The following is a 141,179-nucleotide window of genomic DNA, read 5'->3' on the forward strand; positions in this document are numbered from 1 at the left end:
CAGAAGCTCGAAAGTGAACGTTCAAACAGTTTGGCTGTGTCCATTTCACTGAAAACCAAGGCCATCAGGAATTAGTTTAGAGTGCCGGGGACTGGGAATTATCTCCCACGTCCCGGGAAATCGAGCCGAAGTAGCCCAAAATCACGATGCGCGTAAGGCGGTCTCGGCTAGTCTTTCAGTCTTAAAGTGAAGTAGGGCTATGCTTCGGCCCAGAAGCTCAAAAGTGAGCGTTCAAAAAGTTGTGCTGTGTCCATTTCACTGCAAACCGAGGCAATCAGGAGTTAGTTTAGAGTCCCCGGTACCGGAAAATATCCCCCATTTCCCGGGAAATCGAGCCAAAGTTGGTCAAAATCACGATGCGCGTAAGGGGGTCCCGGTTACTCTTTCATTCTTAAAGTGAACTGGGGCAATATTTCCCCCCAGAAGCTCGAAAGTGAGCGTTCAAAAAGTTGTGCTGTGTCCATTTCACTCCAGAGCAAGGCCATCAGGAGTTACTTTAGAGTCCGCGGGACTGGAAAATATCCCCCAAGTTCCGGGAAATCGAGATGACGTTGGTCAAAATTACGATGGGCGTAAGGCGGTCTCGGCTACTCTTTCACTCTTAAAGTGAAGTGCAGCTATATTTCGGCCAAGAAGCTCAAAAGTGAGCGTTCAAAAAGTTTTGCTGTGTCCACTTTACTACAGACCAAGGACGTCGGGGGCCAGTTTAGAGTCCCCGCGACTGGAAAATATCCCCCAAGTTCCGGGAAATTTAACCGAAGTTGGTCAAAATCACGACGCGCGTACGGCGGTCTCGGCTACTCTTTTAGTCTTAAAGTGAATTGGGGCAATATTTCGGCCCAGAAGCTCGAAACTGAGTGTTTAAAAAGTTTTGCTGTCTCCATTTCACTGCAAAACAAGGCCATCACGACTTAGTGTAGCGTCAAAGGAACTGGAAATATCCCCCAAGTTACGGCAAATCCACCCGAAGTTAGTCAAAGTCACCATGCGCTTAAGGGGGTCTCGGCTACTCTTTCAGTTTTAAGGTAAAGTGGGCTTAGATTTAGCCCCAGAAGCTCGAAAGTAAGGGTTCAAAAATTTTTGTGTCTATTTCACTCACATCTTAGACAATCAGGAGTGAGTTTAGAGACTTTGGGACTGGAAAATATCTCCCAAGTTTCGCCAGATCGAGCCGAAGATCCTCAATATCACAATGCGCGTAAGGCGCTCCCACCTACTCTTTCAGTCTTAAAAAGAAGTAGGGCTATATTTCGACCAGCAAGCTCGAAAGTGCGCGTTCAAAAAGTGTGTCTGTGTCCATTTCACTGGAAACCAAGGCCATCAGGAGTTAGTTTAGAGTCCCCGGGACTGGAAAATATCGCGCTATTTCCGGGAAATCGAGCCGAAGTATCGCAAAATCACGATGCGCGTAAGGCGGTCTCGGCTACTCTTTCAGTCTTAAAGTTAAGTGGGGCTATATTTCGAGCCATAAGCTCGAAAGTGAGCGTTCAAAAAGTTTTGCCGTGTCCACTTAACTGCAAACTAAGGCCATCGGAAGTTAGTTTAGCTTCCCCGGGAATTGAAAATATTCGCCAACTTCCGGCAAATCGAGCCGAAAAAGGTCAAAATTAAATGGTCAAAATGCGCGTAAGGCGGTCTCGGCTTCTCTTTCAGTCTTAAAGTGAAGTAGGGCTATATTTCGGCCGAGAAGCTCGAAAGTGAGCGTTCAAAAAAAATGTGCTGTGTCCATTTCACTGCAAACCAAGGCCATCAGCAGTTAGTTTAGAGTCCCCGAAACTGGAATATATCCCCGAAGTTCCGGGAAATCCAACGGAAGTTGGTCAAAATCATGATGCGCCTAAGACGGTCTCGGCTACTCTTTCAGTCTTAAAGTAAAGTGGGGTTATATTTCGGCCCAGAAGCTCGAAAGTGAACCTTTAAAAAGTTACGCTTTGTGCGTTTAACTGCAAACCAAGGCCATCAGGAGTTAGTTTAAAGTCCCCCGGACTGGAAAATATCCCCCAAGTTCCGGGAAATCGAGCTGAACTGGGTCAAAATCACGATGCTCGTAAGGAGGTCTCGGCTACTTTTTCTGTCTTAAAGTGGAGTACGGTTGTATTTCGGCCCAGAAGCTCGAAACTGAGCGTTCAAAAAGTTTTCCTGCGTCCATTTCACATCAAACCAAGGCCATCAGGAGTTAGTTTAGAGTCACCGGGACTTGAAAATATCGCCAAAATTCTAGAAAATCGAGCGGAAGTCGCTCAAAATCACGATGCGCGTAACCCGATCTCGCTTACTCTTTCAGTCTTAAAGTGAAGTGGGGCTATATTTCATCCCAGAAGCTCGAAAATAAGCGTTCAAAAAGTCTTACCTTGTTTATTTCACTGGAAAGCAAGGCCATCAGAAGTTAGTTTAGACTGCTCGGGACTGGAAAATATCGGCCAAGTTCGGGGAAATCGAGCCGAATTTTGTCAAAATCACGATGCGCCTAAGGCGGTCTCGGCTACTCTTTGATTCTTAAAGTGAACTGGGGCTATATTTCGGCCCAGAAGCTCGAAAGTGAAAGTTCAAAACGTTTTGCTGTGTCCATTTCACCGGAAACCAAGCCACATCAGCAGATTGTTTACAGTGTCCGGGACATCAAAATATCCCCCAAGTCCCGGGAAATCGAGCCGAAGTTTGTCAAAATCACGATGCGCGTAAAGCAGTCTCGCCTACTCTTTTAGTCTTAAAGTGACGTGGCTGTATATTTCGGCCCAGAAGCTCGAAAGTGAGCGTTCAAAAAGTTTTGCTCTCTCAATTTAACTGAAAACCAAGGCCATCATGAGTTAGTTTAGAGTCCGCGGGACTAAAAAATATCCCTTAAGTTCTGGCAACTCAAGCCGAAGTTGGCCAAAATCACGATGCGTCTAAGGCGGTCTCGGCTACTATTTCAGTCTTAAAGTAAAGTGGGGCTATATTTCGGCCCAGAATTTCGAAAGTAAGCGTTCAAAAAAATTTGCTGTGTCCATTTCACTGCAGACCAAGGCCATCAGTTTAGAGTTCTTGGAATTTGAATATATCCCAGAAGTTTCGGGAAATCGAGCCGAAGTTGGTCAAAATCACGATGCGCGTAAGACGGTCTTGGCTACTCTTTCAGTCTTAAACTGAAGTGCGGCTATATTACGGCTCAGAAGCCCAAAGGGGCGCGTAGAAAAAGTTTTCCTCTCTCCATTTTAGTGCAAACCAAGGGAATCAGGAATTACTTTAGAGTCCCCGGTACCGGAAAATATTTCCTATTTCCTGGGAAATCGAGCCACAGTTGATCAAAATCACGATGCGCGTAAGGCGGTCTCGGCTATTCTTTCATTCTTAAAGTGAACTCGGGCTATATTTCGGCCCAGAAGCTCGAAAGTGAAAGTTCAAAAAGTTTTGCTGTGTCCATTTCACCGCGAACCAAGCCACATCAGGAGATAGTTTAAAGTCTCCGGGACATCAAAATATCCCCCAAGTTCCGGGAAATCGAGCCGAAGTTTGTGAAAATCACGATGCGCGTAAGGAAGTCTCGGCTACTCTTTTAGTCTTAAAGTGACGTGGCTGTATATTTTGGCCCAGAAGCTCGAAAGTGAGCCTTCAAAAAGTTATGCTGTGCCCATTTCACTGCAAAGCAAGACCCTCAGGAAGTAGTTTACAGTCCCCGGAACTGGAAAATATCCTCCAAGTTCCGCCAAATCGAGACGAAGTTGGTCAAAATAACGATTCGCGTAAGGCGGTCTCGGCTACTCTTTGAGACTGAAAGTGAAGTAGGGCTATATTTCGGTCCAGAAGCTCGAAAGTGAGCGTTCAAAAAGTTTTGCTCTCTCAATTTTACTGAAAACCAAGGCCATCCTGAGTTAGTTTAGAGTCCCCGGGAGTGGAAAATATCTTTAAAGTTCTGGCAACTCAAGCCGAAGTTGGTCAAAATCACAATGCGCCTAAGGCGGCCTCGGCTACTCTTTCAGTCTTAAAGTGAAGTGGGGCTCTATTTCGGCCCAGAAGCTCCAAAGTGAGCGCTGGAAAAATTTTGCTGTGTCCATTTCACTGCAAACCAAGACCATCAGGAGTTAGTTTAGAGTTCCCGGGACTGCAATATATTTCCCAAGTTCCGGAAAATCGAGAAGACGTTGGTCAAAATCACGATGCGCGCAAGACGATTTTGGCTACTCTTTCAGTCTTAAAGTGACGTGGGGCTATATTTCGGCCCAGAAGCTCAAAAGTGAGCTTCAAAAACTTTTGCTGTTTCCATTTCAATGCAAACGAAGGCCATCAGGGGTTACTTAAGAGTCTTCGGGACTGGAAAATATCCCCCCAAATTCAGGGAAATTTAGCCGAAGTTGGTCAGAATCACGGTGCGCGTTAGGCGGTCTCGCTTACTGTTTCAGTCTTAAAGTGAAGTGAGGCTTTATTCCTGCCCAGGAGCTTGAAAGTGAGCGTTCAAAAAGTTTCCCTGTGTTTATTTGACTGCAAACCAAAGCCATCAGGAGCTAGTTTAGAGTCCCCGGGACTGGAAAATATCCCCCAACTTCCGGGAAATCGAGCCGAAGTTGGTCAAAATCACGATTTGCGTAAGGTAGTGTCGGCTACTCTTTCAGTCTTAGAGTGAAGTGGGGCTATATTTCGGGCGAGAAGCCCGAAAGTGAGCGTTCAAAAAGTTTTGCTGTGTTCATTTCACTGCAAACCAAGGCCATCAGGAGTTAGTTTAGCGTCCCCGGGACAAGAAAATATGCCCCAAGGTCCGGGAAATTGAGCCGAGGTTGGTCAAAATCAGGATGCCCCTAAAGTGGTCTCGGCTACTCTTTCTGTCTTAAAGTGAAGTGGGGCTATATTTCGGGCCAGAAGCCCGAAAGTGAGCGTTCAAAAAGTTTTGCTGTGTCCATTTCACTGCAAACCAAGGCCATCAGGGGTTAGTTTAGAGTGCCCGGGACTGAAAAGGATTGCCCAAGTTCCGGGGAATCGAACCGAAGTTGATCAGAATCACGATGCGCGAAATGCGGTATCGGCTACTGTTTCAGTCTTAAAGTGAAGTGGGGCTATATTTCGGCCCAGAAGCCCGAAAGTGAGCGTTCAAAAAATTTTGCTGTGTTCTTTGACTGAAAAACAAGATCTTCACGAGTTAGTTTACCGTCCCTGGCACTGGAAAATATTCCCCAGGTTCCGGTAAATCGAGCTGAAGTTGGTCAAAATCACGATGCTCCCAAAGCGGTCTCGGCTTCCCTTTCAGTCTTAAAGTCAAGTGGGGCTATATTTCTGTCCAGAAGCTCGAAAGTGAGCGTTCAAAAAGTTTTGCTGTGGTCATTTCACTGCAAACCAAAGCTATTAAAAGTTAGTTTAGGGTCCCCGAGACTGGAAAATATTCCCCAAGTTCCGGGAGATCCACCCGAAGTTTGTCAAAATCACAATGCGCGTAAGGTGGTCTCGGTTATTCTTTAAGTCTCAAAGTAAAGTGGGGTTCTATTACGGCCAGGAAGCTCGAAGGTGAGCGTTCAAAAAGTTTTGCTCTGTCCATTTCACTGCAAACCAAGGCCATGAGGAGTTAGTTTAGAGTTCCTGGGACTGGAAAATATCCCTCAAGTTCCGGAATATCGACCGGAAGTTTGTCAAACTCACGATGCGAGCAAGCTGGTCTTGCTACTCTTTCAGTCTTAAGTGAAGTGGGGCTATATTTCGGCCCAGAATCTCGAAAGTGTGCGTTCAAAAAATTGTGCTGTGTCCATTTCTATGCAAACCAAGGCCATCAGGAGTTAGTTTAGAGTCCCCGGGACTGGAACATATCCCCCAAGTCCCGGGAATTGGAGCCGAAGTTGATCAAAATCACGATGCGCGCAATGCGGTCTCGGCTACTGTTTCAGTCTTAAAGTCAAGTGTGCCTATATTTCGGCCCACAAGCTCGAAAGTCAGCGTTAAAAAAGTTTTGCTCTGTCCATTTCAATGCAAAGCAAGGCGATCAGGAGTTAGGTTAGAGTCCCCGCGACTGGAAAATATCCCCCAAGTTCCGAGAAATCGATCCGAAAATTGTCAAAATCACGATGCGCGTAAGGCGATCTCGGCTACTCCTTCAGTCTTAACGTGAAGTGGGGCTATATTTCGGCCCAGAAGCTCCAAAAAGGGCGTTCAAAAATTTATGCTGCGCGCATTTCAGTGCAAACCAAGGCCACCCGGAGTTAGTTTAGAGTCTTCCGGACTGGAAAATATCCCAAAAGTTGCGTGAAATCGAGCTGAACTTGGTCTAACTCACGATGCGCGTGAGGCGGTCTCGGCTACTATTTCAGTCTGAAAGTGAAGTGGGATTCTATTTTGGCCCAGAAGCTACAAAGTGAGTGTTCAAAAAGCTTTCTTTTGTCCATTTCACTGAAAACCAAGGCCATCAGGAGTTAGTTTAGAGCCCGCGGAAATGGAATATATTTCCCAAGTTCCGGAAAATCGAAAAGACGTTGGTCAAAATCACGATGCGCGTGAGACGGTCTCGGCTACTCTTTCAGTCTTAAAGTGAAGTGGGGCTATATTTCGGCCCAGAAGCTCAAAAGTGAGTGTTCAAAAAGTTTTGCTGTATCCATTTCAATGCAAACCAATGCCATCAGGGGTTACTTAAGAGTCCTCGGGACTGGAAAATATCCCCCAAGTTCCGGTAAATCGAGCCAAACTTGGTCAAAATTACGATGTGCGTAAGCTGGTCTCGGCTACTCTTTCAGTCTTAAAGTGAAGTGGGGCTATATTTCGGCCCAGAACCTCGAAAGTGAGTGTTTAAAAAGTTTTGCTCTGTCACTTTCAGTGCAAACCAACGCCATCAGAAGTGAGTTTAGGGTTCCCGGGACTGGAGAATATCCCCCAAGTCCCGGGATATCGAGCCGAAGTTGATCAAATATATGATGCGCGTAACGTAGTCTCGGCTACTGTGTCAGTCCTAAAGTGAAGTGTGGCTATATTTCGGCCCACAAGCTAGAAAGTGAGCGTTCAAAAAGTTTTGTTGTGTCCATTTTACTTCAAAACAAGGCCATCAGGACTTAGTTTAGCGTGCAAGGGACTGCAAAATATCCCCCAAGTTCCGGGAAATCCATTCAAAGTTCGTCAAAATTACGATGCGCGTAAGGTGGTCTCATCTACTCTTTCAGTCTTAAAGTAAAGTGGGGCTATATTTCTGCCCAGAATCTCCAAAGTTGTGCTCTGTCCATTTCACTGAAAACCAAGGCCATCAGGAGTTACTGTAGAGTCCCTTTGACTGGAATATATGCCCCAAGTTTCGGGAAATAAACGCGAAATTGGTCAAAATCACGATTCGCTCAAGACGGTCTCGCCTACTCTTTCAGTCTTAAAGTAAAATGGGGCTCTATTTCGGCCCAGGAGCTCGAGAGTGAGCGTTCAAAAACTTTCGCTGTGTCCATTTCACTGCAAACCAAGAAAAGCAGGAGTTAGTTGAGAGTCCCCGGGACTGGAAAATATCCCCCAAGTTCCGAGAAATCAACCCGAAGTTTGTCAAAATCACGATGCACGTAAGGCGGTCTCGGCTACTCTTTCAGTGTTAAAGTAATGGGGGGCTATATTTTGGCCCAGAAGCTCGAAATTGAGCGTTCAAAAAGATTTTCTGGGTCCATTTTACTGCAAACCAAGGCTATCAGGAAGTAGTTTAGTGTCCTCAGAACTGGAATATATCCCCTTAGTTCCGGCAAATCGAGCCGAAGTTGCTCAAAATCACCATGCACGTAAGGCGGTCTCGGCTACTCTTTCAGTCTTAAAGTGAAGTGGGGCTATATTTCGGCCCAGAAGCTCGAAAATATGCGTTCAAAAACGTTTTCTCTTTCCGTTTCACTACAAACCAAGACCAGCACGAGTTAGTTTAGAGTCCCCGGGACTGGAAAATATTTCGCAAGTTCCGGGAAATCGAGCCGAAGTTGATCAAAATCACGATGCGCGAAACGTGGTCTCGGCTACTGTTTCAGTCTTAAAGTGAAGTATGGCTATATTTCGGCCCACAACCTCGAAAGTGAGCGTTCAAAAAGCTTTGCTGTGTCCATTTCACTGCAAAACAGCCATCGGCACCTAGTTTAGCGTCCAAGGGACTGGAAAATATCCCCCAAGTTCCGGGAAATCCACCCGAAGTTTGTCAAAATCACGATACGCGTAAGGCGGTCTCGGCTACTTTTTCAGTATTAAAGTAAAGTGGGCTATATTTCGGCCCAGAAGCTTGAAGGTGAGCGTTGAAAAAGTTTTGCTGTCTCCATTTCACTGCAAACCAAGGCCATCAAGAGTTAGTTTAGAGTCCATGGGACTGGAAAATATCCCCCAAGTTCCGGAATATCGACCCGAAGTTGGTCAAAATCACGATGCGCGCACGCCGGTCTCGGCTACTCTTTCAGTCTTAAAGTGAAGTGGGGCTATATTTCGGCCCAGAAGCTCGAAAATATGCGTTCAAAAACGTTTTCTCTTTCCGTTTCACTACAAACCAAGACCAGCACGATTTAGTTTAGAGTCCCCGGGACTGGAAAATATTTCGCAAGTTCCGGGAAATCGAGCCGAAGTTGATCAAAATCACGATGCGCGAAACGTGGTCTCGGCTACTGTTTCAGTCTTAAAGTGAAGTATGGCTATATTTCGGCCCACAACCTCGAAAGTGAGCGTTCAAAAAGCTTTGCTGTGTCCATTTCACTGCAAAACAGCCATCGGCACCTAGTTTAGCGTCCAAGGGACTGGAAAATATCCCCCAAGTTCCGGGAAATCCACCCGAAGTTTGTCAAAATCACGATACGCGTAAGGCGGTCTCGGCTACTTTTTCAGTATTAAAGTAAAGTGGGCTATATTTCGGCCCAGAAGCTTGAAGGTGAGCGTTGAAAAAGTTTTGCTGTCTCCATTTCACTGCAAAACAAGGCCATCAAGAGTTAGTTTAGAGTCCATGGGACTGGAAAATATCCCCCAAGTTCCGGAATATCGACCCGAAGTTGGTCAAAATCACGATGCGCGCACGCCGGTCTCGGCTACTCTTTAAGTCGTAAGTGATGTGGGACTATATTTCGGCCTAAAAGCTCGAAAGTGTTCGTTCAAAAACTTGTGCTGTGTGAATTTGACTGCAAACCATGGCCGTCAGGAGTTAGTTTAGAGTCCCCGGGACTGGAAAATATTCCCCAAGTTCCAGGAAAGCGAGCAGAAGTTGCTCAAAATCACGATGCGCGTAACGCGGTCTCGGCTACTGTTTCAGTCTTAAAGTGAAGTGTGGCTATATTTAGGCCCACAAGCTCGAAAGTGAGCGTTCAAAAAGTTTTGCTGTGTCCATTTGACTGCAAACCAAGGCAATCAGGAGTTAGTTTAGAGTCCCCGAAACTGGAAAATATTCTCCAAGTTCGAGGAAATGGCGCCGAAGTTGATGAAAATTACGATGCGCGTAACGGGCTCTCGGTTATTCTTTCAGTCTTAAATTTAAGTAGGGCTATATTGCGGCACTGAAGCTCGAAGGTGAGCGTTCAGAATGTTTTGCTGTGTTCATTAAACTGCAAAACAAGGTCATCGGGAGTTAGTTTAGCGTCCCCGGGACTTTAAATTATTCGCCAACTTCCGGGAAATCGAGCAAAAGTGGCCCAAAATCACGATGCGCGTAAGGCGGTCTCGGCTACTCTTTCCGTCTTAAAATTAAGGGGGGCTATATTTCGACCTAGAAGCTCGAGACCGGGCGTGCGTTAATTTTACCTGTGTCCATTTCACTGACATCTTAGGCCATCAGGAGTTAGTTTAGAGTCCTTGGGACTGGAAAATATTTCCCAAATTCTGGCAGATCGAGCCAAAGTTGCTCAAAATTACGATGCGCGTAAGGCGGTATCGGCTACTCTTTCAGCCTTAAAGTGAATTGGGGCAATATTTCGGCCCAGAAGCTCGAAACTGAGTGTTTAAAAAGTTTTGCTGTCTCCATTTCACTGCAAAACAAGGCCATCACGACTTAGTTTAGCGTCATAGGAACTGGAAATATTCCCCAAGTTACGGGAAATCCACCCGAAGTTACTCAAAATCACCATGCGCTTAAGGGGGTCTCGGCTACTCTTTCAGTCTTAAGGTAAAGTGGGCTTAGATTTAACTCCAGAAGCTCGAAAGTAAGGGTTCAAAAATTTTTGTGTCTATTTCACTCACATCTTAGACAATCAGGAGTGAGTTTAGAGACTTCGGGACTGGAAAATATCTCCCAAGTTTCGCCAGATCGAGCCGAAGATCCTCAAAATCACAATGCGCGTCAGGCGCTCCCGCCTACTCTTTCAGTCTTAAAAAGAAGTAGGGCTATATTTCGGCCAGCAAGCTCGAAAGTGCGCGTTCAAAAAGTGTGTCTGTGTCCATTTCACTGGAGACCAAGGCCATCAGCAGTTAGTTTAGAGTCCCCAGGACTGGAAAATATCCCCCTATTTGCGGGAAATCGAGCCGAAGTATACCAAAATCACGATGCGCGTAAGGCGGTCTCGGCTACTCTTTCAGTCTTAAAGTTAAGTGGGGCTATATTTCGAGCCATAAGCTCGAAAGTGAGCGTTCAAAGAGTTTTGCCGTGTCCACTTAACTGCAAACTAAGGCCATCGGAAGTTAGTTTAGCTTCCCCGGGAATTGAAAATATTCGCCAACTTCCGGCAAATCGAGCCGAAAAAGGTCAAAATTACGATGCGCGTAAGGCGGTCTCGGCTAATCTTTCAGTCTTAAAGTGAAGTAGGGCTATATTTCGGCCGAGAAGCTCGAAAGTGAGCGTTCAAAAAAATGTGCTGTGTCCATTTCACTGCAAACCAAGGCCATCAGGAGTTAGTTTAGAGTCCCCGGGACTGGAATATATCCCCGAAGCTCCGGCAAATCGAACGGAAGTTGGTCAAAATCATGATGCGCGTAAGACGGTCTCGGCTACTCTTTCAGTCTTAAAGTAAAGTGTTGCTATATTTCGGCCCAGAAGCTCGAAAGTGAACCTTTAAAAAGTTACGCTTTGTGCATTTAACTGAAAACCAAGGCCATCAGGAGTTATTTTAACGTCCCCCAGACTGGAAAATATCCCCCAAGTTCCGGGAGATCGCGCTGAACTGGGTCAAAATCACGATGCTCGTAAGGAGGTCTCAGCTAGTATTTCAGTCTTAAAGTGAAGTACGGTTGTATTTCGGCCCAGAAGCTCGAAACTGAGCGTTCAAAAAGTTTTCCTGCGTCCATTTCACTTCAAACCAAGGCCATCAGGAGTTAGTTTAGAGTCCCCGGGACTTGAAAATATCGCCAAAATTCTAGAAAATCGAGCGGAAGTTGCTCAAAATCACGATGCGCGTAGGGCGGTCTCGCCTACTCTTTCAGTCTTAAAGTGAAGTGGGGCTATATTTCATCCCAGAAGCTCGAAAATAAGCGTTCAAAAAGTGTTACGTTGTTCATTTCACTGCAAACCAAGGCCATCAGGAGTTAGTTTAGACTGCTCGGGACTGGAAAATATCGCCTAAGTTCGGGGAAATCGAGCCGAATTTTGTCAAAATCACGATGCACGTAAGGCGGTCTCGGCTACTCTTTGATTCTTAAAGTGAACTGGGGCTATATTTCGGCCCAGAAGCTAGAAAGTGGAATTTCAAAAAGTTTTGCTATGTTCATTTCACTGCAAACCAAGCCCATCAGGAGTTAGTTAAGACTCCTCGGGACTGGAAAATATCGCCCAAGTTCGGGGAAATCGACCCGAAGTTTGTCAAAATTACGATGCGCGTAAGGCGGTCTCGGCTACTCTTTGATTCTTAAAGTGAACTGGGCTATATTTCGGCCCAGAAGCTCGAAAGTGAAAGTTCAAAAAGTTTTGCTGTGTCCATTTCACCGCAAACTAAGCCACATCAGCAGATTGTTTACAGTGTCCGGGACATCAAAATATCCCCCAAGTCCCGGGAAATCGAGCCGAAGTTTGTCAAAATCACGATGCGCGTAGAGCAGTCTCGGCTACTCTTTTAGTCTTAAAGTGACGTGGCTGTATATTTCGGCCCAGAAGCTCGAAAGTGAGCGTTCAAAAAGTTTTGCTCTCTCAATTTAACCGAAAACCAAGGCCATCATGAGTTAGTTTAGAGTCCACGGGACTAAAAAAGATCCCTTAGGTTCTGGCAACTCAAGCCGAAGTTGGTCAAAATCACGATGCGTCTAAGACGGTCTCGGCTACTATTTCAGTCTTAAAGTGAAGTGGGGCTATATTTCGGCCCAGAATTTCGAAAGTAAGCGTTCAAAAAAATTTGCTGTGTCCATTTCACTGCAGACCAAGCAACCTCAGGAGATAGTTTACAGTCTCCGGGACATCAAAATATCCCCCATTTCCTGGGAAATTGAGCCAAAGGTTGTCAAAATCACGATGCGCGTATGGCGGTTTCGGCTATTCTTTTATTCTTGAAGTGAACTCGGGCTATATTTCGGCCCAGAAGCTCAAAAATGAGCTTCAAAAAGTTTTGCTGTATCCATTTCAATGTAAACGAGGGCCAGCAGGGGTTACTTAAGAGTCTTCGGGACTGGAAAATATCCCCCGAAGTTCAGGGAAATTTAGCCGAAGTTGGTCAGAATCACGGTGCGCGTTAGGCGGTCTCGCTTACTGTTTCAGTCTTAAAGTGAAGTGAGGCTTTATTCCTGGCCAGGAGCTTGAAAGTGAGGGTTCAAAAAGTTTCCCTGTTTTTATTTGACTGCAAACAAAAGCTATCAGGAGCTAGTTTAGAGTCCCCGGGACTGGAAAATATCCCCCAACTTCCTGGAAATCGAGTCGAAGTTGGTCAAAATCACGATTTGCGTAAGGTAGTGTCGGCTACTCTTTCAGTCTTAGAGTGAAGTGGGGCTATATTTCGGGCGAGAAGCCCGAAAGTGAGCGTTCAAAAAGTTTTGCTGTGTTCATTTCACTGCAAACCAAGGCCATCAGGAGTTAGTTTAGCGTCCCCGGGACAAGAAAATATGCCCCAAGGTCCGGGAAATTGAGCCGAGGTTGGTCAAAATCAGGATGCCCCTAAAGTGGTCTCGGCTACTCTTTCTGTCTTAAAGTGAAGTGGGGCTATATTTCGGGCCAGAAGCCCGAAAGTGAGCGTTCAAAAAGTTTTGCTGTGTCCATTTCACTGCAAACCAAGGCCATCAGGGGTTAGTTTAGAGTCCCCGGGACTGAAAAATATTGCCCAAGTTCCGGGGAATCGAAGCGAAGTTGATCAAAATCACGATGCGCGAAATGCGGTATTGGCTACTGTTTCAGTCTTAAAGTGAAGTGGGGCTATATTTGGGCCCAGAAGCCCGAAAGTGAGCGTTCAAAACGTTTTGCCGTCTTCTTTGACTGAAAAACAAGTCCATCACGAGTTAGTCTAGCGTCCCTGGGACTGGAAAATATTCCCCAAGTTCCTGTTAATCGAGCTGAAGTTGGTCAAAATCACGATGCTCCCAAAGCGGTCTCGGCTACCCTTTCAGTCTTAAAGTGAAGGGGGGGGGGGGTATATTTCTGTCCAGAAGCTCGAAAGCGAGCGTTCAAAAAGTTTTCCTGTGTCCATTTCACTACAAACCAAAGCTATCAAAAGTTAGTTTAGGGTCCCCGGGACTGGAAAATATTCCCCAAGTTCCGGGAAAGCGAGCCGAGGTTGATCCAAATCACGATGCGCGAAATGCGGTCTCGGCTGCTGTTTCAGTCTTAAAGTAAAGTGTGGCTATATTTCGGCCCACAAACTAGAAAGTAAGCGTTCAAAAAGTTTTGCTGTGTCCATTTCACTTCAAAACAAGGCCATCAGGACTTAGTTTAGGGTCCCCGGGACTGGAAAATATTCCCCAAGTTCCGGGAAAGCGAGCAGAAGTTGATCAAAATCACGATGCGCGAAATGCAGTCTCGGCTGCTGTTTCAGTCTTAAAGTAAAGTGTGGCTATATTTCGGCCCACAAGCTCGAAAGTGAGCGTTGAAAAAGTTCTGCTCTGTCCATTTCAATGCAAAGCAAGCCGATCAAGAGTTAGTTTAGAGTCCCTGGGACTGGAAAATATCCTCCAAGTTCCGAGAAATCGATCCGAAAATGGTCAAAATCACGATGCGCGTCAGGCGATCTCGACTACTATTTCAGTCTTAAAGTGAAGTGGGGCTATATTTCGGCCCAGAAGCTCCAAAAAGGGCGTTCAAAAATTTATGCTGTGCGCATTTCAGTGCAAACCAAGGCCACCCGGAGTTAGTTTAGAGTCCTCCGGACTGGAAAATATCCCAAAAGTTGCGTGAAATCGAGCTGAACTTGGTCTAACTCACGATGCGCGTGAGGCGGTCTCGGCTACTATTTCAGTCTGAAAGTGAAGTGGGATTCTATTTCGGCCCAGAAGCTACAAAGAGAGTGTTCAAAAAGCTTTCCTTTGTCCTTTTCACTGAAAACCAAGGCAATCAGGAGTTAGTTTAGAGCCCGCGGAAATGGCATATATCCCCCAAGTTCCGGGAAACCGACCCGAAGTTGGTCAAAATCAGGATTTGCGCAAGACGGTCTCGGCTACTCTTTCAGTCTTAAAGTAAAGTGGGACTATATTTCGCTCCAGAAGCTCGAGAGTGAGCGTTCAAAAAGTTTCGCTGTGTCCATTTCACTGAAAACCAAGACAATCAGGAGTTAGTTTAGAGTCCCCGGGACTGGAAAATATCCCCCAAGTTCCGGCAAATCGAGCCGAAGTTGGTCAAAATCACGATGCGCGTAAGGCGGTCTCGCCTACTCTTTCAGTCTTAAATTGAAGTGGGGCTATATTTCATCCCAGAAGCTCGAAAATAAACGTTCAAAAAGGTGTTACCTTGTTCATTTCACTGCAAACCAAGGCCTTCAGCAGTTAGTTTAGAGTCCCCGGGACTGGAATATATCCCCGAAGCTCCGGGAAATCGAACGGAAGTTGGTCAAAATCACGATGCGCGTAAGAGGGTTTCGGCTACTCTTTCAGTCTTAAAGAAAAGTTGGGCTATATTTCGGCCCAGAAGCTCGAAAGTGAACCTTTAAAAAGTTACGCTTTGAGCATATAACTGCAAACCAAGGCAATCAGGAGTTAGTTTAAAGTCCCCCGGACTGGATAATATCCCCCAAGTTCCGGTAAATCGAGCTGAACTGGGTCAAAATCACGATGCTCGTAAGGAGGTCTCGGCTACTATTTCAGTCTTAAAGTGAAGTACGGTTGTATTTCGGCCCAGAAGCTCGAAACTGAGCGTTCAAAAAGTTTTCCTGCGTCCATTTCACATCAAACCAAGGCCATCAGGAGTTAGTTTAGAGTCCCCGGGACTTGAAAATATCACCAAAATTCTAGACAATCGAGCGGAAGTTGCTCAAAATCACGATGCGCGTAAGGCGGTCTCGCCTACTCTTTCAGTCTTAAATTGAAGTGGGGCTATATTTCATCCCAGAAGCTCGAAAATAAGCGTTCAAAAAGTGTTACCTTGTTCATTTCACTGCAAACCAAGGCCATCAGGAGTTAGTTTAGACTGCTCGGGACTGGAAAATATCGCCCAAGTTCGGGGAAATCGAGCCGAACTTTGTCAAAATCACGATGCGCGTAAGGCGGTCTCGGCTACTCTTTGATTCTTAAAGTGAACTGGGGCTATATTTCGGCCGAGAAGCTAGAACGTTAAAGTTCAAAAAGTTTTGCTGTGTTCATTTCACTGCAAACCAAGGCCATCAGCAGCTAGTTTAGACTCCTCGAAACTAGAAAATATGGCCCAAGTTCGAGGAAATCGAGCCGAAGTTTGTCAAAATCACGATGCGCGTAAGGCGGTCTCGCCTACTCTTTGATTCTTAAAGTGAACTGGGGCTATATTTCGGCCCAGAAGCTCGAAAGTGAAAGTTCAAAAAGTTTTGCTGTGTCTATTTCACCGCAAACCAAGCCACATCAGCAGATTGTTTACAGTGTCCGGGACATCAAAATATCCCCCAAGTCCCGGGAAATCGAGCCGAAGTTTGTCAAAATCACGATGCGCGTAAAGCAGTCTCGGCTACTCTTTTAGTCTTAAAGTGACGTGGCTGTATATTTCGGCCCAGAAGCTCGAAAGTGAGCGTTCAAAAAGTTTTGCTCTCTCAATTTAACTGAAAACCAAGGCCATCATGAGTTAGTTTAGAGTCCGCGGGACTAAAAAATATCCCTTAAGTTCTGGCAACTCAAGCCGAAGTTGGTCAAAATCACGCTGCGTCTAAGACGGTCTCGGCTACTATTTCAGTCTTAAAGTAAAGTGGGGCTATATTTCGGCCCAGAATTTCGAAAGTAAGCGTTCAAAAAATTTTGCTGTGTTCATTTCACTGCAGACCAAGGCCATCATGAGTTAGTTTAGAGTCCTTGGAACTTGAATATATCCCCGAAGTTTCGGGTAATCGAGCCGAAGTTGGTCAAAATCACGATGCGCGTAACACGGTCTCGGCTACTCTTTCAGTCTTAAACTGAAGTGGGGCTATATTTCGGCTCAGAAGCCAGAAGGGGAGCGTTGAAAAAGTTTTGCTCTCTCCGTTTAAATGCAAACCAAGGCAATCAGGAGTTACTTTAGAGTCTCCGGTACCGGAAAATATTCCCCATTTCCTGGCAAATAGAGCCAAAGTTGGTCAAAATCACGATGCGCGTAAGGCGGTCTCGGCTATTCTTTCATTCTTAAAGTGAACTCGGGCTATATTTCGGCCCAGAAGCTCGAAAGTGAAAGTTCAAAAAGTTTTGCTGTGTCCATATCACCGCGAACCAAGCCACATCAGGAGATAGTTTACAGTCTCCGGGACATCAAAATATCCCCCAAATTCCGGGAAATCGAGCCGAAGTTTGTGAAAATCACGATGCGCGTAAAGCAGTCTCGGCTACTCTTAGTCTTAAAGTGACGTGGCTGTATATTTTGGCCCAGAAGCTCGAAAGTGAGCGTTCAAAAAGTTATGCTGTGCCCATTTCACTGCAAAGCAAGGCCCTCAGGAAGTAGTTTACAGTCCCCGGAACTGGAAAATATCCTCCAAGTTCCGCCAAATCGAGACGAAGTTGGTCAAAATAACGATTCGCGTAAGGCGGTCTCGGCTACTCTTTGAGTCTGAAAGTGAAGTAGGGCTATATTTCGGTCCAGAAGCTCGAAAGTGAGCGTTCAAAAAGTTTTCATCTCTCAATTTCACTGAAAACCAAGGCCATCATGAGTTAGTTTAGAGTCCCCGGGACTGGAAAATATCTTTTAAGTTCTGGCAACTCAAGCCGAAGTTGGTCAAAATCACGATGCGCCTAAGGCGGCCTCGGCTACTCTTTCAGTCTTAAAGTAAAGTGGGGCTATATTTCGGCCCAGAAGCTGAAAAGTGAGCTTCAAAAAGTTTTGCTGTATCCATTTCAATGCAAACGAAGGCCGTCAGGGGTTACTTAAGAGTCTTCGGGACTGGAAAATATCCCCCCAAGTTCAGGGAAATTTAGCTGAAGTTGGTCATAATCACGGTGCGCGTTAGGCGGTCTCGCTTACTGTTTCAGTCTTAAAGTGAAGTGAAGCTTTATTCCTGCCCAGGAGCTTGAAAGTGAGCGTTCAAAAAGTTTCCCTGTTTTTATTTGACTGCAAACCAAAGCCATCTGGAGCTAGTTTAGAGTCCCCGGGACTGGAAAATATCCCCCAACTTCCGGGAAATCGAGTCGAAGTTGGTCAAAATCACGATTTGCGTAAGGTAGTGTCGGCTACTCTTTCAGTCTTAGAGTGAAGTGGGGCTATATTTCGGGCGAGAAGCCCGAAAGTGAGCGTTCAAAAAGTTTTGCTGTGTTCATTTCACTGCAAACCAAGGCCATCAGGAGTTAGTTTAGCGTCCCCGGGACAAGAAAATATGCCCCAAGGTCCGGGAAATTGAGCCGAGGTTGGTCAAAATCACGATGCCCCTAAAGTGGTCTCGGCTACTCTTTCTGTCTTAAAGTGAAGTGGGGCTATATTTCGGGCCGGAAGCCCGAAAGTGAGCGTTCAAAAAGTTTTGCTGTGTCCATTTCACTGCAAACCAAGGCCATCAGGGGTTAGTTTAGCGTCCCCGGGACTGACAAATATTGCCCAAGTTCCGGGGAATCGAACCGAAGTTGATCAAAATCACGTTGCGCGAAATGCGGTATCGGCTACTGTTTAACTCTCAAAGTGAGGTGGGGCTATATTTGGGCCCAGAAGCCCGAAAGTGAGCGTTCAAAAAGTTTTGCTGTGTTCTTTGACTGAAAAACAAGGCCATCACGGGTTAGTTTAGCGTCCCTGGCACTGGAAAATAATCCCCAAGTTCCGGTAAATCGAGCGTAAGTTGGTCAAAATCACGATGCTCCCAAAGCGGTCTCGGCTAACCTTTCAGTCTTAAAGTGAAGGGGGGCTATATTTCTGTCCAGAAGCTTGAAAGTGAGCGTTCAAAAAGTTTTGCTGTGTGCATTTCACTGCAAACCAAAGCTATCAAAAGTTAGTTTAGGGTCCCCGGGAGTGGAAAATATTCCCAAAGTTCCGGTAAATCGAGCTGAAGTTGGTCAAAATCACGATGCTCCCAAAGCGGTCTCGGTTACCCTCTCAGTCTTAAAGTCAAGTGGGGCTATATTTCTGTCCAGAAGCTCGAAAGTCAGCGTTCAAAAAGTTTTGCTGTGTCAATTTCACTGCAAAGCAAAGCTATCAAAAGTTAGTTTAGGGTCCCCGGGACTGGAAAATATTCCCCAAGTTCTGGGAAAGCGAGCCGAAGTTGATCAAAATCACGATGCGCGAAATGCGGTCTCGGCTACTGTTTCAGTCTTAAAGTAAAGTGTGGCTATATTTCGGCCCAAAAGCTCGAAACTGAGCGTTCAAAAAGTTTTCCTGTTTCCTATTTACTGCAAAAAAAGGCCATCAGGACTTAGTTTAGCGTCCAAGCGACTGGAAAATGTTCCCCAAGTTCAGGGAGATCAACCCGAAGTTTTTCAAAATCACAATGCGCGCAAGGTGCTCTCGGTTACTCTTTAGGTCTTAAAGTAAAGTGGGGCTTTATTTCGGCCAGGAAGCTCGAAGGTGAGCGTTCAAAAAGTTTTGCTCTGTCCATTTCACTGCAAACCAAGGCCATGAGGAGTTAGTTTAAAGCCCCTGGGACTGGAAAATATCCCCCAAGTTCCGGAATATCGACTGGAAGTTTTTCAAACTCACGATGCGAGCAAGGCGGTCTCGGCTACTCTTTCAGTCTTAAGTGAAGTGGGGCTATATTTCGGCCCAGAATCTCGAAAGTGTGCATTCAAAAAATTGTGCTGTGTCCATTTCAATGCAAACCAAGGCCATCAGGAGTTAGTTTAGAGTCCCCGGACTGGAACATATATCCCAAGTCCCGGGAATTGGAGCCGAAGTTGATCAAATTCATGATGCGCGTAACGTGGTCTCGGCTACTGTTTCAGTCTTAAAGTCAAGTGTACCTATATTTCGGCCCACAAGCTAGAAAGGGAGCGTTCAAAAAGTTTTGCTGTGTCCATTTCACTTCAAAACAAGGCCATCACGACTTAGTTTAGGGTCCCCGGGACTGGAAAATATTCGCCAAGTTCTGGCAAAGCGAGCCGAAGTTGATCAAAATCACGATGCGCGAAATGCGGTCTCGGCTACTGTTTCAGTCTTAAAGTAAAGTGTGGCTATATTTCGGACCACAAGCTCGAAAGTGAGCGTTCAAAAAGTTTTGCTCTGTCCATTTCAATGCAAAGCAAGGCGATCAGGAGTTAGTTTAGAGTCCCCGGGACTGGAAAATATCGCCCAAGTTCCGAGAAATCGATCGGAAAATGGTCAAAATCACGATAGGCGTAAGGCGATCTCGGCTACTCTTTCAGTCTTAAAGTGAAGTGGGGCTATATTTCGGCCCAGAAGCTCCAAAGTGGGCGTTCAAAAATTCATGCTGTGCGGATTTCAGTTGAAACCAAGGCAATCCGGATTTAGTTTAGAGTCCCCCGGACTGGAAAATATCCCAAAAGTTGCGTGAAATTGAGCTGAACTTGGTCTAACTCACGATGCGCGTGAGGCGGTCTCGGCTACTATTTCAGTCTGAAAGTGAAGTGGGATTCTATTTCGGCCCAGAAGCTACAAAGAGAGTGTTCAAAAAGCTTTCCTTTGTCCATTTCACTGAAAACCAAGGCCATCAGGAGTTAGTTTAGAGCCCGCGGAAATGGCATATATCCCCCAAGTTCCGGGAAACCGACCCGAAGTTGGTCAAAATCAGGATTTGCGCAAGACGGTCTCGGCTACTCTTTCAGTCTTAAAGTAAAGTGGGACTATATTTCGCTCCAGAAGCTCGAGAGTGAGCGTTCAAAAAGTTTCGCTGTGTCCATTTCACTGAAAACCAAGACAATCAAGAGTTAGTTTAGAGTCCCCGGGACTGGAAAATATCCCCCAAGTTCCGGCAAATCGAGCCGAAGTTGGTCAAAATCACGATGTGCGTAAGGTGGTCTCGGGTACTCTTTCAGTCTTAAAGTGAAGTGGGGCTATATTTCGGCCCAGAAGCTCGAAAGTGAGCGTTCAAAAAGTTTCGCTGTGTCCATTTCACTGAAAACCAAGACAATCAGGAGTTAGTTTAGAGTCCCCGGGACTGGAAAATATCTCCCAAGTTCCGGCAAATCGAGCCGAAGTTGGTCAAAATCACGGTGCGCTTAAGGCGGTGTCGGCTACTCCTTCAGTCTTAAAGTGAAGTGGCGTTGTATTTCGGCCCACAAGCTCAAAGCTCAAAAAAAAAATACTGTGTCTATTTCACTGCAAACCATGTGCGTAAGGTGGTCTCGGCTACTCTTTCAGTCTTAAAGTGAAGTGGGGCTATATTTCGGCCCAGAAGCTCGAAAGTGAGTGTTTAGAAAGCTTTGCTCTGTCACTTTCAGTGCAAACCAAGGCCATCAGAAGTTACTTTAAGGTCCCCGGGACTGGAGAATATCCCCCAAGTCCCGGGAAGTCGAGCCGAAGTTGACCAAATTCATGATGCCCGTAACGTGGTCTCGGCTACTGTGTCAGTCCTAAAGTGAAGTGTGGCTATATTTCGGCCCACAAGCTAGAAAGTGAGCGTTCAAAAAGTTTTGTTGTGTCCATTTTACTTCAAAACAAGGCCATCAGGACTTAGTTTAGCGTCCAAGGGACTGCAAAATATCCCCCAAGTTCCGGGAAATCCATTGGAAGTTCGTCAAAATTACGATGCGCGGAAGGCGGTCTCATCTACTCTTTCAGTCTTAAAGTAAAGTGGGGCTATATTTCTGCCCAGAAGCTCCAAAGTTGTGCTCTGTCCATTTCACTGAAAACCAAGGCCATCAGGAGTTACTGTAGAGTCCCTTTGACTGGAATATATGCCCCAAGTTTCGGGAAATAAACGCGAAATTGGTCAAAATCACGATTCGCTCAAGACGGTCTCGCCTACTCTTTCAGTCTTAAAGTAAAATGGGGCTCTATTTCGGCCCAGAAGCTCGAGAGTGAGCGTTCAAAAACTTTCGCTGTGTCCATTTCACTGCAAACGAAGACAAGTAGGAGTTAGTTGAGAGTCCCCGGGACTGGAAAATATCCCCCAAGTTCCGGGAAATCAACCCGAAGTTTGTTAAAATTACGATGCACGTAAGGCGGTCTCGGCTACTCTTTCAATGTTAAAGTAATGGGGGGGCTATATTTTGGCCCAGAAGCTCGAAATTGAGCGTTCAAAAAGTTTTGCTGGCTCCATTTTACCGCAAACCAAGGCCATCACGAATTAGTTTAGAGTCCTCAGAACTGGAATATATCCCCTTAGTTCCGGCAAATCGAGCCGAAGTTGCTCAAAATCACGATGCACGTAAGGCGGTCTCGGCTACCCTTTCAGTCTTCAAGTGAAGTGGGGTTCTATTTCGGTCCAGAAGCTCGAAAGTATGCGTTCAAAAACTTTTTCTGTTTCCGTTTCACTGCAAACCAAGACCAGCACGAGTTAGTTTAGAGTCCCCGGGACTGCAAAATATTTCGCAAGTTCCGGGAAATCGAGCCGAAGTTGATCAAAATCACGATGCGCGAAACGTGGTCTCGGCTACTGTTTCAGTCTTAAAGTGAAGTATGGCTATATTTCGGCACACAAGCTCGAAAGTGAGCGTTCAAAAAGCTTTGCTGTGTCCATTTCACTGCAAACCAAGGCCATCAGAAGTTAGTTTAGAGTCCCCGGGACTGGAATATATCCCCGAAGTTCCGGGAAATCGAACTGAAGTTGGTCAAAATCACGATGCGCGTAAGACGGTCTCGGCTTCTCTTTCAGTCTTAAAGTAAAGTGGGGCTATATTTCGGCCCAGAAGCTCGAAAGTGAACCCTTCAAAAATTACGCTTTGTGCATTTAACTGCAAACCAAGGCCATCAGGACTTAGTTTAAAGTCCCCCGGACTGGAAAATATCCCCCAAGTTCCGGGAAATCGAGCTGAACTGGGTCAAAATCACCATGCTCGTAAGGAGGTCTCGGCTACTATTTCAGTCTTAAAGTGAAGTACGGTTGTATTTCGGCCCAGAAGCTCGAAACTGAGCGTTCAAAAAGTTTTCCTGCGTCCATTTCACATCAAACCAAGGCCATCAGGAGTTAGTTTAGAGTCCCCAGGGCTTGAAAATATCGCCAAAATTCTAGAAAATCGAGCGGAAGTTGCTCAAAATCACGATGCGCGTAAGGCGGTCTCGCCCACTCTTTCAGTCTTAAAGTGAAGTGGGGCTATATTTCATCCCAGAAGCTCGAAAATAAGCGTTCAAAAAGTGTTACCTTGTTCATTTCACTGCAAACCAAGGCCATCAGGAGTTAGTTTAGACTGCTCGGGACTGGAAAATATCGCCCAAGTTCGGGGAAATCGAGCCGAAGTTTGTCAAAATCACGATGCGCGTAAGGCGGTCTCGGCTACTCTTTGATTCTTAAAGTGAACTGGGGCTATATTTCGGCCGAGAAGCTAGAAAGTGAAAGTTCAAAAAGTTTTGCTGTGTTCATTTCACTGCAAACCAAGGCCATCAGCAGTTAGTTTAGACTGCTCGAGACTGGAAAATATGGCCCAAGTTCGGGGAAATCGAGCCGAAGTTTGTCAAAATCACGATGCGCGTAAGGCGGTCTCGGCTACTCTTTGATTCTTAAAGTGAAGTGGGGCTATATTTCGGCCCAGAAGCTCGAAAGTGAAAGTCCAAAAAGTTTTGCTGTGTCCATTTCACCGCAAACCAAGCCACATCAGCAGATTGTTTACAGTGTCCGGGACATCAAAATATCCCCCAAGTCCCGGGAAATCGAGCCGAAGTTTGTCAAAATCACGATGCGCGTAAAGCAGTCTCGGCTACTCTTTTAGTCTTAAAGTGACGTGGCTGTATATTTCGGCCCAGAAGCTCGAAAGTGAGCGTTCAAAAAGTTTTGCTCTCTCAATTTAACTGAAAACCAAGGCCATCACGAGTTAGTTTAGAGTCCGCGGGACTAAAAAATATCCCTTAAGTTTTGGCAACTCAAGCCGAAGTTGGTCAAAATCACGATGCGTCTAAGACGGTCTCGGCTACTATTTCAGTCTTAAAGTGAAGTGGGGCTATATTTCGGCCCAGAATTTCGAAAGTAAGCGTGCAAAAAATTTGCTGTGTCCATTTCACTGCAGACCAAGGCCATCAGGGGTTAGTTTAGAGTCCTTGGAACTTGAATATATCCCCGAAGTTTCGGGAAATCGAGCCGAAGTTGGTCAAAATCACGATGCGCGTAACACGGTCTCGGCTACTCTTTCAGTCTTAAACTGAAGTGGGGCTATATTTCGGCTCAGAAGCCCGAAGGGGAGCGTTGAAAAAGTTTTTCTCTCTCCGTTTAAATGCAAACCAAGGCAATCAGGAGTTACTTTAGAGTCCCCGGTACCGGAAAATATTCCCCATTTCCTGGCAAATCGAGCCAAAGTTGGTCAAAATCACGATGCGCGTAAGGCGGTCTCGGCTATTCTTTCATTCTTAAGGAGAACTCAGGCTATATTTCGGCACAGAAGCTCGAAAGTGAAAGTTCAAAAAGTTTTCCTGTGTCCATTTCACCGCAAACCAAGCCACATCAGGAGATAGTTTACACTCTCCGGGACATCAAAATATCCCCCAAGTTCCGGGAAATCGAGCCGAACTTTGTGAAAATCACGATGCGCGTAAAGCAGTCTCGGCTACTCTTTTAGTCTTAAAGTGACGTGGCTGTATATTTTGGCCCAGAAGCTCGAAAGTGAGCGTTCAAAAAGTTATGCTGTGCCCATTTCACTGCAAAGCAAGGCCCTCAGGAAGTAGTTTACAGTCCCCGGAACTGGAAAATATCCTCCAAGTTCCGCCAAATCGAGACGAAGTTGGTCAAAATAACGATTCGCGTAAGGCGGTCTCGGCTACTCTTTGAGTCTGAAAGTGAAGTAGGGCTATATTTCGGTCCAGAAGCTCGAAAGTGAGCGTTCAAAAAGTTTTCCTCTCTCAATTTCACTGAAAACCAAGGCCATCATGAGTTAGTTTAGAGTCCCCGGGACTGGAAAATATCTTTTAAGTTCTGGCAACTCAAGCCGAAGTTGGTCAAAATCACGATGCGCCTAAGGCGGCCTCGGCTACTCTTTCAGTCTTAAAGTGAAGTGGGGCTCTATTTCGGCCCAGAAGCTCCAAAGTGAGCGCTGCAAAAAATTTGCTGTGTCCATTTCACTGCAAACCAAGGCCATCAGGAGTTCGTTTAGAGTCCCCGGAACTGCAATATATTTCCCAAGTTCCGGAAAATCGAGAAGACGTTGGTCAAAATCACGATGCGCCTAAGGCGGCCTCGGCTACTCTTTCAGTCTTAAAGTGAAGTGGGGCTATGTTTCGGCCCAGAAGCTCAAAAGTGAGCTTCAAAAAGTTTTGCTGTATCCATTTCAATGCAAACGAAGGCCATCAGGGTTTACTTAAGAGTCTTCGGGACTGGAAAATATCCCCCCAAGTTCAGGAAAATTTAGCCGAAGTTGGTCAAAATCACGGTGCGCGTTAGGCGGTCTCGCTTACTGTTTCAGTCTTAAAGTGAGGTGAGGCTTTATTCCTGCCCAGGAGCTTGAAAGTGAGCGTTCAAAAAGTTTCCCTGTGTTTATTTGACTCCAAACCAAAGCCATCAGGAGCTAGTTTAGGGTCCCCGGGACTGGAACATATCCCCCAACTTCCGGGAAATCGAGTCGAAGTTGGTCAAAATCACGACTTGCGTAAGGTAGTGTCGGCTACTCTTTCAGTCTTAGAGTGAAGTGGGGCTATATTTCGGGCGAGAAGCCCGAAAGTGAGCGTTCAAAAAGTTTTGCTGTGTTCATCTCACTGCAAACCAAGGCCATCAGGAGTTAGTTTAGCGTCCCCGGGACAAGAAAATATGCCCCAAGGTCCGGGAAATTGAGCCGAGGTTGGTCAAAATCAGGATGCCCCTAAAGTGGTCTCGGCTACTCTTTCTGTCTTAAAGTGAAGTGGGGCTATATTTCGGGCCGGAAGCCCGAAAGTGAGCGTTCAAAAAGTTTTGCTGTGTCCATTTCACTGCAAACCAAGACCATCAGGGGTTAGTTTAGAGTCCCCGGGACTGAAAAATATTGCCCAAGTTCCGGGGAATCGAACCGAAGTTGATCAAAATCACGATGCGCGAAATGCGGTATCGGCTACTGTTTCAGTCTTAAAGTGAAGTGTGGCTATATTTAGGCCCAGAAGCCCGAAAGTGAGCGTTCAAAAAGTTTTGCTGTGTTCTTTGACTGAAAAACAAGGCCATCACGAGTTAGTTTAGCGTCCCTGGCACTGGAAAATATTCCCCAAGTTCCGGTAAATCGAGCTGAAGTTGGTCAAAATCACGATACTCCCAGAGCAGTCTCGGCTACCCTTTCAGTCTTAAAGTGAAGTCGGGCTATATTTCTGTCGAGAAACTCGAAAGTGAGCGTTCAAAAAGTTTAGCTGTGTGCATTTCACTACAAACCAAAGCTATCAAAAGTTAGTTTAGGGTAAGGTGGTCTCGGTTACTCTTTAAGTCTTAAAGTAAAGTGGGGCTTTATTTCGGGCAGGAAGCTCGAAGGTGAGCGTTCAAAAAGTTTTGCTCTGTCCATTTCACTGCAAGCCGAGGCCATGAAGAGTTAGGTTAGAGTTCCTGGGACTAGAAAATATCCCGCAAGTTCCTGAATATCGGCCGGAAGTTTGTCAAACTCACGATGCGAGCAAGGCGGTCTCGGTTACTCTTTCAGTCTTAACTGAAGTGGGGCTATATTTCGGCCCAGAGGCTCGAAAGTGTGCGTTCAAAAACTTGTGCTGTGTCCATTTCAATGCAAACCAAGGCCATCAGGAGTTAGTTTAGAGTCCCCCGGACTGGAAAATATCCCAAAAGTTGCGTGAAATCGAGCTCAACTTGGTCTAACTCGCGATGCGCGTGAGGCGGTCTCGGCTACTATTTCAGTCTGAAAGTGAGGTGGGATTCTATTTCGGCCAAGAATCTACAAAGAGAGTGTTCAAAAAGCTTTCCTTTCTCCATTTCACTGAAAACCAAGGCCATCAGGAGTAAGTTTACAGCCCGCGAAAATGGAATATATCCCGAAGTTGGTCAAAATCACGATTTGCGCAAGACGGTCTCGGCTACTCTTTCAGTCTTAAAGTGAAGTGGGGCTATATTTCGGCCCAGAAGCTCAAAAGTGAGCGTTAAAAAAGTTTTGCTGTATCCATTCCAATGCAAACCAAGGCCATCAGGGGTGACTTAAGAGTCCTCGGGACTGGAAAATATCCCCCAAGTTCCGGTAAATTGAGCCGAAGTTGGTCAAAATCACGATGTGCGTAAGGTATTCTCGGCTACTCTTTCAGTCTTAAAGTGAAGTGGGGCTATATTTTGGCCTAGAAGCTCGAAAGTGAGTGTTTAAAAAGTTTTGCTCTGTCACTTTCAGTGCAAACCAAGGCCATCAGAAGTTAGTTTAGAGTCCCCGGGACTGGAGAATATCCCCCAAGTCCCGGGAAGTCGAGCCGAAGTTGATCAAATTCATGATGCGCGTAACGTGGTCTCGGCTACTGTGTCAGTCCTAAAGTGAAGTGCGGCTATATTTCGGCCCACAAGCTCGAAAGCGAGCGTTCAAAAAGTTTTGTTGTGTCCATTTTCCTTCAAAACAAGGCCATCAGGACTTAATTTAGCGTCCAAGGGACTGCAAAATATCCCCCAAGTTCCGGGAAATCCATTGGAAGTTCGTCAAAATTACGATGCGCGTAAGGCGGTCTCATCTACTCTTTCAGTCTTAAAGTAAAGATGGGCTATATTTCTGCCCAGAAGCTCCAAAGTTGTGCTGTGTCCATTCCACTGAAAACCAAGGCCATCAAGAGTTACTCTAGAGTCCCTTTGACTGGAATATATCCCCCAAGTTTCGGGAAATAAACGCAAAATTGGTCAAATTCACGATTCGCTCAAGACGGTCTCGCCTACTCTTTCAGTCTTAAAGTAAAATGGGGCTGTATTTCGGCCCAGAAGCTCGAGAGTGAGCGTTCAAAAACTTTCGCTGTGTCCATTTCACTGCAAACCAAGACAAGCAGGAGTAAGTTGAGAGTCCCCGGGACTGGAAAATATCCCCCAAGTTCCGGGAAATCAACCCTAAGTTTGTCAAAATCACGATGCACGTAAGGCGGTCTCGGCTACTCTTTCAGTGTTAAGGTAATGGGGGGCTATATTTTGGCCCAGAAGCTCGAAATTGAGGGTTCAAAAACTTTTGCTGGGTCCATTTTACTGCAAACCAAGGCCATCACGAATTAGTTTAGAGTCCTCAGAACTGGAATATATCCCCTTAGTTCCGGCAAATCGAGCCGAAGTTGCTCAAAATCACCATGCACGTAAGGCGGTCTCGGCTACTCTTTCAGTCTTCAAGTGAAGTGGGGTTCCATTTCGCTCCAGAAGCTCGAAAGTATGCGTTGGAAAACTTTTTCTGTTTCCCTTCCACTGCAAACCAAGACCAGCACGAGTTAGTTTACAGTCCCCGGGAGTGGAAAATATTTCGCAAGTTCCGGGAAATCGAGCCGAAGTTGATCAAAATCACGATGCGCGAAACGTGGTCTCGGCTACTGTTTCAGTCTTAAAGTGAAGTATGGCTATATTTCGGCCCACAACCTCGAAAGTGAGCGTTCAAAAAGCTTTGCTGTGTCAATTTCACTGCAAAACAAGGCCATCGGCACCTAGTTTAGCGTGCAAGGGACTGGAGAATATCCCCCAAGTTCCGGGAAATCCACCCGAAGTTTGTCAAAATCACCATCCGCGTAAGGCGGTCTCGGCTACTTTTTCAGTATTAAAGTAAAGTGGGCTATATTTCGGCCCAGAAGCTTGAAGGTGAGCGTTGAAAAAGTTTTGCTGTCTCCATTTCACTGCAAACCAAGGCCATCAAGAGTTAGTTTAGAGTCCCTGGGACTGGAAAATATCCCCCAAGTTCCGGAATATCGACCCGAAGTTGGTCAAAATCACGATGCGCGCACGCCGGTCTCGGCTACTCTTTAAGTCGTAAGTGATGTGGGACTATATTTCGGCCTAAAAGCTCGAAACTGTTCGTTCAAAACCTTGTGCTGTGTGAATTTGACTGCAAACCATGGCCATCAGGAGTTAGTTTAGAGTCCCCGGGACTGGAAAATATTCCCCAAGTTCCAGGAAAGCGAGCAGAAGTTGCTCAAAATCACGATGCGCGTAACGCGGTCTCGGCTACTGTTTCAGTCTTAAAGTGAAGTGTGGCTATATTTAGGCCCACAAGCTCGAAAGTGAGCGTTCAAAAAGTTTTGCTGTGTCCATTTCACTGCAAACCAAGGCAATCAGGACTTAGTTTAGAGTCCCCGGAACTGGAAAATATTCTGCAAGTTCTAGGAAATGGTGCCGAAGTTGATGAAAATTACGATGCGCGTAACGGGCTCTCGGTTATTCTTTCAGTCTTAAATTTAAGTAGGGCTATATTGCGGCACTGAAGCTCGAAGGTGAACGTTCAGAATGTTTTGCTGTGTTCATTAAACTGCAAAGCAAGGTCATCGGGAGTTAGTTTAGCGTCCCCGAAACTTTAAATTATTCGCCAACTTCCGGGAAATCGAGCAAAAGTGGCCCAAAATCACGATGTGCGTAAGGCTGTCTCGGCTACTCTTTCAGTCTTAAAATGAAGTGGGGCTATATTTCGGCCGAGAAGCTCAACACCGAGCATGCGCTCCTTTTGCCTGTGTACATATCACTGAAAACTAAGTTCATCAGGAGTTAACATAGAGTCCTCGGGACTGGAAAATATTGCCCGAATTCTGGCAAATCGAGCCAAAGATGCTCAAAATCACGATTCGCGTAAGGCGGTCTCGGCTACTCGTTTACTCCGAAAATGAAGTGGAGCTATATTTCGGTTCTACAAGCTCGACACCGAGCGTGCTCTCCTTTTACCTGTGTCCACTTCACTAAGAAGTAAGTCCATCAGGAGATAGTTTAGAATCCTCGAGTCTGGAAGCTATCCTCCAAGTTTCGGCAAATTGAGCCATACTTTCTTAAAATTACGATAGGCGTACTGCAGTTTCGCTTACTCGTTCAGTCTTAAAATGAACTGGGGCTACATTTCGGCCTAGAAGCTCGACACCGAGCGTGCGCTCCTGTTACCTATGACCATTTTACTGAAAACTAAGGCCATCAAGAGTTAGGGTAGAGTCCCCGGGACTGGAAAATATCCCCCAAGTTTTGGCATATCGAGCCATAGTGGCTAAAAATTTCGATGCGCTTAAGGCGGTTTCGTGTACACTTTCAGTCTTAAAATAAAGTGCGGCTATATTTCGGACTACAACCTGGAAACCGAGCGTGCGCTCCTTTTCCCTGTGTCCATTTCACTAAAAGCCAAGTTATTCACGAGTTAGTTTAAAACTTCCGGAACTGGAAAATATCCCCCAAGTCCCAGGAAATCAAGCCGAAGTTCGACAAAATTACCATGCGCGTAAAGCGGTCCCGGCTACTCTTTCAGTCTTAAAGTGAAGTGGGGCTATATTTTGGCCCAGAAGCTCACAAGTGAACGTTCAAAAAGTTTGGCTGTGTCCATTTCACTGAAAACCAAGGCCTTCAGGAATTAGTTCACAGTGCCCAGGACTGGGAATTATCTCTCAAGTTCCGGGAAATCGAGCCGAAGTAGCCCAAAATCACGATGCGCGTAAGGCGGTCTCGGCTAGTCTTTCAGTCTTAAAGTGAAGTAGGCTATGCTTCGGCTCAGAAGCTCAAAAGTGAGCGTTCAAAAAGTTGTGCTGTGTCCATTTCACTGCAAACCGAGGCAATCAGGAGTTAGTTTAGAGTCCCCGGTACCGGAAAATATCCCCCATTTCCCGGGAAATCGAGCCAAAGTTGGTCAAAATCACGATGCGCGTAAGGCGGTTCTGGTTACTCTTTCATTCTTAAAGTCAACTGGGGCAATATTTCCCCCCAGAAGCTCGAAAGCGAGCGTTCAAAAAGTTGTGCTGTGTCAATTTCACTCCAGAGCAAGGCCATCAGGAGTTACTTTAGAGTCCGCAGGACTGGAAAATATCCCCCAAGTTCCGGGAAATTGAGCCGAAGTTGGTCAAAATTACGATGGGCGTAAGGCGGTCTCGGCTACTCTTTCACTCTTAAAGTGAAGTGGAGCTATACTTCGGCCCAGAAGCTCAAAAGTGAGCGTTCAAAAAGTTTTGCTGTGTCCATTTTACTGCAGACCAAGGACGTCGGGGGTCAGTTTAGAGTCCCCCGGGACTGGAAAATATCCCCCAAGTTCCGGGAAATTTAACCGAAGTTGGTCAAAATCACGACGCGCGTACGGCGGTCCCGGCTACTCTTTCAGTCTTAAAGTGAATTGGGGCAATATTTCGGCCCAGAAGCTCGAAACTGAGTGTTTAAAAAGTTTTGCTGTGTCCATTTCACTGCAAAACAAGGCCATCACGACTTAGTGTAGCGTCAAAGGAACTGGAAATATCCCCCAAGTTACGGCAAATCCATCCGAAGTTAGTCAAAATCACCATGCGCTAAAGGGGGTCTCGGCTACTCTTTCAGTCTTAAGGTAAAGTGGGCTTAGATTTAACTCCAGAAGCTCGAAAGTAAGGGTTCAAAAATTTTTGTGTCTATTTCACTCACATCTTAGACAATCAGGAGTGAGATTAGAGACTTTCGGACTGGAAAATATCTCCCAAGTTTCGCCAGATCGAGCCGAAGATCCTCAAAATCACAATGCGCGTAAGGCGCTCCCGCCTACTCTTTCAGTCTTAAAAAGAAGTAGGGCTATATTTCGGCCAGCAAGCTCGAAAGTGCGCGTTCAAAAAGTGTTCCTGTGTCCATTTCACTGGAAACCAAGGCCATCAGGAGTTAGTTTAGAGTCCCCGGGACTGGAAAATATTTCCCTATTTCCGGGAAATCGAGCCGAAGTATCCCAAAATCACGATGCGCGTAAGGCGGTCTCGGCTACTCTTTCAGTCTTAAAGTAAAGTGGGGCTATATTTCGAGCCATAAGCTCGAAAGTGAACCTTTAAAAAGTTACGCTTTGTGCATTTAACTGAAAACCAAGTCCATCAGGAGTTAGTTTAAAGTCCCCCGGACTGGAAAATATCCCCCAAGTTTCGGGAGCTCGAGCTGAACTGGGTCAAAATCACGATGCTCGTAAGGAGGTCTCGGCTACTATTTCAGTCTTAAAGTGAAGTAGGGTTGTATTTTGGCCCAGAAGCTCGAAACTGAGCGTTCAAAAAGTTTTCCTGCGTCCATTTCACTGCAAACCAAGGCCATCAAGAGTTAGTTTAGAGTCCCCGGGACTTGAAAATATCGCCAAAATTCTAGAAAATCGAGCGGAAGTTGCTCAAAATCACGATGCGCGTAAGGCGGTCTCGCCTATTCTTTCAGTCTTAAAGTGAAGTGGGGTTATATTTCATCCCAGAAGCTCGAAAATAAGCGTTCAAAAAGTGTTACGTTGTTCATTTCACTGCAAACCAAGGCCATCAGGAGTTAGTTTAGACTGCTCGGGACTGGAAAATATCGCCAAAGTTCGGGGATATCGAGCCGCATTTTGTCAAAATCACGATGCGCGTGAGGCGTTCTCCGCTACTCTTTGATTCTTAAAGTGAACTGGGGCTATATTTCGGCCGAGAAGCTAGAAAGTGAAAGTTCAAAAAGTTTTGCTGTGTTCATTTCACTGCAAACCAAGGCCATTAGGAGTTAGTTTAGACTCCTCGGGACTGGAAAATATGGCCCAAGTTCGGGGAAATCGAGCCGAAGTTTGTCAAAATCACGATGCGCGTAAGGCGGTCTCGCCTACTCTTTGATTCTTAAAGTGAACTGGGGCTATATTTCGGCCCAGAAGCTCGAAAGTGAAAGTCCAGAAAGTTTTGCTGTGTCCTTTTCACCGCAAACCAAGCCACATCAGCAGATTGTTTACAGTGTCCGGGACATCAAAATATCCCCCAAGTCCCGGGAAATCGAGCCGCAGTTTGTCAAAGTCACGATGCGCGTAAAGCAGTCTCGGCTACTCTTTTAGTCTTAAAGTGACGTGGCTGTATATTTCGGCCCAGAAGCTCGAAAGTGAGCGTTCAAAAAGTTTTCCTCTCTCAATTTAACTGAAAACCAAGGCCATCATGTGTTAATTTAGAGTCCGCGGGACTAAAAAATATCCCTTAAGTTCTGGCAACTCAAGCCGAAGTTGGTCAAAATCACGATGCGTCTAACCCGGTCTCGGCTACTATTTCAGTCTTAAAGTGAAGTGGGGCTATATTTCGGCCCAGAATTTCGAAAGTAAGCGTTCAAAACAATTTGCTGTGTCTATTTCACTGCAGACCAAGGCCATCAGGTGTGAGTTTAGAGTCCGTGGAACTTGAATATATCCCCGAAGTTTCGGGAAATCGAGCCGAAGTTGGTCAAAATCACGATGCGCGTAAGACGGTCTCGGCTACTCTTTCAGTCTTAAACTGAAGTGGGGCTATATTTCGGCTCAGAAGCCCGAAGGGGAGTGTTGAAAAAGTTTTTCTCTCTCCATTTCAATGCAAACCAAGGCAATCACGAGTTACTTTAGAGTCCCCGGTACCAGAAAATATTCCTCATTTCCTGGCAAATCGAGCCAAAGTTGCTCAAAATCACGATGCGCTAAGGCGGTCTCCGCTATTATTTCATTCTTAAAGTGAACTCGGGCTATATTTCGGCCCAGAAGCTCGAAAGTGAAAGCTCAAAAAGTTTTGCTGTGTCCATTTCACCGTGAACCAAGTCACATCAGGAGATAGTTTACATTCACCGGGACACCAAAATATCCCCCAAGTCCCGGGAAATGGAGCCGAAGTTTGTGAAAATCACGATGCGCGTAAGGCGGTCTGGGCTAGTCTTTCAGTCTTAAGGTGAAGTAGGGCTATGCTTCGGCTCAGAAGCTCAAAAGTGAGCGTTCAAAAAGTTGTGCTGTGTCCATTTCACTGCAACCGAGGAAATCAGGAGTTAGTTTAGAGTCCCCGGTACCAGAAAATATCCCCCATTTCCCGGGAAACCGAGCCAAAGTTGATCAAAATCACGATGCGCGTAAGGCGGTCCCGGTTACTTTTTCATTCTTAAAGTCAACTGAGGCAATATTTCCCCCCAGAAGCTCGAAAGTGAGCGTTCAAAAAGTTGTGCTGTGTCCATTTCACTCCAGAGCAAGGCCATCAGGAGTTACTTTAGAGTCCGCGGGACTGGAAAATATCCCCCAAGTTCCGGGAAATCGAGCCGAAGTTGGTCAAAATTACGATGGGCGTAAGGCGGTCTCGGCTACTCTTTCAGTCTTAAAATTAAGTGGGGCTATATTTCGAGCCATAAGCTCGAAAGTGAGCGTTCAAAAAGTTTTGCTGTGTCCATTTAACTGCAAACTAAGGCCATCGGAAGTTAGTTTAGCTTCCCCGGGAATTGAAAATATTCGCCAACTTCCGGCAAATCGAGCCGAAGTTGGTCAAAATTACTATGCGCGTAAGGCAGTCTCGGCTACTCTTTCAGTCTTAAAGTGAAGTAGGGCTATATTTCGGCCGAGAAGCTCGAAAGTGAGCGTTCAAAGAAATGTGCTGTGTCCATTTCACTGCAAACCAAGGCCATCAGCAGTTAGTTTAGAGTCCCCGGGACTGGAATATATCCCCGAAGTTCCGGGAAATCCAACGGAAGTTGGTCAAAATCACGATGCGCGTAAGACGGTCTCGGCTACTCTTTCAGTCTTAAAGTAAAGTGGGGCTATATTTCGGCCCAGAAGCTCGAAAGTGAACCTTTAAAAAGTTACGCTTTGTGCATTTAACTGCAAACCAAGGCCATCAGCAGTTAGTTTAAAGTCCCCCGGACTGGAAAATATCCCCCAAGTTCCGGGAAATCGAGCTGAACTGGGTCAAAATCACGATGCTCGTAAGAAGGTCTCGGCTACTATTTCAGTCTTAAAGTGAAGTACGGTTGTATTTCGGCCCAGAAGCTCGAAACTGAGCGTTCAAAAAGTTTTCCTGCGTCCATTTCACATCAAACCAAGGCCATCAGGAGTTATTTTAGAGTCACCGGGACTTGAAAATATCGCCAAAATTCTAGAAAATCGAGCGGAAGTTGCTCAAAATCACGATGCGCGTAAGGCGGTCTCGCCTACTCTTTCAGTCTTAAAGTGAAGTGGGGCTATATTTCATCCCAGAAGCTCGAAAATAAGCGTTCAAAAACTGTTACCTTGTTCATTTCACTGCAAACCAAGGCCATCAGGAGTTAGTTTAGACTGCTCGGGACTGGACAATATCGGCCAAGTTCGGGGAAATCGAGCCGAATTTTGTCAAAATCACGATGCGCGTAAGGCGGTCTCGGCTACTCTTTGATTCTTAAAGTGAACCGAGGCTATATTTCGGGCGAGAAGCTAGAAAGTGAAAGTTCAAAAAGTTTTGCAGTGTTCATTTCACTGCAAACCAAGGCCATCAGCAGTTAGTTTAGACTCCTTAGGACTGGAAAATATCGCCCAAGTTCGGGGAAATCGAGCCAAAGTTGGTCAAAATCACGATGCGCGTAAGGCGGTCTCGGCTACTCTTTGATTCTTAAAGTGAACTGGGGCTATATTTCGGCCCAGAAGCTCGAAAGTGAAAGTTCAAAAAGTTTTGCTGTGTCCATTTCACCGCAAACCAAGCCACATCAGCAGATTGTTTACAGTGTCCGGGACATCAAAATATCCCCCAAGTCCCTGGAAATCGAGCCGAAGTTTGTCAAAATCACGATGCGCGTAAAGGAGTCTCGGCTACTCTTTTAGTCTTAAAGTGACGTGGCTGTATATTTCGGCCCAGAAGCTCGAAAGTGAGCGTTCAAAATGTTTTGCTCTCTCAATTTAACTGCAAACCAAGGCTATCATGAGTTAGCTTAGAGTCCGCGGGACTAAAAAATATCCCTTAAGTTCTGGCAACTCGAGCCGAAGTTGGTCAAAATCACGATGCGTCTAAGGCGGTCTCGGCTACTATTTCAGTCTTAAAGTGAAGTGGTGCTATATTTCGGCCCAGAATTTCGAAAGTAAGCGTTCAAAAAAATTTGCTGTGTCCATTTCACTGCAGACCAAGGCCATCAGGGGTTAGTTTAGAGTCCTTGGAACTTGAATATATCCCCGAGGTTTCGGGAAGTCCAGCCGAAGTTGGTGAAAATCACGATGCGCGTAAGACGGTCTCGGCTACTCTTTCAGTCTTAAACTGAAGTGGGGCTATATTTCGGCTCAGAAGCCCGAAGGGGAGCGTTGAAAAAGTTTTGTTCTCTCCATTTCAACGCAAACCAAAGCAAGCAGGAGTTACTTTAGAGTCCCCGGTACCGCAAAATATTCCCCATTTCCTGGCAAATCGAGCTAAAGTTGCTCAAAATCACGATGCGCGTAAGGCGGTCTCGGCTATTCTTTCATTCTTAAAGTGAACTCGGGCTATATTTCGGCCCAGAAACTCGAAAGTGAAAGTTCAAAAAGTTTTGCTGTGTCCATTTCACCGCAAACCAAGCCACATCAGGAGATAGTTTACAGTCTCCGGGACATCAAAATATCCCCCAAGTTCCGGGAAATCGAGCCGAAGTTTGTCAAAATCACGATGCGCGTAAAGCAGTCTCGGCTACTCTTTCAGTCTTAAAGTGACGTGGCTGTATATTTTGGCCCAGAAGCTCGAAAGTGAGCGTTCAAAAAGTTATGCTGTGCCCATTTCACTGCAAAGCAAGGCCCTCAGGAAGTAGTTTACAGTCCCCGGAACTGGAAAATATCCTCCAAGTTCCGCCAAATCGAGACGAAGTTGGTCAAAATAACGATTCGCGTAAGGCGGTCTCAGCTACTCTTTGAGTCTGAAAGTGAAGTAGGGCTATATTTCGGTCCAGAAGCTCGAAAGTGAGCGTTCAAAAAGTTTTGCTCTCTCAATTTCACTGAAAACCAAAGCCATCATGAGTTAGTTTAGAGTCCCTGGGACTGGAAAATATCTTTTAAGTTCTGGCAACTCAAGCCGAAGTTGGTCAAAATCACGATGCGCCTAGGGCGGCCTCGGCTACTCTTTCAGTCTTAAAGTGAAGTAGGGCTCTATTTCGGCCCAGAAGCTCCAAAGTGAGCGCTGCAGAAAATTTGCTGTGTAGATTTCACTGCAAACCAAGGCCATCAGGAGTTAGTTTAGAGTCCCCGGGACTGCAATATATTTCCCAAGTTGCGGAAAATCGAGAAGACGTTGGTCAAAATCACGATGCGCGCAATACGGTCTTGGCTAGTCTTTCAGTCTTAAAGTGAAGTGGGGCTATATTTCGGGCCAGAAGCTCAAAAGTGAGCTTCAAAAAGTTTTGCTTTATCCAGTTCAATGCAAACGAAGGCCATCAGGGGTTAATTAAGAGTCTTCGGGACTGGAAAATATCCCCCCAAGTTCAGGGAAGTTTAGCCGAAGTTGGTCAAAATCACGCTGCGCGTTAGGCGGTCTCGCTTACTGTTTCAGTCTTAAAGTGAAGTGAGGCTTTATTCCTGGCCAGGAGCTTGAAAGTGATCGTTCAAAAAGCTTCCTTGTGTTTATTTGACTGCAAACCAAAGCCATCACGAGCTAGTTTAGAGTCCCCGGGACTTGGAAATATCCCCCAGCTTCCAGAAAATCGAGCCGAAGTTCGTCAAGATCACGATTTCCGTAAGGTAGTGTCGGCTACTCTTTCAGTCTTAGAGTGAAGTGAGGCTATATTTCGGGCGAGAAGCCCGAAAGTGAGCGTTCAAAAAGTTTTGCTGTGTCCATTTCACTGCAAACCAACGCCATCAGGAGTTAGTTTAGAGTCCCCGGGACTGAAAAATATTGCCCAAGTTCCGGGGAATCCAACCGAAGTTGATCAAAATCACGATGCGCGAAATGCGGTATCGGCTACTCTTTCAGTCTTAAAGTGAAGTGGGGCTATATTTCGGCCCAGAAGCCCGAAAGTGAGCCTTCAAAAAGTTTTGCTGTGTTATTTGACTGAAACACAAGGCCATCACGAGTTAGTTTAGCGTCCCTGGGACTGGAAAATATTCCCCAAGTTCCGGTAAGTCGAGCTGAAGTTGGTCAAAAACACGATGCTCCCAAAGCGGTCTCGGCTACCCTTTCAGTCTTAAAGTGAAGTGGGGCTATATTTCTGTCCAGAAGCTCGAAAGTGAGCGTTCAAAAAGTTTTGCTGTGTGCATTTCACTGCAAACCAAAGCTATCAAAAGTTAGTTTAGGGTCCCCGGGACTGGAAAATATTCCCCAAGTTCCGGGAAAGCGAGCTCAAGTTGATCAAAATCACGATGCGCGAAATGCGGTCTCGGCTACTGTTTCAGTCTTAAAGTAAAGTGTGGCTATATTTCGGCCCACAAGCTCGAAAGTGAGCGTTCAAAAAGTTTTGCTGTGTCCATTTCACTGCAAAACAAGGCCATCAGGACTTAGTTTAGCGTCCAAGGGACTGGAAAATGTTCCCCAAGTTCCGGGAGATCTATCCGAAGTTTGTCAAAATCACAATGCGCGTAAGGTGGTCTCGGTTACTCTTTAAGTCTTAAAGTAAAGTGGGGCTTTATTTCGGCCAGGAAGCTCGAAGGTGAGCGTTCAAAAAGTTTTGCTCTGTCCATTTCACTGCAAACCAAGGCCATGAGGAGTTACTTTAGAGCTCCTGGGACTGGAAAATATCCCCCAAGTTCCCGAATATCGACGGGAAGTTTCTCAAACGCACGATGCGAGCAAGGCGGTCTCGGCTACTCTTTCAGTCTTAAGTGAAGTGGGGCTATATTTCGGCCCAGAATCTCGAAAGTGTGCGTTCAAAAAATTGTGCTGTGTGTATTTCAATGCAAACCAAGGCCATCAGGAGTTAGTTTAGAGTCCCCGGGACTGGAACATATCCCCCAAGTCCCGGGAAATCCAGCCGAAGTTGATCATATTGATGATGCGCGTAACGTGGTGTCGGCTACTGTTTCAGTCTTAAAGTAAAGTGTGCCTATATTTCGGCCCACAAGCTCGAAAGTGAGCGTTCAAAAAGTTTTGCTCTGTCCATTTCAATGCAAAGCAAGGCGATCAGGAGTTAGTTTAGAGTCCCCGGGACTGGAAAATATCCGCCAACTTCCGAGAAATCGATCCGAAAAGGCTCAAAATCACGATGCGCGTAAGGCGATCTCGGCTACTCTTTCAGTCTTAAAGTGAAGTGGGGCTATATTTCGGCCCAGAAGCTCCAAAGTGGGCGGTTTAAAATTTATGCTGTGCGCATTTCAGTGCAAACCAAGGCCATCCGGAGTTAGTTTAGAGTTCCCCGGACTGGAACATATCCCAAAAGTTGCGTGAAATCGAGCTGAATTTGGTCTAACTCACTATGCGCGTGAGGCGGTCTCGGCTACTACTTTAGTCTTAAAGTGAAGTGGGATTCTATTTCGGCCCAGAAGCTACAAAGAGAGTGTTCAAAAAGCTTTCCTTTGTCCATTTCACTGAAAACCAAGGCCATCAGGAGTTAGTTTAGAGCCCGCGGAAATGGAATATATTCCTCAAGTTTCGGGAAACCGACCCGAAGTTGGTCAAAATCACGATTTGTGCAAGACGGTCTCGGCTACTCTTTCAGTCTTAAAGTAAAGTGGGGCTATATTTCGGTCCAGAAGCTCGAGAGTGAGCGTTCAAAAAGTTTCGCTGTGTCCATTTCACTGAAAACCAAGACAATCAGGAGTTAGTTTAGAGTCCCCGGGACTGGAAAATATCCCCCAAGTTCCGGCAAATGGAGCCGAAGTTGGTCAAAATCACTGTGCGCTTAAGGCGGTGTCGGTTACTCCTTCAGTCTTAAAGTGAAGTGGGGCTCTATTTCGGCCCACAAGCTCAAAGCTCAAAAAAAATTACTGTGTCTATTTCACTGCAAACCAAGGCTATCAGTAGTTAGTTTAGAGTCCCCGGGAGTGGAATGTATTTCCCAAGTTCCGGAAAATCGAGAAGACGTTGGTCAAAATCACGATGCGCGTAAGACGGTCTCGGCTACTCTTTCAGTCTTAAAGTGAAGTGGGGCTATATTTCGGCCCAGAAGCTCAAAAGTGAGCGTTCAAAAAGTATTCTGTATCCACGTCAATGCAAACCAAGGCCATCAAGGGTTAGTTAAGAGTCCTCGTTAGTGGAAAATATCCCCCAAGTTCCGGTAAATCCAGCCGAAGTTGCTCAAAATCACGATGTGCGTAAGGTGGTCTCGGCTACTCTTTCCGTCTTAAAGTGAACTGGGGCTATATTTCGGCCCAGAAGCTCCAAAGTGACTGTTTAAAAAATTTTGCCCTGTCACTTTCAGTGCAAACCAAGGCCATCAGAAGTTAGTTTCCAGTCCCCGGGACTGGAAAATATGCCCCAAGTCCCGGGAAATCCAGCCGAAGTTGATCAAATTCATGATGCGCGTAACGTGGTCTCGGCTACTGTGTCAGTCCTAAAGTGAAGTGTGGCTATATTTCGGCCCACAACCTCGAAAGTAAGGGTTCAAAAAGTTTTGTTGTGTCCACTTGACTTCAAAACAAGGCCATCAGGACTTAGTTTAACGTCCAAGGGACTGCAAAATATCCCCCAAGTTCCGAGAAATCCATTTGAAGTTCGTCAAAATTACGATGCGCGTAAGTCGGTCTCATCTACTCTTTCAGTCTTAAAGTAAAGTGGGGCTATATTTCTGCCCAGAAGCTCCAAAGTTGTGCTCTGTCCATTTCACTGAAAACCAAGGCCATCAGGAGTTACCGTAGAGTCCCTTTGACTGGAATATATCCACCAAGTTTCGGGAAATAAACGCGAAATTGCTCAAAATCACGATTCGCTCAAGACGGTCTCGCCTACTCTTTCCGTCTTAAAGTAAAATGGGGCTGTATTTCGGCCCAGAAGCTCGAGAGTGAGCGTTCAAAAACTTTCGCTGTGTCCATTTCACTGCAAACCAAGACAAGCAGGAGTTAGTTGAGAGTCCCCGGGACTGCAAAATATCCCCCAAGTTCCGGGAAATCAACCCGAAGTTTGTCAAAATCACGATGCACGTAAGGCGGTCTCGGCTACTCTTTCAGTGTTAAAGTAATGGGGGGCTATATTTTGGCCAAGAAGCTCGACATTGAGTGTTCAAAAAGTTTTCCTGGGTCTATTTTACTGCAAACCAAGGCCACCAGGAATCAGTTTAGAGTCCTCAGAACTGGAATATATCCCCTTAGTTCCGGCAAATCGAGCCGAAGTTGCTCAAAATCACGATGCACGTAAGGCGGTCTCGGCTACTCTTTCAGTCTTCAAGTGAAGTGGGGTTCTATTTCGGTCCAGAAGCTCGAAAGTATGCGTTCAAAAAGTTTTTCTGTTTCCGTTTCACTGCAAACCAAGACTAGCACGAGTTAGTTTAGAGTCCCCGGGACTGGAAAATATTTCGCAAGTTCCGGGAAATCGAGCCGAAGTTGCTCAAAATCACGATGCGCGAAACGTGGTCTCGGCTACTGTTTCAGTCTTAAAGTGAAGTGTGGCTATATTTAGGCCCACAAGCTCGAAAGTGAGCGTTCAAAAAGCTTTGCTGTGTCCATTTCACTGCAAACCAAGGCAAGCAGGAGTTAGTTTAGAGTCCCCGGAACTGGAAAATATTCTCCAAGTTCCAGGAAATGGCGCCGAAGTTGATGAAAATTACGTTGCGCATAACGGGCTCTCGGTTATTCTTTACGTCTTAAATTTAGGTAGGGCTATATTGCGGCACTGAAGCTCGAAGGTGAGCGTTCAGAATGTTTTGCTGTGTTCATTAAACTGCAAACCAAGGTCATCGGGAGTTAGTTTAGCGTCCCCGGGACTTTAAATTATTCGCCAACTTCCGGGAAATCGAGCAAAAGTGGCCCAAAATCACGATTCGCGTAAGGCTGTCTCGGCTACTCTTTCAGTCTTAAAATTAAGGGGGGCTATATTTCGACCTAGAAGCTCGAGACCGGGCGTGCGCTAATTTTACCTGTGTCCATTTCACTGACATCTTAGGCCATCAGGAGTTAGTTTAGAGTCCTTGGGACTGTAAAATATCCCCCAAGTTTTGGCATATCGAGGCATAGTGGCTAAAAATTTCGATGCGCTTAAGGCGGGTTCGTGTACAGTTTCAGTCTTAAAATAAAGTGGGGCTATATTTCGGCCTACAACCTGGAAACCGAGCGTGCGCTCCTTTTACCTGTGTCCATTTCACTAAAAACCAAGGAATTTAGCAGTTAGTTTAGAGTTTCCGGCACTGGAAAATATTCCCCAAGTCGCAGGAAATCAAGCCGAAGTTCGACAAAATTACCATGCGCGTAAGGCGGTCCCGGCTACTCTTTCAGTCTTAAAGTGAAGTGGGGCTATATTTCGGCCCAGAAGCTCGAAAGTGAACGTTCAAAAAAGTTTGGCTGTGTCCATTTCACTGAAAACCAAGGCCATCAGGAATTAGTTTAGAGTGCCCGGGACTGGCAATTATCTCCCAAGTTCCGGGAAATCGAGCCGAAGGAGCCCAAAATCACGATGCGCGTAAGGCGGCCTCGGCTAGTCTTTCAGTCTTAAAGTGAAGTAGGGCTGTGCTTCGGCCCAGAAGCTCAAAAGTGAGCGTTCAAAAAGTTGTGCTGTGCCCATTTCACTGCAAACCGAGGAAATTAGGAGTTAGTTTAGAGTCCCCGGTACCGGAAAATATCCCCCATTTCCCGGGAAATCGAGCCAAAGTTGGTCAAAATCACGATGCGCGTAAGGCGGTCCCGGTTACTCTTTCATTCTTAAGGTGAACTGGGGAATTATTTCCCCCCAGAAGCTCGAAAGTGAGCGTTCAAAAAGTTGTGCTGTGTCCATTTCACTCCAGAGCAAGGCCATCAGGAGTTACTTTAGAGTCCGCAGGACTGGAAAATATCCCCCAAGTTCCGGGAAATCGAGCCGAAGTTGGTCAAAATTAAGAGGGGCGTAAAGCGGTCTCGGCTACTCTTTCACTGTTAAAGTGAATTGGGGCAATATTTCGTCCCAGAAGCTCGAAACTGAGTGTTTAAAAAGTTTTGCTGTGTCCATTTCACTGCAAAACAAGGCCATCACGACTTAGTTTAGCGTCAAAGGAACTGGAAATATCCCCCAAGTTACAGCAAATCCACCCGAAGTTAGTCAAAATCACCATGCGCTTAAGGGGGTCTCGGCTACTCTTTCAGTCTTAAGGTAAAGTGGGCTTAGATTTAACTCCAGAAGCTCGAAAGTAAGGGTTGAAAATTTTTGTGTCTATTTCACTCACATCTTAGACAATCAGGAGTGAGTTTAGAGACTTTGGGACTGGAAAATATCTCCCAAGTTTCGCCAGATCGAGCCGAAGATCCTCAAAATCACAATGCGCGTAAGGCGCTCCCGCCTACTCTTTCAGTCTTAAAAAGAAGTAGGGCTATATTTCGGCCAGCAAGCTCGAACGTGCGCGTTCAAAAAGTGTTCCTGTGTCCATTTCACTGGAAACCAAGGCCATCAGGAGTTAGTTTAGAGTCCCCGGGACTGCAAAATATTTCCCTATTTCCGGGAAATCGAGCCGAAGTATCGCAAAATCACGATGCGCGTAAGGCGGTCTCGGCTACTCTTTCAGTCTTAAAGTTAAGTGGGGCTATATTTCGAGCAATAAGCTCGAAAGTGAGGATTCAAAAAGTTTTGCTGTGTTCATTTAACTGGAAACTAAGGCCATCGGAAGTTAGTTTAGCTTTCCCGGGAATTGAAAATAATCGCCAACTTCCGGGAAATCGAGCCGAAGTTGGTCAAAATTACGATGCGCGTAAGGCAGTCTCGGCTACTCTTTCAGTCTTAAAGTGAAGTAGGGCTATATTTCGGCCGAGAAGCTCGAAAATGAGCGTTAAAAAAAATGTGCTGTGTCCATTTCACTGCAAACCAAGGCCATCAGCAGTTAGTTTAGAGTCCTCGGGACTGGAATATATCCCCGAAGTTCCGGGAAATCCAACGGAAGTTGGTCAAAATCATGATGCGCCTAAGACGGTCTCGGCTACTCTTTCAGTCTTAAAGTAAAGTGGGGCTATATTTCGGCCTAGAAGCTCGAAAGTGAACCTTTAAAAAGTTACGCTTTGTGCATTTAACTGCAAACCAAGGCCATCAGGAGTTAGTTTAAAGTCCCCCGGACTGGAAAATATCCCCCAAGTTCCGGCAAATCGAGCTGAACTGGGTCAAAATCACGATGCTCGTAAGGAGGTCTCGGCTTCTATTTCAGTCTTAAAGTGAAGTACGGTTGTATTTCGGCCCAGAAGCTCGAAACTGAGCGTTCAAAAAGTTTTCCTGCGTCCATTTCACATCAAACCAAGGCCATCAGGAGTTACTTTAGAGTCCCCGGGACTTAAAAATGTCGCCAAAATTCTAGAAAATCGAGCGGAAGTTGCTCAAAATCACGATGCGCGTAAGGCGGTCTCGCCTACTCTTTCAGACTTAAAGTGAAGTGGGGCTATATTTAATCCCAGAAGCTGGAAAATAAGCGTTCAAAAACTGTTACCTTGTTCATTTCACTGCAAACCAAGGCCATCAGGAGTTAGTTTAGACTGCTCGGGACTGGACAATATCGGCCAAGTTCGGGGAAATCGAGCCGAATTTTGTCAAAATCACGATGCGCGTAAGGCGGTCTCGGCTACTCTTTGATTCTTAAAGTGAACTGGGGCTATATTTCGGCCCAGAAGCTGGAAAGTGAAAGTTCAAAAAGTTTTGCTTTGTCCATTTCACCGCGAACCAAACCACATCAGGAGATAGTTTACAGTCTCCGGGACATCAAAATATCCCCCAAGTTCCGAAAAATCGAACCGAAGTTTGTCAAAATCACGATGCGCGTAAAGCAGTCTCGGCTACTCTTTTAGTCTTAAAGTGACGTGGCTGTATATTTTGGCCCAGAAGCTCGAAAGTGACCGTTCAAAAAGATATGCTGTGCCCATTTCACTGCAAAGCAAGGCCCTCAGGAAGTAGTTTACAGTCCCCGGAACTGGAAAATATCCTCCAAATTCCGCGAAATCGAGACGAAGTTGCTCAAAATAACGATTCGCGTAAGGCGGTCTCGGCTACTCTTTGAGTCTGAAAGTGAAGTAGGGCTATATTTCGGTCCAGAAGCTCGAAAGTGAGCGTTCAAAAAGTTTTGCTCTCTCAATTTCACTGAAAACCAAGGCCATCATGAGTTAGTTTAGAGTCCCCGGGACTGGAAAATATCTTTTAAGTTCTGGCAACTCAAGCCGCAGTTGGTCAAAATCACGATGCGCCTAAGGCGGCCTCGGCTACTCTTTCAGTCTTAAAGTGAAGTGGGGCTCTATTTCGGCCAGAAGCTCCAAAGTGAGCGCTGCAAAAAATTTGCTGTGTCCATTTCACTGCAAACCAAGGCCATCAGGAGTTAGTTTAGAGTCCTCGGGACTGCGATATATTTCCCAAGTTGCGGAAAATCGAGAAGACGTTGGTCAAAATCACGATGCGCGCAAGACGGTCTTGGCTAGTCTTTCAGTCTTAAAATGAAGTGGGACTATATTTCGGCCCAGAAGCTGAAAAGTGAGTTAGTTTAGGGTCCCCGGGAGTGGAAAATATCTTTTAAGTTCTGGCAACTCAAGCCGAAGTTGGTCAAAATCACGATGCGCCTAAGGCGGCCTTGGCTACTCTTTCAGTCTTAAAGTGAAGTGGGGCTCTATTTCGGCCAGAAGCTCCAAAGTGAGCGCTGCAAAAAATTTGCTGTGTCCATTTCACTGCAAACCAAGGCCATCAGGAGTTAGTTTAGAGTCCTCGGGACTACGATATATTTCCCAAGTTGCGGAAAATCGAGAAGACGTTGCCCAAAATCACGATGCGTGCAAGACGGTCTTGGCTAGTCTTTCAGTCTTAAAGTGAAGTGGGGCTATAATTCGGCCCAGAAGCTCAAAAGTGAGCTTCAAAAAGTTTTGCTGTATCCATTTCAATGCAAACGAAGGCCATCAGGGGTTACTTAAGAGTCTTCGGGACTGGAAAATATCCCCCAAGTTCAGGGAAGTTAAGCCGAAGTTGGTCAAAATCACGCTGCGCGTTAGGCTGTCTCGCTTACTGTTTCAGTCTTAAAGTGAAGTGAGGCTTTATTCCTGCCCAGGAGCTTGAAAGTGAGCGTTCAAAAAGTTTCCCTGTATTTATTTGACTGCAAACCAAAGCCATCAGGAGCTAGTTTAGAGTCCCCGGGACTGGAAAATATCTCCCAACCTCCGGGAAATGGAGCCGAAGTTGGTCAAAATCACGATTTGCGTAAGGTAGTGTCGGCTACTCTTTCAGTCTTAGAGTGAAGTGGGGCTATATTTCGGGCGAGAAGCCCGAAAGTGAGCGTTCAAAAAGTTTTGCTGTCTTCATTTCACTGAAAACCAAGCCCATCAGGAGTTAGTTTAGCGTCCCCGGGACAAGAAAATATGCCCCAAGGTCCGGGAAATTGAGCCGAGGTTGGTGAAGATCACGATGCCCCTAAAGTGGTCTCGGCTACTCTTTCTGTCTTAAAGTGAAGTGGGGCTATATTTCGGGCCAGAAGCCCGAAAGTGAGCGTTCAAAAAGTTTTGCTGTGTCCATTTCACTGCAAACCAACGCCATCACGGGTTAGTTTAGAGTCCCCGGGACTGAAAAATATTGCCCAAGTTCCGGGAATCGAGGCGAAGTTGATCAAAATCACGATGCGAAATGCGCTATCGGCTACTCTTTCAGTCTTAAAGTGAAGTGGGGCTATATTTTGGCCCAGAAGCCCGAAAGTGAGCCTTCAAAAAGTTTTGCTGTGTTCTTTGACTGAAAAACGAGGCCATCACGAGTTAGTTTAGCGTCCCTGGGACTGGAAAATATTCCCCAAGTTCCGGTAAATCGAGCTGAAGTTGGTCCAAATCACGATGCTCCCAAAGCGGTCCCGACTAACCTTTCAGTCTTAAAGTGAAGTGGGGCTATATTTCTGTCCAGAAGCTCGAAAGTGAGCGTTCAAAAAGTTTTGCTGTGTGCATTTCACTGCACACCAAAGCTATCAAAAGTTAGTTTAGGGTCCCCGGGACTGGAAAATATTCCCCAAGTTCCGGGAAAGCGAGCAGAAGTTGATCAAATTCATGATGCGCGTAACGTGGTCTCGGCTAGTGTTTCAGTCTTAAAGTCAAGTGTGCCTATATTTCGGCCCAGAAGCTCAAAAGTGAGCGTTCAAAAAGTTTTGCTGTGTCTATTTCACTGCAAACCAAGGCTATCAGTAGTTAGTTTAGAGTCCCCGGGAGTGGAATGTATTTCCCAAGTTCCGGAAAATCGAGAAGACGTTGGTCAAAATAACGATGCGCTTAAGACGGTCTCGGATACTCTTTCAGTCTTAAAGTAAAGTGTGGCTATATTTCGGCCCACAAGCTCGAAAGTGAGCGTTAAAAAAGTTTTGCTCTGTCCATTTCAATGCAAAGCAAGGCGATCAGGAGTTAGTTTAGAGTCCCCGGGACTGGAAAATATCCCCCAAGTTCCGAGAAATCGATCCGAAAATGCTCAAAATCACGATGCGCGTAAGGCGATCTCGGCTACTCTTTCAGTCTTAAAGTTAAGTGGGATTCTATTTCGGCCCAGAAGCTCCAAAGTGGGCGCTCAAAAATTTATGCTGTGCGCATTTCAGTGCAAACCAAGGCCATCCGGAGTTAGTTTAGAGTCCTCCGGACTGGAAAATATCCCAAAAGTTGCGTGAAATCGAGCTGAACTTGGTCTAACTCACGATGCGCGTGAGGCGGTCTCGGCTACTATTTCAGTCTGAAAGTGAAGTGGGATTCTATTTCGGCCCAGAAGCTCCAAAGTGGGCGCTTAAAAATTTATGCTGTGCGCATTTCAGTGCAAACCAAGGCCATCCGGAGTTAGTTTAGAGTCCTCCGGACTGGAAAATATCCCAAAAGTTGCGTGAAATCGAGCTGAACTTGGTCTAACTCACGATGCGCGTGAGGCGGTCTCGGCTACTATTTCAGTCTGAAAGTGAAGTGGGATTCTATTTCGGCCCAGAAGCTACAAAGAGAGTGTTCAAAAAGCTTTCCTTTGTCCTTTTCACTGAAAACCAAGGCAATCAGGAGTTAGTTTAGAGCCCGCAGAAATGGGATATATCCCCCAAGTTCCGGGAAAGCGACCGGAAGTTGGGCAAAATCACGATTTGCCGAAGACGGTCTCGGCTATTCTTTCAGTTCCTAAAGTAAAGTGGGGCTATATTTCGGTCCAGAAGCTCGAGAGTGAGCGTTCAAAAAGTTTCGCTGTGTCCATTTCACTGCAAACCCAGACAAGCAGGAGTTAGTTGAGAGTCCCCGGGACTGCAAAATATCCCCCAAGTTCCGGGAAATACACCCGAAGTTTGTCAAAATCACGATGCACGTAAGGCGGTCTCGGCTACTCTTTTAGTGTTAAAGTAATGGGGGGCTATATTTTTGCCCAGAAGCTCGAGATTGAGCGTTCAAAAAGTTTTGCTGGGTCTATTTTACTGCAAACCAAGGCCATCAGGAATTAGTTTAGAGTCCTCAGAACTGGAATATATCCCCTTAGTTCCGGCAAATCGAGCCGAAGTTGCTCAAAATCACCATGCACGTAAGGCGGTCTCGGCTACTCTTTCAGTCTTCAAGTGAAGTGGGGTTCTATTTCGGTCCAGAAGCTCGAAAGTATGCGTTCAAAAACTTTTTCTGTTTCCGTTTCACTGCAAAACCAAGACGAGCACGAGTTAGTTTAGAGTCCCCGGGACTGGAAAATATTTCGCAAGTTCCGGGAAATCGAGCCGAAGTTGCTCAAAATCACGATGCGCGAAACGTGGTCTCGGCTACTGTTTGAGTCTTAACGTGAAGTATGGCTATATTTCGGCCCACAAGCTCGAAAGTAAACGTTGAAAAAGCTCTGCTCTGTCCATTTCACTGCAAAGCAAGGTCATCGGCACCTAGTTTAGCGTCCAAGGGACTGGAAAATATCCCCCAAGCTCCGGGAAATCCACCCGAAGTTTGTCAAAATCACGATGCGCGTAAGGCGGTCTCGGCTACTTTTTCAAAACTAAAGTAAAGTGGGCTATATTTCGGCCCAGAAGCTTGAAGGTGAGCGTTCAAAAAGTTTTGCTGTCTCCATTTCACTGCAAACCAAGGCCATCAAGAGTTAGTTTAGAGTCCCTGGGACTGGAAAATATCCCCCAAGTTCCGGAATATCGACCCGAAGTTGGTCAAAATCACGATGCGCGCACGCCGGTCTCGGCTACTCTTTAAGTCGTAAGTGATGTGGGACTATATTTTGGCCTAAAAGCTCGAAAGTGTTCGTTCAAAAACTTGTGCTGTGTGAATTTCACTGCAAACCATGGCCATCAGGAGTTAGTTTAGAGTCCCCGGGACTCGAAAATATTCCCCAAGTTCCAGGAAAGCGAGCAGAAGTTGATCAAAATCACGATGCGCGTAACGCGGTCTCGGCTACTGTTTCAGTCTTAAAGTGAAGTGTGGCTATATTTAGGCCCACAAGCTCGAAAGTGAGCGTTCAAAAAGTTTTGCTGTGTCCATTTGACTGCAAACCAAGGCAATCAGGAGTTAGTTTAGAGTCCCCGGAACTGGAAAATATTCTCCAAGTTCCAGGAAATGGCGCCGAAGTTGATGAAAATTACGATGCGCGTAACGGGCTCTCCGTTATTCTTTCAGTCTTAAATTTAAGTAGGGCTATATTGCGGCACTGAAGCTCGAAGGTGAGCGTTCAGAATGTTTTGCTGTGTTCATTAAACTGCAAACCAAGGTCATCGGGAGTTAGTTTAGCGTCCCCGGGACTTTAAATTATTCGCCAACTTCCGGGAAATCGAGCAAAAGTGGCCCAAAATCACGATGCGCGTAAGGCTGTCTCGGCTACTCTTTCAGTCTTAAAGTGAACTGGGGCAATATTTCCCCCAAGAAGCTCGAAAGTGAGCGTTCAAAAAGTTGTGCTGTGTCCATTTCACTCCAGAGCAAGGCCATCAGGAGTTACTTTAGAGGCGCGGGACTGGAAAATATCCCCGAAGATCCGGGAAATCGAGCCGAAGTTGGTCAAAATTACGATGGGCGTCAGGCGGTCTCGGCTACTCTTTCAGTCTTAAAGTTAAGTGGGGCTATATTTCGAGCAATAAGCTCGAAAGTGAGTGTTCAAAAAGCTTTCCTTTGTCCATTTCACTGAAAACCAAGGCCATCAGGATTTAGTTTAGAGCCCGCGGAAATGGGATATATCCCCCAAGTTCCGGGAAAGCGACCGGAAGTTGGGCAAAATCACGATTTGCCGAAGACGGTCTCGGCTATTCTTTCAGTTCTTAAAGTAAAGTGGGGCTATATTTCGGTCCAGAAGCTCGAGAGTGAGCGTTCAAAAAGTTTCGCTGTGTCCATTTCACTGAAAACCAAGACAATCAGGAGTTAGTTTAGAGTCCCCGGGACTGGAAAATATCCCCCAAGTTCCGGCAAATCGAGCCGAAGTTGGTCAAAATCGCGGTGCGCTTAAGGCGATGTCGGCTACTCTTTCAGTCTTAAAGTGAAGTGGGGCTCTATTTCGGCCCACAAGCTCAAAGCTCAAAAAAAATTACTGTGTCTATTTCACTGCAAACCAAGGCTATCAGTAGTTAGTTTAGAGTCCCCGGGAGTGGAATGTATTTCCCAAGTTCCGGAAAATCGAGAAGACGTTGGTCAAAATAACGATGCGCTTAAGACGGTCTCGGCTACTCTTTCAGTCTTAAAGTGAAGTGGGGCTATATTTCGGCCCAGAAGCTCAAACGTGAGCGATCAAAAAGTTTTGCTGTGTCCATTTCAATGCAAACCAAGACCATCAGGGGTTACTTAAGAGTCCTAGGGACTGGAAAATATCCCCCAAGTTCCGGTAAATCCAGCCGAAGTTGGTCAAAATCACGATGTGCGTAAGGTGGTCTCGGCTACTCTTTGAGTCTCAAAGTGAAGTGGGGCTATATTTCGGCCAAGAAGCTCGAAAGTGAATGTTTAAAAAGTTTTGCTCTGTCACTTTCACTGCAAACCAAGGCCATCAGAAGTTAGTTTAGAGTCCCCGGGACTGGAGGATATCCCCCAAGTCCCGGGAAATCCAGCCGAAGTTGATCAAATTCATGATGCGCGTAACGTGGTCTCGGCTACTGTGTCAGTCCTAAAGTGAAGTGTGGCTATATTTCGGCCCACAAGCTAGAAAGTGAGCGTTAAAAAAGTTTTGTTTTGTCCATTTGACTTCAAAACAAGGCCATCAGGACTTAGTTTAGCGTCCAAGGGACTGCAAAATATCCCCCAAGTTCCGGGAAATCCATTCGAAGTTCGTCAAAATTACGATGCGCGTAAGGCGGTCTCATTTACTCTTTCAGTCTTAAAGTGAAGTGGGGCTATATTTCTGCCCAGAATCTCCAAAGTTGTGCTCTGTCCATTTCACTGAAAACCAAGGCCATCAGGAGTAACTGTAGAGTCCCTTTGACTGGAATATATCCCCCAAGATGCGGGAAATAAACGCGAAATTGCTCAAAATCACAATTCGCTCAAGACGGTCTCGCCTACTCTTTCAGTCTTAAAGTAAAATGGGGCTGTATTTCGGCCCAGAAGCTCGAGAGTGAGCGTTCAAAAACTTTCGCTGTGTCCATTTCACTGCAAACCCAGACAAGCAGGAGTTAGTTGAGAGTCCCCGGGACTGCAAAATATCCCCCAAGTTCCGGGAAATCAACCCGAAGTTTGTCAAAATCACGATGCACGTAAGGCGGTCTCGGCTACTCTTTCAGTGTTAAAGTAATGGGGGGCTATATTTTGGCGCAGAAGCTCGAATTTGAGCGTTCAAAAAGTTTTGCTGGGTCTATTTTACTGCAAACCAAGGCCATCAGGAATTAGTTTAGAGTCCTCAGAACTGGAATATATCCCCTTAGTTCCGGCAAATCGAGCCGAAGTTGCTCAAAATCACCATGCACGTAAGGCGGTCTCGGCTACTCTTTCAGTCTTCAAGTGAAGTGGGGTTCTATTTCGGTCCAGAAGCTCGAAAGTATGCGTTCAAAAACTTTTTCTGTTTCCGTTTCACTGCAAACCAAGACCAGCACGAGTTAGTTTAGAGTCCCCGGGACTGCAAAATATTTCGCAAGTTCCGGGAAATCGAGCCGAAATTGATGAAAATCACGATGCGCGAAACGTGGTCTCGGCTACTGTTTGAGTCTTAAAGTGAAGTATGGCTATATTTCGGCCCACAAGCTCGAAAGTGAGCGTTCAAAAAGCTTTGCTGTGTCCATTTCACTGCAAAACAAGGCCATCGGCACCTAGTTTAGCGTCCAAGGGACTGGAAAATATCCCCCAAGCTCCGGGAAATCCACCCGAAGTTTGTCAAAATCACGATGCGCGTAAGGCGGTCTCGGCTACTTTTTCAGTATTAAAGTAAAGTGGGCTATATTTCGGCCCAGAAGCTTGAAGGTGAGCGTTCAAAAAGGTTTTGCTGTCTCCATTTCACTGCAAACCAAGGCCATAGAGAGTTAGTTTAGAGTCCCTGGGACTGGAAAATAATCCCCAAGTTCCGGAATATCGACCCAAAGTTGGTCAAAATCACGATGCGCGCACGCCGGTCTCGGCTACTCATTAAGTCGTAAGTTATGTGGGACTATATTTTGGCCTAAAAGCTCGAAAGTGTTCGTTCAAAAACTTGTGCTGTGTGAATTTCACTGCAAACCATGGTCATCAGGAGTTAGTTTAAAGTCCCCGGGACTGGAAAATATTCCCCAAGTTCCAGGAAAGCGAGCAGAAGTTGCTTAAAATCACGATGCGCGTAACGCGGTCTCGGCTACTGTTTCAGTCTTAAAGTGAAGTGTGGCTATATTTAGGCCCACAAGCTCGAAAGTGAGGGTTCAAAAAGCTTTCCTGTGTCCATGTCACTGCAAACCAAGGCAATCAGGAGTTAGTTTAGAGTCCCCGGAACTGGAAAATATTCTCCAAGCTCCAGGAAATCGCGCCGAAGTTGATGAAAATTACGATGCGCGTAACGGGCTCTCGGTTATTCTTTCAGTCTTAAATTTAAGTAGGGCTATATTGCCGCACTGAAGCTCGAAGGTGAGCGTTCAGAATGTTTTGCTGTGTTCATTAAACTGCAAACCAAGGTCATCGGGAGTTAGTTTAGCGTCCCCGGGACTTTAAATTATTCGCCAACTTGCGGGAAATCGAGCAAAAGTGGCCCAAAATCACGATGCGCGTAAGGCTGTCTCGGCTACTCTTTCAGTCTTAAAATTAAGGGGGGCTATATTTCGACCTAGAAGCTCGAGACCGGACGTACGCTAATTTTACCTGTGTCCATTTCACTGACATCTTAGGCCATCAGGAGTTAGTTTAGAGTCCTTGGGACTGGAAAATATCCCCCAAGTTTTGGCATATCGAGCCAGAGTGGCTAAAAATTTCGATACGCTTAAGGCGGTTTCGTGTACAGTTTCAGTCTTAAAATAAAGTGGGGCTATATTTCGGCCTACAACCTGGAAACCGAGCGTGCGCTCCTTTTACCTGTGTCCATTTCACTAAAAACCAAGGCATTCAGGAGTTAGTTTAGAGCTTCCGGGACTGAAAAATATCCCCCAAGTCCCAGGAAATCAAGCCGAAGTTCGACAAAATTACCATGCGCGTAAGGCGGTCCCGGCTACTCTTTCAGTCTTAAAGTGAAAAGGGGTTATATTTCGGCCCAGAAGCTCGAAAGTGAACGTTCAAAAAGTTTGGCTGTGTCCATTTCACTGAAAACCAAGGCCATCAGGAATTAGTTTAGAGTGCCCTGGACTGGCAATTATCTCCCAAGTTCCGGGAAATCGAGCCCAAGTAGCCCAAAATCACGATGCGCGTAAGGCGGTCTCGGCTAGTCTTTCAGTCTTAAAGTGAAGTAGGGCTATGCTTCGGCCCAGAAGCTCAAAAGTGAGCGTTCAAAAAGTTGTGCTGTGTCCATTTCACTCCAGAGCAAGGCGATCAGGAGTTACTTTAGAGTCCGCGGGACTGGAAAATATCCCCCAATTCCCGGGAAATCGAGCCAAAGTTGGTCAAAATCACGATGCGCGTAAGGCGGTCCCGGCTACTCTTTCATTCTTAAAGTGAACTGGGGCAATATTTCCCCCCAGAAGCTCGAAAGTGAGCGTTCAAAAAGTTGTGCTGCGTCCATTTCACTCCAGAGCAAGGCGATCAGGAGTTACTTTAGAGTCCGCGGGACTGGAAAATATCCCCCAAGTTCCGGGAAATCGAGGCGAAGTTGGTCACAATTACGATGGGCGTAAGGCGGTCTCGTCTACTCTTTCACTCTTAAAGTGAATTGGGGCAATATTTCGGCCCAGAAGCTCGAAACTCAGTGTTTAAAAAGTTTTGCTGTGTCCATTTCACTGCAAAACAAGGCCATCACGACTTAGCTTAGCGTCAAAGGAACTGGAAATATCCCCCAAGTTACGGGAAATCCACCCGAAGTTACTCAAAATCACCATGCGCTTAAGGGGGTCTCGGCTACTTTTTCAGTCTTAAGGTAAAGTGGGCTTAGATTTAACTCCAGAAGCTCGAAAGTAAGGGTTGAAAAATTTTTGTGTCTATTTCACTCACATCTTAGACAATCAGGAGTGAGTTTAGAGACTTCGGGACTGGAAAATATCTCCCAAGTTTCGCCAGATCGAGCCGAAGATCCTCAAAATCACAATGCGTGTAAGGCGCTCCCGCCTACTCTTTCAGTCTGAAAAAGAATTAGGGCTATCTTTCGGCCAGCAAGCTCGAAAGTGCGTGTTCCAAAAGTGTTCCTGTGTCCATTTCACTGGAAACCAAGGCCATCAGGAGTTAGTTTGGAGTCCCCGGGACTGGAAAATATTTCCCTATTTCCGGGAAATCGAGCCGAAGTATCGCAAAATCACGATGCGCGTAAGGCGGTCTCGGCTACTCTTTCAGTCTTAAAGTTAAGTGGGGCTATATTTCGAGCAATAAGCTCGAAAGTGAGCGTTCAAAAAGGTTTGCTGTGTCCATTTAACTGCAAACTAAGGGCATCGGAAGTTAGTTTAGCTTCCCCGGGAATTGAAAATAATCGCCAACTTCCGGGAAATAGAGCCGAAGTTGGTCAAAGTTACGATGCCCGTAAGGCGGTCTCGGCTGCTCTTTCAGTCTTAAAGTGAAGTAGGGCTATACTTCGGCCGAGAATCTCGAAAGTGAGCGTTGAAAGAAATGTGCTGTGTCCATTTCACTGCAAACCAAGGCTATCAGCAGTTAGTTTAGAGTGCCCGGGACTGGAATAGATCCCCGAAGTTCCGGGAAATCCAACGGAAGTTGGTCAAAATCACGATGCGCGTAAGACGGTCTCGGCTACTCTTTCAGTCTTAAAGTAAAGTGGGGCTATATTTCGGCCCAGAAGCTCGAAAGTGAACCTTTAAAAAGTTACGCTTTGTGCATTTAACTGCAAACCAAGGCCATCAGGAGTTAGTTTAAAGTCCCCCGGACTGGAAAATATCCCCCAAGTTCCGGGAAATCGAGCTGAACTGGGTCAAAATCACGATGCTCGTAAGGAGGTCTCGGCTTCTATTTCAGTCTTAAAGTGAAGTACGGTTGTATTTCGGCCCAGAAGCTCGAAACTGAGCGTTCAAAAAGTTTTCCTGCGTCCATTTCACATCAAACCAAGGCCATCAGGGGTTACTTTAGAGTCCCAGGGACTTGAAAATATCGCCAAAATTCTAGAAAATCGAGCGGAAGTTGCTTAAAATCTCGATTCGCGTAAGGCGGTCTCGCCTACTCTTTTAGTCTTAAAGTGAAGTGGGGCTATATTTCATCCCAGAAGCTCGAAAATAAGCGTTCAAAAACTGTTACCTTGTTCATTTCACTGCAAACCAAGGCCATCAGGAATTAGTTTAGACTGCTCGGGACTGGAAAATATCGCCCAAGTTCGGGGAAATCGAGCCGAATTTTGTCAAAATCACGATTCGCGTAAGCCGGTCTCGGCTGCTCTTTTAGTCTTAAAGTGACGTGGCTGTATATTTCGGCCCAGAAGCTCGAAAGTGAGCGTTCAAAAAGTTTTGCTCTCTCAATTTAACTGCAAACCAAGGCCATCATGAGTTAGTTTAGACTCCGCGGCACTAAAAAATATCCATTAAGTTCTGGCAACTCAAGCCAAAGTTGGTCAAAATCACGATGCGTCTAAGGCAGTCTCGGCTACTATTTCAGTCTTAAAGTGAAGTGGGGCTATATTTCGGCCCAGAAGCTCCAAAGTGAGCGCTGCAAAAAATTTGCTGTGTACATTTGACTGCAAACCAAGGCCATCAGGAGTTAGTTTAGAGTCCCCGCGACTACAATATATTTCCCAAGTTCCGGAAACTCCAGAAGACGTCGGTCAAAATCACGATGCGCGCAAGACGGTCTTGGCTAGTCTTTCAGTCTTAAAGTGTAGTGGGGCTATATTTCGGCCCAGAAGCTCAAAAGTGAGCTTCAAAAAGTTTTGCTGTATCCATTTCAATGCAAACGAAGGCCATCAGGGATTACTCAAGAGTCTTCGGGACTGGAAAATATCCCCCCAAGTTCAGGGAAATTTAGCCGAAGTTGGTCAAAATCACGGTGCGCGTTAGGCGGTCTCGCTTACTGTTTCAGTCTTAAAGTGAAGTGAGGCTTTATTCCTGGCCAGGAGCTTGAAAGTGATCGTTCAAAAAGTTTCCCTATGTTTATTTCACTGCAAACCAAAGCCATCACGAGCTAGTTTAGAGTCCCCGGGACTGGAAAATATCCCCCAACTTCCGGGAAATCGAGCCGAAGTTGGTCAAAATCACGATTTGCGTAAGGTAGTGTCGGCTACTCTGTCAGTCTTAGAGTGAAGTGGGGCTATATTTCGGGCGAGAAGCCCGAAAGTGAGCCTTCAAAAAGTTTTGCTGTCTTCATTTCACTGCAAACCAAGGCCATCAGGAGTTAGTTTAGCGTCCCCGGGACAAGAAAATATGCCCCAAGGTCCGGGAAATTGAGCCGAGGTTGGTCAAAATCACGATGCCCCTAAAGTGGTCTCGGCTACTCTTTCAGTCTTAAAGTGAAGTGGGGCTATATTTCGGGCCAGAAGCCCGAAAGTGAGCGTTCAAAAAGCTTTGCTGTGTCCATTTCACTGCAAACCAAGGCCATCAGGGGTTAGTTTAGAGTCCCCGGGACTGAAAAATATTGCCCAAGTTCCGGGAATCGAGGCGAAGTTGATCAAAATCACGATGCGCGAAATGCGGTATCGCCTACTTTTTCAGTCTTAAAGTCAAGTGTGGCTATATTTCGGCCCACAAGCTCGAAAGTGAGCGTTCAAAAAGTTTTGGTGTGTCCATTTCACTGGAAAACAAGGCCTTCAGGACTTAGTTTAGCGTCCAAGGGACTGGAAAATGTTTCCCAAGTTCCGGGAGATCCACCCGAAGTTTGTCAAAATCACAATGCGCGTAAGGTGGTCTCGGTTACTCTTTAAGTCTTAAAGTAAGGTGGGGCTTTATTTCGGCCAGGAAGCTCGAAGGTGAGCGTTCAAAAAGTTTTGCTCTGTCCATTTCACTGCAAACCAAGGCCATGAGGACTTAGTTTAGAGTTCCTAGGACTGGAAGATATCCCCCAAGTTCGGGAATATCGACCGGAAGTTTGTCAAACTCACGATGCGAGCAAGGCGGTCTCGGCTACTCTTTCAGTCTTAAGCGAAGTGGGGCTATATTTCGCCCAGAATCTCGAAAGTGTGCGTTCAAAAAATTGTGCTGTGTCCATTTCAATGCAAACCAAGGCCATCAGGAGTTAGTTTAGACTCCCCGGGACTGGAACATATCCCCCAAGTCCCGGGAATTGGAGCCGAAGTTGATCAAATTCATGATGCGCGTAACGTGGTGTCAGCTACTGTTTCAGTCTTAAAGTCAAGTGTGCCTATATTTCGGCCCACAAGCTCGAAAGTGAGCGTTCAAAACGTTTTCCTCTGTCTATTTCAATGCAAAGCAAGGCGATCAGGAGTTAATTTAGAGTCCCCGGGACTAGAAAATATCCCCAAGTTCCGAGAAATTGATCCGAAAATGGTCAAAATCACGATGCGCGTAAGGCGATCTCGGCTACGCTTTCAGTCTTAAAGTGAAGTGGGGCTATATTTCGGCCCAGAAGCTCCAAAGTGGGCGTTCAGAAATTTATGCTGTGCACATTTCAGTGCAAACCAAGGCCATCCGGAGTTAGTTTAGAGTCCGCCGGACTGGAAAATATCCCAAAAGTTGCGTGAAATCGAGCTGAACTTGGTCTAACTCACGATGCGCGTGAGGCGGTCTCGGCTACTATTTCAGTCTGAACGTGAAGTGGGATTCTATTTCGGCCCAGAAGCTACAAAGCGAGTGCTCAAAAAGCTTTCCTTTTTCCATTTCACTGAAAACCAAGGCCATCAGGAGTTAGTTTAGAGCCCGCGGAAATGGAATATCTCCCCCAAGCTCCGGGAAACCGATTCGAAGTCGTTCAAAATCACGATTTTGCGCAAGACGGTCTCGGCTACTCTTTCAGTCTTAAAGTAAAGTGGGGCGATATTTCGGTCCAGAAGCTCGAGAGTGAGCGTTCAAAAAGTTTCGCTGTGACCATTTCACTGAAAACCAAGACAATCAGGAGTTAGTTTAGAGTCCCCGAGACTGGAAAATATCCCCCAAGTTCCGGCAAATCGAGCCGAAGTTGGTCAAAATCACGGTGCGCTTAAGGCGGTGTCGCCTACTCCTTCAGTCTTAAAGTGAAGTGGGGCTCTATTTCGGCCCACAAGCTCAAAGCTCAAAAAAAATTACTGTGTCTATTTCACTGCTAACCAAGGCTATCCGTAGTTAGTTTAGAGTCCCCGGGAGTGGAATGTATTTGCGAAGTTTCGGAAAATCGAGAAGACGGTGGTCAAAATCACGATGCGCGTAACACGGTCTCGGCTACTCTTTCAGTCTTAAAGTGAAGTGGGGCTATATTTCGGCCCAGAAGCTCAAAAGTGAGCGTTCAAAAAGTTTTGCTGTATCCATTTCAATGCAGACCAAGGCCATCAGGGGTTAGTTAAGAGTCTTCGTTACTGGAAAATATCCCCCAAGTTCCAGTAAATCCAGCCGAAGTTGGTCAAAATCACGATGTCCGTAAGGTGGTCCCGGCTACTCTTTCAGTCTTGAAGTGAAGTGGGGCTATATTTCGGCCCAGAAGCTCGAAAGTGAGTGTTTAAAAAGTTTTGCTCTGTCACTTTCAGTGCAAACCAAGGCCATCCGAAGTTAGTTTCCAGTCCCCGGAACTGGAGGATATCCCCCAAGTCCAGGGAAATCCAGCCGAAGTTGATCAAATTCATGATGCGCGTAACGTGGTCTCGGCTACTGTGTCAGTCCTAAAGTGAAGTGTGGCTATATTTCGGCCCACAAGCTAGAAAGTGAGCGTTCAAAAAGTTTTGTTGTGTCCATTTGCCTTCAAAACAAGGCCATCAGGACTTAGTTTAGCGTCCAAGGGACTGCAAAATATCCCCCAAGTTCCGGGAAATCCATTGGAAGTTCGCCAAAATTACGATGCGCGTAAGGCGGTGTCATCTACTCTTTTAGTCTTAAAGTAAAGTGGGGCTATATTTCTGCCCAGAAGCTCCAAAGTTGTGCTCTGTCCATTTCACTGAAAACCAAGGCCATCAGGAGTGACTGTAGAGTCCCTTTGACTGGAATATATCCCCCAAGTTTCGGGAAATAAACGCGAAATTGCTCAAAACCACGATTCGCTCAAGACGGTCTCGCCTACTCTTTCAGTCTTAAAGTAAAATGGGGCTGTATTTCGGCCCAGAAGCTCGAGAGTGAGCGTTCAAAAACTTTCGCTGTGTCCATTTCAATGCAAACCAAGACAAGCAGGAGTTAGTTGAGAGTCCCCGGGACTGCAAAATATCCCCCAAGTTCCGGGAAATCAACCCGAAGTTTGTCAAAATCACGATGCACGTAAGGCGGTCTCGGCTACTCTTTCAGTGTTAAAGTAATGGGGGGCTATATTTTGGCCCAGAAGCTCGACATTGAGCGTTCAAAAACTTTTGCTGGGTCTATTTTACTGCAAACCAAGGCCACCAGGAATCAGTTTAGAGTCCTCAGAACTGGAATATATCTCCTTAGTTCCGGCAAATCGAGCCGAAGTTGCTCAAAATCACCATGCACGTAAGGCGGTCTCGGCTACTCTTTCAGTCTTCAAGTGAAGTGGGGTTCTATTTCGGTCCAGAAGCTCGAAAGTATGCGTTCAAAAACTTTTTCTGTTTCCGTTTCACTGCAAACCAAGACCAGCACGAGTTAGTTTAGAGTCCCCGGGACTGCAAAATATTTCGCAAGTTCCGGGAAATCGAGCCGAAGTTGATCGAAATCACGATGCGCGAAACGTGGTCTCGGCTACTGTTTGAGTCTTAAAGTGAAGTATGGCTATATTTCGGCCCACAAGCTCGAAAGTGAGCGTTCAAAAAGCTTTGCTGTGTCCATTTCACTGCAAAACAAGGCCATCGGCACCTAGTTTAGCGTCCAAGGGACTGGAAAATATCCCCCAAGTTCCTGGAAATCCACCCGAAGTTTGTCAAAATCACGATGCGCGTAAGGCAGTCTCGGCTATCTTTTGAGTATTAAAGTACGGTCGGCTATATTTCGGCCCAGAGGCTTGAAGGTGAGCGTTCAAAAAGTTTTGCTGTCTCCATTTCACTGCAAACCAAGGCCATCAAGAGTTAGTTTAGAGTCCCTGGGACTGGAAAATATCCCCCAAGTTAAGGAATATCGACCCGAAGTTGGTCAAAATCACGATGCGCGCACGCCGGTCTCGGCTACTCTGTGAGTCGTAAGTGATGTGGGACTATATTTCGGCCTAAAAGCTCGAAAGCGTTCGTTCAAAAACTTGTGCTGTGTGAATTTCACTGAAAACCATGGCCATCAGGAGTTAGTTTAGAGTCCCCGGGACTGGAAAATATTCCCCAAGTTCCAGGAAAGCGCGCAGAAGTTGCTCAAAAGCACGATGCGCGTAACGCGGTCTCGGCTACTGTTTCAGTCTTAAAGTGAAGTGTGGCTATATTTAGGCCAACAAACTCGAAAGTGAACGTTCAAAAAGTTTTGCTGGGTCTATTTTACTGCAAACCAAGGCCACCAGGAATTAGTTTAGAGTCCTCAGAACTGGAATATATCTCCTTAGTTCCGGCAAATCGAGCCGAAGTTGCTCAAAATCACCATGCACGTAAGGCGGTCTCGGCTACTCTTTCAGTCTTCAAGTGAAGTGGGGTTCTATTTCGGTCCAGAAGCTCGAAAGTATGCGTTCAAAAACTTTTTCTGTTTCCGTTTCACTGCAAACCAAGACCAGCACGAGTTAGTTTAGAGTCCCCGGGACTGCAAAATATTTCGCAAGTTCCGGGAAATCGAGCCGAAGTTGGTCGAAATCACGATGCGCGAAACGTGGTCTCGGCTACTGTTTGAGTCTTAAAGTGAAGTATGACTATATTTCGGCCTAAAAGCTCGAAAGCGTTCGTTCAAAAACTTGTGCTGTGTGAATTTCACTGAAAACCATGGCCATCAGGAGTTAGTTTAGAGTCCCCGGGACTGGAAAATATTCCCCAAGTTCCAGGAAAGCGCGCAGAAGTTGCTCAAAAGCACGATGCGCGTAACGCGGTCTCGGCTACTGTTTCAGTCTTAAAGTCAAGTGTGGCTATATTTAGGCCAACAAACTCGAAAGTGAACGTTCAAAAAGCTTTGCTGTGTCCATTTCACTGCAAACCAAGGCAATCAGGAGTTAGTTTAGAGTCCCCGGAACTGGAAAATATTCTCCAAGTTCCAGGAAATGGCGCCGAAGTTGATGAAAGTTACGATGCGCGTAACGGGCTCTCGGTTATTCTTTCAGTCTTAAATTTAAGTAGGGCTATATTGCGGCACTGAAGCTCGAAGGTGAGCGTTCAGAATGTTTTGCTGTGTTCATTAAACTGCAAACCAAGGTCATCGGGAGTTAGTTTAGCGTCCCCGGGACTTTAAATTATTCGCCAACTTCCAGGAAATCGAGAAAAAGTGGCCCAAAATCACGATGCGCGTAAGGCGGTCTCGGCTACTCTTTCAGTCTTAAAATTAAGGGGGCCTAAATTTCGACCTAGAAGCTCGAGACCGGGCGTGCGCTAATTTTACCTGTGTCCATTTCACTAACATCTTAGGCCATCAGGAGTTAGTTTAGAGTTGTTGGGACTGGAAAATATTCCCCGAATTCCGGCAAATCGAGCCAAAGTTGCTCAAAATCACGATGCGCGTAAGGCGGTCTCGGCTACTCGTTTACTCCGAAAATGAAGTGGGGCTATATTTCGGTTCTACAAGCTCGACACCGAGCGTGGTCTCCTTTTCCCTGTGTCCGTTTCACTAAGAACTAAGTCCATCAGGAGATAGTTTAGAATCCTCGAGACTGGAAGCTATCCTCCAAGTTTCGGCAAATTGAGCCATACTTTCTTAAAATTACGATAGGCGTACGGCAGTTTCGTTTACTCTTTCAGTCTTAAAATTGAACTGGGGCTACATTTCGGCCTAGAAGCTCGACACCGAGCGTGCGCTCCTGTTACCTGTGACCATTTTACTGAAAACTAAGGCCATCAACAGTTAGGGTAGAGTCCCCGGGACTGGAAAATATCCCCCAAGTTTTGGCATATCGAGCCAGAGTGGCTAAAAATTTCGATGCGCTTAAGGCGGTTTCGTGTACACTTTCAGTCTTAAAATAAAGTGGGGCTATATTTCGGCCTACAACCTGGAAACCGAGCGTGCGCTCCTTTTACCTGTGTCCATTTCACTAAAAACCAAGGCATTCAGGAGTTAGTTTAGAGCTTCCGGGACTGAAAAATATCCCCCAAGTCCCAGGAAATCAAACCGAAGTTCGACAAAATTACCATGCGCGTAAGGCGGTGCCGGCTACTCTTTCAGTCTTAAAGTGAAGTGGGGCTATATTTCGGCCCAGAAGCTCGAAAGTGAACGTTCAAACAGTTTGGCTGTGTCCATTTCACTGAAAACCAAGGCCATCAGGAATTAGTTTAGAGTGCCCGGGACTGGCAATTATCTCCCAAGTTCCGGGAAATCGAGCCGAAGTAGCACAAAATCACGATGCGCGTAAGGCGGTCTCGGCTAGTCTTTCAGTCTTAAAGTGAAGTAGGGCTATGCTTTGGCCCAGAAGCTCAAAAGTGAGCGTTCAAAAAGTTGTGCAGCGTCCATTTCACCTGAAACCGAGGAAATCAGGAGTTAGTTTAGAGTCCCCGGTACCGGAAAATATTCCCCATTTCCCGGGAAATCGAGCCAAAGTTGGTCAAAATCACGATGAGCGTAAGGCGGTCCCGGTTACTCTTTCATTCGTAAAGTGAACTGGGGCAATATTTCGCCCCAGAAGCTCGAAAGTGAGCGTTCAAAAAGTTGTGCTGTGTCCATTTCACTCCAGAGCAAGGCTATCAGGAGTTACTTTAGAGTCCGCGGGACTGGAAAATATCCCCCAAGTTCCGGGAAATCGAGCCGAAGTTGGTCAAAATTACGATGGGCGTAAGGCGGTCTCGGCTACTCTTTCACTCTTAAAGTGAAGTGGAGCTATATTTTGGCCCAGAAGCTCAAAAGTGAGGGTTCAAAAAGTTTTGCTGTGTCCATTTTACTGCAGACCAAGGACGTCGGGGCTGAGTTTAGAATCCCCGGGACTGGAGAATATCCCCGAAGTTCCGGGAAATTTAATCGAAGTTGGTCAAAATGAGGATGCGCGTAAGACGGTCTCGGCTACTGTTTCAGTCTTAAAGTAAAGTGGGGCTATATTTCGGCCCAGAAGCTCGAAAGTGAACCTTTAAAAAATTACGCTTTGTGCATTTAACTGCAAACCAAGGCCATCAGGAGTTAGTTTAAAGTCCCCCGGACTGGAAAATATCCCCCAAGTTCCGGGAAATCGAGCTGAACTGGGTCAAAATCACGATGCTCGTAAGGAGGTCTCGGCTACTATTTCAGTCTTAAAGTGAAGTACGGTTGTATTTCGGCCCAGAAGCTCGAAACTGAGCGTTCAAAAAGTTTTCCTGCGTCCATTTCACATCAAACCAAGGCCATCAGGGGTTACTTTAGAGTCCCCGGGACTTGAAAATATCGCCAAAATTCTAGAAAATCGAGCGGAAGTTGCTCAAAATCACGATGCGCGTAAGGCGGTCTCGCCTACTCTTTTAGTCTTAAAGTGAAGTGGGGCTATATTTCATCCCAGAAGCTCGAAAATAAGCGTTCAAAAACTGTTACCTTGTTCATTTCACTGCAAACCAAGACCATCAGGAGTTAGTTTAGACTGCTCGGGACTGGAAAATATCGGCCAAGTTCGGGGAAATCGAGCCGAATTTTGTCAAAATCACGATGCGCGTAAGGCGGTCTCGGCTACTCTTTGATTCTTAAAGTGAACTGGGGCTATATTTCGGCCGAGAAGCTAGAAAGTAAAAATTCAAAAAGTTTTGCTGTGTTCATTTCACTGCAAACCAAGGCCATCAGGAGTTAGTTTAGACTCCTCGGGACTGGAAAATATCGGCCAAGTTCGGGGAAATCGAGCCGAAGTTTGTCAAAATCACGATGCGCGTAAGGCGGTCTCGGCTACTCTTTGATTCTTAAAGTGAACTGGGGCTATATTTCGGCCCAGAAGCTCGAAAGTGAAAGTTCAAAAAGTTTTGCTGTGTCCATTTCACCGCGAACCAAGCCACATCAGGAGATAGTTTACAGTCTCCGGGAGATTAAAATATCCCCCAAATTCCGGGAAATCGAGCCGAAGTTTGTGAAAATCACGATTCGCGTAAAGCAGTCTCGGCTACTCTTTTAGTCTTAAAGTGACGTGGCTGTATATTTTGGCCCAGAAGCTCGAAAGTGAGCGTTCAAAAAGTTATGCTGTGCCCATTTCACTGCAAAGCAAGGCCCTCAGGAAGTAGTTTACAGTCCCCGGAACTGGAAAATATCCTCCAAGTTCCGCCAAATCGAGACGAAGTTGGTCAAAATAACGATTCGCGTAAGGCCGTCTCGGCTACTCTTTCCGTCTGAAAGTGAAGTAGGGCTATATTTCGGTCCAGAAGCTCCAAAGTGAGCGTTCAAAAAGTTTTGCTCTCTCAATTTCACTGAAAACCAAGGCCATCATGAGTTAGTTTAGAGTCCCCGAGAGTGGAAAATATCTTTTAAGTCCTGGCAACTCAAGCCGAAGTTGGTCAAAATCACGATGCGTCTAAGGCGGTCTCGGCTACTATTTCAGTCGTAAAGTGAAGTGGGGCTATATTTCGGCCCAGAATTTCGAAAGTAAGCGTTCAAAATAATTTGCTGTGTGCATTTCACTGCAGACCAAGGCCAGCAGGGGTTAGTTTAGAGTCCTTGGAACTTGAATATATCCCCGACGTTTCGGGAAATCGAGCCGAAGTTGGTCAAAATCACGATGCGCGTAAGGCGGTCTCGGCTACTCTTTCAGTCTTAAACTGAAGTGGGGCTATATTTCGGCTCAGAAGCCCGAAGGGGAGCGTTGAAAAAGTTTTGCTCTCTCCATTTCAATGCAAACCAAGGCAATCAGGAGTTACTTTAGAGTCCCCGGTACCGGAAAATATTCCCCATTTCCTGGGAAATCGAGCCAAAGTTGGTCAAACTCACGATGCGCGTAAGGCGGTCTCGGCTATTCTTTCATTCTTAAAGTGAACTCGGGCTATATTTCGGCCCAGAAGCTCGAAAGTGAAAGTTCAAAAAGTTTTGCTGTGTCCATTTCACCGCGAACCAAGCCACATCAGGAGATAGTTTACAGTCTCCGGGACATCAAAATATCCCCCAAGTTCCGGGAAATCGAGCCGAAGTTTGTGAAAATCACGATTCGCGTAAAGCAGTCTCGGCTACTCTTTTAGTCTTAAAGTGACGTGGCTGTATATTTTGGCCCAGAAGCTGGAAAGTGAGCGTTCAAAAAGTTATGCTGTGCCCATTTCACTGCAAAGCAAGGCCCTCAGGAAGTAGTTTACAGTCCCCGGAACTGGAAAATATCCTCCAAGTTCCGCCAAATCGAGACGAAGTTGGTCAAAATAACGATTCGCGTAAGGCGGTCTCGGCTACTCTTTGAGTCTGAAAGTGAAGTAGGGCTATATTTCGGTCCAGTAGCTCGAAAGTGAGCGTTCAAAAAGTTTTGCTCTCTCAATTTCACTGAAAACCAAGGCCATCATGAGTTACTTTAGAGTCCCCGGGACTGGAAAATATCTTTTAAGTTCTGGCAACTCAAGCCGAAGTTGGTCAAAATCACGATGCGTCTAAGGCGGCCTCGGCTACTCTTTCAGTCTTAAAGTGAAGTAGGGCTCTATTTCGGCCCAGAAGCTCCAAAGTGAGCGCCGCAGAAAATTTGCTGTGTCCATTTCACTGCAAACCAAGGCCATCAGGAGTTAGTTTAGAGTCCCCGGGACTGCAATATATTTCCCAAGTTGCGGAAAATCGAGAAGACGTTGGTCAAAATCACGATGCGCGCAAGACGGTCTTGGCTAGTCTTTCAGTCTTAAAGTGAAGTGGGGCTATATTTCGGCCCAGAAGCTCAAAAGTGAGCTTCAAAAAGTTTTGCTGTATCCATTTCAATGCAAACGAAGGCCATCAGGGGTTACTTAAGAGTCTTCGGTACTGGAAAATATCCCCCCAAGTTCAGGGAAATTTAGCCGAAGTTGGTCAAAATCACGGTGCGCGTTAGGCGGTCTCGCTTACCGTTTCAGTCTTAAAGTGAAGTGAGGCTTTATTCCTGCCCAGGAGCTTGAAAGTGAGCGTTCAAAAAGTTTCCCTGTGTTTATTTGACTGCAAACCAAAGCCATCAGAAGCTAGTTTAGAGTCCCCGGGACTGGAAAATATTCCCCAACTTCCGGGAAATCGAGCCGAAGTTGGTCAAAATCACGATTTGCGTAAGGTAGTGTCGGCTACTCTTTCAGTCTTAGAGTGAAGTGAGGCTATATTTCGGGCGAGAAGCCCGAAAGTGAGCGTTCAACAAGTTTTCCTCTGTTCATTTCACTGCGAACCAAGACAAGCAGGAGTTATTTGAGAGTCCCCGGGACTGGAAAATATGCCCCAAGTTCCGGGAAATCAACCCGAAGTTTGTCAAAATCACGATGCGCGTAAGGCGGTCTCGGCTACTCTTTCAGTCTTAAAATGAAGTGGGGCTATATTTCGGCCGAGAAGCTCAACACCGAGCGTGCCCTCCTTTTGCCTGCGTACATATCACTGAAAACTAAGTTCATCAGGAGTTAACATAGAGTCCTCGGGACTGGAAAATATTCCCCGAATTCCGGCAAATCGAGCCAAAGATGCTCAAAATCACGATGCGCCTAAGGCGGTCTCGGTTACTCGTTTACTGCGAAAATGAAGTGGGGCTATATTTCGGTTCTACAAGCTCGACACCGAGCGTGCTCTCCTTTTACCTGTGTCCATTTCACTAAGAACTAAGTCCATCAGGAGATAGTTTAGAATCCTCGAGACTGGAAGCTATCCTCCAAGTTTCGGCAAATTGAGCCATACTTTCTTAAAATTACGATAGGCGTACGGCAGTTTCGTTTACTCTTTCAGTCTTAAAATGAACTGGGGCTACATTTCGGCCTAGAAGCTCGACACCGAGCGTGCGCTCCTGTTACCTGTGACCATTTTACTGAAAACTAAGGCCATCAAGAGTTAGGGTAGAGTCCCCGGGACTGGAAAATATCCCTCAAGTTTTGGCATATTGAGCCATAGTGGCTAAAAATTTCGATGCGCTTAAGGCGGTTTCGTGTACACTTTCAGTCTTAAAATAAGGTGGGGCTATATTTCGGCCTACAACCTGGAAACCGAGCTTGCGCTCCTTTTACCTGTGTCCATTTCACTAAAAACCAAGGCATTCTGGAGTTAGTTTAGAGCTTCCGGGGCTAAAAACTATCCCCCAAGTCCCAGGAAATCAAGCCGAAGTTCGACAAAATTACCATGCGCGTAAGGCGGTGCCGGCTACTCTTTCAGTCTTAAAGTGAAGTGGGGCTATATTTCGGCCCAGAAGCTCGAAAGTAAACGTTCAAAAAGTTTGGCTGTGTCCATTTCACTGAAAACCAAGGCCATCAGGAGTTAGTTTAGAGTGCCCGGGACTGGCAATTATCTCCCAAGTTCCGGGAAATCGAGCCGAAGTAGCCCCAAATCACGATGCGCGTAAGGCGGTACCGGTTACTCTTTGATTCTTAAAGTGAACTGGGGCAATATTTCGCCCCAGAAGCTCGAAAGTGAGCGTTCAAAAAGTTGTGCTGTGTCCATTTGACTCCAGAGCAAGGCCATCAGGAGTTACTTTAGAGTCCGCGGGACTGGAAAATATCCCCCAAGTTCCGGGAAATCGAGCCGAAGTTGGTCAAAATTACGATGGGCGTAAGGCGGTCTCGGCTACTCTTTGACTCTTTAAGCTAAGTGGAGCTATATTTCGGCTCAGAAGCTCAAAGTGAGCGTTCAAAAAGTCTTGCTCTGTCCATTTTACTGCAGGCCAAGAACGTCGGGGGTCAGTTTAGAGTCCCCGGGACTGGAAAATATCCCCCAAGTTCCGGGAAATTAACCGAAGTTGGTCAAATCACGACGCGCGTACGGCGGTCTTGGCTACTCTTTCAGTCTTAAAGTGAATTGGGGCAATATTTCGGCCCAGAAGCTCGAAACTGAGTGTTTAAAAAGTTTTGCTTTGTCCATTTCACTGCAAAACAAGGCCATCACGACTTAGTTTAGCGTCAAGGGAACTGGAAATATCCCCCAAGTTACGGCAAATCCACTCGAAGTTAGTCAAAATCACCATGCGCTTAAGGGGGTCCGGCTACTCTTTCAGTCTTAAGGTAAAGTGGGCTTAGATTTAACTCCAGAAGCTCGAAAAAAAGGGTTCAAAATTTTTTGTGTCTATTTCACTCACATCTTAGACAATCAGGAGGAGTTTAGAGACTTTGGGACTGGAAAATATCTCCCAAGTTTCGCCAGATCGAGCCGAAGATCCTCAAAATCACAATGCGCGTAAGGCGCTCCCGCCTACTCTTTCAGTCTTAAAAAGAAGTAGGGCTATATTTCGGCTAGCAAGCTCAAAAGTGTGCGTTCAAAAAGTGTTCCTGTGTCCATTTCACTAGAAACCAAGGGCATCAGCAGTTAGTTTAGAGTCCCCGGGACTGGAAAATATTTCCCTATTTCCGGGAAATCGAGCCGAAGTATCCCAAAATCACGATGCGCGTAAGGCGGTCTCGGCTACTCTGTCAGTCTTAAAGTTAAGTCGGGCTATATTTCGCGCAATAAGCTCATAAGTGAGCGTTCAAAAAGTTTTGCTGTGTCCATTTAACTGCAAACTAAGGCCATCGGAAGTTAGTTTAGCTTCCCTGGGAATTGAAAATATTCGCCAACTTCCGGGAAATCGAGCCGAAGCTGGTCAAAATTACGATGCGCGTAAGGCGGTTTCGGCTACTCTTTCAGTCTTAAAGTGAAGTAGGGCTATATTTCGGCCGAGAAGTTGGAAAATGAGCGTTCAAAAAAATGTGCTGTGTCCATTTCACTGCAAACCAAGGCCATCAGCAGTTAGTTTAGAGTCCCCGGGACTTGAAAATATCGCCAAAATTCTAGAAAATCGAGCGGAAGTTGCTCAAAATCACGATGCGCATAAGGCGGTCTCGCCTACTCTTTCAGTCTTAAAGTGAAGTGGGGCTATATTTCATCCCAGAAGCTCGAAAATAAGCGTTCAAAAACTGTTACCTTGTTCATTTCACTGCAAACCAAGGCCATCAGGAGTTAGTTTAGACTGCTCGGGACTGGAAAATATCGGCCAAGTTCGGGGAAATCGAGCAGAATTTTGTCAAAATCACGATGCGCGTAAGGCGGTCTCGGCTACTCTTTGATTCTTAAAGTGAACTGGGGCTATATTTCGGCCCAGAAGCTCGAAAGTGAGCGTTCAAAAAATTTTGCTCTCTCAATTGAACTGAAAACCAAGGCCATAATGAGTTAGTTTAGAGTCCGCGGGACGAAAAAATATCCCTTAAGTTCTGGCAACTCAAGCCGAAGTTGGTCAAAATCACGATGCGTCTAAGGCGGTCTCGGCTACTATTTCAGTCTTAAAGTGAAGTGGGGCTATATTTCGGCCCAGAATTTCGAAAGTAAGCGTTCAAAATAATTTGCTGTGTCCATTTCACTGCAGACCAAGGCCAGCAGGGGTTAGTTTAGAGTCCTTGGAACTTGAATATATCCCCGACGTTTCGGGAAATCCACCCAAAGTTGGTCAAAATCACGATGCGCGTAAGACGGTCTCGGCTACTCTTTCAGTCTTAAACTGAAGTGGGGCTATATTTCGGCTCAGAAGCCCGAAGGGGAGCGTTGAAAAAGTTTTGCTCTCTCCATTTCAATGCAAACCAAGGCAATCAGGAGTTACTTTAGAGTCCCCGGTACCGGAAAATATTCCCCATTTCCTGGGAAATCGAGCCAAAGTTGGTCAAAATCACGATGCGCGTAAGGCGGTCTCGGCTATTCTTTCATTCTTAAAGTGAACTCGGGCTATATTTCGGCCCAGAAGCTCGAAAGTGAAAGTTCAAAAAGTTTTGCTGTGTCCATTTCACCGCGAACCAAGCCACATCAGGAGATACTTTACAGTCTCCGGGATATCAAAATATCCCCCAAGTTCCGGAAATCGAGCCGAAGTTTGTGAAAATCACGATTCGCGTAAAGCAGTCTCGGCTACTCTTTTAGTCTTAATGTGACGTGGCTGTATATTTTGGCCCAGAAGCTCGAAAGTGTGCGTTCAAAAAATTGTGCTGTGTCCATTTCAATGCAAACCAAGCCCATCAGGAGTTAGTTTAGAGTCCCCGGGACTGGAACATATCCCCCAAGTCCCGGGAATTGGAGCCGAAGTTGATCAAATTCATGATGCGCGTAACGTGGTGTCGGCTACTGTTTCAGTCTTAAAGTCAAGTGTGCCTATATTTCGGCCCACAAGCTAGAAAGTGAGCGTTCAAAAAGTTTTGCTGTGTCCGTTTCACTTCAAAACAAGGCCATCAGGACTTAGTTTAGCGTCCAAGGGACTGCAAAATATCCCCCAAGTTCCGGGAAATCCATTCGAAGTTCGTCAAAATTACGATGCGCGTAAGGCGGTCTCATCTACTCTTTCAGTCTTAAAGTAAAGTGGGCCTATATTTCTGCCCAGAAGCTCCAAAGTTGTGCTCTGTCCATTTCACTGAAAACCAAGGCCATCAGGAGTGACTGTAGAGTCCCTTTGACTGGAATATATCCCCCAAGTTTCGGGAAATAAACGCGAAATTTCTCAAAATCACGATTCGCTCAAGACGGTCTTGCCTACTCTTTCAGTCTTAAAGTAAAATGGGGCTGTATTTCGGCCCAGAAGCTCGAGAGTGAGCGTTCAGAAACTTTCGCTGTGTCCATTTCACTGCAAACTAAGAAAAGCAGGAGTTAGTTGAGAGTCCCCGGGACTGCAAAATATCCTCCAAGTTCCGGGAAATCAACCCAAAGTTTGTCAAAATCACGATGCACGTAAGGCGGTCTCGGCTACTCTTTCAGTGTTAAAGTAATGGGGGGCTATATTTTGGCCAAGAAGCTCGACATTGAGCGTTCAAAACGTTTTGCTGTGTCTATTTTACTGCAAACCAAGGCCACCAGGAATTAGTTTAGAGTCCTCACAACTGGAATATATCCCCTTAGTCTCGGCAAATCGAGCCAAAGTTGCTCAAAATCACCATGCACGTAAGGCGGTCTCGGCTACTCTTTCAGTCTTCAAGTGAAGTGGGGTTCTATTTCGGTCCAGAAGCTCGAAAGTATGCGTTCAAAAACTTTTTCTGTTTCCGTTTCACTGCAAACCAAGACCAGCACGAGTTAGTTCAGAGTCCCCGGGACTGCAAAATATTTCGCAAGTTCCGGGAAATCGAGCCGAAGTTGATCAAAATCACGATGCGCGAAACGTGGTCTCGGCTACTGTTTGAGTCTTAAAGTGAAGTATGGCTATATTTCGGCCCACAAGCTCGAAAGTGAGCGTTATAAAAGCTTTGCTGTGTCCATTTCACTGCAAAACAAGGCCATCGGCACCTAGTTTAGCGTCCAAGGGACTGGAAAATATCCCCCAAGTACCGTGAAATCCACCCGAAGTTTGTCAAAATCACGATGCGCGTAAGGCGGTCTCGGCTACTTTTCCAGTATTAAAGTAAAGTGGGCTATATTTCGGCCCAGAAGCTTGAAGGTGAGCGTTCAAAAAGTTTTCCTGTCTCCATTTCACTGCAAACCAAGGCCATCAAGAGTTAGTTTAGAGTCCCTGGGACTGGAAAATATCCCCCAAGTTCCGGAATATCGACCCGAAGTTGGTCAAAATCACGATGCGCGCACGCCGGTCTCGGCTACTCTTTAAGTCGTAAGTGATGTGGGACTATATTTCGGCCTAAGAGCTCGAAAGTGTTCGTTCAAAAACTTGTACTGTGTGAATTTCACTGCAAACCATGGTCATCAGGAGTTAGTTTAGAGTCCCCGGGACTCGAAAATATTCCCCAAGTTCATGGAAAGCGAGCAGAAGTTGCTCAAAATCACGATGCGCGTAACGCGGTCTCGGCTACTGTTTCAGTCTTAAAGTGAAGTGCGGCTATATTTAGGCCCACAAGCTCCAAAGTGAGCGTTCAAAAAGTTTTTGCTGTGTCCATTTCACTGCAAACCAAGGCAATCAGGAGTTAGTTTAGAGTCCCCTCCAAGTTCCAGGAAATGGCGCCGAAGTTGATGAAAATCACGATGCGCGTAACGGGCTCTCGGTTATTCTTTCAGTCTTAAATTTAAGTAGGGCTATATTGCGGCACTGAAGCTCGAAGGTGAGCGTTCAGAATGTTTTGCTGTGTTCATTGAACTGCAAACCAAGGTCATCGGGACTTAGTTTAGCGTCCCCGGGACTTTAAATTATTCGCCAACTTGCGGGAAATCGAGCAAAAGTGGCCCAAAATCACGATGCGCGTAAGGCGGTCTCGGCTACTCTTTCAGTCTTAAAATTAAGGGGGGCTATATTTCGACCTAGAAGCTCGAGACCGGACGTGCGCTAATTTTACCTGTGTCCATTTCACTGACATCCTAGGCCATCAGGAGTTAGTTTAGAGTCCTTGGGACTGGAAAATATTTCCCAAATTCTGGCAGATCGAGCCAAAGTTGCTCAAAATCACGATGCGCGTAAGGCGGTCTCGGCTACTCTTTCAGTCTTAAAATGAAGTGGGGCTATATTTCGGCCGAGGAGCTCAACACCGAGCGTGCGCTCCTTTCGCCTGCGTACATATCACTGAAAACTAAGTTCATCAGGAGTTAACATAGAGTCCTCGGGACTGGAAAATATTCCCCGAATTCCGGCAAATCGAGCCAAAGATGCTCAAAATCACGATGTGCCTAAGGTGGTCTCGGCTACTCGTTTACTCCGAAAATGAAGTGGGGCTATATTTCGGTTCTACAAGCTCGACACCGAGCGTGCTCTCCTTTTACCTGTGTCCGTTTCACTAAGAACTAAGTCCATCAGGAGATAGTTTAGAATCCTCGAGACTGGAAGCTATCCTCCAAGTTTCGGCAAATTGAGCCATACTTTCTTAAAATTACGATAGGCGTACCGCAGTTTCGTTTACTCTTTCAGTCTTAAAATGAACTGGGGCTACATTTCGGCCTAGAAGCTCGACACCGAGCGTGCGCTCCTGTTAGCTGTGACCATTTTACTGAAAACTAAGGCCATCAAGAGTTAGGGTAGAGTCCCCGGGACTGGAAAATATCCCCCAAGTTTTGATATATCGAGCCATAGTGGCTAAAAATTTCGATGCGCTTAAGGCGGTTTCGTGTACACTTTCAGTCTTAAAATAAAGTGGGGCTATATTTCGGGCTACAATCTGGAAACCGAGCTTGCGCTCCTTTTACCTGTGTCCATTTCACTAAAAACCAAGGCATTCAGGAGTTAGTTTATAGCTTCTGGGACTGGAAAATATCCCCCAAGTCCCAGGAAATCAAGCCGAAGTTCGACAAAATTACCATGCGCGTAAGGCGGTGCCGGCTACTCTTTTAGTCTTAAAGTGAAGTAGGGCTATATTTCGGCCCAGAAGCTCGAAAGTGAACGTTCAAAAAGTTTGGCTGCGTCCATTTCACTGCAAACCGAGGAAATCAGGAGTTAGTTTAGAGTCCCCGGTACCGGAAAATATCCGCCATTTCCCGGGAAATCGAGCCAAAGTTGGTCAAAATCACGATGCGCATAAGGCGGTCCCGGTTACTCTTTCATTCTTAAAGTGAACTGGGGCATTATTTCGCCCCAGAAGCTCGAAAGTGAGCGTTCAAAAAGTTGTGCTGTGTCCATTTCACTCCAGAGCAAGGCCATCAGGAGTAAGTTTAGAGTGCCCGGTACCGGAAAATATCCGCCATTTCCCGGGAAATCGAGCCAAAGTTGGTCAAAATTACGATGGGCGTAAGGCGGTCTCGGCTACTCTTTCACTCTTAAAGTGAAGTGGAGCTATATTTCGGCTCAGAAGTTCAAAGTGAGGGTTCAAAAAGTTTTGCTGTGTCCATTTTACTGCAGACCAAGGACGTCGGGGCTCAGTTTAGAGTCCCTGGGACTGGAAAATATCCCCCAAGTTCCGGGAAATTTAACCGAAGTTGGTCAAATCACGACGCGCGTACGGCAGTCTCGGCTACTCTTTCAGTCTTAAAGTGAATTGGGGCAATATTTCGGCCCAGAAGCTCGAAACTGAGTGTTTAAAAAGTTTTGCTGTGTCCATTTCACTGCAAAACAAGGCCATCACGACTTAGTTTAGCGTCAAAGGAACTGGAAATATCCCCCAAGTTACGGGAAATCCACTCGAAGTTAGTCAAAATCACCATGCGCTTAAGGGGGTCTCGGCTACTCTTTCAGTCTTAAGGTAAAGTGGGCTTAGATTTAACTCCAGAAGCTCGAAAGTAAGGGTTGAAAAATTTTTGTGTCTATTTCACTCACATCTTAGACAATCAGGAGTGAGTTTAGAGACTTTGGGACTGGAAAATATCTCCCAAGTTTCGCCAGATCGAGCCGAAGATCCTCAAAATCACAATGCGCGTAGGGCGCTATATTTCGGCCAGCAAGCTCGAAAGTGTGCGTTCAAAAAGTGTTCCTGTGTCCATTTCACTGGAAATCAAGGCCATCAGGAGTTAGTTTAGAGTCCCCGGGACTGGAAAATATTTCCCTATTTCCGGGAAATCGAGCCGAAGTATTCCAAAATCACGATGCGCGTAAGGCGGTCTCGGCTACTCTTTCAGTCTTAAAGTTAAGTCGGGCTATATTTCGAGCAATAAGTTCGAAAGTGAGCGTTCAAAAAGTTTTGCTGTGTCCATTTAACTGCAAACTAAGGCCATCGGAAGTTAGTTTAGCTTCCCTGGGAATTGAAAATATTCGCCAACTTCCGGGAAATCGAGCCGAAGTTGGTCCAAATTACGATGCGCGTAAGGCGGTCTCGGCTACTCTTTCAGTCTTAAAGTGAAGTAGGGCTATATTTCGGCCGAGAAGCTCGAAAGTGAGCGTTCAAAAAAATGTGCTGTGTCCATTTCACTGCAAACCAAGGCCATCAGCAGTTAGTTTCGAGTCCCCGGGACTGGAATATATCCCCCAAGTTCCGGGAATTCCAACGGAAGTTGGTCAAAATCACGGTGCGCGTAAGACGGTCTCGGCTACTCTTTCAGTCTTAAAGTAAAGTGGGACTATATTTCGGCCCAGAAGCTCGAAAGTGAACCTTTAAAAAGTTACGCTTTGTGCATTTAACTGCAAACCAAGGCCATCAGGAGTTAGTTTAAAGTCCCCCGGACTGGAAAATATCCCCCAAGTTCCGGGAAATCGAGCTGAACTGAGTCAAAATCACGATGCTCTTAGGGAGGCCTCGGCTACTATTTCAGTCTTAAAGTGAAGTACGGTTGTATTTCGGCCCAGAAGCTCGAAACTGAACGTTCAAAAAGTTTTCCTGCGTCCATTTCACATCAAACCAAGGCCATCAGGAGTTACTTTAGAGTATCCGGGACTTAAATATCGCCAAAATTCTAGAAAATCGAGCGGAAGTTCCTCAAAATCATGATGCGCGTAAGGCGGTCTCGCCTACTCTTTCAGTCTTAAAGTGAAGTGGGGCTATATTTCATCCCAGAAGCTCGAAAATAAGCGTTCAAAAAGTGTAATCTCTTTCATTTCACTGCAAACCAAGGCCATCAGGAGTTAGTTTAGACTGCTTGGGACTGGAAAATATCGCCCAAGTTCGGGGAAATCGAGCCGAATTTTGTCAAAATCACGATGCGCGTAAGGCGGTCTCGGCTACTCTTTGATTCTTAAAGTGAACTGGGGCTATATTTCGGCCGAGAAGCTAGAAAGTGAAAGTTCAAAAAGTTTTGCTGTGTTCATTTCACTGCAAACCAAGGCCATCAGGAGTTAGTTTAGCGTCCCCGGGACAAGAAAATATGCCCCAAGGTCCGGGAAATTGAGCCGAGGTTGGTCATAATCACGATGCCCCTAGAGTGGTCTCGGCTACTCTTTCTGTCTTAAAGTGAAGTGGGGCTATATTTCGGGCCAGAAGCCCTAAAGTGAGCGTTCGAAAAGTTTTGCTGTGTCCATTTCACTGAAAACCAAGGCCATCACGGGTTAGTTTAGAGTCCCCGGGACTGGAAAATATTGCCCAAGTTCCGGGGAATCCAACCGAAGTTGATCAAAATCACGATGCGCGAAATGCGGTATCGGCTACTCTTTCAGTCTTAAAGTGAAGTGGGGCTATATTTCGGCCCAGAAGCCCGAAAGTGAGCCTTCAAAAAAATTTTTCTGTGTTCTCTGACTGAAAAACAAGGCAATCACCAGTTAGTTTAGCGTCCCTGGGACTGGAAATTATTCCCCAAGTTCCGGTAAATCGAGCTGAACTTGGTCAAAATCACCATGCTCCCAAAGCGGTCTCGGCTACCCTTTCAGTCTTAAAGTGAAGTGGGGCTATATTTCTGTCCAGAAGCTCGAAAGTGAGCGTTCAAAAAGTTTTGCTGTGTGCATTTCACTGCAAACCAAAGCTATCAAAAGTTAGTTTAGGGTCCCCGGGACTGGAAAATATTCCCCAAGTTCCGGGAAAGCGAGCCCAAGTTGATCAAAATCACGATGAGCGAAATGCGGTCTCGGCTACTGTTTCAGTCTTAAAGTAAAGTGTGGCTATATTTCGGCCCACAAGCTCGAAAGTAAGCGTTCAAAAAGCTTTGCTGTGTCCATTTCACTGCAAAACAAGGCCATCAGGACTTAGTTTAGCATCCAAGGGACTGGAAAATGTTCCCCAAGTTCCGGGAGATCCACCCGAAGTTTGTCAAAATCACAATGCGCGTAAGGTGGTCTCGGTTACTCTTTAAGTCTTAAAGTAAAGTGGGGCTTTATTTCGGCCAGGAAGCTCGAAGGTGAGCGTTCAAAAACTTTTGCTCTGTCCATTTCACTGCAAACCAAGGCCATGAGGAGTTAGTTTAGAGTTCCTGGGACTGGAAAATACCCCCCAAGTTCCGGAATATCGACCGGAAGTTTGTCAAACTCACGATGCGAGCAGGGCGGTCTCGGCTAGTCTTTCAGTCTTAAGTGAAGTGGGGCTATATTTCGGCCCAGAAGCTCGAAAGTGTGCGTTCAAAAAATTTTGCTGTGTCCATTTCAATGCAAACCAAGGCCATCAGGAGTTCGTTTAGAGTCCCCGGGACTGGAACATATCCCCCAAGTCCCGGTAATTGGAGCCGAAGTTGATGAAATTCATGATGCGCGTAACGTGGTCTCGGCTACTGTTTCAGTCTTAAAGTCAAGTGTGCCTATATTTCGGCCCACAAGCTAGAAAGGGAGCTTTCAAAAAGTTTTGCTGTGTCCATTTCACTTCAAAACAAGGCCATCAGGACTTAGTTTAGGGTCCCCGGGACTGGAAAACATTCCCCAAGTTCCGGGAAAGCGAGCCGAAGTTGATGAAAATCACGATTCGCGAAATGCGGTCTTGGCTACTGTTTCAGTCTTAAAGTAAAGTGTGGCTATATTTCGACCCACAAGCTCGAAAGTGAGCGTTCAAAAAGTTCTGCTCTGTCCATTTCAATGCAAAGGAAGACGATCAGGAGTTAGTTTAGAGTCCCCGGGACTGGAAAATATCCCCCAAGTTCCGAGTAATCGATCCGAAAATGGTTAAAATCACGATGCGCGTAAGACAATCTCGGCTACTCTTTCAGTCTTAAAGTGAAGTGGGGCTATATTTCGGCCCAGAAGCTCCAAAGTGGGCGTTCAAAAATTTATGTTGTGCGCATTTCCGTGAAAACCAAGGCCATCCGGAGTTAGTTAGAGTCCCCCGGACTGGAAAATATCCCAAAAGTTGCGTGAAATCGAGCTGAACTTGGTCTAACTCACGATGCGCGTGAGGCGGTCTCGGCTACTATTTCAGTCTGAAAGTAAAGTGGGATTCTATTTCGGCCCAGAAGCTACAAAGAGAGTGTTCAAAAAGCTTTCCTTTGTCCATTTCACTGAAAACCAAGGCCATTAGGAGTTAGTTTAGAGCCCGCGGAAATGGAATATATCCCTCAAGTTTCGGGAAACCGGCCCGAAATTGGTCAAAATCACGATTTGCGCAAGACGGTCTCGGCTACTCTTTCAGTCTTAAAGTAAAGTGGGGCTATATTTCGGTCCAGAAGCTCGAGAGTGAGCGTTCAAAAAGTTTCGCTGTGTCCATTTCACTGAAAACCAAGACAATCAGGAGTTAGTTTAGAGTCCCCGGGACTGGAAAATATCCCCCAAGTTCCGGCAAATCGAGCCGAAGTTGGTCAAAATCACGGTGCGCTTAAGGCGGTCTCGACTACTCCTTCAGTCTTAAAGTGAAGTGGGGCTCTATTTCGGCCCACAAGCTCAAAGCTCAAAAAAAATTACTGTGTCTATTTCACTGCAAACCAAGGCTATCAGTAGTTAGTTTAGAGTCCCCGGGAGTGGAATGTATTTCCCAAGTTCCGGAAAATCGAGAAGACGGTGGTCAAAATCACGATGCGCGTAAGACGGTCTCGGCTACTCTTTCAGTCTTAAAGTGAAGTGGGGCTATATTTCGGCCCAGAAGCTCAAAAGTGAGCGTTCAAAAAGTTTTGCTGTGTCCATTTCAATGCAAACCAAGGCCATCAGGGGTGACTTAAGAGTCCTAGAGACTGGAAAATATCCCCCAAGTTCCGGTAAATCCAGCCGAAGTTGGTCAAAATCACGATGTGCGTAAGGTGGTCTCGGCTACTCTTTCAGTCTTAAAGTGAACTGGGGCTATATTTCGGCCCAGAAGCTCGAAAGTGAATGTTTAAAAAGTTTTGCTCTGTCACTTTCAGTGCAAACCAAGGCCATCAGAAGTTAGTTTAGAGTCCCCGGGACTGGAGGATATCCCCCAAGTCCCGGGAAATCCAGCTGAAGTTGATCAAATTCATGATGCGCGTAACGTGGTCTCGGCTACTGTGTCAGTCCTAAAGTCAAGTGTGGCTATATTTCGGCCAACAAGCTAGAAAGTGAGCGTTCAAAAAGTTTTGTTGTGTCCATTTGACTTCAAAACAAGGCCATCAGGACTTAGTTTAGCGTCCAAGGGACTGCAAAATATCCCCCAAGTTCCGGGAAATCCATTGGAAGTTCGTCAAAATTACGATGCGCGTAAGGCGGTCTCATCTACTCTTTCAGTCTTAAAGTAAAGTGGGGCTATATTTCTGCCCAGAAGCTCCTAAGTTGTGCTCTGTCCATTTCACTGAAAACCAAGGCCATCAGGAGTGACTGTAGAGTCCCTTTGACTGGAATATATCCCCCACGTTTCGGGAAATAAACGCGAAATTGCTCAAAACCACGATTCGCTCAAGACGGTCTCGCCTACTCTTTCAGTCTTAAAGTAAAATGGGGCTGTATTTCGGCCCAGAAGCTCGAGAGTGAGCGTTCAAAAACTTTCGCTGTGTCCATTTCACTGCAAACCAAGACAAGCAGGAGTTAGTTGAGAGTCCCCGGGACTGGAAAATATCCCCCAAGTTCCGAGAAATCAACCCGAAGTTTGTCAAAATCACGATGCACGTAAGGCGGTCTCGGCTACTCTTTCAGTGTTAAAGTAATGGGGCCCTATATTTTGGCCCAGAAGCTCGACATTGAGCGTTCAAAAACTTTTGCTGGGTCTATTTTACTGCAAACCAAGGCCACCAGGAATTAGTTTAGAGTCCTCACAACTGGAATATATCCCCTTAGTTCCGGCAAATCCAGCCGAAGTTGCTCAAAATCACGATGCACGTAAGGCGGTCTCGGCTACTCTTTCAGTCTTCAAGTGAAGTGGGGTTCTATTTCGGTCCAGAAGCTCGAAAGTATGCGTTCAAAAACTTTTTCTGTTTCCGTTTCACTGCAAACCAAGACCAGCACGAGATAGTTTAGAGTCCCCGGGACTGCAAAATATTTCGCAAGTTCCGGGAAATCGAGCCGAAGTTGATCAAAATCACGATGCGCGAAACGTGGTCTCGGCTACTGTTTCAGTCTTAAAGTGAAGTGGGGCTATATTTCGGCCCACAAGCTCGAAAGTGAGCTTTCAAAAAGCTTTGCTGTGTCCATTTCACTGCAAAACAAGTCCATCGGCACCTAGTTTAGCGTCCAAGGGACTGGAAAATATCCCCCAAGTTCCGGGATATCCATTCGAAGTTCGTCAAAATCACGGTGCGCCTAAGGCGGTCTCATCTACTCTTTCAGTCTTAAAGTAAAGTGGGGCTATATTTCTGCCCAGAAGCTCCAAAGTTGTGCTCTGTCCATTTCACTGAAAACCAAGGCCATCAGGAGTTACTGTAGAGTCCCTTTGACTGGAATATATCCCCCACGTTTCGGGAAATAAACGCGAAATTTCTCAAAATCACGATTCGCTCAAGACGGTCTCGCCTACTCTTTCAGTCTTAAAGTAAAATGGGGCTGTATTTCGGCCCAGAAGCTCGAGAGTGAGCGTTCAAAAACTTTCGCTGTGTCCATTTCACTGCAAACCAAGACAAGCAGGAGTTAGTTGAGAGTCCCCGGGACTGCAAAATATCCCCCAAGTTCCGAGAAATCAACCCGAAGTTTGTCAACATCACGATGCACGTAAGGCGGTCTCGGCTACTCTTTCAGTGTTAAAGTAATGGGGGGCTATATTTTGGCCCAGAAGCTCGACATTGAGCGTTCAAAAAGTTTTGCTGAGTCTATTTTACTGCAAACCAAGGCCACCAGGAATTAGTTTAGAGTCCTCACAACTGGAATATATCCCCTTAGTTCCGGCAAATCCAGCCGAAGTTGCTCAAAATCACCATGCACGTAAGACGGTCTCGGCTACTCTTTCAGTCTTCAAGTGAAGTGGGGTTCTATTTCGGTCCAGAAGCTCGAAAGTATGCGTTCAAAAACTTTTTCTGTTTCCGTTTCACTTCAAACCAAGACCAGCACGAGTTAGTTTAGAGTCCCCGGGACTGCAAAATATTTCGCAAGTTCCGGGAAATCGAGCCGAAGTTGATCAAAATCACGATGCGCGAAACGTGGTCTCGGCTACAGTTTGAGTCTTAAAGTGAAGTATGGCTATATTTCGGCCCACAAGCTCGAAAGCGAGCGTTCAAAAAGCTTTGCTGTGTCCATTTCACTGCAAAACAAGGCCATCGGCACCTAGTTTAGCGTCCAAGGGACTGGAAAATATCCCCCAAGTTCCGGGAAATCCACCCGAAGTTTTTCAAAATCACGATGCGCGTAAGGCGGTTTCGGCTACTTTTTCAGTATTAAAGTAAAGTGGGCTATATTTCGGCCCAGAAGCTTGAAGGTGAGCGTTCAAAAAGTTTTGCTGTCTCCATTTCACTACAAACCAAGGCTATCAAGAGGTAGGTTAGAGTCCCTGGGACTGAAAAATATCCCCCAAGTTCCGGAATATCGACCCGAAGTTGGTCAAAATCACGATGCGCGCACGCCGGTCTCGGCTACTCTTTAAGTCGTAAGTGATGTGGGACTATATTTTGGCCTAAAAGCTCGAAAGTGTTCGTTCAAAAACTTGTGCTGTGTGAATTTCACTGCAAACCATGGCCATCAGCAGTTAGTTTAGAGTCCCCGGGACTGGAAAATATTCCCCAAGTTCCAGGAAAGCGAGCAGAAGTTGCTCAAAATCACGATGCGCGTAACGCGGTCTCGGCTACTGTTTCAGTCTTAAAGTGAAGTGTGGCTATATTTAGGCCCACAAGCTCGAAAGTGAGCGTTCAAAAAGTTTTGCTGTGTCCATTTGACTGCAAACCAAGGCAATCAGGAGTTAGTTTAGAGTCCCCGGAACTGGAAAATATTCTCCAAGTTCCAGGAAATGGCGCCGAAGTTGATGAAAATTACGATGCGCGTAACGGGCTCTCGGTTATTCTTTCAGTCTTAAATTTAAGTAGGGCTATATTGCGGCACTGAAGCTCGAAGGTGAGCGTTCAGAATGTTTTGCTGTGTTCATTAAACTGCAAACCAAGGTCATCGGGAGTTAGTTTAGCGTCCCCGGGACTTTAAATTATTCGCCAACTTCCGGGAAATCGAGCAAAAGTGGCCCAAAATCACGATGCGCGTAAGGCGGTCTCGGCTACTCTTTCAGTCTTAAAATTAAGGGGGGCTATATTTCGACTTAGAAGGTCGAGACCGGACGTGGGCTAATTTTACCTGTGTCCATTTCACTGACATCTTAGGCCATCAGGAGTTAGTTTAGAGTCCTTGGGACTGGAAAATATTTCCCAAATTCTGGCAGATCGAGCCAAAGTTGCTCAAAATCACGATGCGCGTAAGGCGGTCTCGGCTACTCTTTCAGTCTTAAAATGAAGTGGGGCTATATTTCGGCCGACAAGCTCAACACCGAGCGTGCGCTCCTTTTGCCTGTGTACATATCACTGAAAACTAAGTTCATCAGGAGTTAACATAGAGTCCTCGGGACTGGAAAATATTCCCCGAATTCCGGCAAATCGAGCCAAAGATGCTCAAAATCACGATGCGCCTAAGGCGGTCTCGGCTACTCGTTTACTCCGAAAATGAAGTGGGGCTATATTTCGGTTCTACAAGCTCGACACCGAGCGTGCTCTCCTTTTACCTGTGTCCATTTCACTAAGAACTAAGTCCATCAGGAGATAGTTTAGAATCCTCGAGACTGGAAGCTATCCTCCAAGTTTCGGCAAATTGAGCCATACTTTCTTAAAATTACGATAGGCGTACGGCAGTTTCGTTTACTCTTTCAGCCTTAAAATGAACTGGGGCTACATTTCGGCCTAGAAGCTCGACACCGAGCGTGCGCTCCTGTTACCTGTGACCATTTTACTGAAAACTAAGGCCATCAAGAGTTAGGGTAGAGTCCCCGGGACTGGAAAATATCCCCCAAGTTTTGGCATATCGAGCCATAGTGGCTAAAAATTTCGATGCGCTTAAGGCGTTTTCGTGTTCACTTTCAGTCTTAAAATAAGGTGGGGCTATATTTCGGCCTACAACCTGGAAACCGAGCGTGCGCTCCTTTTACCTGTGTCCATTTCACTAAAAACCAAGGCATTCAGGAGTTAGTTTAGAGCTTCCGGGACTGAAAAATATCCCCCAAGTCCCAGGAAATCAAGCCGAAGTTCGACAAAATTACCATGCGCGTAAGGCGGTGCCGGCTACTCTTTCAGTCTTAAAGTGAAGTGGGGCTATATTTCGGCCCAGAAGCTCGAAAGTAAACGTTCAAAAAGTTTGGCTGTGTCCATTTCACTGAAAACCAAGGCCATCAGGAATTAGTTTAGAGTGCCCGGGACTGGCAATTATCTCCCAAGTTCCGGGAAATCGGGCCGAAGTAGCCCAAAATCACGATGCGCGTAAGGCGGTCTCGGCTAGTCTTTCAGTCTTAAGGTGAAATAGGGCTATGCTTCGGCCCAGAAGCTCAAAAGTGAGCGTTCAAAAAGTTGTGCTGCGTCCATTTCACTGCAAACCGAGGAAATCAGGAGTAAGTTTAGAGTGCCCGGTACCGGAAAATATCCGCCATTTCCCGGGAAATCGAGCCAAAGTTGGTCAAAATCACGATGCGCGTAAGGCGGTCCCGGCTACTCTTTCATTCTTAAAGTGAACTGGGGTATTATTTTCCCCCAGAAGCTCGAAAATGAGCGTTCAAAAAGTTGTGCTGTGTCCATTTCACTCCAGAGCAAGGCCATCAGGAGTTACTTTAGAGTCCGCGGGACTGGAAAATATCCCCCAAGTTCCGGGAAATCGAGCCGAAGTTGGTCAAAATTACGATGGGCGTAAGGCGGTCTCGGCTACTCTTTCACTCTTAAAGTGAAGTGGAGCTATATTTCGGCTCAGAAGCTCAAAGTGAGCGCTCAAAAAGTTTTGCTGTGTCCATTTTACTGCAGACCAAGGACGTCGGGGCTCAGTTTAGAGTCGGGAAATTTAACCGAAGTTGGTCAAATCACGACGCGCGTACGGCAGTCTCGGCTACTCTTTTAGTCTTAAAGTGAATTGGGGCAATATTTCGGTCCAGAAGCTCGAAACTGAGTGTTTAAAATGTTTTGCTGTGTCCATTTCACTGCAAAACAAGGCCATCACGACTTAGTTTAGCGTCAAAGGAACTGGAAATATCCCCCAAGTTACGGGAAATCCACCCGAAGTTAGTCAAAATCACCATGCGCTTAAGGGGGTCTCGGCTACTCTTTCAGTCTTAAGGTAAAGTGGGCTTAGAGTTAACTCCAGAAGCTCGAAAGTAAGGGTTGAAAAATTTTTGTCTATTTCACTCACATCTTAGACAATCAGGAGTGAGTTTAGAGACTTTGGGACTGGAAAATATCTCCCAAGTTTCGCCAGATCGAGCCGAAGATCCTCAAAATCACAATGCGCGTAAGGCGCTCCCGCCTACTCTTTCAGTCTTAAAAAGAAGTAGGGCTATATTTCGGCCAGAAAGCTCGAAAGTGTGCGTTCAAAAAGTGTTCCTGTGTCCATTTCACTGGAAACCAAAGCCATCAGGAGTTAGTTTAGAGTCCCCGGGACTGGAAAATATCCCCCAACTTCCGGGAAATCGAGCCGAAGTATCCCAAAATCACGATGCGCGTAAGGCGGTCTCGGCTACTCTTTGATTCTTAAAGTGAACTGGGGCTATATTTCGGCCGAGAAGCTAGAAAGTGAAAGTTCAAAAAGTTTTGATGTGTTCATTTCACTGCAAACCAAGGCCATCAGGAGTTACTTTAGCGTCCCCGGGACAAGAAAATATGCCCCAAGGTCCGGGAAATTGAGCCGAGGTTGGTCAAAATCACGATGCCCCTAAAGTGGTCTCGGCTAGTCTTTCTGTCTTAAAGTGAAGTGGGGCTATATTTCGGCCCAGAAGCCCGAAAGTGAGCCTTCAAAAAAATTTGTCTGTGTTCTCTGACTGAAAAACAAGGCCATCACCAGTTAGTTTAGCGTCCCTGGGACTGGAAAATATTGCCCAAGTTCCGGGGAATCCAACCAAAGTTGATCAAAATCACGATGCGCGAAATGCGGTATCGGCTACTCTTTCAGTCTTAAAGTGAAGTGGGGCTATATTTCGGCCCAGTAGCCCGAAAGTGAGCCTTCAAAAAAATTTTTCTGTGTTCTCTGACTGAAAAACAAGGCCATCACCAGTTAGTTTAGCGTCCCTGGGACTGGAAAATATTCCCCAAGTTCCGGTAAATCGAGCTGAACTTGGTCAAAATCACCATGCTCCCAAAGCGGTCTCGGCTACCCTTTCAGTCTTAAAGTGAAGTGGGGCTATATTTCTGTCCAGAAGCTCGAAAGTGAGCGTTCAAAAAGTTTTGCTGTGTGCATTTCACTGCAAACCAAAGCTATCAAAAGTTAGTTTAGGGTCCCCGGGACTGGAAAATATTCCCCAAGTTCCGGGAAAGCGAGCCCAAGTTGATCAAAATCACGATGCGCGAAATGCGGTCTCGGCTACTGTTTCAGTCTTAAAGTAAAGTGTGGCTATATTTCGGCCCACAAGCTCGAAAGTGAGCGTTCAAAAAGTTTTGCTGTGTCCATTTCACTGCAAAACAAGGCCATCAGGACTTAGTTTAGCGTCCAAGGGACTGGAAAATGTTCCCCAAGTTCCGGGAGATCCACCCGAGGTTTGTCAAAATCACAATGCGCGTAAGGTGGTCTCGGTTACTCTTTAAGTCTTAAAGTAAAGTGGGACTTTATTTCGGCCAGGAAGCTCGAAGGTGAGCGTTCAAAAAGTTTTGCTCTGTCCATTTCACTGCAAACCAACGCCATGAGGAGTTAGTTTAGAGCTCTTGGGACTGGAAAATATCCCCCAAGTTCCGGAATATCGACCGGAAGTTTCTCAAACTCACGATGCGAGCAGGGCGGTCTCGGCTACTCTTTCAGTCTTAAGTGAAGTGGGGCTATATTTCGGCCCAGAATCTCGAAAGTGTGCGTTCAAAAAATTGTGCTGTGTCCATTTCAATCCAAACCAAGGCCATCAGGAGTTAGTTTAGCGTCCCCGGGACTGGAACATATCCCCCAAGTCCCGGGAATTGGAGCCGAAGTTGATCAAATTCATGATGCGCGTAACGTGGTCTCGGCTACTGTTTCAGTCTTAAAGTCAAGTGTGCCTATATTTCGGCCCACAAGCTAGAAAGGGAGCTTTCAAAAAGTTTTGCTGTGGCCATTTCACTTCAAAACAAGGCCATCAGGACTTAGTTTAGGGTCCCCGGGACTGGAAAACATTCCCCAAGTTCCGGGAAAGCGAGCTGAAGTTGATGAGAATCACGATGCGCGAAATGCGGTCTTGGCTACTGTTTCAGTCTTAAAGTAAAGTGTGGCTATATTTCGACCCACAAGCTCGAAAGTGAGCGTTCAAAAAGTTCTGCTCTGTCCATTTCAATGCAAAGGAAGACGATCAGGAGTTAGTTTAGAGTCCCCGGGACTGGAAAATATCCCCCAAGTTCCGAGTAATCGATCCGAAAATGGTTAAAATCACGATGCGCGTAAGGAGATCTCGGCTACTCTTTCAGTCTTAAAGTGAAGTGGGGCTATATTTTGGCCCAGAAGCTCCAAAGTGGGCGTTCAAAAATTTATGTTGTGCGCATTTCCGTGAAAACCAAGGCCATCCGGAGTTAGTTAGAGTCCCCCGGACTGGAAAATATCCCAAAAGTTGCGTGAAATCGAGCTGAACTTGGTCTAACTCACGATGCGCGTGAGGCGGTCTCGGCTACTATTTCAGTCTGAAAGTAAAGTGGGATTCTATTTCGGCCCAGAAGCTACAAAGAGAGTGTTCAAAAAGCTTTCCTTTGTCCATTTCACTGAAAACCAAGGCCATTAGGAGTTAGTTTAGAGCCCGCGGAAATGGAATATATCCCTCAAGTTTCGGGAAACCGACCCGAAGTTGGTCAAAATCACGATTTGCGCAAGACGGTCTCGGCTACTCTTTCAGTCTTAAAGTAAAGTGGGGCTATATTTCGGTCCAGAAGCTCGAGAGTGAGCGTTCAAAAAGTTTCGCTGTGTCCATTTCACTGAAAACCAAGACAATCAGGAGTTAGTTTAGAGTCCCCGGGACTGGAAAATATCCCCCAAGTTCCGGCAAATCGAGCCGAAGTTGGTCAAAATCACGGTGCGCTTAAGGCGGTCTCGACTACTCCTTCAGTCTTAAAGTGAAGTGGGGCTCTATTTCGGCCCACAAGCTCAAAGCTCAAAAAAAATTACTGTGTCTATTTCACTGCAAACCAAGGCTATCAGTAGTTAGTTTAGAGTCCCCGGGAGTGGAATGTATTTCCCAAGTTCCGGAAAATCGAGAAGACGGTGGTCAAAATCACGATGCGCGTAAGACGGTCTCGGCTACTCTTTCAGTCTTAAAGTGAAGTGGGGCTATATTTCGGCCCAGAAGCTCAAAAGTGAGCGTTCAAAAAGTTTTGCTGTGTCCATTTCAATGCAAACCAAGGCCATCAGGGGTGACTTAAGAGTCCTAGGGACTGGAAAATATCCCCCAAGTTCCGGTAAATCCAGCCGAAGTTGGTCAAAATCACGATGTGCGTAAGGTGGTCTCGGCTACTCTTTCAGTCTTAAAGTGAACTGGGGCTATATTTCGGCCCAGAAGCTCGAAAGTGAATGTTTAAAAAGTTTTGCTCTGTCACTTTCAGTGCAAACCAAGGCCATCAGAAGTTAGTTTAGAGTCCCCGGGACTGGAGGATATCCCCCAAGTCCCGGGAAATCCAGCCGAAGTTGATCAAATTCATGATGCGCGTAACGTGGTCTCGGCTACTGTGTCAGTCCTAAAGTCAAGTGTGGCTATATTTCGGCCAACAAGCTAGAAAGTGAGCGTTCAAAAAGTTTTGTTGTGTCCATTTGACTTCAAAACAAGGCCATCAGGACTTAGTTTAGCGTCCAAGGGACTGCAAAATATCCCCCAAGTTCCGGGAAATCCATTGGAAGTTCGTCAAAATTACGATGCGCGTAAGGCGGTCTCATCTACTCTTTCAGTCTTAAAGTAAAGTGGGGCTATATTTCTGCCCAGAAGCTCCTAAGTTGTGCTCTGTCCATTTCACTGAAAACCAAGGCCATCAGGAGTGACTGTAGAGTCCCTTTGACTGGAATATATCCCCCACGTTTCGGGAAATAAACGCGAAATTGCTCAAAACCACGATTCGCTCAAGACGGTCTCGCCTACTCTTTCAGTCTTAAAGTAAAATGGGGCTGTATTTCGGCCCAGAAGCTCGAGAGTGAGCGTTCAAAAACTTTCGCTGTGTCCATTTCACTGCAAACCAAGACAAGCAGGAGTTAGTTGAGAGTCCCCGGGACTGGAAAATATCCCCCAAGTTCCGAGAAATCAACCCGAAGTTTGTCAAAATCACGATGCACGTAAGGCGGTCTCGGCTACTCTTTCAGTGTTAAAGTAATGGGGCCCTATATTTTGGCCCAGAAGCTCGACATTGAGCGTTCAAAAACTTTTGCTGGGTCTATTTTACTGCAAACCAAGGCCACCAGGAATTAGTTTAGAGTCCTCACAACTGGAATATATCCCCTTAGTTCCGGCAAATCCAGCCGAAGTTGCTCAAAATCACGATGCACGTAAGGCGGTCTCGGCTACTTTTTCAGTCTTCAAGTGAAGTGGGGTTCTATTTCGGTCCAGAAGCTCGAAAGTATGCGTTCAAAAACTTTTTCTGTTTCCGTTTCACTGCAAACCAAGACCAGCACGAGTTAGTTTAGAGTCCCCGGGACTGCAAAATATTTCGCAAGTTCCGGGAAATCGAGCCGAAGTTGATCAAAATCACGATGCGCGAAACGTGGTCTCGGCTACTGTTTGAGTCTTAAAGTGAAGTGTGGCTATATTTCGGCCCACAAGCTCGAAAGTGAGCGTTCAAAAAGCTTTGCTGTGTCCATTTCACTGCAAAACAAGTCCATCGGCACCTAGTTTAGCGTCCAAGGGACTGGAAAATATCCCCCAAGTTCCGGGATATCCATTCGAAGTTCGTCAAAATCACGGTGCGCCTAAGGCGGTCTCATCTACTCTTTCAGTCTTAAAGTAAAGTGGGGCTATATTTCTGCCCAGAAGCTCCAAAGTTGTGCTCTGTCCATTTCACTGAAAACCAAGGCCATCAGGAGTTACTGTAAAGTCCCTTTGACTGGAATATATCCCCCACGTTTCGGGAAATAAACGCGAAATTTCTCAAAATCACGATTCGCTCAAGACGGTCTCGCCTACTCTTTCAGTCTTAAAGTAAAATGGGGCTGTATTTCGGCCCAGAAGCTCGAGAGTGAGCGTTCAAAAACTTTCGCTGTGTGAATTTCACTGCAAACCAAGACAAGCAGGAGTTAGTTGAGAGTCCCCGGGACTGCAAAATATCCCCCAAGTTCCGGGAAATCAACCCGAAGTTTGTCAACATCACGATGCACGTAAGGCGGTCTCGGCTACTCTTTCAGTGTTAAAGTAATGGGGGGCTATATTTTGGCCCAGAAGCTCGACATTGAGCGTTCAAAAAGTTTTGCTGAGTCTATTTTACTGCAAACCAAGGCCACCAGGAATTAGTTTAGAGTCCTCACAACTGGAATATATCCCCTTAGTTCCGGCAAATCCAGCCGAAGTTGCTCAAAATCACGATGCACGTAAGACGGTCTCGGCTACTCTTTCAGTCTTCAAGTGAAGTGGGGTTCTATTTCGGTCCAGAAGCTCGAAAGTATGCGTTCAAAAACTTTTTCTGTTTCCGTTTCACTGCAAACCAAGACCAGCACGAGTTAGTTTAGAGTCCCCGGGACTGCAAAATATTTCGCAAGTTCCGGGAAATCGAGCCGAAGTTGATCAAAATCACGATGCGCGAAACGTGGTCTCGGCTACCGTTTGAGTCTTAAAGTGAAGTATGGCTATATTTCGGCCCACAAGCTCGACAGTGAGCGTTCAAAAAGCTTTGCTGTGTCCATTTCACTGCAAAACAAGGCCATCGGCACCTAGTTTAGCGTCCAAGGGACTGGAAAATATCCCCCAAGTTCCGGGAAATCCACCCGAAGTTTTTCAAAATCACGATGCGCGTAAGGCGGTTTCGGCTACTTTTTCAGTATTAAAGTAAAGTGGGCTATATTTCGGCCCAGAAGCTTGAAGGTGAGCGTTCAAAAAGTTTTCCTGTCTCCATTTCACTACAAACCAAGGCTATCAAGAGTTAGTTTAGAGTCCCTGGGACTGAAAAATATCCCCCAAGTTCCGGAATATCGACCCGAAGTTGGTCAAAATCACGATGCGCGCACGCCGGTCTCGGCTACTCTTTAAGTCGTAAGTGATGTGGGACTATATTTTGGCCTAAAAGCTCGAAAGTGTTCGTTCAAAAACTTGTGCTGTGTGAATTTCACTGCAAACCATGGCCATCAGCAGTTAGTTTAGAGTCCCCGGGACTGGAAAATATTCCCCAAGTTCCAGGAAAGCGAGCAGAAGTTGCTCAAAATCACGATGCGCGTAACGCGGTCTCGGCTACTGTTTCAGTCTTAAAGTGAAGTGTGGCTATATTTAGGCCCACAAGCTCGAAAGTGAGCGTTCAAAAAGTTTTGCTGTGTCCATTTCACTGCAAACCAAGGCAATCAGGAGTTAGTTTAGAGTCCCCGGAACTGGAAAATATTCTCCAAGTTCCAGGAAATGGCGCCGAAGTTGATGAAAATTACGATGCGCGTAACGGGCTCTCGGTTATTCTTTCAGTCTTAAATTTAAGTGGGGCTATATTGCGGCACTGAAGCTCGAAGGTGAGCGTTCAGAATGTTTTGCTGTGTTCATTAAACTGCAAACCAAGGTCATCGGGAGTTAGTTTAGCGTCCCCGGGACTTTAAATTATTCGCCAACTTCCGGGAAATCGAGCAAAAGTGGCCCAAAATCACGATGCGCGTAAGGCGGTCTCGGCTACTCTTTCAGTCTTAAAATTAAGGGGGGCTATATTTCGACTTAGAAGGTCGAGACCGGACGTGGGCTAATTTTACCTGTGTCCATTTCACTGACATCTTAGGCCATCAGGAGTTAGTTTAGAGTCCTTGGGACTGGAAAATATTTCCCAAATTCTGGCAGATCGAGCCAAAGTTGCTCAAAATCACGATGCGCGTAAGGCGGTCTCGGCTACTCTTTCAGTCTTAAAATGAAGTGGGGCTATATTTCGGCCGACAAGCTCAACACCGAGCGTGCGCTCCTTTTGCCTGTGTACATATCACTGAAAACTAAGTTCATCAGGAGTTAACATAGAGTCCTCGGGACTGGAAAATATTCCCCGAATTCCGGCAAATCGAGCCAAAGATGCTCAAAATCACGATGCGCCTAAGGCGGTCTCGGCTACTCGTTTACTCCGAAAATGAAGTGGGGCTATATTTCGGTTCTACAAGCTCGACACCGAGCGTGCTCTCCTTTTACCTGTGTCCATTTCACTAAGAACTAAGTCCATCAGGAGATAGTTTAGAATCCTCGAGACTGGAAGCTATCCTCCAAGTTTCGGCAAATTGAGCCATACTTTCTTAAAATTACGATAGGCGTACGGCAGTTTCGTTTACTCTTTCAGCCTTAAAATGAACTGGGGCTACATTTCGGCCTAGAAGCTCGACACCGAGCGTGCGCTCCTGTTACCTGTGACCATTTTACTGAAAACTAAGGCCATCAAGAGTTAGGGTAGAGTCCCCGGGACTGGAAAATATCCCCCAAGTTTTGGCATATCGAGCCATAGTGGCTAAAAATTTCGATGCGCTTAAGGCGGTTTCGTGTTCACTTTCAGTCTTAAAATAAAGTGGGGCTATATTTCGCCCTACAACCTGGAAACCGAGCGTGGGCTCCTTTTACCTGTGTCCATTTCACTAAAAACCAAGGCATTCAGAAGTTAGTTTAGAGCTTCCGGGACTGAAAAATATCCCCCAAGTCCCAGGAAATCAAGCCGAAGTTCGACAAAATTACCATGCGCGTAAGGCGGTGCCGGCTACTCTTTCAGTCTTAAAGTGAAGTGGGGCTATATTTCGGCCCAGAAGCTCGAAAGTAAACGTTCAAAAAGTTTGGCTGTGTCCATTTCACTGAAAACCAAGGCCATCAGGAATTAGTTTAGAGTGCCCGGGACTGGCAATTATCTCCCAAGTTCCGGGAAATCGGGCCGAAGTAGCCCGAAATCACGATGCGCGTAAGGCGGTCTCGGCTAGTCTTTCAGTCTTAAGGTGAAATAGGGCTATGCTTCGGCCCATAAGCTCAAAAGTGAGCGTTCAAAAAGTTGTGCTGCGTCCATTTCACTGCAAACCGAGGAAATCAGGAGTAAGTTTAGAGTGCCCGGTACCGGAAAATATCCGCCATTTCCCGGGAAATCGAGCCAAAGTTGGTCAAAATCACGATGCGCGTAAGGCGGTCCCGGCTACTCTTTCATTCTTAAAGTGAACTGGGGTATTATTTTCCCCCAGAAGCTCGAAAGTGAGCGTTCAAAAAGTTGTGCTGTGTCCATTTCACTCCAGAGCAAGGCCATCAGGAGTTACTTTAGAGTCCGCGGGACTGGAAAATATCCCCCAAGTTCCGGGAAATCGAGCCGAAGTTGGTCAAAATTAATAATAATAATCAATATTTAAACAGGGTGACCCCTTCAGTCGCAGGACTGGTATCAACGGGGGCCCTGTATAACGTAAAATAAAAAGAGCATGTATAAATAATATATATCTATAAAAAAACTAACTACTTTAAAAGATACGCTGAAATGTTTAAAAAATTTAAAAGCTTAAAAAGGTAATAGCGTTCTCATAAAAATTGGATATAGAATTGAAAATGTTCTAAAAAATAACCTAAGAAAAAAAATCGGAGATAGCCTTGAAACGTTCCTTAGGTGGTAAAATCTTTATGTTCGTTGGAAGGCTATTAAATGTGCATGCACCATGATAATAAAAAGACTTTTTAGCGACATCTAAATGAAATTTAGGAAGTATAATGTCAGTGATTGACGATCTAGTGCATCTGTTAAAAACATGTTGGTTGTCGCTCTGGCAGCGTAACAGGAAATAGTCTTTAAAGTATAGAGGAACCTCTCCGACCAAGCACTTGTTAACTAACAGTGCACAGTGCTTTTCCATGGTTTTTGTAAGAGAGGGCCAGCGTAGGTTCTCGAGTATTGTTTCCGTGGCTATGTCAGGTTTAAAACCGTATACGATTTTCGCAGCTCGTCGTTGCAGGCGTTCAAGAGTCTTTCTGTTAGTGCTTCCCAGAGGGCAAAAGCACGTATCACAATAGCTTAATATCGGTAGCACCGTGGACAAATAGATCTTATTTGCTGCTTCCGTGGTTAAACAACCTCGTAATCGTGACAGGAGGCCAAGTCTGCTAGCAACTTTTGACCTTAAATAGCTTATGTGATCGTTGAAAGATAAACACTCGTCTAGCAAGACTCCTAGGTACTTGAACGACTTTACTTGGTTGACTTCCTTTCCTTCCATGCAAAGCGGACTATGAGATTCAGATCTGACTAGCCTTTGCCGAGTTCCAAATAAAACATACTCAGTTTTCTTTAGGTTGAGGAAAAGACCGTTTGCTGTTAACCAGTTAGAGACGTTATTGAGATCAAGGCTTAAGTTCAGCTGTAGTTGGTCAATGTTTGAAGCAGCAGTATTACGATGGGCGTAAGGCGGTCTCGGCTAGTCTTTCACTCTTAAAGTGAAGTGGAGCTATATTTCGGCTCAGAAGCTCAAAGTGAGCGCTCAAAAAGTTTTGCTGTGTCCATTTTACTGCAGACCAAGGACGTCGGGGCTCAGTTTAGAGTCCCCGGGACTGGAAAATATCCCCCAAGTTCCGGGAAATTTAACCGAAGTTGGTCAAATCACGACGCGCGTACGGCAGTCTCGGCTACTCTTTTAGTCTTAAAGTGAATTGGGGCAATATTTCGGTCCAGAAGCTCGAAACTGAGTGTTTAAAAAGTTTTGCTGTGTCCATTTCACTGCAAAACAAGGCCATCACGACTTAGTTTAGCGTCAAAGGAACTGGAAATATCCCCCAAGTTACGGGAAATCCACCCGAAGTTAGTCAAAATCACGATGCGCTTAAGGGGGTCTCGGCTACTCTTTCAGTCTTAAGGTAAAGTGGGCTTAGAGTTAACTCCAGAAGCTCGAAAGTAAGGGTTGAAAAATTTTTGTGTCTATTTCACTCACATCTTAGACAATCAGGAGTGAGTTTAGAGACTTTGGGACTGGAAAATATCTCCCAAGTTTCGCCAGATCGAGCCGAAGATCCTCAAAATCACAATGCGCGTAAGGCGCTCCCGCCTACTCTTTCAGTCTTAAAAAGAAGTAGGGCTATATTTCGGCCAGCAAGCTCGAACGTGCGCGTTCACAAAGTGTTCCTGTGTCCATTTCACTGGAAACCAAGGCCATCAGGAGTTAGTTTAGAGTCCCCGGGACTGGAAAATATTTCCCTATTTCCGGGAAATCGAGCCGAAGTATCCCAAAATCACGATGCGCGTAAGGCGGTCTCGGCTACTCTCTCAGTCTTAAAGTTAAGTCGCGCTATATTTCGAGCCATAAGCTCGAAAGTGAGCGTTCAAAAAGTTTTGCTGTGTCCATTTAACTGCAAACTAAGGCCATCGGAAGTTAGTTTAGCTTCCCTGGGAATTGAAAATATTCGCCAACTTCCGGGAAATCGAGCCGAAGTTGGTCAAAATTACGATGCGCGTAAGGCGGTCTCGGCTACTCTTTCAGTCTTAAAGTGAAGTAGGGCTATATTTCGGCCGAGAAGCTTGAAAGTGAGCGTTCAAAAAAATGTGCTGTGTCCATTTCACTGCAAACCAAGGCCATCAGCAGTTAGTTTAGAGTCCCCGAGACTGGAATATATCCCCAAAGTTCAGGGAAATCCAACGGAAGTTGGTCAAAATCACGATGCGCGTAAGACGGTCTCGGCTACTGTTTCAGTCTTAAAGTAAAGTGGGGCTATATTTCGGCCCAGAAGCTCGAAAGTGAACCTTTAAAAAGTTACGCTTTGTGCATTTAACTGCAAACCAAGGCCATCAGGAGTTAGTTTAAAGTCCCCCAGATTGGAAAATATCCCCCAAGTTCCGGGAAATCGAGCTGAACTGGGTCAAAATCACGATGCTTCTAGGGAGGCCTCGGCTACTATTTCAGTCTTAAAGTGAAGTACGGTTGTATATCGGCCCAGAAGCTCGAAACTGAGCGTTCAAAAAGTTTTCCTGCGTCCATTTCACATTAAACCAAGGCCATCAGGAGTTACTTTAGAGTATCCGGGACTTGAAAATATCGCCAAAATTCTAGAAAATCGAGCGGAAGTTCCTCAAAATCATGATGCGCGTAAGGCGGTCTTGCCTACTCTTTCAGTCTTAAAGTGAAGTGGGGCTATATTTCATCCCAGAAGCTCGAAAATAAGCGTTGAAAAAGTGTTACCTTGTTCATTTCACTGCAAAGCAAGGCCATCAGGAGTTAGTTTAGACTGCTTGGGACTGGAAAATATCGGCCAAGTTCGGGGAAATCGAGCCGAATTTTGTCAAAATCACGATTTGCGTAAGGCGGTCTCGGCTACTCTTTGATTCTTAAAGTGAACTGGGGCTATATTTCGGCCCAGAAGCTAGAAAGTGAAAGTTCAAAAAGTTTTGCTGTGTTCATTTCACTGCAAACCAAGGCCACCGGGAGTTAGTTTAGCGTCCCCGGGACAAGAAAATATGCCCCAGCTTCCGGGAAATTGAGCCGAGGTTGGTCAAAATCACGATGCCCCTAAAGTGGTCTCGGCTACTCTTTCTGTCTTAAAGTGAAGTGGGGCTATATTTCGGGCCAGAAGCCCGAAAGTGAGCGTTCAAAAAGTTTTGCTGTGTCCATTTCACTGCAAACCAAGGCCATCACGGGTTAGTTTAGAGTCCCCGGGACTGGAAAATATTGCCCAAGTTCCGGGGAATCCAACCGAAGTTGATCAAAATCACGATGCGCGAAATGCGGTATCGGCTCCTCTTTCAGTCTTAAAGTGAAGTGGGGCTATATTTCGGCCCAGAAGCCCGAAAGTGAGCCTTCAAAAAGTTTTGCTGTGTTCTTTGACTGAAAAACAAGGCCATCACCAGTTAGTTTAGCGTCCCTGGGACTGGAAAACATTCCCCAAGCTCCGGTAAATCGAGCTGAAGTTGGTCAAAATCACGATGCTCCCAAAGCGGTCTCGGCTACCCTTTCAGTCTTAAAGTGAAGTGGGGCTATATTTCTGTCCAGAAGCTCGAAAGTGAGCGTTCAAAAAGTTTTGCTGTGTGCATTTCACTGCAAACCAAAGCTATCAAAAGTTAGTTTAGGGTCCCCGGGACTGGAAAATATTCCCCAAGTTCCGGGAAAGCGAGCCCAAGTTGATCAAAATCACGATGCGCGAAATGCGGTCTCGGCTACTGTTTCAGTCTTAAAGTAAAGTGTGGCTATATTTCGGCCCACAAGCTCGAAAGTGAGCGTTCAAAAAGTTTTGCTGTGTCCATTTCACTGCAAAACAAGGCCATCAGGACTTAGTTTAGCGTCCAAGGGACTGGAAAATGTTCCCCAAGTTCCGGGAGATCCACCCGAAGTTTTTCAAAATCACAATGCGCGTAAGGTGCTCTCGGTTACTCTTTAAATCTTAAAGTAAAGTGGGGCTTTGTTTCGGCCAGGAAGCTCGAAGGTGAGCGTTCAAAAAGTTTTGCTCTGTCCATTTCACTGCAAACCAAGGCCATGAGGAGTTAGTTTAGAGTTCCTGGGACTGGAAAATATCCCCCAAGTTCCGGAATATCGACCGGAAGTTTGTCAAACTGACGATGCGAGCAAGGCGGTCTCGGCTACTCTTTCAGTCTTAAGTGAAGTGGGGCTATATTTCGGCCCAGAATCTCGAAAGTGTGCGTTCAAAAAATTGTGCTGTGTCCATTTCAATGCAAACCAAGGCCATCAGGAGTTAGTTTAGAGTCCCCGGGACTGGAACATATCCCCTAAGTCCCGGGAATTGGAGCCGAAGTTGATCAAATTCATGATGCGCGTAACGCGGTCTCGGCTACTGTTTCAGTCTTAAAGTCAAGTGTGCCTATATTTCGGCCCACAAGCTAGAAAGTGAGCGTTCAAAAAGTTTTGCTGTGTCCATTTCACTTCAAAACAATGCCATCAGGACTTAGTTTAGGGTCCCCGGGACTGGAAAACATTCCCCAAGTTCCGGGAAAGCGAGCCGAAGTTGATGAAAATCACGATGCGCGAAATGCGGTCTCGGCTACTGTTTCAGTCTTAAAGTAAAGTGTGGCTATATTTCGGCCCACAAGCTCGAAAGTGAGCGTTCAAAAAGTTCTGCTCTGTCCATATCAATGCCAAGCAAGGCGATCAGGAGTTAGTTTAGAGTCCCCGGGACTGGAAAATATCCCCCAACTTCCGAGAAATCGATCCGAAAATGCTCAAAATCACGATGCGCGTAAGGCGATCTCGGCTACTCTTTCAGTCTTAAAGTAAAGTGGGGCTATATTTCGGCCCAGAAGCTCCAAAGTGGGCGTTCAAAAATTTATGTTGTGCGCATTTCAGTGCAAACCAAGGCCATCCGGAGTGAGTTTAGAGTCCCCGGGACTGGAAAATATCCCAAAAGTTGCGTGAAATCGAGCTGAACTTGGTCTAACTCACGATGCGCGTGAGGCGGTCTCGGCTACTATTTCAGTCTGAAAGTGAAGTGGGATTCTTTTTCGGCCCAGAAGCTACAAAGAGAGTGTTCAAAAAGCTTTCCTTTGTCCATTTCACTGAAAACCAAGGCCATTAGGAGTTAGTTTAGAGCCCGCGGAAATGGAATATATCCCCCAAGTTTCGGGAACCCGGCTCGACGTTTGTCAAAATCACAATTTGCGCAAGACGGTCTCGGCTACTCTTTCAGTTCTTAAAGTAAAGTGGGGCTATATTTCGGTCCAGAAGCTCGAGAGTGAGCGTTCAAAAAGTTTCGCTGTGTCCATTTCACTGAAAACCAAGACAATCAGGAGTTAGTTTAGAGTCCCCGGGACTGGAAAATATCCCCCAAGTTCCGGCAAATCGAGCCGAAGTTGGTCAAAATCACGGTGCGCTTAAGGCGGTCTCGACTACTCCTTCAGTCTTAAAGTGAAGTGGGGCTCTATTTCGGCCCACAAGCTCAAAGCTCAAAAAAAAATTACTGTGTCTATTTCACTGCAAACCAAGGCTATCAGTAGTTACTTTACAGTCCCCGGTAGTGGAATGTATTTCCCAAGTTCCGAAAAATCGAGAAGACGTTGGTCAAAATAACGATGCGCTTAAGACGGTCTCGGCTACTCTTTCAGTCTTAAAGTGAAGTGGGGCTATATTTCGGCCCAGAAGCTCAAAAGTGAGCGTTCAAAAAGTTTTGCTGTGTCCATTTCAATGCAAATCAAGGCCATCAGGGGTTACTTAAGAGTCCTAGGGACTGGAAAATATCCCCCAAGTTCCGGTAAATCCAGCCGAAGTTGGTCAAAATCACGATGTGCGTAAGGTGGTCTCGGCTACTCTTTCAGTCTTAAAGTGAACTGGGGCTATATTTCGGCACAGAAGCTCGAAAGTGAATGTTTAAAAAGTTTTGCTCTGTCACTTTCAGTGCAAACCAAGGCCATCAGAAGTTAGTTTAGAGTCCCCGGGACTGGAGAATATCCGCCAAGTCCCGGGAAATCCAGCCGAAGTTGATCAAATTCATGATGCGCGTAACGTGGTCTCGGCTACTGTGTCAGTCCTAAAGTCAAGTGTGGCTATATTTCGGCCAACAAGCTAGAAAGTGAGCGTTCAAAAAGTTTTGTTGTGTCCATTTGACTTCAAAACAAGGCCATCAGGACTTAGTTTAGCGTCCAAGGGACTGCAAAATATCCCCCAAGTTCTGGGAAATCCATTGGAAGTTCGTCAAAATTACGATGCGCGTAAGGCGGTCTCATCTACTCTTTCAGTCTTAAAGTAAAGTGGGGCTATATTTCTGCCCAGAAGCTCCAAAGTTGTGCTCTGTCCATTTCACTGAAAACCAAGGCCATCAGGAGTGACTGTAGAGTCCCTTTGACTGGAATATATCCCCCACGTTTCGGGAAATAAACGCGAAATTGCTCAAAACCACGATTCGCTCAAGACGGTCTCGCCTACTCTTTCAGTCTTAAAGTAAAATGGGGCTGTATTTCGGCCCAGAAGCTCGAGAGTGAGCGTTCAAAAACTTTCGCTGTGTCCATTTCACTGCAAACCAAGACAAGCAGGGGTTAGTTGAGAGTCCCCGGGACTGCAAAATATCCCCCAAGTTCCGGGAAATCAACCCGAAGTTTGTCAAAATCACGATGCACGTAAGGCGGTCTCGGCTACTCTTTCAGTGTTAAAGTAATGGGGCGCTATATTTTGGCCCAGAAGCTCGACATTGAGCGTTCAAAAACTTTTGCTGGGTCCATTTTACTGCAAACCAAGGCCACCAGGAATTAGTTTAGAGTCCTCACAACTGGAATATATCCCCTTAGTTCCGGCAAATCCAGCCGAAGTTGCTCAAAATCACGATGCACGTAAGGCGGTCTCGGCTACTCTTTCAGTCTTCAAGTGAAGTGGGGTTCTATTTCGGTCCAGAAGCTCGAAAGTATGCGTTCAAAAACTTTTTCTGTTTCCGTTTCACTGCAAACCAAGACCAGCACGAGTTAGTTTAGAGTCCCCGGGACTGCAAAATATTTCGCAAGTTCCGGGAAATCGAGCCGAAGTTGATCAAAATCACGATGCGCGAAACGTGGTCTTGGCTACTGTTTGAGTCTTAAAGTGAAGTGGGGCTATATTTCGGCCCACAAGCTCGAAAGTGAGCGTTCAAAAAGCTTTGCTGTGTCCATTTCACTGCAAAACAAGGCCATCGGCACCTAGTTTAGCGTCCAAGGGACTGGAAAATATCCCCCAAGTTCCGGGAAATCCACCCGAAGTTTTTCAAAATCACGATGCGCGTAAGGCGGTTTCGGCTACTTTTTCAGTATTAAAGTAAAGTGGGCTATATTTCGGCCCAGAAGCTTGAAGGTGAGCGTTCAAAAAGTTTTGCTGTCTCCATTTCACTACAAACCAAGGCTATCAAGAGTTAGGTTAGAGTCCCTGGGACTGGAAAATATCCCCCAAGTTCCGGAATATCGACCCGAAGTTGGTCAAAATCACGATGCGCGCACGCCGGTCTCGGCTACTCTTTAAGTCGTAAGTGATGTGGGACTATATTTTGAACTAAAAGCTCGAAAGTGTTCGTTCAAAAACTTGTGCTGTGTGAATTTCACTGCAAACCATGGCCATCAGCAGTTAGTTTACAGTCCCCGGGACTGGAAAATATTCCCCAAGTTCCAGGAAAGCGAGCAGAAGTTGCTCAAAATCACGATGCACGTAACGCGGTCTCGGCTACTGTTTCAGTCTTAAAGTGAAGTGTGGCTATATTTAGGCCCACAAGCTCGAAAGTGAGCGTTCAAAAAGTTTTGCTGTGTCCATTTCACTGCAAACCAAGGCAATCAGGAGTTAGTTTAGAGTCCCCGGAACTGGAAAATATTCTCCAAGTTCCAGGAAATGGCGCCGAAGTTGATGAAAATTACGATGCGCGTAACGGGCTCTCTGTTATTCTTTCAGTCTTAAATTTAAGTAGGGCTATATTGCGGCACTGAAGCTCGAAGGTGAGCGTTCAGAATGTTTTGCTGTGTTCATTAAACTGCAAACCAAGGTCATCGGGAGTTAGTTTAGCGTCCCCGGGACTTTAAATTTCTTTAAATTTTCCCGGGAAATCGAGCAAAAGTGGCCCAAAATCACCATGCGCGTAACGCGGTCTCGCCTACTCTTTCAGTAAAATTAAGGGGGGCTATATTTCGACCTAGAAGCTCGACACCGAGCGTGCTCTCCTTTTACCTGTGTCCGTTTCACTAAGAACTATGTCCATCAGGAGATAGTTTAGAATCCTCGAGACTGGAAGCTATCCTCCAAGTTTCGGCAAATTGAGCCATACTTTCTTAAAATTACGATAGGCGTACGGCAGTTTCGTTTACTCTTTCAGTCTTAAAATGAACTGGGGCTACATTTCGGCCTAGAAGCTCGACACCGAGCGTGCGCTCCTGTTACCTGTGACCATTTTACTGAAAACTAAGGCCATCAAGAGTTAGGGTAGAGTCCCCGGGACTGGAAAATATTCCCCAAGTTTTGGCATATCGAGCCATAGTGGCTAAAAATTTCGATGCGCTTAAGGCGGTTTCGTGTACACTTTCAGTCTTAAAATAAAGTGGGGCTATATTTCGGCCTACAACCTGGAAACCGAGCGTGCGCTCCTTTTACCTGTGTCCATTTCACTAAAAACCAAGGCATTCAGGAGTTAGTTTAGAGCTTCCGGGACTGAAAAATATCCCCCAAGTCCCAGGAAATCAAGCCGAAGTTCGACAAAATTACCATGCGCGTAAGGCGGTGCCGGCTACTCTTTCAGTCTTAAAGTGAAGTGGGGCTATATTTCGGCCCAGAAGCTCGAAAGTGAACGTTCAAAAAGTTTGGCTGTGTCCATTTCACTGAAAACCAAGGCCATCAGGAATTAGTTTAGAGTGCCCGGGACTGGCAATTATCTCCCAAGTTCCGGGAAATCGGGCCGAAGTAGCCCGAAATCACGATGCGCGTAAGGCGGTCTCGGCTAGTCTTTGAGTCTTAAGGTGAAGTAGGGCTATGCTTCGGCCCAGAAGCTCAAAAGTGAGCGTTCAAAAAGTTGTGCTGCGTCCATTTCACTGCAAACCGAGGAAATCAGGAGTAAGTTTAGAGTCCCCGGTACCGGAAAATCGAGCCAAAGTTGGTCAAAATCACGATGCGCGTAAGGCGGTCCCGGTTACTCTTTCATTCTTAAAGTAAACTGGGGTATTATTTCGCCCCAGAAGCTCGAAAGTGAGCGTTCAAAAAGTTGTGGTGTGTCCATTTCACTCCAGAGCAAGGCCATCAGGAGTTACTTTAGAGTCCGCGGGACTGGAAAATATCCCCCAAGTTCCGGGAAATCGAGCCGAAGTTGGTCAAAATTACGATGGGCGTAAGGCGGTCTCGGCTAGTCTTTCACTTTTAAAGTGAAGTGGAGCTATATTTCGGCTCAGAAGCTCAAAGTGAGCGCTCAAAAAGTTTTGCTGTGTCCATTTTACTGCAGACCAAGGACGTCGGGGCTCAGTTTAGAGTCCCCGGGGCTGGAAAATATCCCCCAAGTTCCGGGAAATTTAACCGAAGTTGGTCAAATCACGACGCGCGTACGGCAGTCTCGGCTACTCTTTCAGGCTTAAAGTGAATTGGGGCAATATTTCGGCCCAGAAGCTCGAAACTGAGTGTTTAAAAAGTTTTGCTGTGTCCATTTCACTCCAAAACAAGGCCATCACGACTTAGTTTAGCGTCAAAGGAACTGGAAATATCCCCCAAGTTACGGGAAATCCACTCGAAGTTAGTCAAAATCACCATGCGCTTAAGGGGGTCTCGGCTACTCTTTCAGTCTTAAGGTAAAGTGGGCTTAGATTTAACTCCAGAAGCTCGAAAGTAAGGGTTGAAAATTTTTGTGTCTATTTCACTCACATCTTAGACAATCAGGAGTGAGTTTAGAGACTTTGGGACTGGAAAATATCTCCCAAGTTTCGCCAGATCGAGCCGAAGATCCTCAAAATCACAATGCGCGTAAGGCGCTCCCACCTACTCTTTCAGTCTTAAAAAAGAAGTAGGGCTATATTTTGGCCAGCAAGCTCGAAAGTGTGCGTTCAAAAAGTGTTCCTGTGTCCATTTCACTGGAAACCAAGGCCATCAGGAGTTAGTTTAAAGTCCCCCGGACTGGAAAATATCCCCCAAGTTCCGGGAAATCGAGCTGAACTGGGTCAAAATCACGATGCTCGTAAGAAGGTCTCGGCTACTATTTCAGTCTTAAAGTGAAGTACGGTTGTATTTCGGCCCAGAAGCTCGAAACTGAGCGTTCAAAAAGTTTTCCTGCGTCCATTTCACATCAAACCAAGGCCATCAGGAGTTACTTTAGAGTATCCGGGACTTGAAAATATCGCCAAAATTCTAGAAAATCGAGCAGAAGTTGCTCAAAATCACGATGCGCGTAAGGCGGTCTCGCCTACTCTTTCAGTCTTAAAGTGAAGTGGGGCTATATTTCATCCCAGAAGCTCGAAAATAAGCGTTGAAAAAGTGTTACCTTGTTCATTTCACTGCAAACCAAGGCCATCAGGAGTTAGTTTAGACTGCTCGGGACTGGAAAATATCGGCCAAGTTCGGGGAAATGGAGCCGAATTTTGTCAAAATCACGATGCGCGTAAGGCGGTCTCGGCTACTCTTTGATTCTTAAAGTGAACTGGGGCTATATTTTGGCCCAGAAGCTAGAAAGTGAAAGTTCAAAAAGTTTTGCTGTCTTCATTTCACTGCAAACCATGGCCACCAGGAGTTTGTTTAGCGTCCCCGGGACAAGAAAATATGCCCCAGCTTCCGGGAAATTGAGCCGACGTTGGTCAAAATCCCGATGCCCCTAAAGTGGTCTCGGCTACTCTTTCTGTCTTAAAGTGAAGTGGGGCTATATTTCGGGCCAGAAGCCCGAAAGTGAGCGTTCAAAAAGTTTTGCTGTGTCCATTTCACTGCAAACCAAGGCCATCACGGGTTAGTTTAGAGTCCCCGGGACTGGAAAATATTGCCCAAGCTCCGGGGAATCCAACCGAAGTTGATCAAAATCACGATGCGCGAAAAGCGGTATCGGCTACTCTTTCAGTCTTAAAGTGAAGTGGGGCTATATTTCGGCCCAGAAGCCCGAAAGTGAGCCTTCAAAAAGTTTTGCTGTGTTCTTTGACTGAAAAACAAGGCCATCACCAGTTAGTTTAGCGTCCCTGGGACTGGAAAATATTCCCCAAGTTCCGGTAAATCGAGCTGAACTTGGTCAAAATCACGATGCTCCCAAAGCGGTCTCGACTACCCTTTCAGTCTTAAAGTGAAGTGGGGCTATATTTCTGTCCAGAAGCCCGAAAGTGAGCGTTCAAAAAGTTTTGCTGTGTGCATTTCACTGCAAACCAAAGCTATCAAAAGTTAGTTTAGGGTCCCCGGGACTGGAAAATATTCCCCAAGTTCCGGGAAAGCGAGCCCAAGTTGATCAAAATCACGATGCGCGAAATGCGGTCTCGGCTACTGTTTCAGTCTTAAAGTAAAGTGTGGCTATATTTCGGCCCACAAGCTCGAAAGTGAGCGTTCAAAAAGTTTTACTGTGTCCATTTCACTGCAAAACAAGGCCATCAGGACTTAGTTTAGCGTCCAAGGGACTGGAAAATGTTCCCCAAGTTCCGGGAGATCCACCCGAAGTTTGTCAAAATCACAATGCGCGTAAGGTGCTCTCGGTTACTCTTTAAGTCTTAAAGTAAAGTGGGGCTTTATTTCGGCCAGGAAGCTCGAAGGTGAGCGTTCAAAAAGTTTTGCTCTGTCCATTTCACTGCAAACCAAGGCCATGAGGAGTTAGTTTAGAGTTCCTGGGACTGGAAAATATCCCCGAAGTTCCGGAATATCGACCAGAAGTTTGTCAAACTCACGATGCGAGCAAGGCGGTCTCGGCTACTCTTTCAGTCTTAAGTGAAGTGGGGCTATATTTCGGCCCAGAATCTCGAAAGTGTGCGTTCAAAAAATTGTGCTGTGTCCATTTCAATGCAAACCAAGGCCATCAGGAGTTAGTTTATAGTCCCCGGGACTGGAACATATCCCCCAAGTCCCGGGAATTGGAGCCGAAGTTGATCAAATTCATGATGCGCATAACGCGGTCTCGGCTACTGTTTCAGTCTTAAAGTCAAGTGTGCCTATATTTCGGCCCACAAGCTAGAAAGTGAGCGTTCAAAAAGTTTTGCTGTGTCCATTTCACTTCAAAACAATGCCATCAGGACTTAGTTTAGGGTCCCCGGGACTGGAAAACATTCCCCAAGTTCCGGGAAAGCGAGCCCAAGTTGATGAAAATCACGATGCGCGAAATGCGGTCTCGGCTACTGTGTCAGTCTTAAAGTAAAGTGTGGCTATATTTCGGCCCACAAGCTCGAAAGTGAGCGTTCAAAAAGTTCTGCTCTGTCCATTTCAATGCAAAGCAAGGCGATCAGGAGTTAGTTTAGAGTCCCCGGGACTGGAAAATATCCCCCAACTTCCGAGAAATCGATCCGAAAATGCTCAAAATCACGATGCGCGTAAGGCGATCTCGGCTACTCTTTCAGTCTTAAAGTGAAGTGGGGCTATATTTCGGCCCAGAAGCTCCAAAGTGGGGGTTCAAAAATTTATGTTGTGTGCATTTCAGTGCAAACCAAGGCCATCCGGAGTTAGTTTAGAGTCCCCGGGACTGGAAAATATCCCAAAAGTTGCGTGAAATCGAGCTGAATTTTGGTCTAACTCACGATGCGCGTGAGGCGGTCTCGGCTACTATTTCAGTCTGAAAGTGAAGTGGGATTCTATTTCGGCCCAGAAGCTACAAAGAGAGTGTTCAAAAAGCTTTCCTTTGTCCATTTCACTGAAAACCAAGGCCATCAGGAGTTAGTTTAGAGCCCGCGGAAATGGAATATATCCCCCAAGTTTCGGGAAACCGGCTCGAAGTTGGTCAAAATCACGATTTGCGCAAGACGGTCTCGGCTACTCTTTCAGTTCTTAAAGTAAAGTGGGGCTATATTTCGGTCCAGAAGCTCGAGAGTGAGCGTTCAAAAAGTTTCGCTGTGTCCATTTCACTGAAAACCAAGACAATCAGGACTTAGTTTAAAGTCCCCCGGACTGGAAAATATCCCCCAAGTTCCGGCAAATCGAGCCGAAGTTGGTCAAAATCACGGTGCGCTTAAGGCGGTGTCGGCTACTCCTTCAGTCTTAAAGTGAAGTGGGGCTCTATTTCGGCCCACAAGCTCAAAGCTCAAAAAAATTACTGTGTCTATTTCACTGCAAACCAAGGCTATCAGTAGTTAGTTTAGAGTCCCCGGGAGTGGAATGTATTTCCCAAGTTCCGGAAAATCTAGAAGACGTTGGTCAAAATAACGATGCGCTTAAGACGGTCTCGGCTACTCTTTCAGTCTTAAAGTGAAGTGGGGCTATATTTCGGCCCAGAAGCTCAAAAGTGAGCGTTCAAAAAGTTTTGCTGTATCCATTTCAATGCAAACCAAGGCCCTCAGGGGTTACTTAAGAGTCCTAGGGACTGGAAAATATCCCCCAAGTTCCGGTAAATCCAGCCGAAGTTGGTCAAAATCACGATGTGCGTAAGGTGGTCTCGGCTACTCTTTCAGTCTTAAAGTGAACTGGGGCTATATTTCGGCCCAGAAGCTCGAAAGTGAATGTTTAAAAAGTTTTGCTCTGTCACTTTCAGTGCAAACCAAGGCCATCAGAAGTTAGTTTAGAGTCCCCGGGACTGGAGAATATCCCCCAAGTCCCGGGAAATCCAGCCGAAGTTGATCAAATTCATGATGCGCGTAACGTGGTCTCGGCTACTGTGTCAGTCCTAAAGTGAAGTGTAGCTATATTTCGGCCCACAAGCTAGAAAGTGAGCGTTCAAAAAGTTTTGTTGTATCCATTTGGCTACAAAACAAGGCCATCAGGACTCAGTTTACCGTCCAAGGGACTGCAAAATATCCCCCAAGTTCCGGGAAATCCATTCGAAGTTCGTCAAAATTACGATGCGCGGAAGTCGGTCTCATCTACTCTTTTAGTCTTAAAGTAAAGTGGGGCTATATTTCTGCCCAGAAGCTCCTAAGTTGTGCTCTGTCCATTTCACTGAAAACCAAGGCCATCAGGAGTTACTGTAGAGTCCCTTTGACTGGAATATATCCCCCACGTTTCGGGAAATAAACGCGAGATTGCTCAAAATCACGATTCGCTCAAGACGGTCTCGCCTACTCTTTCAGTCTTAAAGTAAAATGGGGCTGTATTTCGGCCCAGAAGCTCGAGAGTGAGCGTTCAAAAACTTTCGCTGTGTCCATTTCCCTTCAAACCAAGACAAGCAGGAGTTAGTTGAGATTCCCTGGGACTAGAAAATATCCCCCAAGTTCCGGGAAATCAACCCGAAGTTTGTCAAAATCACGATGCACGTAAGGCGGTATCGGCTACTCTTTCAGTCTTCAAGTGAAGTGGGGTTCTATTTCGGTCCAGAAGCTCGAAAGTATGCGTTCAAAAACTTTTTCTGTTTCCGTTTCACTGCAAACCAAGACCAGCACGAGTTAGTTTAGAGTCCCCGGGACTGCAAAATATTTCGCAAGTTCCGGGAAATCGAGCCGAAGTTGACCAAAATCACGATGCGCGAAACGTGGTCTCGGCTACTGTTTGAGTCTTAAAGTGAAGTATGGCTATATTTCGGCCCAGAATGTCGAAAGTGAGCGTTCAAAAAGCTTTGCTGTGTCCATTTCACTGCAAAACAAGGCTATCGGCACCTAGTTTAACGTCCAAGGGACTGGAAAATATCCCCCAAGTTCCGGGAAATCCATTGGAAGTTCGTTAAAATTACGATGCGCGTAAGGCGGTCTCATCTACTCTTTCAGTCTTAAAGTAAAGTGGGGCTATATTTCTGCCCAGAAGCTCCTAAGTTGTGCTCTGTCCATTTCAGTGAAAACCAAGGCCATCAGGAGTGACTGTAGAGTCCCTTTGACTGGAATATATCCCCCACGTTTCGGGAAATAAACGCGAAATTGCTCAAAATCACGATTCGCTCAAGACGGTCTCGCCTACTCTTTCAGTCTTAAAGTAAAATGGGGCTGTATTTCGGCCCAGAAGGTCGAGAGTGAGCGTTCAAAAAGCTTTGCTGTGTCCATTTCACTGCAAAACAAGGCCATCGGCACCTAGTTTAGCGTCCAAGGGATTGGAAAATATCCCCCAAGTTCCGGGAAATCCACCCGAGGTTTGTCAAAATCACGATCCGCGTAAGGCGGTCTCGGCTACTTTTTCTGTATTAAAGTAAAGTGGGCTATATATCGGCCCAGAGGCTTGAAGGTGAGCGTTCAAGAAGTTTTGCTGTCTCCATTTCACTGCAAACCAAGGCCATCAAGCGTTAGTTTAGAGGCCCTGGGACTGAAAAATATCCCCCAAGTTCCGGAATATCGACCCGACGTTGCTCAAAATCACGATGCGCGCATGGCGGTCTCGGCTACTCTTTAAGTCGTAAGTGATGTGGGACTATATTTTGGCCTAAAAGCTCGAAAGTGTTCGTTCAAAAACTTGTGCTGTGTGAATTTCACTGCAAATCATGGCCATCAGGAGTTCGTTTAGAGTCCCCGGGACTGGAAAATATTCCCCAAGTTTCAGGAAAGCGCGTAGAAGGTGCTCAAAATCACGATGCGCGTAACGCAGTCTCGGCTACTGTTTCAGTCTTAAAGTGAAGTGTGGCTATATTTAGGCCCACAAGCTCGAAAGTGAGCGTTCAAAAAGTTTTCCTGTGTCCATTTCACTGCAAACCAAGGCAAGCAGGAGTTAGTTTAGATTCCCCGGAACTGGAAAATATTCTCCAAGTTCCAGGAAATGGCGCCGAAGTTGATGAAAGTTACGATGCGCGTAACGGGCTCTCGGTTATTCTTTCAGTCTTAAATTTAAGTAGGGCTATATTGCGGCACTGAAGCTCGAAGGTGAGCGTTCAGAATGTTTTGCTGTGTTCATTAAACTGAAACCAAGGTCATCGGGAGTTAGTTTAGCGTCCCCGGGACTTTAAATTATTCGCCAACTTGCGGGAAATTTAGCAAAAGTGGCCCAAAATCACGATGCGCGTAAGGCTGTCTCGGCTACTCTTTCAGTCTTAAAATTAAGGGGGGCTATATTTCGACCTAGAAGTTCGAGACCGGGCGTGCGCTAATTTTACCTGTGTCCATTTCACTGACTACTTAGGCCATCAGGAGTTAGTTTAGAGTCCTTGGGACTGGAAAATATTTCCCAAATTCTGGCAGATCGAGCCAAAGTTCCTCAAAATCACGATGCGCGTAAGGCGGTCTCGGCTACTCTTTCAGTCTTAAAATGAAGTGGGGCTATATTTCGGCCGACAAGCTCAACACCGAGCGTGCGCTCCTTTTACCTGTGTACATATCACTGAAAACTAAGGCCATCAAGAGTTAGGGTAGAGTCCCCGGGACTGGAAAATATCCCCCAAGTTTTGGCATATCGAGCCATAGTGGCTAAAAATTTCGATGCGCTTAAGGCGGTTTCGTGTACACTTTCAGTCTTAAAATAAAGTGGGGCTATATTTCGGCCTACAACCTGGAAACCGAGCGTGCGCTCCTTTTACCTGTGTCCATTTCACTAAAAACCAAGGCATTCAGGAGTTAGTTTAGAGCTTCCGGGACTGGAAAATATCCCCCAAGTCCCAGGAAATCAAGCCGAAGTTCGACAAAATTACCATGCGCGTAAGGCGGTGCCGGCTACTCTTTCAGTCTTAAAGTGAAGTGGGGCTATACTTCGGCCCAGAAGCTCGAAAGTAAACGTTCAAAAAGTTTGGCTGTGTCCATTTCACATAAAACCAAGGCCATCAGGAATTAGTTTAGAGTGCCCAGGACTGGCAATTATCTCCCAAGTTCCGGGAAATCGAGCCGAAGTAGCCCAAAATCACGATGCGCGTAAGGCGGTCTCGGCTAGTCTTTCAGTCTTAAGGTGAAGTAGGGCTATGCTTCGGTCCAGAAGCTCAAAAGTGAGCGTTCAAAAAGTTGTGCTGTGTCCATTTCACTGCAAACCGAGGAAATCAGGAGTTAGTTTAGAGTCCCCGGTACCAGAAAATATCCCCCATTCCCCGGGAAACCGAGCCAAAGTTGATCAAAATCACGATGCGCGTACGGCGGTCCCGGTTACTCTTTCATTCTTAAAGTCAACTGAGGCAATATTTCCCCCCAGAAGCTCGAAAGTGAGCGTTCAAAAAGTTGTGCTGTGTCCATTTCACTCCAGAGCAAGGCCATCAGGAGTTACTTTAGAGTCCGCGGGACTGGAAAATATCCCCCAAGTTCCGGGAAATCGAGCCGAAGTTGGTCAAAATTACGATGGGCGTAAGGCGGTCTCGGCTACTCTTTCACTCTTAAAATTAGGTGGGGCTATATTTCGAGCCATAAGCTCGAAAGTGAGCGTTCAAAAAGTTTTGCTGTGTCCATTTAACTGCAAACTAAGGCCATCGGAAGTTAGTTTAGCTTCCCCGGGAGTTGAAAATATTCGCCAACTTCCGGGAAATCGAGCCGAAGTTGGTCAAAATTACGATGCGCGTAAGGCAGTCTCGGCTACTCTTTCAGTCTTAAAGTGAAGTAGGGCTATATTTCGGCCGAGAAGCTCGAAAGTGAGCGTTCAAAAAAATGTGCTGTGTCCATCTCACTGCAAACCAAGGCCATCAGCAGTTAGTTTAGAGTCCCCGGGACTGGAATATATCCCCGAAGTTCCGGGAAATCCAACGGAAGTTGGTCAAAATCACGATGCGCGTAAGACGGTCTCGGCTACTCTTTCAGTCTTAAAGTAAAGTGGGGCTATATTTCGGCCCAGAAGCTCGAAAGTGAACCTTTAAAAACTTACGCTTTGTGCATTTAACTCCAAACCAAGGCCATCAGGAGTTAGTTTAAAGTCCCCCGGACTGGAAAATATCCCCCAAGTTCCGGGAAATCGAGCTGAACTGGGTCAAAATCACGATGCTCGTAAGAAGGTCTCGGCTACTATTTCAGTCTTAAATTGAAGTACGGTTGTATTTCGGCCCAGCAGCTCGAAACTGAGCGTTCAAAAAGTTTTCCTGCGTCCATTTCACATCAAACCAAGGCCATCAGGAGTTACTTTAGAGTATCCGGGACTTGAAAATATCGCCAAAATTCTAGAAAATCGAGCGGAAGTTGCTCAAAATCACGATGCGCGTAAGGCGGTCTCGCCTACTCTTTCAGTCTTAAAGTGAAGTGGGGCTATATTTCATCCCAGAAGCTCGAAAATAAGCGTTGAAAAAGTGTTACCTTGTTCATTTCACTGCAAACCAAGGCCATCAGGAGTTAGTTTAGACTGCTCGGGACTGGAAAATATCGCCCAAGTTCGGGGAAATCGAGCCGAATTTTGTCAAAATCACGATGCGCGTAAGGCGGTCTCGGCTACTCTTTGATTCTTAAAGTGAACCGAGGCTATATTTCGGGCGAGAAGCTAGAAAGTGAAAGTTCAAAAAGTTTTGCTGTGTTCATTTCACTACAAACCAAGGCCATCAGGAGTTAGTTTAGACTCCTTAGGACTGAAAATATCGCCCAAGTTCGGGGAAATCGAGCCGAAGTTTGTCAAAATCACGATGCGCGTAAGGCGGTCTCGGCTACTCTTTGATTCTTAAAGTGAACTGGGGCTATATTTCGGCCCAGAAGCTCGAAAGTGAAAGTTCAAAAAGTTTTGCTGTGTCCATTTCACCGCAAACCAAGCCACATCAGCAGATTGTTTACAGTGTCCGGGACATCAAAATATCCCCCAAGTCCCTGGAAATCGAGCCGAAGTTTGTCAAAATCACGATGCGCGTAAAGCAGTCTCGGCTACTCTTTTAGTCTTAAAGTGACGTGGCTGTATATTTCGGCCCAGAAGCTCGAAAGTGAGCGTTCAAAATGTTTTGCTCTCTCAATTGAACTGAAAACCAAGGCTATCATGAGTTAGCTTAGAGTCCGCGGGACTAAAAAATATCCCTTAAGTTCTGGCAACTCAAGCCGAAGTTGGTCAAAATCACGATGCGTCTATGGCGGTCTCGGCTACTATTTCAGTCTTAAAGTGAAGTGGGGCTATATTTCGGCCCAGAATTTCGAAAGTAAGCGTTCAAAAAAATTTGCAGTGTCCATTTCACTGCAGACCAAGGCCATCAGGGGTTAGTTTAGAGTCCTTGGAACTTGAATATATCCCCGAAGTTTCGGGAAGTCCAGCCGAAGTTGGTCAAAATCACGATGCGCGTAAGACGGTCTCGGCTACTCTTTCAGTCTTAAACTGAAATGGGGCTATATTTCGGCTCAGAAGCCCGAAGGGGAGCGTTGAAAAAGTTTTGCTCTCTCCATTTCAACGCAAACCAAAGCAAGCAGGAGTTACTTTAGAGTCCCCGGTACCGGAAAATATTCCCCATTTCCTGGAAAATCTAGCCAAAGTTGGTAAAAATCACGATGCGCGTAAGGCGGTCTCGGCTATTCTTTCATTCTTAAAGTGAACTTGGGCTATATTTCGGCCCAAAAGCTCGAAAGTGAAAGTTCAAAAAGTTTTGCTGTGTCCATTTCACAGCGAACCAAGCCACATCAGGAGATAGTTTACAGTCTCCGGGACATGAAAATATCCCCCAAGTTCCGGGAAATCGAGCCGAAGTTTGTAAAAATCACGATGCGCGTAAAGCAGTCTCGGCTACTCTTTTAGTCTTAAAGTGACGTGGCTGTATATTTTGGCCCAGAAGCTCGAAAGTGAGCCTTCAAAAAGTTATGCTGTGCCCATTTCACTGCAAAGCAAGGCCCTCAGGAAGTAGTTTACAGTCCCCGGAACTGGAAAATATCCTCCAAGCTCCGCGAAATCGAGACGAAGTTGGTCAATATAACGATTCGCGTAGGGCGGTCTCGGCTACTCTTTGAGTCTGAAAGTGAGGTAGGGCTATATTTCGGTCCAGAAGCTCGAAAGTGAGCGTTCAAAAAGTTTTGCTCTCTCAATTTCACTGAAAACCAAGGCCATCATGAGTTAGTTTAGAGTCCCCGGGAGTGGAAAATATCTTTTAAGTTCTGGCAACTCAAGCCGAAGTTGGTCAAAATCACGATGCGCCTAGGGCGGCCTCGGCTACTCTTTCAGTCTTAAAGTGAAGTAGGGCTCTATTTCGGCCCAGAAACTCCAAAGTGAGCGCTGCAGAAAATTTGCTGTGTAGATTTCACTGCAAACCAAGGCCATCAGGAGTTAGTTTAGAGTCCCCGGGACTGCAATATATTTCCCAAGTTGCGGAAAATCGAGAAGACGTTGGTCAAAATCACGATGCGCGCAATACGGTCTTGGCTGGTCTTTCAGTCTTAAAGTGAAGTGGGGCTATATTTCGGGCCAGAAGCTCAAAAGTGAGCTTCAAAAAGTTTTGCTGTATCCATTTCAATGCAAACGAAGGCCATCAGGGGTTAATTAAGAGTCTTCGGGACTGGAAAATATCCCCCCAAGTTCAAGGAAGTGTAGCCGAAGTTGGTCAAAATCACGCTGCGCGTTAGGCGGTCTCGCTTACTGTTTCAGTCTTAAAGTGAAGTGAGGCTTTATTCCTGCCCAGGAGCTTGAAAGTGAGCGTTCAAAAAGCTTCCTTGTGTTTATTTGACTGCAAACCAAAGCCATCACGAGCTAGTTTAGAGTCCCCGGGACTGGAAAATATCCCCCAGCTTCCGGAAAATCGAGCCGAAGTTCGTCAAGATCACGATTTGCGTAAGGTAGTGTCGGCTACTCTTTCAGTCTTAGAGTGAAGTGAGGCTATATTTCGGGCGAGAAGCCCGAAAGTGAGCGTTCAAAAAGTTTTGCTGTGTCCATTTCACTGCAAACCAACGCCATCAGGAGTTAGTGTAGAGTCCCCGGGACTTAAAAATATTGCCCAAGTTCCGGGGAATCCAACCGAAGTTGATCAAAATCACGATGCGCGAAATGCGGTATCGGCTACTCTTTCAGTCTTAAAGTGAAGTGGGGCTATATTTCGGCCCAGAAGCCCGAAAGTGAGCCTTCAAAAAGTTTTGCTGTGTTATTTGACTTAAACACAAGGCCATCACGAGTTAGTTTAGCGTCCCTGGGACTGGAAAATATTCCCCAAGTTCCGGTAAGTCGAGCTGAAGTTGGTCAAAAACACGATGCTCCCAAAGCGGTCTCGGCTACCCTTTCAGTCTTAAAGTGAAGTGGGGCTATATTTCTGTCCAGAAGCTCGAAAGTGAGCGTTCAAAAAGTTTTGCTGTGTGCATTTCACTGCAAACCAAAGCTATCAAAAGTTAGTTTAGGGTCCCCAGGACTGGAAAATATTCCCCAAGTTCCGGGAAAGCGAGCTCAAGTTGATCAAAATCACGATGCGCGAAATGCGGTCTCGGCTACTGTTTCAGTCTTAAAGTAAAGTGTGGCTATATTTCGGCCCCCAAGCTCGAAAGTGAGCGTTCAAAAAGTTTTGCTGTGTCCATTTCACTGCAAAACAAGGCCATCAGGACTTAGTTTAGCCTCCAAGGGACTGGAAAATGTTCCCCAAGTTCCGGGAGATCTATCCGAAGTTTGTCAAAATCACAATGCGCGTAAGGTGCTCTCGGTTACTCTTTAAGTCTTAAAGTAAAGTGGAGCTTTATTTCGGCCAGGAAGCTCGAAGGTGAGCGTTCAAAAAGTTTTGCTCTGTCCATTTCACTGCAAACCAAGGCCATGAGGAGTTAGTTTAGAGTTCCTGGGACTGGAAAATATCCCCCAAGTTCCCGAATATCGACGGGAAGTTTCTCAAACGCACGATGCGAGCAAGGCGGTCTCGGCTACTCTTTCAGTCTTAAGTGAAGTGGGGCTATATTTCGGCCCAGAATCTCGAAAGTGTGCGTTCAAAAAATTGTGCTGTGTGTATTTCAATGCAAACCAAGGCCATCAGGAGTAAGTTTAGAGTCCCCGGGACTGGAACATATCCCCCAAGTCCCGGGAAATCCAGCCGAAGTTGATCATATTGATGATGCGCGTAACGTGGTGTCGGCTACTGTTTCAGTCTTAAAGTAAAGTGTGGCTATATTTCGGCCCACAAGCTCGAAAGTGAGCGTTCAAAAAGTTTTGCTCTGTCCATTTCAATGCAAAGCAAGGCGATCAGGAGTTAGTTTAGAGTCCCCGGGACTGGAAAATATCCCCCAAGTTCCGAGAAATCGATCCGAAAATGCTCAAAATCACGATGCGCGTAAGGCGATCTCGGCTACTCTTTCAGTCTTAAAGTGAAGTGGGGCTATATTTCGGCCCAGAAGCTCCAAAGTGGGCGTTTTAAAATTTATGCTGTGCGTATTTCAGTGCAAACCAAGGCCATCCGGAGTTAGTTTAGAGTCCCCCGGACTGGAACATATCCCAAAAGTTGCGTGAAATCGAGCTGAATTTGGTCTAACTCACGATGCGCGTGAGGCGGTCTCGGCTACTATTTTAGTCTTAAAGTGAAGTGGGATTCTATTTCGGCCCAGAAGCTACAAAGAGAGTGTTCAAAAAGCTTTCCTTTGTCCATTTCACTGAAAACCAAGGCCATCAGGAGTTAGTTTAGAGCCCGCGGAAATGGAATATATTCCGCAAGTTTCGGGAAACCGACCCGAAGTTGGTCAAAATCACGATTTGCGCAAGACGGTCTCGGCTACTCTTTCAGTCTTAAAGTAAAGTGGGGCTATATTTCGGTCCAGAAGCTCGAGAGTGAGCGTTCAAAAAGTTTCGCTGTGTCCATTTCACTGAAAACCAAGACAATCAGGAGTTAGTTTAGAGTCCCCGGGACTGGAAAATATCCCCCAAGTTCCGGCAAATGGAGCCGAAGTTGGTCAAAATCACGGTGCGCTTAAGGCGGTGTCGGTTACTCCTTCAGTCTTAAAGTGAAGTGGGGCTCTATTTCGGCCCACAAGCTCAAAGCTCAAAAAAAATTACTGTGTCTATTTCACTGCAAACCAAGGCTATCAGTAGTTAGTTTAGAGTCCCCGGCGGTGGAATGTATTTCCCAAGTTCCGGAAAATCGAGAAGACGTTGGTCAAAATTACGATGCGCGTAAGACGGTCTCGGCTACTCTTTCAGTCTTAAAGTGAAGTGGGGCTCTATTTCGGCCCACAAGCTCAAAAGTGAGCGTTCAAAAAGTATTCTGTATCCACGTCAATGCAAACCAAGGCCATCAAGGGTTAGTTAAGAGTCCTCGTTAGTGGAAAATATCCCCCAAGTTCCGGTAAATCCAGCCGAAGTTGGTCAAAATCACGATGTGCGTAAGGTGATCTCGGCTACTCTTTCCGTCTTAAAGTGAACTCGGGCTATATTTCGGCCCAGAAGCTCGAAAGTGACTGTTTAAAAAATTTTGCCCTGTCACTTTCAGTGCAAACCAAGGCCATCAGAAGTTAGTTTAGAGTCCCCGGGACTGGAAAAAATGCCCCAAGTCCCGGGAAATCCAGCCGAAGTTGATCAAATTCATGATGCGCGTAACGTGGTCTCGGCTACTGTGTCAGTCCTAAAGTCAAGTGTGGCTATATTTCGGCCCACAACCTCGAAAGTAAGGGTTCAAAAAGTTTTGTTGTGTCCACTTGACTTCAAAACAAGGCCATCAGGACTTAGTTTAGCGTCCAAGGGACTGCAAAATATGACCCAAGTTGCGGGAAATCCATTTGAAGTTCGTCAAAATTACGATGCGCGTAAGTCGGTCTCATCTACTCTTTCAGTCTTAAAGTAAAGTGGGGCTATATTTCTGCCCATAAGCTCCTAAGTTGTGCTCTGTCCATTTCACTGAAAACCAAGGCCATCAGGAGTTACTGTAGAGTCCCTTTGACTGGAATATATCCACCAAGTTTCGGGAAATAAACGCGAAATTGCTCAAAATCACGATTCGCTCAAGACGGTCTCGCCTACTCTTTCAGTCTTAAAGTAAAATGGGGCTGTATTTCGGCCCAGAAGCTCGAGAGTGAGCGTTCAAAAACTTTCGCTGTGTCCATTTCACTGCAAACCAAGACAAGCAGGAGTTAGTTGAGAGTCCCCGGGACTGGAAAATATCCCCCAAGTTCCGGGAAATCAACCCGAAGTTTGTCAAAATCACGATGCACGTAAGGCGGTCTCGGCTACTCTTTCAGTGTTAAAGTAATGGGGGGCTATATTTTGGCCAAGAAGCTCGACATTGAGCGTTCAAAAAGTTTTGCTGGGTCTATTTTACTGCAAACCAAGGCCACCAGGAATCAGTTTAGAGTCCTCAGAACTGGAATATATCCCCTTAGTTCCGGCAAATCGAGCCGAAGTTGCTCAAAATCACCATGCACGTAAGGCGGTCTCGGCTACTCTTTCAGTCTTCACGTGAAGTGGGGTTCTATTTCGGTCCAGAAGCTCGAAAGTATGCGTTCAAAAACTTTTTCTGTTTCCGTTTCACTGCAAACCAAGACTAGCACGAGTTAGTTTAGAGTCCCCGGGACTGGAAAATATTCCCCAAGTTCCGGGAAATCGAGCCGAAGTTGCTCAAAATCACGATGCGCGAAACGTGGTCTCGGCTACTGTTTCAGTCTTAAAGTGAAGTGTGGCTATATTTAGGCCCACAAGCTCGAAAGTGAGCGTTCAAAAAGCTTTGCTGTGTCCATTTCACTGCAAACCAAGGCCAGCAGGAGTTAGTTTAGAGTCCCCGGAGCTGGAAAATATTCTCCAAGTTCCAGGAAATGGCGCCGAAGTTGATGAAAATTACGATGCGCATAACGGGCTCTCGGTTATTCTTTACGTCTTAAATTTAGGTAGGGCTATATTGCGGCACTGAAGCTCGAAGGTGAGCGTTCAGAATCTTTTGCTGTGTTCATTAAACTGCAAACCAAGGTCATCGGGAGTTAGTTTAGCGTCCCTGGGACTTTAAATTATTCGCCAACTTCCGGGAAATCGAGCAAAAGTGGCCCAAAATCACGATTCGCGTAAGGCTGTCTCGGCTACTCTTTCAGTCTTAAAATTAAGGGGGGCTATATTTCGACCTAGAAGCTCGAGACCGGGCGTGCGCTAATTTTACCTGTGTCCATTTCACTGACATCTTAGGCCATCAGTAGTTAGTTTAGAGTCCTTGGGACTGTAAAATATCCCCCAAGTTTTGGGATATCGAGGCATAGTGGCTAAAAATTTCGATGCGCTTAAGGCGGGTTCGTGTACACTTTCAGTCTTAAAATAAAGTGGGGCTATATTTCGGCCTACAACCTGGAAACCGAGCGTGCGCTCCTTTTACCTGTGTCCATTTCACTAAAAACCAAGGCATTTAGCAGTTAGTTTAGAGTTTCCGGCACTGGAAAATATTCCCCAAGTCGCAGGAAATCAAGCCGAAGTTCGACAAAATTACCATGCGCGTAAGGCGGTCCCGGCTACTCTTTCAGTGTTAAAGTGAAGTGGGGCTATATTTCGGCCCAGAAGCTCGAAAGTGAACGTTCAAAAAAGTTTCGCTGTGTCCATTTCACTGAAAACCAAGGCCATCAGGAATTAGTTTAGAGTGCCCGGGACTGGCAATTATCTCCCAAGTTCCGGGAAATCGAGCCGAAGGAGCCCAAAATCACGATGGGCGTAAGGCGGTCTCGGCTAGTCTTTCAGTCTTAAAGTGAAGTAGGGCTATGCTTCGGCCCAGAAGCTCAAAAGTGAGCGTTCAAAAAGTTGTGCTGTGCCCATTTCACTGCAAACCGAGGAAATTAGGAGTTAGTTTAGAGTCCCCGGTACCGGAAAATATCCCCCATTTCCCGGGAAATCGAGCCAAAGTTGGTCAAAATCACGATGCGCGTTAGGCGGTCCCGGTTACTCTTTCATTCTTAAAGTGAACTGGGGAATTATTTCCCCCCAGAAGGTCGAAAGTGAGCGTTCAAAAAGTTGTGCTGTGTCCATTTCACTCCAGAGCAAGGCCATCAGAAGTTACTTTAGAGTCCGCGGGACTGGAAAATATCCCCCAAGTTCCGGGAAATCGAGCCGAAGTTGGTCAAAATTAAGAGGGGCGTAAAGCGGTCTCGGCTACTCTTTCACTGTTAAAGTGAATTGGGGCAATATTTCGTCCCAGAAGCTCGAAACTGAGTGTTGAAAAAGTTTTGCTGTGTCCATTTCACTGCAAAACAAGGCCATCACGACTTAGTTTAGCGTCAAAGGAACTGGAAATATCCCCAAGTTACGGGAAATCCACCCGAAGTTAGTCAAAATCACCATGCGCTTAAGGGGGTCTCGGCTACTCTTTCAGTCTTACGGTAAAGTGGGCTTAGATTTAACTCCAGAAGCTCGAAAGTAAGGGTTGAAAATTTTTGTGTCTATTTCACTCACATCTTAGACAATCAGGAGTGAGTTTAGAGACTTTGGGACTGGAAAATATCTCCCAAGTTTCGCCAGATCGAGCCGAAGATCCTCAAAATCACAATGCGCGTAAGGCGCTCCCGCCTACTCTTTCAGTCTTAAAAAGAAGTAGGGCTATATTTCGGCCAGCAAGCTCGAACGTGCGCGTTCAAAAAGTGTTCCTGTGTCCATTTCACTGGAAACCAAGGCCATCAGGAGTTAGTTTAGAGTCCCCGGGACTGGAAAATATTTCCCTATTTCCGGGAAATCAAGCCGAAGTATCCCAAAATCACGATGCGCGTAAGGCGGTCTCGGCTACTCTTTCAGTCTTAAAGTTAAGTGGGGCTATATTTCGAGCAATAAGCTCGAAAGTGAGGATTCAAAAAGTTTTGCTGTGTTCATTTAACTGCAAACTAAGGCCATCGGAAGTTAGTTTAGCTTCCCCGGGAATTGAAAATAATCGCCAACTTCCGGGAAATCGAGCCGAAGTTGGTCAAAATTACGATGCGCGTAAGGCAGTCTCGGCTACTCTTTCAGTCTTAAAGTGAAGTAGGGCTATATTTCGGCCGAGAAGCTCGAAAGTGAGCGTTCAAAAAAATGTGCTGTGTCCATTTCACTGCAAACCAAGGCCATCAGCAGTTAGTTTAGAGTCCGCGGGACTGGAATATATCCCCGAAGTTCCGGGAAATCCAACGGAAGTTGGTCAAAATCACGATGCGCGTAAGACGGTCTCGGCTACTCTTTCAGTCTTAAAGTAAAGTGGGGCTATATTTCGGCCCAGAAGCTCGAAAGTGAACCTCTAAAAAGTTACGCTTTGTGCATTTAACTCCAAACCAAGGCCATCAGGAGTTAGTTTAAAGTCCCCCGGACTGGAAAATATCCCCCAAGTTCCGGGAAATCGAGCTTAACTGGGTCAAAATCACGATGCTCGTAAGGAGGTCTCGGCTTCTATTTCAGTCTTAAAGTGAAGTACGGTTGTATTTCGGCCCAGAAGCTCGAAACTGAGCGTTCAAAAAGTTTTCCTGCGTCCATTTCACATCAAACCAAGGCCATCAGGAGTTACTTTAGAGTCCCCGGGACTTAAAAATATCGCCAAAATTCTAGAAAATCGAGCGGAAGTTGCTCAAAATCACGATGCGCGTAAGGCGGTCTCGCCTACTCTTTCAGTCTTAAAGTGAAGTCGGGCTATATTTCATCCCAGAAGCTGGAAAATAAGCGTTCAAAAACTGTTACCTTGTTCATTTCACTGCAAACCAAGGCCATCAGGAGTTAGTTTAGACTGCTCGGGACTGGACAATATCGGCCAAGTTCGGGGAAATCGAGCCGAATTTTGTCAAAATCACGATGCGCGTAAGGCGGTCTCGGCTACTCTTTGATTCTTAAAGTGAACTGGGGCTATATTTCGGCCCAAAAGCTGGAAAGTGAAAGTTCAAAAAGTTTTGCTTTGTCCATTTCACCGCGAACCAAACCACATCAGGAGATAGTTTACAGTCTGCGGGAGATCAAAATATCCCCCAAGTTCCGAAAAATCGAGCCGAAGTTTGTCAAAATCACGATGCGCGTAAAGCAGTCTCGGCTACTCTTTTAGTCTTAAAGTGACGTGGCTGTATATTTTGGCCCAGAAGCTCGAAAGTGAGCGTTCAAAAAGATATGCTGTGCCCATTTCACTGCAAAGCAAGGCCCTCAGGAAGTAGTTTACAGTCCCCGGAACTGGAAAATATCCTCCAAGCTCCGCGAAATCGAGACGAAGTTGGTCAAAATAACGATTCGCGTAAGGCGGTCTCGGCTACTCTTTGAGTCTGAAAGAGAAGTAGGGCTATATTTCGGTCCAGAAGCTCGAAAGTGAGCGTTCAAAAAGTTTTGCTCTCTCAATTTCACTGAAAACCAAGGCCATCATGAGTTAGTTTAGAGTCCCCGGGAGTGGAAAATATCTTTTAAGTTCTGGCAACTCAAGCCGAAGTTGGTCAAAATCACGATGCGCCTAAGGCGGCCTCGGCTACTCTTTCAGTCTTAAAGTGAAGTGGGGCTATATTTCGGCCCAGAAGCTCCAAAGTGAGCGCTGCAAAACATTTGCTGTGTCCGTTTCACTGAAAACCAAGGCCATCAGGAGTTAGTTTAGAGTCCTCGGGACTGCGATATATTTCCCAAGTTGCGGAAAATCGAGAACACGTTGGTCAAAATCACGATGCGCGCAAGACGGTCTTGGCTAGTCTTTCAGTCTTAAAATGAAGTGGGACTATATTTCGGCCCAGAAGCTGAAAATTGAGTTAGTTTAGGGTCCCCGAGAGTGGAAAATATCTTTTAAGTTCTGGCAACTCAAGCCGAAGTTGGTCAAAATCACGATGCGCCTAAGGCGGCCTCGGCTACTCTTTCAGTCTTAAAGTGAAGTGGGGCTCTATTTCGGCCAGAAGCTCCAAAGTGAGTGCTGCAAAACATTTGCTGTGTCCATTTCACTGCAAACCAAGGCCATCAGGAGTTAGTTTAGAGTCCTCGGGACTGCGATATATTTCCCAAGTTCCGGAAAATCGAGAAGACGTTGCCCAAAATCACGATGCGTGCAAGACGGTCTTGGCTAGTCTTTCAGTCTTAAAGTGAACTCGGGCTATATTTCGGCCCAGAAGCTCGAAAGTGAGCTTCAAAAAGTTTTGCTGTATCCATTTCAATGCAAACGAAGGCCATCAGGGGTTACTTAAGAGTCTTCGGGACTGGAAAATATCCCCCAAGTTCAGGGAAGTTTAGCCGAAGTTGGTCAAAATCACGGTGCGCGTTAGGCGGTCTCGCTTACTGTTTCAGTCTTAAAGTGAAGTGAGGCTTTATTCATGCCCAGGAGCTTGAAAGTGAGCGTTCAAAAAGTTTCCCTGTATTTATTTGACTGCAAACCAAAGCCATCAGGAGCTAGTTTAGAGTCCCCGGGACTGGAAAATATCCCCCAACCTCCGGGAAATCGAGCCGAAGTTGGTCAAAATCACGATTTGCGTAAGGTAGTGTCGGCTACTCTTTCAGTCTTAGAGTGAAGTGGGGCTATATTTCGGGCGAGAAGTCCGAAAGTGAGCGTTCAAAAAGTTTTGCTGTCTTCATTTCACTGAAAACCAAGGCCATCAGGAGTTAGTTTAGCGTCCCCGGGACAAGAAAATATGCCCCAAGGTCCGGGAAATTGAGCCGAGGTTGGTGAAGATCACGATGCCCCTAAAGTGGTCTCGGCTACTCTTTCTGTCTTAAAGTGAAGTGGGGCTATATTTCGGGCCAGAAGCCCGAAAGTGAGCGTTCAAAAAGTTTTGCTGTGTCCATTTCACTGCAAACCAAGGCCATCAGGGGTTAGTTTAGAGTCCCCGGGACTGAAAAATATTGCCCAAGTTCCGGGAATCGAGGCGAAGTTGATCAAAATCACGATGCGAAATGCGGTATCGGCTACTCTTTCAGTCTTAAAGTGAAGTGGGGCTATATTTCGGCCCAGAAGCCCGAAAGTGAGCCTTCAAAAAGTTTTGCTTTGTTCTTTGACTGAAAAACGAGGCCATCACGAGTTAGTTTAGCGTCCCTGGGACTGGAAAATATTCCCTAAGTTCCGGTAAATCGAGCTGAAGTTGGTCAAAATCACGATGCTCCCAAAGCGGTCCCGACTACCCTTTCAGTCTTAAAGTGAAGTGGGGCTATATTTCTGTCCAGAAGCTCGAAAGTGAGCGTTCAAAAAGTTTTGCTGTGTGCATTTCACTGCAAACCAAGGCTATCAAAAGTTAGTTTAGGGTCCCCGGGACTGGAAAATATTCCCCAAGTTCCGGGAAAGCGAGCAGAAGTTGATCAAATTCATGATGCGCGTAACGTGGTCTCGGCTAGTGTTTCAGTCTTAAAGTCAAGTGTGCCTATATTTCGGCCCAGAAGCTCAAAAGTGAGCGTTCAAAAAGTTTTGCTGTGTCTATTTCACTGCAAACCAAGGCTATCAGTAGTTAGTTTAGAGTCCCCGGGAGTGGAATGTATTTTCCAAGTTCCGGAAAATCGAGAAGACGTTGGTCAAAATAACGATGCGCTTAAGACGGTCTCGGATACTCTTTCAGTCTTAAAGTAAAGTGTGGCTATATTTCGGCCCACAAGCTCGAAAGTGAGCGTTCAAAAAGTTTTGCTCTGTCCATTTCAATGCAAAGCAAGGCGATCAGGAGCTAGTTTAGAGTCCCCGGGACTGGAAAATATCCCCCAAGTTCCGAGAAATCGATCCGAAAATGCTCAAAATCACGATGCGCGTAAGGCGATCTCGGCTACTCTTTCAGTCTTAAAGTTAAGTGGGGCTATATTTCGGCCCAGTAGCTCCAAAGTGGGCGCTCAAAAATTTATGCTGTGCGCATTTCAGTGCAAACCAAGGCCCTCCGGAGTTAGTTTAGAGTCCTCCGGACTGGAAAATATCCCAAAAGTTGCGTGAAATCGAGCTGAATTTGGTCTAACTCACGATGCGCGTGAGGCGGTCTCGGCTACTATTTCAGTCTGAAAGTGAAGTGGGATTCTATTTCGGCCCAGAAGCTACAAAGAGAGTGTTCAAAAAGCTTTCCTTTTTCCATTTCACTGAAAACCAAGGTCATCAGGAGTTAGTTTAGAGCCCGCGGAAATGGAATATATCCCCCAAGTTCCGGGAAAGCGACCGGAAGTTGGGCAAAATCACGATTTGCCGAAGACGGTCTCGGCTATTCTTTCAGTTCTTAAAGTAAAGTGGGGCTATATTTCGGTCCAGAAGCTCGAGAGTGAGCGTTCAAAAAGTTTCGCTGTGTCCATTTCACTGAAAACCAAGACAATCAGGAGTTAGTTTAGAGTCCCCGGGACTGGAAAATATCCCCCAAGTTCCGGCAAATCGAGCCGAAGTTGGTCAAAATCACGGTGCGCTTAAGGCGATGTCGGCTACTCTTTCAGTCTTAAAGTGAAGTGGGGCTCTATTTCGGCCCACAAGCTCAAAGCTCAAAAAAAATTACTGTGTCTATTTCACTGCAAACCAAGGCTATCAGTAGTTAGTTTAGAGTCCCCGGGAGTGGAATGTATTTCCCAAGTTCCGGAAAATCGAGAAGACGTTGGTCAAAATAACGATGCGCTTAAGACGGTCTCGGCTACTCTTTCAGTCTTAAAGTGAAGTGGGGCTATATTTCGGCCAAGAAGCTCGAAAGTGAATGTTTAAAAAGTTTTGCTCTGTCACTTTCAGTGCAAACCAAGGCCATCAGAAGTTAGTTTAGAGTCCCCGGGACTGGAGGATATCCCCCAAGTCCCGGGAAATCCAGCCGAAGTTGATCAAATTCATGATGCGCGTAACGTGGTCTCGGCTACTGTGTCAGTCCTAAAGTCAAGTGTGGCTATATTTCGGCCCACAAGCTAGAAAGTGAGCGTTAAAAAAGTTTTGTTTTGTCCATTTGACTTCAAAAAAAGGCCATCAGGACTTAGTTTAGCGTCCAAGGGACTGCAAAATATCCCCCAAGTTCCGGGAAATCCATTGGAAGTTCGTCAAAATTACGATGCGCGTAAGGCGGTCTCATCTACTCTTTCAGTCTTAAAGTAAAGTGGGGCTATATTTCGGCCCAGAATCTCCAAAGTTGTGCTCTGTCCATTTCACTGAAAACCAAGGCCATCAGGAGTAACTGTAGAGTCCCTTTGACTGGAATATATCCCCCAAGATGCGGGAAATAAACGCGAAATTGCTCAAAATCACAATTCGCTCAAGACGGTCTCGCCTACTCTTTCAGTCTTAAAGTAAAATGGGAATGTATTTCGGCCCAGAAGCTCGAGAGTGAGCGTTCAAAAACTTTCGCTGTGTCCATTTCACTGCAAACCAAGACAAGCAGGAGTTAGTTGAGAGTCTCCGGGACTGCAAAATATCCCCCAAGTTCCGGGAAATCAACCCGAAGTTTGTCAAAATCACGATGCACGTAAGGCGGTCTCGGCTACTCTTTCAGTGTTAAAGTAATGGGGGGCTATATTTTGGCCCAGAAGCTCGAGATTGAGCGTTCAAAAAGTTTTGCTGGGTCTATTTTACTGCAAACCAAGGCCATCAGGAATTAGTTTAGAGTCCTCAGAACTGGAATATATCCCCTTAGTTCCGGCAAATCGAGCCGAAGTTGCTCAAAATCACCATGCACGTAAGGCGGTCTCGGCTACTCTTTCAGTCTTCAAGTGAAGTGGGGTTCTATTTCGGTCCAGAAGCTCGAAAGTATGCGTTCAAAAACTTTTTCTGTTTCCGTTTCACTGCAAAATCAAGACGAGCACGAGTTAGTTTAGAGTCCCCGGGACTGGAAAATATTTCGCAAGTTCCGGGAAATCGAGCAGAAGTTGCTCAAAATCACGATGCGCGTAACGCGGTCTCGGCTACTGTTTCAGTCTTAAAGTGAAGTGTGGCTATATTTAGGCCCACAAGCTCGAAAGTGAGCGTTCAAAAAGCTTTGCTGTGTCCATTTGACTGCAAACCAAGGCAATCAGGAGTTAGTTTAGAGTCCCCGGAGCTGGAAAATATTCTTCAAGTTCCAGGAAATGGCGCCGAAGTTGATGAAAATTACGATGCGCGTAACGGGCTCTCGGTTATTCTTTCAGTCTTAAATTTAAGTAGGGCTATATTGCGGCACTGAAGCTCGAAGGTGAGCGTTCAGAATGTTTTGCTGTGTTCATTAAACTGCAAACCAAGGTCATCGGGAGTTAGTTTAGCGTCCCCGGGACTTTAAATTATTCACCAACTTGCGGGAAATCGAGCAAAAGTGGCCCAAAATCACGATGCGCGTAAGGCGGTCTCGGCTACTCTTTCAGTCTTAAAATTAAGGGGGGCTATATTTCGACCTAGAAGCTCGAGTCTGGGCGTGCGCTAATTTTACCTGTGTCCATTTCACTGACATCTTAGGCCATCAGGAGTTAGTTTAGAGTCCTTAGGACTGGAAAATATTTCCCAAATTCTGGCAGATCGAGCCAAAGTTGCTCAAAATCACAATGCGCGTAAGGCGGTCTCGGCTACTCTTTCAGTCTTAAAGTTAAGTGGGTTTATATTTCGAGCAATAAGCTCGAAAGTGAGCGTTCAAAAAGTTTTGCTGTGTCCATTTAACTGCAAACTAAGGCCATCGGAAGTTATTTTAGCTTCCCTGGGAATTGAAAATATTCGCCAACTTCCGGGAAATTGAGCCGAAGTTGGTCAAAACTACGATGCGCGTATGGCGGTCTCGGCTACTCTTTCAGTCTTAAAGTGAAGTAGGGCCTATATTTCGGCCCACAAGCTAGAAAGCGAGCGTTCAAAAAGTTTTGCTGTGTGCATTTCACTTCAAAACAAGGCCATCAGGACTTAGTTTAGGGTCCCCGGGCCTGGAAAATATTCCCTAAGTTCCGGGAAATCGAGCCGAAGTTGATCAAAATCACGATGCGCGAAATGCGGTCTCGGCTACTGTTTTAGTCTTAAAGTAAAGTGTGGCTATATTTCGGCCCACAAGCTCGAAAGTGAGCGTTGAAAAAGTTTTGCTCTGTCCATTTCAATGCAAAGCAAGGCGATCAGGAGTTAGTTTAGAGTCCCCGGGACTGGAAAATATCCCCCAACTTCCGAGAAATCGATCCGAAAATGCTCAAAATCACGATGCGCGTAAGGCGTTCTCGGCTACGCTTTCAGTCTTAAAGTGAAGTGGGGCTATATTTCGGCCCAGAAGCTCCAAAGTGGGCGCTCAAAAATTTATGCTGTGCCCATTTCAGTGCTAACCAAGGCCATCCGGAGTTAGTTTAGAGTCCCTCGGACTGGAACATATCCCAAAAGTTGCGTGAAATCGAGCTGAACTTGGTCTAACTCACGATGCGGGTGAGGCGGTCTCGGCTACTATTTCAGTCTGAAAGTGAAGTGGGATTCTATTTCGGCCCAGAAGCTACAAAGAGAGTGTTCAAAAAGCTTTCCTTTGTCTATTTCACCGAAAACCAAGGCCATCAGGAGTTAGTTTAGAGCCCGTGGAAATGGAATATATTCCGCAGGTTTCGGGAAACCGACCCGAAGTTGGTAAAAATCACGATTTGCGCAAGACGGTCTCGGCTACTCTTTCAGTCTTAAAGTAAAGTGGGGCTATATTTCGGTCCAGAAGCTCGAGAGTGAGCGTTCAAAAAGTTTCGCTGTGTCCATTTCACTGAAAACCAAGACAATCAGGAGTTAGTTTAGAGTCCCCGGGACTGGAAAATATCCCCCGAGTTCCGGCAAATCGAGCCGAAGTTGGTCAAAATCACGGTGTGCTTAAGGCGGTGTCGGTTACTCCTTCAGTATTAAAGTGAAGCGGGGCTCTATTTCGGCCCACAAGCTCAAAGCTCCAAAAAAATTACTGTGTCTCTTTCACTGCAAACCAAGGCTATCAGTAGTTAGTTTAGAGTCCCCGGGAGTGGAATGTATTTCCCAAGTTCCGGAAAATCGAGAAGACGTTGGTCAAAATCACGATGCGCGTAAGACGGTCTCGGCTACTCTTTCAGTCTTAAAGTGAAGTGGGGCTATATTTCGGCCCAGAAGCTCAAAAGTGAGCGTTCAAAAAGTATATCTGTATCCACTTCAATGCAAACCAAGGCCATCAGAAGTTAGTTTAGAGTCCCCGGGACTGGAGAATATCCCCCAAGTCCCGGGAAATCCAGCCGAAGTTGATCAAATTCATGATGCGCGTAACGTGGTCTCGGCTACTGTGTCAGTCCTAAAGTCAAGTGTGGCTATATTTCGGCCCACAAGCTAGAAAGTGAGCGTTCAAAAAGTTTTGTTGTGTCCATTTGACTTCAAAACAAGGCCATCAGGACTTAGTTTAGCGTCCAAGGGACTGCAAAATATCCCCCAAGTTCCGGGAAATCCATTGGAAGTTCGTCAAAATTACGATGCGCGTAAGGCGGTCTCATCTACTCTTTCAGTCTTAAAGTAAAGTGGGGCTATATTTCTGCCCAGAAGCTCCAAAGTTGTGCTCTGTCCATTTCACTGAAAACCAAGGCCATCAGCAGTTACTGTAGAGTCCCTTTGACTGGAATATATGTCCCAAGTTTCGGGAAATAAACGCGAAATTGCTCAAAATCACGATTCGCTCAAGACGGTCTCGCCTACTCTTTCCGTCTTAAAGTAAAATGGGGCTCTATTTCGTCCCAGAAGCTCGAGAGTGAGCGTTCAAAAACTTTCGCTGTGTCCATTTCACTGCAAGCCAAGACAAGCAGGAGTTAGTTGAGAGTCCCCGGGACTGCAAAATATCCCCCAAGTTCCGGGAAATCAACCCGAAGTTTGTCAAAATCACGATGCACGTAAGTCGGTCTCGGCTACTCTTTCAGTGTTAAAGTAATGGGGGGCTATATTTTGGCCCAGAAGCTCGACATTGAGCGTTCAAAAACTTTTGCTGGGTCCATTTTACTGCAAACCAAGGCCATCAGGAGTTAGTTTAGAGTCCTCAGAACTGGAATATATCCCCTTAGTTCCGGCAAATCGAGCCGAAGTTGCTCAAAATCACGACGCACGTAAGGCGGTCTCGGCTACTGTTTCAGTCTTCAAGTGAAGTGGGGTTCTATTTCGGTGCAGTAGCTCGAAAGTATGCGTTCAAAAACTCTTTCTGTTTCCGTTTCACTGCAAACCAAGACTAGCACGAGTTAGTTTAGAGTCCCCGGGACTGGAAAATATTCCCCAAGTTCCGGGAAATCGAGCCGAAGTTGCTCAAAATCACGATGCGCGTAACGCGGTCTCGGCTACTGTTTCAGTCTTAAAGTCAAGTGTGGCTATATTTAGGCCCACAAGCTCGAAAGTGAGGGTTCAAAAAGCTTTCCTGTGTCCATGTCACTGCAAACCAAGGCAATCAAGAGTTAGTTTAGAGTCCCCGGAACTGGAAAATATTCTCCAAGCTCCAGGAAATGGCGCCGAAGTAGATGAAAATTACGATGCGCGTAACGGGCTCTCGGTTATTCTTTCAGTCTTAAATTTAGGTAGGGCTATATTGCGGCACTGAAGCTCGAAGATGAGCGTTCAGAATGTTTTGCTGTGTTCATTAAACTGCAAACCAAGGTCATCGGGAGTTAGTTTAGCGTCCCCGGGACTTTAAATTATTCGCCAACTTGCGGGAAATCGAGCAAAAGTGGCCCAAAATCACGATGCGCGTAAGGCGGTCTCGGCTACTCTTTCAGTCTTAAAATTAAGGGGGGCTATATTTCGACCTAGAAGCTCGAGACCGGACGTGCGCTAATTTTACCTGTGTCCATTTCACTGACATCTTAGGCCATCAGGAGTTAGTTTAGAGTCCTTGGGACTGGAAAATATCCCCCAAGTTTTGGCATATCGAGCCAGAGTGGCTAAAAATTTCGATACGCTTAAGGCGGTTTCGTGTACACTTTCAGTCTTAAAATAAAGTGGGGCTATATTTCGGCCTACAACCTGGAAACCGAGCGTGCGCTCCTTTTACCTGTGTCCATTTCACTAAAAACCAAGGCATTCAGGAGTTAGTTTAGAGCTTCCGGGACTGAAAAATATTTCCCAAGTCCCAGGAAATCAAGCCGAAGTTCGACAAAATTACCATGCGCGTAAGGCGGTCCCGGCTACTCTTTCAGTCTTAAAGTGAAAAGGGGCTATATTTCGGCCCAGAAGCTCGAAAGTGAACGTTCAAAAAGTTTGGCTGTGTCCATTTCACTGAAAACCAAGGCCATCAGGCATTAGTTTAGAGTGCCCTGGACTGGCAATTATCTCCCAAGTTCCGGGAAATCGAGCCCAAGTAGCCCAAAATCACGATGCGCGTAAGGCGGTCTCGGCTAGTCTTTCAGTCTTAAAGTGAAGTAGGGCTATGCTTCGGCCCAGAAGCTCAAAAGTGAGCGTTCAAAAAGTTGTGCTGTGTCCATTTCACTGCAAACCGAGGAAATCAGGAGTTACTTTAGAGTCCCTGGTACCGGAAAATATCCCCCATTTCCCGGGAAATCGAGCCAAAGTTGGTCAAAATCACGATGCGCGTAAGGCGGTCCCGGCTACTCTTTCATTCTTAAAGTGAACTGGGGCAATATTTCCCCCCAGAAGCTCGAAAGTGAGCGTTCAAAAAGTTGTGCTGCGTCCATTTCACTCCAGAGCAAGGCGATCAGGAGTTACTTTAGAGTCCGCGGGACTGGAAAATATCCCCCAAGTTCCGGGAAATCGAGCCGAAGTTGGTCACAATTACGATGGGCGTAAGGCGGTCTCGTCTACTCTTTCACTCTTAAAGTGAATTGGGGCAATATTTCGGCCCAGAAGCTCGAAACTCAGTGTTTAAAAAGTTTTGCTGTGTCCATTTCACTGCAAAACAAGGCCATCACGACTTAGCTTAGCGTCAAAGGAACTGGAAATATCCCCCAAGTTACGGGAAATCCACCCGAAGTTAGTCAAAATCACGATGCGCTTAAGGGGGTCTCGGCTACTCTTTCAGTCTTAAGGTAAAGTGGGCTTAGATTTAACTCCAGAAGCTCGAAAGTAAGGGTTGAAAAATTTTTGTGTCTATTTCACTCACATCTTAGACAATCAGGAGTGAGTTTAGAGACTTTGGGACTGGAAAATATCTCCCAAGTTTCGCCAGATCGAGCCGAAGATCCTCAAAATCACAATCCGTGTAAGGCGCTCCCGCCTACTCTTTCAGTCTTAAAAAGAAGTAGGGCTATATTTCGGCCAGCAAGCTCGAAAGTGCGTGTTCCAAAAGTGTTCCTGTGTCCATTTCACTGGAAACCAAGGCCATCAGGAGTTAGTTTGGAGTCCCCGGGACTGGAAAATATTTCCCTATTTCCGGGAAATCGAGCCGAAGTATCCCAAAATCACGATGCGCGTAAGGCGGTCTCGGCTACTCTTTCAGTCTTAAAGTTAAGTGGGGCTATATTTCGAGCAATAAGCTCGAAAGTGAGCGTTCAAAAAGGATTGCTGTGTCCATTTAATTGCAAACTAAGGGCATCGGAAGTTAGTTTAGCTTCCCCGGGAATTGAAAATAATCGCCAACTTCCGGGAAATCGAGCCGAAGTTGGTCAAAATTACGATGCCCGTAAGGCGGTCTCGGCTGCTCTTTCAGTCTTAAAGTGAAGTAGGGCTATACTTCGGCCGAGAAGCTCGAAAGTGAGCGTTCAAAGAAATGTGCTGTGTCCATTTCACTGCAAACCAAGGCCATCAGCAGTTAGTTTAGAGTGCCCGGGACTGGAATAGATCCCCGAAGTTCGGGGAAATCCAACGGAAGTTGGTCAAAATCACGATGCGCGTAAGACGGTCTCGGCTACTCTTTCAGTCTTAAAGTAAAGTGGGGCTATATTTCGGCCCAGAAGCTCGAAAGTGAACCTTTAAAAAGTTACGCTTTGTGCATTTAACTGCAAACCAAGGCCATCAGCCATCTGGGTTAAAATCACGATGCTCATAAGGAGGTCTCGGGTTCTATTTCAGTCTTAAAGTGAAGTACGGTTGTATTTCGGCCCAGAAGCTCGAAACTAAGCATTCAAAAAGGTTTTCTGCGTCCATTTCACATCAAGCCAAGGCCATCAGCAGTTAGTTTAGAGTCCCCGGGACTTAAAAATATCGCCAAAATTCTAGAAAATCGAGCGGAAGTTGCTCAAAATCACGATGCGCGTAAGGTGGTCTCGCCTACTCTTTCAGTCTTAAAGTGAAGTGGGGCTATATTTCATCCCAGAAGCTCGAAAATAAGCGTTCAAAAACTGTTACCTTGTTCATTTCACTGCAAACCAAGGCCATCAGGAGTTAGTTTAGACTGCTCGGGACTGGAAAATATCGGCCAAGTTCGGGGAAATCGAGCCGAATTTTTTCAAAATCACGATGCGCGTAAGGCGGTCTCGGCTACTCTTTGATTCTTAAAGTGAACTGGGCCTATATTTCGGCCCAGAAGCTCGAAAGTGAAAGTTCAAAAAGTTTTGCTGTGTCCATTTCACCGCGAACCAAGCCACATCAGGAGATAGTTTACAGTCTCCGGGACGTGAAAATATCCCCTAAGTTCCGGGAAATCGAGCCGAAGTTTGTCAAAATCACGATGCGCGTAAAGCAGTCTCGGCTACTCTTTTAGTCTTAAAGTGACGTGGCTGTATATTTTGGCCCAGAAGCTCGAAAGTGAGCGTTCAAAAAGTTATGCTGTGCCCATTTCACTGCAAAGCAAGGCCCTCAGGAAGTAGTTTACAGTCCCCGGAACTGGAAAATATCCTCCAAGTTCCGCGAAATCGAGACGAAGTTGGTCAAAATAACGATTCGCGTAAGGCGGTCTCGGCTACTCTTTGAGTCTGAAAGTGAAGTAGGGCTATATTTCGGTCCAGAAGCTCGAAAGTGAGCGCTCAAAAAGTTTTGCTCTCTCAATTTCACTGAAAACCAAGGCCATCATGAGTTAGTTTAGAGTCCCCGGGAGTGGAAAATATCTTTTAAGTTCTGGCAACTCAAGCCGAAGTTGGTCAAAATCACGATGCGCCTAAGGCGGCCTCGGCTACTCTTTAAGTCTTAAAGTGAAGTGGGGCTCTATTTCGGCCCAGAAGCTCCAACGTGAGCGCTGCAAAACATTTGCTGTGTCCATTTCACTGCAAACCAAGGCCATCAGGAGTTAGTTTAGAGTCTCCGGGACTGCAAGATATTTCCCCAGTTCCGGAAAATCGAGAAGACGTTGGTCAAAATCACGATGCGCGCAAGACGGTCTTGGCTAGTCTTTCAGTCTTAAAGTGAAGTTGGACTATATCTCGGCCCAAAAGCTCAAAAGTGAGTTAGTTTTGGGTCCCCGGGAGTGGAAAATATCTTTTAAGTTCTGGCAACTCAAGCCGAAGTTGGTCAAAATCGCGATGCGCCTAGGGCGGCCTCGGCTACTCTTTCAGTCTTAAAGTGAAGTGGGGCTCTATTTCGGCCAGAAGCTCCAAAGTGAGCGCTGCAAAAAAATTTGCTGCGTCCATTTCACTGCAAACCAAGGCCATCAGGAGTTAGTTTAGGGTCTCCGGGACTGCAATATATTTCCCAAGTTGCGGAAAATCGAGAAGACGTTGCCCAAAATCACGATGCGCGCAAGACGGTCTTGGCTAGTCTTTCAGTCTTAAAGTGAAGTGGGGCTATATTTCGGCGCAGAAGCTCAAAAGTGAGCTTCAAAAAGTTTTGCTGTATCCATTTCAATGCAAACGAAGGCCATCAGGGGTTACTTAAGAGTCTTCGGGACTGGAAAATATCCCCCAAGTTCAGGGAAGTTTAGCCGAAGTTGGTCAAAATCACGTTGCGCGTTAGGCGGTCTCGCTTACTGTTTCAGTCTTAAAGTGAAGTGAGGCTTTATTCCTGGCCAGGAGCTTGAAAGTGAGCGTTCAAAAAGTTTCCCTGTGTTTATTTGACTGCAAACCAAAGTCATCAGGAGCTAGTTTAGAGTCCCCGGGACTGGAAAATATCCCTCAACTTCCGGGAAATCGAGCCGAAGTTGGTCAAAATCACGATTTGCGTAAGGTAGTGTCGGCTACTCTTTCAGTCTTAGAGTGAAGTGTGGCTATATTTCGGGCGAGAAGCCCGAAAGTGAGCGTTCAAAAAGTTTTGCTGTCTTCATTTCACTGCAAACCAAGGCCATCAGGAGTTAGTTTAGCGTCCCCGGGACAAGAAAATATGCCCCAAGGTCCGGGAAATTCAGCCGAGGTTGGTCAAGATCACGATGCCCCTAAAGTGGTCTCGGCTACTCTTTCTGTCTTAAAGTGAAGTGGGGCTATATTTCGGGCCAGAAGCCCGAAAGTGAGCGTTCAAAAAGTTTTGCTGTGTCCATTTCACTGCAAACCAACGCCATCACGGGTTAGTTTAGAGTCCCCGGGACTGAAAAATATTGCCCAAGTTCCGGGGAATCGAACCGAAGTTAATCAAAATCACGATGCGCGAAATGCGCTATCGGCTACTCTTTCAGTCTTAAAGTGAAGTGGGGCTATATTTCGGCCCAGAAGCCCGAAAGTGAGCCTTCAGAAAGTTTTGCTGTGTTCTTTGACTGAAAAACGAGGCCATCACGAGTTAGTTTAGCGTCCCTGGGACTGGAAAATATTCCCCAAGTTCCCGTAAATCGAGCTGAAGTTGGTCAAAATCACGATGCTCCCAAAGCGGTCTCGAATACCCTTTCAGTCTTAAAGTGAAGTGGGGCTATATTTCTGTCCAGAAGCTCGAAAGTGAGCGTTCAAAAAGTTTTGCTGTGTGCATTTCACTGCAAACCAAAGCTATCAAAAGTTAGTTTAGGGTCCCCGGGACTGGAATATATTCCCCAAGTTCCGGGAAAGCGAGCCCAAGTTGATCAAAATCACGATGCGCGAAATGCGGTCTCGACTACTGTTTCAGTCTTAAAGTAAAGTGTGGCTATATTTCGGCCCACAAGCTCGAAAGTGAGCGTTCAAAAAGTTTTGCTGTGTCCATTTCACTGCAAAACAAGGCCATCAGGACTTAGTTTAGGGTCCCCGGGACTGGAAAACATTCCCCAAGTTCCGGGAAAGCGAGCCCAAGTTGATCAAAATCACGATGCGCGAAATGCGGTCTCGGCTACTGTTTCAGTCTTAAAGTAAAGTGTGGCTATATTTCGGCCCACAAGTTCGAAAGTGAGCGTTGAAAAAGTTTTGCTGTGTCCATTTCACTGCAAACCAAGGTAATCAGGAGTTAGTTTAGAGTCCCCGGAACTGGAAAATATTCTCCAAGTTCCAGGAAATGGCGCCGAAGTAGATGAAAGTTACGATGCGCGTAACGGGCTCTCGGTTATTCTTTCAGTCTTAAATTTAAGTAGGGCTATATTGCGGCACTGAAGCTCGAAGGTGAGCGTTCAGAATGTTTTGCTGTGTTCATTAAACTGCAAACCAAGGTCATCGGGAGTTAGTTTAGCGTCCCCGGGACTTTAAATTATTCGCCAACTTCCGGGAAATCGAGCAAAAGTGGCCCAAAATCACGATGCGCGTAAGGCGGTCTCGGCTACTCTTTCAGTCCTAAAATTAAGGGGGGCTATATTTCGACCTAGAAGCTCGAGACCGGGCGTGCGCTAATTTTACCTGTGTCCATTTCACTGACATCTTAGGCCATCAGTAGTTAGTTTAGAGTCCTTGGGACTGGAAAATATTTCCCAAATTCTGGCAGATCGAGCCAAAGTTCCTCAAAATAACGATGCGCGTAAGGCGGTCTCGGCTACTCTTTCAGTCTTAAAATGAAGTGGGGCTATATTTCGGCCGACAAGCTCAACACCGAGCGTGCGCTCCTTTTGCCTGTGTACATATCACTGAAAACTAAGTTCATCAGCAGTTAACATAGAGTCCTCGGGACTGGAAAATATTGCCCGAATTCTGGCAAATCGAGCCAAAGATGCTCAAAATCACGATGCGCCTAAGGCGGTCTCGGCTACTCGTTTACTCCGAAAATGAAGTGGGGCTATATTTCGGTTCTACAAGCTCGACACCGAGCGTGCTCTCCTTTTACCTGTGTCCGTTTCACTAAGAACTAAGTCCATCAGGAGATAGTTTAGAATCCTCGAGACTGGAAGCTATCCTCCAAGTTTCGGCAAATTGAGCCATACTTTCTTAAAATTACGATAGGCGTACGGCAGTTTCGTTTACTCTTTCAGTCTTAAAATGAACTGGGGCTACATTTCGGCCTAGAAGCTCGAGACCGGGCGTGCGCTCCTGTTACCTGTGACCATTTTACTGAAAACTAAGGCCATCAAGAGTTAGGGTAGAGTCCCCGGGACTGGAAAATATCCCCCAAGTTTTGGCATATCGAGCCATAGTGGCTAAAAATTTCGTTGCGCTTAAGGCGGTTTCGTGTACACTTTCAGTCTTAAAATAAAGTGGGGCTATATTTCGGCCTACAACCTGGAAACCGAGCGTGCGCTCCTTTTACCTGTGTCCATTTCACTAAAAACCAAGGCATTCAGGAGTTAGTTTAGAGCTTCCGGGACTGAAAAATATCCCCCAAGTCCCAGGAAATCAAGCCGAAGTTCGACAAAATTACCATGCGCGTAAGGCGGTGTCGGCTACTCTTTCAGTCTTAAAGTGAAGTGGGGCTATATTTCGGCCAGGAAGCTCGAAAGTGAACGTTCAAAAAGTTTGGCTGTGTCCATTTCACTGAAAACCAAGGCCATCAGGAATTAGTTTAGAGTGCCCGGGACTGGCAATTATCTCCCAAGTTCCGGGAAATCGAGCCCAAGTAGCCCAAAATCACGATGCGCGTAAGGCGGTCTCGGCTAGTCTTTCAGTCTTAAAGTGAAGTAGGGCTATGCTTCGGCCCAGAAGCTCAAAAGTGAGCGTTCAAAAAGTTGTGCTGTGTCCCTTTCACTGCAAACCAAGGATATCAGGAGTTAGTTTAGAGTCCGCGGTACCGGAAAATATCCCCCATTCCCCGGGAAATCGAGTCAAAGTTGGTCAAAATCACGATGCGCGTAAGGCGGTCCCGGTTACTCTTTCATTCTTAAAGTCAACTGGGGCAATATTTCGCCCCAGAAGCTCGAAAGTGAGCGTTCAAAAAGTTGTGCTGTGTCCATTTCACTCCAGAGCAAGGCCATCAGGAGTTACTTTAGAGTCCGCGGGACTGGAAAATATCCCCCAAGTTCCGGGAAATCGAGCCGAAGTTGGTCAAAATTACGATGGGCGTAAGGCGGTCTCGGCTAGTCTTTCACTCTTAAAGTGAAGTGGAGCTATATTTCGGCTCAGAAGCTCAAAGTGAGCGTTCAAAAAGTTCTGCTGTGTCCATTTTACTGCAGACCAAGGATGTCGGGGCTCAGTTTAGAGTCCCCGGGACTGGAAAATATCCCCCAAGTTCCGGGAAATTTAACCGAAGTTGGTCAAATCAGGACGCGCGTAGGGCGGTCTCGGCTACTCTCTCAGTCTTAAAGTGAATTGGGGCAATATTTCGGCCCAGAAGCTCTAAACTCAGTGTTTAAAAAGTTTTCCTGTGTCCATTTCACAGGCCATCACGACTTAGTTTAGCGTCAAAGAAACTGGAAATATCCCCCAAGTTACGGGAAATCCACCCGAAGTTAGTCAAAATCACCATGCGCTTAAGGGGGTCTCGGCTACTCTTTCAGTCTTAAGGTGAAGTGGGCTTAGATTTAACTCCAGAAGCTCGAAAGTAAGGGTTGAAAAATTTTTGTGTCTATTTCACTCACATCTTAGACAATCAGGAGTGAGTTTAGAGACTTTGGGACTGGAAAATATCTCCCAAGTTTCGCCAGATCGAGCCGAAGATCCTCAAAATCACAATGGGCGTAAGGCGCTCCCGCCTACTCTTTCAGTCTTAAAAAGAAGTAGGGCTATATTTCGGCCAGCAAGCTCGAAAGTGTGCGTTCAAAAAGTGTTCCTGTGTCCATTTCACTGAAAACCAAGTCCATGAGGAGTTAGTTTAGAATCCCCAGGACTGGAAAATATTTCCCTATTTCCGGGAAATCGAGCCGAAGTATCCCACAATCACAATGCGCGTAAGGCTGTCTCGGCTACTCTCTCAGTCTTAAAGTTAAGTGGGGCTATACTTCGAGCAATAAGCTCGAAAGTGAGCGTTCAACAAGTTTTGCTGTGTCCATTTAACTGCAAACTAAGGCCATCGGAAGTTAGTTTAGGTGCCCTGGGAATTGAAAATATTCGCCAACTTCCGGGAAATCGAGCCGAAGTTGGTCCAAATTACGATGCGCGTAAGGCGGTCTCGGCTACTCTTTCAGTCTTAAAGTGAAGTAGGGCTATATTTCGGACGAGAAGCTCGAAAGTGAGCGTTCAAAGAAATGTGCTGTGTCCATTTCACTGGAAACCAAGACCATCAGCAGTTAGTTTAGAGTGCCCGGGACTGGAATATATCCCCGAAGTTCGGGGAAATCCAACGGAAGTTGGTCAAAATCACGATGCGCGTAAGACGGTCTCGGCTACTCTTTCAGTCTTAAAGTAAAGTGGGGCTATATTTCGGCCCAGAAGCTCGAAAGTGAACCTTTAAAAAGTTACGCTTTGTGCATTTAACTGCAAACCAAGGCCATCAGCAGTTAGTTTAAAGTCCCCCGGACTGGAAAATATTGGCCAAGTTCCGGGAAATCGAGCTGAGGTTGGTCAAAATCACCATCCTCCTAGGGAGGACTCGGCTACTATTTCAGTCTTAAAGTGAAGTACGGTTGTATTTCGGCCCAGAAGCTCGAAACTGAGCGTTAAAAACGTTTTCATGCGTCCATTTCACATCAAACCAAGGCCATCAGGGGTTACTTTAGAGTCCCCGGGACTTGAAAATATCGCCAAAGTTCTAGAAAATCGAGCGGAAGTTCCTCAAAATCATGATGCGCGTAAGGCGGTCTCGCCTACTCTTTCAGTCTTAAAGTGAAGTGGGGCTATATTTCATCCCAGAAACTCGAAAATAAGCGTTCAAAAACTGTTACCTTGTTCATTTCACTGCAAACCAAGGCCATCAGGAGTTAGTTTAGACTGCTCGGGCCTGGAAAATATCGCCCGAGTGCGGGGAAATCGAGCCGAATTTTGTCAAAATCACAATGCGCGTACGACGGTCTCGGCTACTCTTTGATTCTTAAAGTGAACTGGGGCTATATTTCGGCCGAGAAGCTAGAAAGTGAAAGTTCAAAAAGTTTTCCTGTGTTCATTTCACCGCAAACCAAGGCCATCAGGAGTTAGTTTAGCGACCCCGGGCCAAGAAAATATGCCCCAAGGTCCGGGAAATTGAGCCGAGGTTGGTCAAGATCACGATGCCCCTAAAGTGGTCTCGGCTACTCTTTCTGTCTTAAAGTGAAGTGGGGCTATATTTCGGGCCAGAAGCCCGAAAGGGAGCGTTCAAAAAGTTTTGCTGTGTCCATTTCACTGCAAACCAACGCCATCACGGGTTAGTTTAGAGTCCCCGGGACTGAAAAATATTGCCCAAGTTCCCCAAGTTCCGGTAAATCGAGCTGAAGTTGGTCGAAATCACGATGCTCCCAAAGCGGTCTCGGCTACCCTTTCAGTCTTAAAGTGAAGTGGGGCTATATTTCTGTCCAGAAGCTCGAAAGTGAGCGTTCAAAAAGTTTTGCTGTGTGCATTTCACTGCAAACCAAGGCCATCAGGAGTTAGTTTAGCGTCCAAGGGACTGGAAAATGTTCCCCAAGTTCCGGGAGATCCGCCCGAGGTTTGTCAAAATCACAATGCGCGTAAAGTGGTCTCGGTTACTCTTTAAGTCTTAAAGTAAAGTGGGGCTTTATTTCGGCCAGGAAGCTCGAAGGTGAGCGTTCAAAAAGTTTTGCTCTGTCCATTTCACTGCAAACGAAGGCCATGCGGAGTTAGTTTAGAGTTCCTGGGACTGGAAAATATCCCCCAAGTTCCGGAATATCGACCGAAAGTTTGTCAAACTCACGATGCGAGCAAGGCGGTCTCGGCTACTCTTTCAGTCTTAAGTGAAGTGGGGCTATATTTCGGCCCAGAATCTCGAAAGTGTACGTTCAAAAAATTGTGCTGTGTCCATTTCAATGCAAACCAAGCCCATCAGGAGTTATTTTAGAGTCCCCGGGACTGGAACATATCCCCCAAGTTCCGGGAATTGGAGCCGAAGTTGATCAAATTCATGATGCGCGTAACGTGGTGTCGGCTACTGTTGCAGTCTTAAAGTCAAGTGTGCCTATATTTCGGCCCACAAGCTAGAAAGTGAGCTTCAAAAAGTTTTGCTGTGTCCATTTCACTTCAAAACAAGGCCATCAGGACTTAGTTTAGGGTCCCCGGGACTGGAAAATATTCCCCAAGTTCCGGGAAATCGAGCCGAAGTTGATCAAAATCACGTTTTGCGCAGGACGGTCTCGGCTACTCTTTCAGTCTTAAAGTAAAGTGGGGCTATATTTCGGTCCAGAAGCTCGAGAGTGAACGTTCAAAAAGTTTCGCTGTGTCCATTTCACTGAAAACCAAGACAATCACGAGTTAGTTTAGAGTCCCCGGGACTGGAAAATATCCCCCAAGTTCCGGTAAATCGATCAAAGTTGGTCAAAATCACGGTGCGCTTAAGGCCGGGTCGGCTACTCCTTCAGTCTTAAAGTGAAGTGGGGCTCTATTTCGGCCCACAAGCTCAAAGCTCAAAAAAAATTACTGTCTATTTCACTGCAAACCAAGGCTATCAGTAGTTAGTTTAGAGTTCCCGGGAGTGGAATGTATTTCCCAAGTTCCGGAAAATCGAGAAGACGTTGGTCAAAATCACGATGCGCGTAACACGGTCTAGGCTACTCTTTCAGTCTTAAAGTGAAGTGGGGCTATATTTCGGCCCAGAAGCTCAAAAGTGAGCGTTCAAAAAGTTTTGCCGTATCCATTTCAATGCAAAGCAAGGCCCTCAGGAAGTAGTTTACAGTCCCCGGAACTGGAAAATATCCTCCAAGTTCCGCGAAATCGAGACGAAGTTGGTCAAAATAACGATTCGCGTAAGGCGGTCTCGGCTACTCTTTGAGTCTGAAAGTGAAGTAGGGCTATATTTCGGTCCAGAAGCTCGAAAGTGAGCGTTCAAAAAGTTTTGCTCTCTCAATTTCACTGAAAACCAAGGCCATCATGAGTTAGTTTAGAGTCCCCGGGAGTGGAAAATATCTCTTTAGTTCTGGCAACTCAAGCCGAAGTTGATCAAAATCACGATGCGCCTAGGGCGGCCTCGGCTACTCTTTCAGTCTTAAAGTGAAGTGGGGCTCTATTTCGGCCCAGAAGCTCCAAAGTGAGCGCTGCAGAAAATTTGCTGTGTACATTTCACTGCAAACCAAGGCCATCAGGAGTTAGTTTAGAGTCCCCGGGACTGCAATATATTTCCCAAGTTGCGGAAAATCGACAAGACGTTGGTCAAAATCACGATGCGCGCAAGACGGTCTTGGCTAGTCTTTCAGTCTTAAAGTGAAGTGGGGCTATATTTCGGCCCAGAAGCTCAAAAGTGAGCTTCAAAAAGTTTTGCTGTATCCATTTGAATGCAAACGAAGGCCATCAGGGGTTACTTAAGAGTCTTCGGGACTGGAAAATATCCCCCCAAGTTCAGGGAAGTTTAGTCGAAGTTGGTCAAAATCACGGTGCGCGTTAGGCGGTCTCGCTTACTGTTTCAGTCTTAAAGTGAAGTGAGGCTTTATTCCTGCCCAGGAGCTTGAAAGTGAGCGTTCAAAAAGATTCCCTGTGTTTATTTCACTGCAAACCAAAGCCATCAGGAGCTAGTTTAGAGTCCCCGGAACTGGAAAATATCCCCCAACTTCCGGGAAATCGAGCCGAAGTTGGTCAAAATACCGATTTGCGTAAGGTAGTGTCGGGTACTCTTTCAGTCTTAGAGTGAAGTGAGGCTATATTTCGGGCGAGAAGCCCGAAAGTGAGCGTTCAAAAAGTTTTGCTGTCTTCATTTCACTGCAAACCAAGACCATCAGGAGTTAGTTTAGCGTCCCCGGGACAAGAAAATATGCCCCAAGGTCCGGGAAATTGAGCCGAGGTTGGTCAAGATCACGATGCCCCTAAAGTGGTCTCGGCTACTCTTTCTGTCTTAAAGTGAAGTGGGGCTATATTTCGGGCCAGAAGCCCGAAAGTGAGCGTTCAAAAAGTTTTGCTGTGTCCATTTCCCTGCAAACCAAGACAATCAGGGGTTAGTTTAGAGTCCCCGGGACTGAAAAATATTGCCCAAGTTCCGGGGAATCGAACCGAAGTTGATCAAAATCACGATGCGCGAAATGCGGTATCGGCTACTCCTTCAGTCTTAAAGTGAAGTGGGGCTCTATTTCGGCCCAGAAGCTCAAAGCTCAAAAAAAATTACTGTGTCTATTTCACTGCAAACCAAGGCTATCAGTAGTTAGTTTAGAGTCCCCGGGAGTGGAATGTATTTCCCAAGTTCCGGAAAATCGAGAAGACGTTGGTCAAAATCACGATGCGCCTAAGACGGTCTCGGCTACTCTTTCAGTCTTAAAGTGAAGTGGGGCTATATTTCGGCCCAGAAGCTCGAAAGTGAATGTTTAAAAAGTTTTGCTCTCTCACTTTCAGTGCAAACCAAGGCCATTAGAAGTTAGTTTAGAGTTCCTGGGACTGGAAAATGTCCCCCAAGTCCCGGGAAATCCAGCCGAAGTTGATCAAATTCATGATGCGCGTAACGTGGTCTCGGCTACTGT

This window comes from Orbicella faveolata, unplaced genomic scaffold (genome assembly GCF_042242905.1).
Source record: "Orbicella faveolata isolate gen_17 unplaced genomic scaffold, um_ofav_v1 contig_24, whole genome shotgun sequence".
Taxonomy (NCBI): domain Eukaryota; kingdom Metazoa; phylum Cnidaria; class Anthozoa; order Scleractinia; family Merulinidae; genus Orbicella; species Orbicella faveolata.